A 124306-nucleotide genomic window follows, 5' to 3' on the forward strand; every position below is an offset into this window, starting at 1 on the left:
TTCGCGATATATCTCGAATATATATTCGAATATTCGAGATATATTCGCTAAATTCGAATATTCGTGATATTTTATCGAAATTAATTGAATGCGATTTTTCGCTATTGCGAATGCGAAAATAATTGCGATTTTTTAATAACTGCGGTAGGAGCGCTCTGATTGGCTTAGAATATTCGTGATATTTTATCGAAATATCGCAACATGCGAATGCGATATTTATTGCGGAATTTCGAGATATGCTGGAGGAGCGCTCTGATTGGCTTAGAATATTCGTGATATTTTATCGAAATATCGCAACATGCGAATGCGATATTTATTGCGGAATTTCGAGATATGCTGGAGGAGCGCTCTGATTGGCTCAGAATATTCGTGATATTTTATCGAAATATCGCAACATGCGAATGCGATATTTATTGCGCAATTTCGAGATATGCTGGAGGAGCGCTCTGATTGGCTCAGAATATTCCTGATATTTTATCGAAATATCGCAACATGCGAATGCGAAATTTATTGCAGATATTTCGAAAACTGCTGTAGCAGCACTCTGAAATCGAATATGTATGATATTTTAACCAAAATACATATTGCGATTGCGATTTTTCGATCGCGCATGCGCAATTGCGCGAACAACACGCGACCATTTCCTGGAGCCTTGCCAGTTTCCAACTTATGATCGCAGCGCAATCACACAGCAACATGGTTGGAAGCAATTTCACTAAGTCTGAGGAAAAGTTGCTGATTTGTGTAAGTATTTTGACCACTGTTATTTCATCATCTTCAACTGCATTTTAGTCTAGTTTAAAAGTTAGTATATATGATCAGATATTAGTATTTCACAAAAAATGTGTCTCCTGCTTTTACAAAACTACAAGTCCCAGCATGCCTGGACAGCTGCAGACACCCTGGTTGGCAAATGTGTATTTAGGCACTTTTCCTTGTTATTTAGCATAATGAATTTAACATTTTATTGGACATAGGACGTATGCGAACGTCCTGACTTCAGTGTCCTCAAGGCCCAAGGACGTTCGAATACATATTGCCCTTTAGATGTTGCAGAACTACAACTTCCAGCATGCCTGGGAATGCTGGCACTTCTAGTATTGTAAGTTCTGCAGGCCCACATTTTTCAGGGCCTTTATGCACGGGTCTCTAAACTGTGGCACCCTAGATGCAGCAAAAGTAAAATTCTTAGCATGCACTGACAGACCGTGGCTGATGGGAGTAGTAGTTTTGCAACAGCTGGAGGTGGACTGGTCTTGAAACCCAGAGTTAGGTAACAACCCGTAGTGTTTTGCAACCATTCTGCCTCCAGCTGGTTATTTTCTGTTGAAAAGCCTGTGGCGTGCAAAACACAACCCAAAAACTCCACCCGGTGCAAGGAAAAATTTGCACACACCTAAAGAGTGACATCACAAAAAACTGCGACGGTTGCATACGTCAGTGGTCCTCCGAAAAGGTCCCGTCTCTGACCCCCCGTGGCGTTAGGCTCCTAGGCTCCTGACAGGGAAAAGAGTTACTGTGGTCCATACAGCCGAAGCCATATGGACCCATCTCGGTCCAAGCAGCGCAATCAACACGCGAACAACACGCGACCATTTCCTGGAGCCTTGCCAGTTTCCAACTTATGATCGCAGCGCAATCACACAGCAACATGGTTGGAAGCAATTTCACTAAGTCTGAGGAAAAGTTGCTGATTTGTGTAAGTATTTTGACCACTGTTATTTCATCATCTTCAACTGCATTTAAGTCTAGTTTAAAAGTTAGTATATATGATCAGATATTAGTATTTAACCAAAAATGTGTCTCCTGCTTTTACAAAACTACAAGTCCCAGCCCAGCCCAGCATTTTAGTCTAGTTTAAAAGTTAGTATATATGATCATATATTAGTATTTCACAAAAAATGTGTCTCCTGCTTTTACAAAACTACAAGTCCCAGCATGCCTGGACAGCTGCAGACACCCTGGTTGGCAAATGTGTATTTAGGCACTTTTCCTTGTTATTTAGCATAATGAATTTAAAAATTTTTGGACATAGGACGTATGCGAACGTCCTGACTTCAGTGTCCTCAAGGCCCAAGGACGTTCGAATACATATTGCCCTTTAGATGTTGCAGAACTACAACTTCCAGCATGCCTGGGAATGCTGGCACTTCTAGTATTGTAAGTTCTGCAGGCCCCCATTTTTCAGGCCTTTATGCACGGGTCTCTAAACTGTGGCACCCTAGATGCAGCAAAAGTAAAATTCTTAGCATGCACTGACAGACCGTGGCTGATGGGAGTAGTAGTTTTGCAACAGCTGGAGGTGGACTGGTCTTGAAACCCAGAGTTAAGTAACAAACACGTAGTGTTTTGCAACCATTCTGCCTCCAGCTGTTTTTTTCCTGTTGAAAAGCCTGTGTCGTGCAAAACACAACCCAAAAACTCCACCCGGATGCAGTGAAAAATGTGCACACACCTAAAGAGTGACATCACAAAAAACTGCGACGGCTACATACGTCAGTGGTCCTCCGAAAAAGGTCCCGTCTCTGACCCCCCGGGGCGTTAGGCTCCTGACAGGGAAAAGAGTTAGCAACGCATATCTCCCCTATACGTGTATCCTGTGTTGTTAATATATATTCATAATTATGCAAATGATAATGGCTGCTATATTTATGCAAAAAAGGTGGCGACCGAAATGGCAGGATATAAAATCTTTCATGTTACCCCTGTCATTGATTAATAAGGCGAGAATGCTTCCAATTGTTGAATAGCATACATTTACGTCATATATCCATAAGGCTGTCAACAGAAGTATTACAATATACTTTGTTCTTCATCTTGCAGAAGTTCCTGGAAACAGGATACGATGAGCTGCGGAGGCAGCCACAGAAAAGGGCTGTGGTCAGCGCCCTAATCGCTGACTTTGGCGGCCAACATGACCACAAGGCCATTGTTAAGAAGTGGTCTGACCTGAAGAGGCGCCAAATGGTTCATGTCAGACGTCTTCGGGCTAAATATCATCCAGGTAAGTTATTGTTGACAGTTATGTTTTTTTTTAAAAAAGTGTATTTTGTGCGTGAACTCGAAAGAGAGAGGAGCCGGCCTGCAGGAGTTGGGAGGCCTCCCCCAGAGGCAATCTGCCACCTTTCTCCATGCCCCGGTTGGCAATGGCGGGTGTGAGGGGGTCCTCCCAACCCAACCTCGCATAGCACACCCACCAGGGGCGGGGCTGAGACCACCAAACTCAATTCACAGGTAGCCGAGAGCGGGATCCGAACCCCTAGCTGCAGAGGTGAATCAGTTGTCAGTGCAGTGGCAATCGCGTGGAGCCACCGCAGCTCCTTTGGTGACAGTTATGTAAGGTCATATGTAATTCATGTAAGGTCAGATGTTGTTAACCAAGATGCCATGTTGTGCTAACATATATCACCACCGGCCAAGGTATTCATAGTACTGTTGAAAAAAGACATGGGGCAGCAGACAGGAACACAGAAGTTATGTGGGAACATAATTTTCCCATTGCTTTGCATGGGACTTTAAAGAAAAACCCCGACCATGGCAAGTGGGGGTGGGTAAGGTTTAAACCACCTATCCTATGTTTGTGGCTGACATATAAGTAACCTGTGTGCCAAGTTTCATATAAATATCTTTAGCCGTTTGTACGTGATGCTGGAACATACATACATACATACATACATACATACATACATTTATGCACACACACACGTTGAGTTTTATATATATAGATTACCACTAAATTCCTGTGTTAGGAGTGGGGTTGTTATAGTAATCCCGTGTGCTCCATCAGGCCCTTTTTTTAACATGAGATGGTCTGAACAAAACAAAGGAGACAAAAACAGCTCATTTTAACATGGTTGCATCCCAGCTCACGCTCAGTCCCCTGTAGTGCCCACACGACCCTTTAATATAACATTGTCCCATTGGTTAACTGTCTATATAAATCAATTTGTATTCATATACAATACAGCACAGTACACAGAATTTGCATACGTCATTAGAAAACATTTTTATAATATATGAACATTGTGTTATTATAGGAGCTCCAATGCCAGTTGTCCGCGCCAAGCGCAGAAGGCGCCAGGCCGATGAGGAGGAGGAGGAGGATGCGGCAGAGGAGGATGCGGCAGAGGAGGACATGGATGAGGAGGAGCAGCCAGGGCCCTCCCACTCCCCAACCCCAGCTCCTGTTGAGGAGCAAGCTGAGGAGCTTCCCCCCCCCACCACCCCAACTTCTCAAGCAGAAGAGCAGGAGGAAGAGAGCGGTCCTGTGAGCCTCATTCAGGAAGGTAAATATGTGCACAATGATTAATAACATTTCAACAACAAAATGTAGATATAAAAATGGACAACATATAAAGCGCACCTGTCAGATTGTAGAACCATAATATGGTATTGATGCTAGAAGTATACAGGTAGTGCATAATTATTAGGCAAGTTGTATTTTTTGAGGATTCATTTTATTATTGAACAACAACCATGTTCTCAATGAACCCCAAAAACTCATTAATATCAAAGCTGAATTTTTTTGGAAGTAGTTTTTAGTTTGTTTTTAGTGTTAGTTATTTTCGGGGGATATCTGTGTGTGCAGGTGACTACTATTACTGTGCAGAATTATTAGGCAACTTAACCAAAAAATAAATAGATAGCCATTTCAATGATTTATTTTTAACAGTGAAACCAATATAACATCTCAACATTCACAAATACACATTTCTGACATTTAAAAACAAAACAAAAACAAATCAGTGACCAATATAGCCACCTTTCTTTGCAAGGACACTCAAAAGCCTGACATCCATGGATTCTGTCAGTGTTTTGATCTGTTCACCATCAACATTGCGTGCAGCAGCAACCACAGCCTGCCAGACACTGTTCAGAGAGGTGTACTGTTTTCCCTCCTTGTAAATCCCACATTTGATGATGGACCACAGGTTCTCAATGGGGTTCAGATCAGGTGAACAAGGAGGCCATGTCATTACTTTTTTTTATTTAATACCCTTTCTTGCCAGCCACGCTGTGGAGTACTTTGACACGTGTGATGGAGCATTGTCCTGCATGAAAATCATGTTTTTCTTGAAGGATGGTGACTTTTTCCTGTACCACTGCTTGAAGAAGGTCTCTTCCATAATCTGGCAGTAGGACTGGGAGTTGAGCTTGACTCCATCCTCAATCCGAAAAGGCCCCACAAGCTCATCTTTGATGATACCAGCCCAAACCAGTACTCCACCACCACCTTGCTGGCGTCTGAGTTGGACTGGAGCTCCCTGCCCTTTACCAATCCAGCCACGGGCTCTTCCATCTGGCCCATCAAGACTCACTCTCATTTCAGCAGTCCATAAAACCTTAGAAAAATCTTTCTTGAGATATTTATTGGCACAGTCTTGACGTTGCAGCTTGTGTGTCTTGTTCAGTGGTCATCGTCTTTCAGCCTTTCTTACCTTGGCCATGTCTCTGGGTATTGCACACCTTGTGCTTTTGGGCACCCCAGTGATGTTGCAGCTCTGAAATATGGCCAATCTTGTGGCAAGTGGCATCTTGGCAGCTGCACGCTTAACTTTTCTCAGTTCATGGGCAGTTATTTTGCACCTTTGTTTTTCCACACGCTTCTTTTGTTTGATGATCACGCTTCAGAAGCTTTGCAACTTTAAGAGTGCTGCATCCCTCTGCTAGATATCTCTCTATTTTGGACTTTTCAGAGTCTGTCAAATCCTTCTTTTGGCCAATTTTGTCAAAGAAAAGGAAATTGACTAATAATTATGCACACCTGATATAGAGTGTTGATGTCATTAGACCACACACCTTCTCATTACAGAGATGTACATTACCTAATATGCCTAATCTGTAGTAGGCTTTCGAGCCTATACAGCTTGGAGTAAGACAACATGCATAAAGAGGATGATGTGGTCCAAATACTCATTTGCCTAATAATTCTGCACTCCCGGGATGTGTTAGACACATAACAAGTGTATACACATGATAATGATTGATTAATAAGCAAAAAAAAATATATATTTATTTGGTAACGTTATTTGAAATCCAAATGTTTTTTTATTATATCCTAAAAGCATCAAGAGATCTGAGGAGGCAAAATATACTCATCGAAAAGACGCACCAGAAGATCCTTCAGAACCAGCGGAAGATGAGCTACCTCAACCAACAAAATGCTCTGCTAGAGCAGCAGCTATCGGGTCAGATTGCGGAAATGCACCGCATTCAGAAACGGATTGAGAGCTATATTTAAATTTATTTTTGTATTAAAAAAACTTATTTTTTGGAAATGTTTCATTTCTTTTTGAGATAGTTGTAGGTTTTTCAACACATCTAACTTCACATCAAACAAATCAACATCAACACATTTAACTTCATAATAAGCAAAAACATTTTATACTATTATTTTATTTAACATTAACCTAGGACAAACTAAAGCACACGACACAGACACGACGAACACAAAATAAACTGTTGAAAAATGAACATAACAAAAGCAACAATATATATATATATATATACAAAGAGAGAGAGAGGGAGAGCAAGAAAGAGAGAGAATGCAGATGAGCTCTTGCAGTCAGCCCAATGGTTGCAGTATAAATGCCGCAAAACAGGGTTTAACATAAGGTTCATTGTTATAGTTACACTTGCTGTTTAGATCCGGTCTGGTAGTCCAGTCTGGTAGCTTGTAGCGGAGGCTGTTGGTGGATCCGCTGTGCCAGAAAGGTCATGAAGCTTTACTCAGCATGGAGGCAGCAGCAGGAGTATTAAAATATAATATAACTAGACAATGCATTTCCTGAGGAAAATGCGAGTGGGAATGCTGAATAGCTTAATTGGTGAGCCCCTTGCCAAAGACATTCACCATAACCACTACACTATCTTTAGGACACACAGCTTCTTTCTCTATCTGCAAAGTATAGAGTATGCTGACTTCCTGGTCGCCCCTCCCCCCTCAATAGGTTTCCCCTCCCCCCAGGTCAGTGAGGAGGAATATTGCACTGAGGTCAGGAAAGTTATTTATGGAAAGAAATAACATTACAAACGCTTTTAATTCACAGATCTAATACATGATTTAAGCCTCCAAACAAAGCTTAATAAATCCTCAAACGTACATGCAATTGATACAACGACTACACCGTTTGAAATACACGGCCCTTGTAAACGCATCGATATGAAATTTATGTAGATAAACTTAAAAATGTGGCCATTTCTGCGATTTAGAAAAGAGCGTCTTTGTGAGTTCTGCAGCAACATTTTTTAGATAATTTCACATGAGAGTCTATGAGACACAATTTCTGGCTGTTGCTCCAATAATTAAAACTAAAATACGTATCGCAGAATTGGTCACATTGCCATAAACCAGACAAGCATAGCTACGTTTTGATATAAAAATTGTGTATGAAAAGTAGATCTTGTGGGCGTGAGACCAATTTGTTTCCCCTTTTTGTAAAGATATTTTTAATTACAAAGATCTCCAATGTTAAGGTCACATGACAGACTCTAAATCCCCTCCATAGGATTACATTATAACCTATTGCATTTTTGTGAAAAATTCGCAAAACGTAAATTGCGTTTTCACCAAAAAATTGTAAACGATAACGATCTGAAAAGTCATAGCCGGATAGCTAAATATTTTGTGACCGCTTTAAAGTTTTTTCAGTGTCTGTAAGTGAAAGTATGAAGTAGCTGAAACTTTTGGCATGGCATGTGAATTCAAAGGGGAAAAGGATGTTCTCATTGACTTCAATGTTTAAAAAAAGGGTCTAAAAGCTTAAAATTTATAAAAGTGTAAAAAAGTAGAAAAAAAACTTGAAGAAGTCCCATCATTACCTGAACGAGACGAACATTTTTACAGTTGAATGGTCTCAATAGCTGAAAGTATGCCGAAGTTACGCAGAACCAAAAAACTTAAGGAATAATAAGATTACTAAATTTACGGATATCAATACTGGAAATGTTTATTAAAGCATTCACACTAATTAAGATTAATACATTTACGGGTATCCATACTAGGAATGCTTATTAAAGCATTCCCACTAAGTATCACACAGGCATGATTTACAAGCAGTAGTGGTAATAGTAATACATAGCATAAAAACACTTGGGGAATACTTTACAGCATCAGTAGTGGTCATAGTAGTCAATAGTGTACCAAAAAATTGGGACACAGGTGTCTTGACTGAGCTGTAATAGTAGTAGTAGACATTGACAATACAGTGTCAAATCACTCGGGCAAGAGGTGCCATGATGAACAGCAGTCTTAATAAGAGTATATAGGGTGTGAAATAACTGCTGACATAGGTGTCTTGACTGGGCAGCAGAAGCAGCAGTAGTAGTATTAACAGTAGTAGTTGATACAGAGTCATATCACATGGGCAGGAGGTGCCATGATGAACAGCAGTAGGAATAGGAGTATATAGAGTGTCAAATAACTGCTGACATAGGTGTCTTGACTGGGCAGCAGCAGCAGAAGCAGCAGTAGTATTAACAGTAGTAGTTGATACAGAGTCATATCACATGGGCAGGAGGTGCCATGATGAACAGCAGTAGGAATAGGAGTATATAGAGTGTCAAATAACTGCTGACATAGGTGTATTGACTGGGCAGCAGCAACAGAAGCAGCAGTAGTATTAACAGTAGTAGTTGATACAGAGTCATATCACATGGGCAGGAGGTGCCATGATGAACAGCAGTAGGAATAGGAGTATATAGAGTGTCAAATAACTGCTGACATAGGTGTATTGACTGGGCAGCAGCAGCAGAAGCAGCAGTAGTATTAACAGTAGTAGTTGATACAGAGTCATATCACATGGGCAGGAGGTGCCATCATGAACAGCAGTAGGAATAGGAGTATATAGAGTGTCAAATAACTGCTGACATAGGTGTCTTGACTGGGCAGCAGCAGCAGAAGCAGCAGTAGTATTAACAGTAGTAGTTGATACAGAGTCATATCACATGGGCAGGAGGTGCCTTCATGAACAGCAGTAGGAATAGGAGTATATAGAGTGTCAAATAACTGCTGACATAGGTGTCTTGACTGGGCAGCAGCAGCAGAAGCAGCAGTAGTATTAACAGTAGTAGTTGATACAGAGTCATATCACATGGGCAGGAGGTGCCATGATGAACAGCAGTAGGAATAGGAGTATATAGAGTGTGAAATAACTGCTGACATAGGTGTCTTGACTGGGCAGCAGCAGCAGAAGCAGCAGTAGTATTAACAGTAGTAGTTGATACAGAGTCATATCACATGGGCAGGAGGTGCCATGATGAACAGCAGTAGGAATAGGAGTATATAGAGTGTCAAATAACTGCTGACATAGGTGTCTTGACTGGGCAGCAGCAGCAGAAGCAGCAGTAGTATTAACAGTAGTAGTTGATACAGAGTCATATCACATGGGCAGGAGGTGCCTTCATGAACAGCAGTAGGAATAGGAGTATATAGAGTGTCAAATAACTGCTGACATAGGTGTCTTGACTGGGCAGCAGCAGCAGAAGCAGCAGTAGTATTAACAGTAGTAGTTGATACAGAGTCATATCACATGGGCAGGAGGTGCCTTCATGAACAGCAGTAGGAATAGGAGTATATAGAGTGTCAAATAACTGCTGACATAGGTGTCTTGACTGGGCAGCAGCAGCAGAAGCAGCAGTAGTATTAACAGTAGTAGTTGATACAGAGTCATATCACATGGGCAGGAGGTGCCTTCATGAACAGCAGTAGGAATAGGAGTATATAGAGTGTCAAATAACTGCTGACATAGGTGTCTTGACTGGGCAGCAGCAGCAGAAGCAGCAGTAGTATTAACAGTAGTAGTTGATACAGAGTCATATCACATGGGCAGGAGGTGCCATGATGAACAGCAGTAGGAATAGGAGTATATAGAGTGTAAAATAACTGCTGACATAGGTGTATTGACTGGGCAGCAGCAACAGAAGCAGCAGTAGTATTAACAGTAGTAGTTGATACAGAGTCATATCACATGGGCAGGAGGTGCCATCATGAACAGCAGTAGGAATAGGAGTATATAGAGTGTCAAATAACTGCTGACATAGGTGTCTTGACTGGGCAGCAGCAGCAGAAGCAGCAGTAGTATTAACAGTAGTAGTTGATACAGAGTCATATCACATGGGCAGGAGGTGCCATGATGAACAGCAGTAGGAATAGGAGTATATAGAGTGTGAAATAACTGCTGACATAGGTGTCTTGACTGGGCAGCAGCAGCAGAAGCAGCAGTAGTATTAACAGTAGTAGTTGATACAGAGTCATATCACATGGGCAGGAGGTGCCATGATGAACAGCAGTAGGAATAGGAGTATATAGAGTGTCAAATAACTGCTGACATAGGTGTATTGACTGGGCAGCAGCAACAGAAGCAGCAGTAGTATTAACAGTAGTAGTTGATACAGAGTCATATCACATGGGCAGGAGGTGCCATCATGAACAGCAGTAGGAATAGGAGTATATAGAGTGTCAAATAACTGCTGACATAGGTGTATTGACTGGGCAGCAGCAGCAGAAGCAGCAGTAGTATTAACAGTAGTAGTTGATACAGAGTCATATCACATGGGCAGAAGGTGCCATGATGAACAGCAGTAGGAATAGGAGTATATAGAGTGTCAAATAACTGCTGACATAGGTGTCTTGACTGGGCAGCAGCAGCAGAAGCAGCAGTAGTATTAACAGTAGTAGTTGATACAGAGTCATATCACATGGGCAGGAGTTGCCATGATGTACAGCAGTCTTAATAAGAGTATATAGGGTGTGAAATAACTGCTGACATAATTGTCTTGACTGATCCAAAGGAGTCATGGGAGAAAATCATGTGGTCAGATGAGACTATAATATAATTTTTTGATCATAATTTCACTAACCGTGTTCGGAGGAAGAATAATGATGAGTACCATGCCAAGAACGCCATCCCTAATGTGAAGCATGGGGGTGGTAGCATCATGCTTTGGTGGTGTTTTTCTGCACATGGGACAGGGTGACTGTACTGTATTAAGGAGAGGATGACCGGGGCCATGTATTGCAAGATTTTGGGCAACAACCTCCTTCCCTGAGTTAGAGCTTTGAAGATGGGTCGAGGCTGGGTCTTCCAACATGAGAATGACCCAAAGCACACAGCCAGGATAACCAAGGATTGGCTCTGTAAGGAGCATATCAAGGTTCTGGCGTGGCCTAGCCAGTATCCAGACCTAAACCCAATAGAGAATCTTTGGAGGGAGCTCAAACTCCGTGTTTCTCAGCGATAGCCCAGAAACATGACTGATGTAGAGAAGATCTGTGTGGAGGAGTGGGCCAAAATCCCTCCTCCAGTGTGTGCAAAGCTGGTGTAAAACTACAAGAAATGTTTGACCGCTGTAATTGCAAAGAAAGCCTACTGTACCAAATATTAACATTGATTTTCTCTGATGTTGAAATAGTTATATTCAGCACTGTAAATACATCAGGTCCGGGGCTTCATCAGGGAATGCATGGCAAGGGACCCTTCAGCGCCCTGAACCGACGACGGGTGCCAGAAAGTCACCGCCGATCCAGGACTCATTCATCTTTATGAATGTGAGTCTGTCCACGGAGTCTGTGGACAGACGGGTCCTCTTGTCCGTGACCACCCCACCTGCCGCGCTGAATGTCCGCTCAGATAGTACGCTGGAGGGGGGGCAAGACAATAACTCCAGCGCATACTGAGCGAGCTCGCGGCAGGTGTCCAATCTGGCAACCCAGTACTCCATGGGGTCGTCGGTGCTCATACTGTCAGAAGCACCGACGGACGCCATGTAGTCTGCCACCATGTGGGCCAGCCGCTGGTGGTGACTGCTGCTGCTGCTGCTGGTGGTAGTACTGGGTCGCTCGGTTTGGAAGAACATCCTCATCTCTTCCATTAGGTCCCCTGCTCGGCTGCAGCTGGGTGCAGCCACCTGCTGGGTGAGATGAGGGGGGACAACTGGAGGCCGGGGAGTTGCCTGCTCCAACCGTCTGACAATGGCTGCCTGCAGTTCCTCCATCCGGTGCTGCCTCCGGCTGGCTGGGATGAACTGCTCCAGTTTCCCCTTGCACCTGGGATCCAAAAGGGTGGCCATCCAGAAATCATCCCTCGTCTTGATGGTCTTAACCCGGGGGTCCCTCCTGAGGCATCTCAGCATGTGGGCAGCCATGGGGAAGAGCACAGCCCGCTGTGACTCCTCAATGCTGGCCAGGTGAATGAGGTGCGACTCTTCTTCCCTGAGGCGCTGCTGGTCAAACTCAGACATGCCCAACCCCCGGACTATCGGTGCCCCCAACACCGGCTCTCCCTCCTGACCAGGCCCTGACTCCGGGACGACACCAGCAACCACCTCCTCCTCCTCTTCATCATCCTCCTCCTCCTCCTCCTCCTCCTGGTCCTGGCCCTGGTCTCGGTGGAGCATTGCTGACTCCTCCTGCTCCACCAAGGCACTCTCCCCAGCCTCGAGCAGGCGATCTAGTGTCCTCTCCAGCATGAACAGTATTGGCAGCACGCTATTGAGGCCAATTTGCTCACTGCTGACCATCTTGGTCGCCTGCTCGAAGGAGGACAACACTTGGCAGACCTGGTTTATCTGCCCCCACTGCGCACAGGCGATGAAAGGGAGTTGTGGTGAAGCCCTCTGAGTGCCTAGTTCCATCAGGTACTCCCTCACCGCCCTTTGCTGCTCCCACAACCTCTTCAGCATGTGGAGGGTGGAGTTCCACCGCGTCACACTGTCCACAATCAGCCTGTGAAGGGGCAGATTGTACTTCCGCTGCAATTTGGACAGGGACGCGGTAGCGGTTGGGGAGCGCCTGAAGTGGCTGGCAATCCTACGCGCCTTTGCCACAATGTCACTCAACCCTGGATAAGTGCGCAGGAACTTCTGCACCACCAGGTTGAGGACATGTGCCAGACAGGGCACGTGCGTCAGACTGCCAGCATGGAGGGCGGCGAGTAGGTTGCTGCCGTTATCGCAGACAACCATACCTGGCTGGAGCCTTCGGGGTGTCAGCCACTTCTGGACCTGAGCTTGAAGTGCTTTCAGCACTTCTTCTGCAGTGTGTCTCCGGTCCCCTAAACTAACAAGCTGGAGCACGGCCTGACAGCGCACGTGCCCCACACTTGAGTAGCTACGGGGGCGCTTGCTGGGAGGCTCAGCAGCTGCGGAGACAGGGGTCAGGCCTGTAGACCAGCGACACCCGTCTGGCTGAAGATTCACACCTCCGGACAGCCTAGACTGGGGGGAAGGGCGCTTGCCGGGTACAGGCAAACGGGCAACTCTCAGCGAGCCCTCCGGTGGGGCCAGAAAGCCGCTCGCTCGGAACAGAGAATAATTGGGTTATCGCTTCTCGGCCTTTTGGCTAAGATCAAGTGTAGTATCTGTTCTTATCAGTTTAATATCTGATACGTCCCCTATCTGGGGACCATATATTAAATGGATTTTTAGAACAGGGAGATGGAAGAAGAGCTTGCTCTGTCCACTCCACGCATCGACCTGGTATTGCAGTACCTCCAGGACCGGTGCACCCCTCTCTTACGCAGTGTCAAAAAATAGATTTAACTGGAACATCATCCAACTTGTTTGTTTTGTGTGTTCTTGTTGCTTGCTGCTGACAATGTTTCTTGCTTAAACTCGGTTCCGTGCTATAATAAACTGGCATTTAACCCTTGTGTCTTTGTCTTCATTGCTTCTTGTCTGTCACTTTCTTGCCAAATGCCACTACTTGATCAAGTTACCTATACAGCAACACCTAGATTTAGTCAGGGCATCCAATTTTCGACAAGTCAGCTAGTGTTCTACTCCTCGCTCTCTCTTTCCTAAGGCCCAAAATGAAGCCTTCGATAAGCAGTGACTACTCTGCTGACAAAAAAGGGGGCTGAATTTGCTCCATTGCTGTCTGCCTTGCTGCATGCAGCAGCTAGCTAGAAAAGTCTGCTGTGGCAAGGGTTTTTTATTTTTATCCGGAGGATCCCTTAGTCTTTGACTCCCTCTAGTGGCCCTCGATTTTCTTCCACGTTATGTTAACTAAGTCCACGTTATGCTAACTAGGAGGCCGGCCCATGCAAATGATTTTCCTTGTTGAACGTGAACGAGGAGCAACGACAAGCACCTGAACGTGTGCAATTCTTATTTTGGGATGACTGAGGGTCATGACTGGGCTCCAGCAGTGTTGGGCAGGTGTCAGAAAGGGGTGGATTGTCCAGTAGACAGGGGGTCAGGCCTGTAGACCAGCGACACCCGTCTGGCTGAAGATTCACACCTCCGGACAGCCTAGACTGGGGGGAAGGGCGCTTGCCGGGTACAGGCAAACGGGCAACTCTCAGCGAGCCCTCCGGTGGGGCCAGAAAGCCGCTCGCTCGGAACAGAGAATAATTGGGTTATCGCTTCTCGGCCTTTTGGCTAAGATCAAGTGTAGTATCTGTTCTTATCAGTTTAATATCTGATACGTCCCCTATCTGGGGACCATATATTAAATGGATTTTTAGAACAGGGAGATGGAAGAAGAGCTTGCTCTGTCCACTCCACGCATCGACCTGGTATTGCAGTACCTCCAGGACCGGTGCACCCCTCTCTTACGCAGTGTCAAAAAATAGATTTAACTGGAACATCATCCAACTTGTTTGTTTTGTGTGTTCTTGTTGCTTGCTGCTGACAATGTTTCTTGCTTAAACTCGGTTCCGTGCTATAATAAACTGGCATTTAACCCTTGTGTCTTTGTCTTCATTGCTTCTTGTCTGTCACTTTCTTGCCAAATGCCACTACTTGATCAAGTTACCTATACAGCAACACCTAGATTTAGTCAGGGCATCCAATTTTCGACAAGTCAGCTAGTGTTCTACTCCTCGCTCTCTCTTTCCTAAGGCCCAAAATGAAGCCTTCGATAAGCAGTGACTACTCTGCTGACAAAAAAGGGGGCTGAATTTGCTCCATTGCTGTCTGCCTTGCTGCATGCAGCAGCTAGCTAGAAAAGTCTGCTGTGGCAAGGGTTTTTTATTTTTATCCGGAGGATCCCTTAGTCTTTGACTCCCTCTAGTGGCCCTCGATTTTCTTCCACGTTATGTTAACTAAGTCCACGTTATGCTAACTAGGAGGCCGGCCCATGCAAATGATTTTCCTTGTTGAACGTGAACGAGGAGCAACGACAAGCACCTGAACGTGTGCAATTCTTATTTTGGGATGACTGAGGGTCATGACTGGGCTCCAGCAGTGTTGGGCAGGTGTCAGAAAGGGGTGGATTGTCCAGTAGACAGGGGGTCAGGCCTGTAGACCAGCGACACCCGTCTGGCTGAAGATTCACACCTCCGGACAGCCTAGACTGGGGGGAAGGGCGCTTGCCGGGTACAGGCAAACGGGCAACTCTCAGCGAGCCCTCCGGTGGGGCCAGAAAGCCGCTCGCTCGGAACAGAGAATAATTGGGTTATCGCTTCTCGGCCTTTTGGCTAAGATCAAGTGTAGTATCTGTTCTTATCAGTTTAATATCTGATACGTCCCCTATCTGGGGACCATATATTAAATGGATTTTTAGAACAGGGAGATGGAAGAAGAGCTTGCTCTGTCCACTCCACGCATCGACCTGGTATTGCAGTACCTCCAGGACCGGTGCACCCCTCTCTTACGCAGTGTCAAAAAATAGATTTAACTGGAACATCATCCAACTTGTTTGTTTTGTGTGTTCTTGTTGCTTGCTGCTGACAATGTTTCTTGCTTAAACTCGGTTCCGTGCTATAATAAACTGGCATTTAACCCTTGTGTCTTTGTCTTCATTGCTTCTTGTCTGTCACTTTCTTGCCAAATGCCACTACTTGATCAAGTTACCTATACAGCAACACCTAGATTTAGTCAGGGCATCCAATTTTCGACAAGTCAGCTAGTGTTCTACTCCTCGCTCTCTCTTTCCTAAGGCCCAAAATGAAGCCTTCGATAAGCAGTGACTACTCTGCTGACAAAAAAGGGGGCTGAATTTGCTCCATTGCTGTCTGCCTTGCTGCATGCAGCAGCTAGCTAGAAAAGTCTGCTGTGGCAAGGGTTTTTTATTTTTATCCGGAGGATCCCTTAGTCTTTGACTCCCTCTAGTGGCCCTCGATTTTCTTCCACGTTATGTTAACTAAGTCCACGTTATGCTAACTAGGAGGCCGGCCCATGCAAATGATTTTCCTTGTTGAACGTGAACGAGGAGCAACGACAAGCACCTGAACGTGTGCAATTCTTATTTTGGGATGACTGAGGGTCATGACTGGGCTCCAGCAGTGTTGGGCAGGTGTCAGAAAGGGGTGGATTGTCCAGTAGACAGGGGGTCAGGCCTGTAGACCAGCGACACCCGTCTGGCTGAAGATTCACACCTCCGGACAGCCTAGACTGGGGGGAAGGGCGCTTGCCGGGTACAGGCAAACGGGCAACTCTCAGCGAGCCCTCCGGTGGGGCCAGAAAGCCGCTCGCTCGGAACAGAGAATAATTGGGTTATCGCTTCTCGGCCTTTTGGCTAAGATCAAGTGTAGTATCTGTTCTTATCAGTTTAATATCTGATACGTCCCCTATCTGGGGACCATATATTAAATGGATTTTTAGAACAGGGAGATGGAAGAAGAGCTTGCTCTGTCCACTCCACGCATCGACCTGGTATTGCAGTACCTCCAGGACCGGTGCACCCCTCTCTTACGCAGTGTCAAAAAATAGATTTAACTGGAACATCATCCAACTTGTTTGTTTTGTGTGTTCTTGTTGCTTGCTGCTGACAATGTTTCTTGCTTAAACTCGGTTCCGTGCTATAATAAACTGGCATTTAACCCTTGTGTCTTTGTCTTCATTGCTTCTTGTCTGTCACTTTCTTGCCAAATGCCACTACTTGATCAAGTTACCTATACAGCAACACCTAGATTTAGTCAGGGCATCCAATTTTCGACAAGTCAGCTAGTGTTCTACTCCTCGCTCTCTCTTTCCTAAGGCCCAAAATGAAGCCTTCGATAAGCAGTGACTACTCTGCTGACAAAAAAGGGGGCTGAATTTGCTCCATTGCTGTCTGCCTTGCTGCATGCAGCAGCTAGCTAGAAAAGTCTGCTGTGGCAAGGGTTTTTTATTTTTATCCGGAGGATCCCTTAGTCTTTGACTCCCTCTAGTGGCCCTCGATTTTCTTCCACGTTATGTTAACTAAGTCCACGTTATGCTAACTAGGAGGCCGGCCCATGCAAATGATTTTCCTTGTTGAACGTGAACGAGGAGCAACGAGAAGCACCTGAACGTGTGCAATTCTTATTTTGGGATGACTGAGGGTCATGACTGGGCTCCAGCAGTGTTGGGCAGGTGTCAGAAAAGGGTGGATTGTCCAGTAGACAGGGGGTCAGGCCTGTAGACCAGCGACACCCGTCTGGCTGAAGATTCACACCTCCGGACAGCCTAGACTGGGGGGAAGGGCGCTTGCCGGGTACAGGCAAACGGGCAACTCTCAGCGAGCCCTCCGGTGGGGCCAGAAAGCCGCTCGCTCGGAACAGAGAATAATTGGGTTATCGCTTCTCGGCCTTTTGGCTAAGATCAAGTGTAGTATCGACTATAGCCTTTAGGGGTGTCTAGGCTTCACAGCTAGGACGTTGAGAACCACTTGTATCTATCCAAGCCAATTGGTCCTTGTGGGGTACCCTCTGCTCGGCCTTGTAGGATCGTTGATTAAATTCAGCTTCACCTACTTGCTGCTATTGGGCAGAGGCTTAGCCCCCACTTGGAACGAGTCTGCGATCTACCCTTCTCCCCCCCACACTCCGCATTACTACCTTCGGGCAGTAGATGCAAGAGCCTTTCTCAAGGCTACGAAAAGAGTGAAGACGTCGAGGAACCAGAAGGAAGCCGCCTAAGAACACCTGAAGCGACATCCTAAATCCTCGACGATGGGGAAGAGCGAGAAGAAGACAGACCAGAAGAAAGACCAGAAGAAGAAGACAGAAGAAACAATGATGAAGAAGAACCCTGCACCAGCCACTTCCTCCGAAGTCCCAGAGAATGTCACTGCCTCAACCTCCACTCCTACCCCGGCCGGCACCAGCCAACCGAGAACAGTGAAGCCGAACCCTCCTGCAGACGGGCTGCCAATCCTGGAGCCCTGGATGAAGCAGACGGTCGTGCTGCAGCTGAAGGAGGTGGACGGAAGAGTCCCTGACATGACCCCGGAGATCTTCGGAAAGAAGATGATCCTGGAGCAAGGTTTCAGCAAAGCAGAAACGCTTTCAGTACAGTCCTTCCCAAGAGGGATTTTCTTCATCACCTTCGTGTCGTTCAAAACATGCAGAAGGTACTGGGACATGGTGAAGACCAGTGGCCCTGAATCCCCTTTCCGGAAGTTCAGCGCGAACTGCCCCATTACACGGGACGAAAAGTGGGTGAAGGTGTCCATGAGGAACCCCCATACCCAAGGCAAAGACATAGCCACATACCTCCAGAGGTTCTGCACAGTGGTGAAAGACCCAGTCCAAATCCTCGATGCCAACGGCTTCTGGATAGGTAAGTGGTCTGTCCTTTGCAAGCTGAGGAAAGACCCGTCGGGGGAAATGCAGCACCTGCAGCCGTGCTTCTCCCTGGGATATTCTGCAGGCTCACTTTTTTACCCCGGGATGCCCATCAACTGTAACAGGTGTGGCCATCCGGGGCACCTAGGTAAGGATTGCAGAGAGCTTTCTTGCAGGTTCTGTAGGGTCTCAGGCCATGAGACCAAGGACTGTCCGAGGTCCAAAACCTGCAACCTCTGTGGTTTGGCAGAGCATGTCTTCATGCAATGCCCCCAGAGGACCCGGACCTACGCTGGAGCCCTGATCCAGGGTAAGCCAGCCCCTAGCTCCGGTAGCAAGCCAACAGTAAAGAAGCCGAGTGAGCCTCGAAAGGCCACAGGTAAGTCTGTCCCTGTCCCTGTCCCTGCCACTGCCCCAGCCCCAGTCCCTGTCCCTGCCACTGCCCCAGCCCCTGTCACTGCCCCAGCCCCTGCCCCTGTCCCCACCCCCTCTGTGTCAGAGGAGACCCCTCCTGCCCCACTGCCCACCCCGGACCTGTCCTCCTTGGAGGACTTCCCCTCCCTCCCCCCTTCCACCCCTGCCGGTGGTCAAACAGGAGGCCGGAAACGGAAGACTGTGAGCCCATCGGCAGAGGAAACCGCCACCTCCATCAAACGGCCCAATGGGGTCCAGCACGAAAGCGCTGGACCAGGGCAGTTAATGGAGGACCTGGGGTCTGAAGAAGAGGAAGACGAGGAGATTATGGCCGACACTGTGCCTAACTCCACCGTCCACACCCGCCAGATGATTGATGATGTCCTAGTGGAACTGGGCCTAACCCAGACCCCAGAACAGGTAGCTGAGCAAATGGAGGAGTCACCCCCCCCTGCGGGGAGGTAAGTTTGGCCCCTTGCTGACTAGACCTCATACCCTTTTTCATTATGGCAGAGATCTCAATCTTTTCCATTAATGTGAGGAGTATCAAGGATACCTCTAGAAGGCAAGCGGTGCTGACTTTTCTTTCAACTCATCAGAGTGATGTCTACATGCTCCAGGAGTGCGCTCTTCCTCCCTTGAGAAGGTACACACATCTGACCTCTCAGTGGACCCTTGGTCCCTCCTACTGGTCCGGGGGTGGCGATTGTAAATCCGCAGGGGTTGCCATTCTTATCAGGGGCGGGCGCTTCACGGTTGACTCCATCCACGAGCTAGTCTGTGGCCGTCTTTTGGTCATAGACGGCTCGTGGGCGGGAGAGCCAATTAGGCTCATCAACGTGTACGCCCCCCCAGATAAGAGTGCGCGGCTGGAACTTTTCCAGACCCTGAGGACACAACTCGTCACCACCAGAGCAGTAGTGATCGGCGGTGATTTCAACTGTCCGATAGAGGAGGATGGGCGCAGCTCCAGCATATACGCAAAACTTGATGCTACTTCTAGGCTGCTCAGGGAGATGATCTCGGAGGCTTCCCTGCAGGACGCCGTGGGATCCATAGGGAAAGGTACCGTGAATTATTCATGGTGCCGTCCCGATGGATCTGTGCGTTCCAGGATTGACTTCGTGCTCACTTCAAGAGCAGTCAAGCATCGTGAGTTCTCCATGATCCCCTGCTGTTTCTCTGACCACAGGGCTATTCACTTTCGGGGTGAACTTGGCGAGGGCTTTGCCCGCGGACCAGGTTCCTGGAAACTGAATAGCACCCTGCTGGAAAATGAGGAATTGATGGGGGAACTCCGGGAGGCCTACGCCTCCTGGACGGAGGAAAAGAGATTCTTCGGAAAGGTAAGTGATTGGTGGGAGTTTGTGAAAGTTAAGCTGCGCAGCTTCTTTCAGGCAAGGGGACGTCAGCAAGTGTGTGCAAGGAAGAAGGAACTCAGGAGACTGCAACGTCAGTTGCAGTCCCTGCAGGACCTTCACCACTGCGGCTGGGACGTTAGGCAGGACCTGGAGGACACCGCGAAGACCCTGAAAGGGTACTTTGAGGAAGAATCTAGGCACATTGTCTTCCGTGCCAAGGTGGAGAATCTTGAGAAAGGTGAGAAGTGTAACTCTTTCTTTTTCAGGAAACTCCATTCAGGACACACTCCCTTGTCTGAACTGCGTGACGAGACTGGAACGCTCCAGAAGGGAAAGGAGGCTGTAATGCAAGTGGTCGCAGACTACTACACCAACCTCTACTCCCCGAAGGAAACGAACACGGAGGCAGCCGACAGGTTCCTGTCAGGTATCACTAACCAAATTGATCCTGCAGGTTCATCGGCCGTCAACGCCCCTCTGGTGTTGGAGGAGCTGCACTCTGCCGCTAAATCCTTTAGGCGGGGCAGGACCCCGGGTTCCGATGGTCTCCCAGTTGAGCTCTATGTAGCCCTGTGGGACCTCGTGGGCCCGGACCTGCTCGAGCTGTACGAGGAGATGGTGGTGGAGGGTAGAATGCCTCCATCACTGAGAGAGGGGATGATCACGATTCTGTATAAACGTAAAGGGGAGAGATCGGACCTGAAAAACTGGCGTCCGATCTCTCTTTTGAACGTGGACTACAAAATCCTCGCCAAGGTTTTGGCCAACAGGCTGAAATCTGTCATCGGACAGATCATCCACCCGGATCAAACTTGTGGCATTCCTGGTCGCAGGATTGCGGACAGCCTTGCGCTTGTCCGGGACACGGTCCAGTACATTCATGGCCGCCGTGTGCACGCGGCCCTGGTCAGTCTTGACCAGGAGAAGGCCTTTGACCGTGTCTCCCATGAGTTTATGTGCAGAACTCTGCGCAGGTTTGGTCTTGGGGAACTGTTTTGTTCGTTTGTGAATGTGATGTATAAGGACATTTGTAGTTTGGTGTTGGTAAATGGCTGGAAAACTGACCCCTTTTCAATTTTCTCGGGGGTCAGACAAGGCTGCCCTCTCTCACCTCTGCTTTTTGTTTGCTGTATAGAGCTATTCGCCCGAAGCATCAGACAGAACCCAGAGATCAGAGGGATCACCGCACCAGGACCAGAAAGACGGGAGGTCAAGTGCTCGCTCTACATGGATGACGTGACGGTGTTCTGTGCCGACCGGCGCTCCATCGACACACTCGTCCGGACGTGTGAGGACTTCGGCCAAGCTTCAGGGGCAAAGGTCAACTGCGGGAAGTCGGAAGTCATGCTCTTCGGAAAGTGGTTCCTGCCTTCTTCTGCGCCCATCCCGTTCAACATCAAAGCGGACTTCATCAAAATTCTCGGAGTCTGGTTTGGAGCGGAAGGCGCAGCCCTGAAGTCCTGGGAGGAAAGACTGGCGAAAATGAGACAGAAGTTTGGACTTTGGAGCCTCAGAGAACTCACCATTGAAGGGAAAACACTGGTACTCCGCAGCGAGATTCTCCCTGTGTTGCAGTACCTCGCCCAGGCTTGGCCCCCCCGGGTTAACACTTGCAAAGCCATCACCAGGGCGGTGTTTCACTTCATCTGGAGCTCCAAAATGGACAGAGTGAAGCGGGCGGTTATGTTCAAGGAACCCCTCAAAGGCGGTAAGGGAGTGCCCGACATCGCAACACTACTGAGGGTGTTCTTTGCTTGTAACTGTATCCGCAGGACATTGGTTGACAGAACAGTGGACTCTGGCGGTAACTCCATGTCCCGTTTTTTCCTCCTACCTCTTTGGAGGTCTCTCGGATGGGACAAATGGGACAGCTCCGTCCCCTACAACTGGGACACTCCATGGTATTACTTGGACACTTTCAAGTTCATCAAGGAGCTGGGGCTGCATGGAGTTAAACCCGACTTGTGGAAGCCAAAAACTATCCACAAGTTGATTAGAGCATCGGACATCATTGAGACTATTCCAGGCCTCCCTTCAGCCACTTGCAAAGTGGTCTGGAGGAATGTTTCTTCAAAGAGACTCACCAACAGGCACAAAGATCTGGCATGGATGGCAATCCAAGGGGGTTTGCCGCTGAGGACATTCATGCATGCCAGAAACCTGTGCAGATACAGGCACTGCCCTTTTTGTATCATCCAGGAGGAAACTGCTTTTCATGTTTTCTGGGAGTGCCCCTTTGCACAGAGCCTGTTGAGGGCCTTGGAACCTGAACTTAAAGACTTTGTACCACAGACTGCTATTACACACTTTGGTGTGTTAAACGGACTCTTCTGTGGGACTCACTCACAGGAGGACATTGACAGTGCCTGGCGGGTGCTGTGCTGCTTCAAGGACGCCGTATGGTGTGCCAGAAAACGCCTCATCCACCAGAGGGAGAGGATGTCCATCGCGGATTGTCGCAGACTGACGTTCAGTCTACTAAGAGACTATCACCTGATGGACTTTACGGAGGAAGAGGACGTCTAAAGATCTCCCCTTCCCCCCCCCTCTCCCAACTGTGTGTATCCATTGGTAGTTCAATAAAGCTTCGGGCCTGTGAACTCTTTCCTCCCCCCCCACCCCACCTCCCCCTCCCCCCCATCACATCCGTTGCCCAGTTGAACGCTATTTTCTTTTTGACAGTTTAATGACTTAAAATTTGACATGATTTTTGGAAGTACTGATTTCAGGGTAATGCGGCGTCATGCATGTTGCATCATACCGCAGAATGAGTGAATGAATGTAAATTATCTGTACGCTTGGAACTGAATGTACCCTGTTGAAGTATTTGTTTTTTTGTATATTTTCTTTGAAAAATAAAGTATACATTTTCAATCAAAAAATCTGTTCTTATCAGTTTAATATCTGATACGTCCCCTATCTGGGGACCATATATTAAATGGATTTTTAGAACAGGGAGATGGAAGAAGAGCTTGCTCTGTCCACTCCACGCATCGACCTGGTATTGCAGTACCTCCAGGACCGGTGCACCCCTCTCTTACGCAGTGTCAAAAAATAGATTTAACTGGAACATCATCCAACTTGTTTGTTTTGTGTGTTCTTGTTGCTTGCTGCTGACAATGTTTCTTGCTTAAACTCGGTTCCGTGCTATAATAAACTGGCATTTAACCCTTGTGTCTTTGTCTTCATTGCTTCTTGTCTGTCACTTTCTTGCCAAATGCCACTACTTGATCAAGTTACCTATACAGCAACACCTAGATTTAGTCAGGGCATCCAATTTTCGACAAGTCAGCTAGTGTTCTACTCCTCGCTCTCTCTTTCCTAAGGCCCAAAATGAAGCCTTCGATAAGCAGTGACTACTCTGCTGACAAAAAAGGGGGCTGAATTTGCTCCATTGCTGTCTGCCTTGCTGCATGCAGCAGCTAGCTAGAAAAGTCTGCTGTGGCAAGGGTTTTTTATTTTTATCCGGAGGATCCCTTAGTCTTTGACTCCCTCTAGTGGCCCTCGATTTTCTTCCACGTTATGTTAACTAAGTCCACGTTATGCTAACTAGGAGGCCGGCCCATGCAAATGATTTTCCTTGTTGAACGTGAACGAGGAGCAACGACAAGCACCTGAACGTGTGCAATTCTTATTTTGGGATGACTGAGGGTCATGACTGGGCTCCAGCAGTGTTGGGCAGGTGTCAGAAAGGGGTGGATTGTCCAGTAGACAGGGGGTCAGGCCTGTAGACCAGCGACACCCGTCTGGCTGAAGATTCACACCTCCGGACAGCCTAGACTGGGGGGAAGGGCGCTTGCCGGGTACAGGCAAACGGGCAACTCTCAGCGAGCCCTCCGGTGGGGCCAGAAAGCCGCTCGCTCGGAACAGAGAATAATTGGGTTATCGCTTCTCGGCCTTTTGGCTAAGATCAAGTGTAGTATCGACTATAGCCTTTAGGGGTGTCTAGGCTTCACAGCTAGGACGTTGAGAACCACTTGTATCTATCCAAGCCAATTGGTCCTTGTGGGGTACCCTCTGCTCGGCCTTGTAGGATCGTTGATTAAATTCAGCTTCACCTACTTGCTGCTATTGGGCAGAGGCTTAGCCCCCACTTGGAACGAGTCTGCGATCTACCCTTCTCCCCCCCCACACTCCGCATTACTACCTTCGGGCAGTAGATGCAAGAGCCTTTCTCAAGGCTACGAAAAGAGTGAAGACGTCGAGGAACCAGAAGGAAGCCGCCTAAGAACACCTGAAGCGACATCCTAAATCCTCGACGATGGGGAAGAGCGAGAAGAAGAAAGACCAGAAGAAGAAGACAGAAGAAACGATGATGAAGAAGAACCCTGCACCAGCCACTTCCTCCGAAGTCCCAGAGAATGTCACTGCCTCAACCTCCACTCCTACCCCGGCCGGCACCAGCCAACCGAGAACAGTGAAGCCGAACCCTCCTGCAGACGGGCTGCCAATCCTGGAGCCCTGGATGAAGCAGACGGTCGTGCTGCAGCTGAAGGAGGTGGACGGAAGAGTCCCTGACATGACCCCGGAGATCTTCGGAAAGAAGATGATCCTGGAGCAAGGTTTCAGCAAAGCAGAAACGCTTTCAGTACAGTCCTTCCCAAGAGGGATTTTCTTCATCACCTTCGTGTCGTTCAAAACATGCAGAAGGTACTGGGACATGGTGAAGACCAGTGGCCCTGAATCCCCTTTCCGGAAGTTCAGCGCGAACTGCCCCATTACACGGGACGAAAAGTGGGTGAAGGTGTCCATGAGGAACCCCCATACCCAAGGCAAAGACATATCCACATACCTCCAGAGGTTCTGCACAGTGGTGAAAGACCCAGTCCAAATCCTCGATGCCAACGGCTTCTGGATAGGTAAGTGGTCTGTCCTTTGCAAGCTGAGGAAAGACCCGTCGGGGGAAATGCAGCACCTGCAGCCGTGCTTCTCCCTGGGATATTCTGCAGGCTCACTTTTTTACCCCGGGATGCCCATCAACTGTAACAGGTGTGGCCATCCGGGGCACCTAGGTAAGGATTGCAGAGAGCTTTCTTGCAGGTTCTGTAGGGTCTCAGGCCATGAGACCAAGGACTGTCCGAGGTCCAAAACCTGCAACCTCTGTGGTTTGGCAGAGCATGTCTTCATGCAATGCCCCCAGAGGACCCGGACCTACGCTGGAGCCCTGATCCAGGGTAAGCCAGCCCCTAGCTCCGGTAGCAAGCCAACAGCAAAGAAGCCGAGTGAGCCTCGAAAGGCCACAGGTAAGTCTGTCACTACCCCAGTCCCTGTCCCTGTCCCTGTCCCTGCCCCTGCCACTGCCCCAGCCCCAGTCCCTGCCACTGCCCCAGCCCCTGTCACTGCCCCAGCCCCTGCCCCTGTCCCCACCCCCTCTGTGTCAGAGGAGACCCCTCCTGCCCCACTGCCCACCCCGGACCTGTCCTCCTTGGAGGACTTCCCCTCCCTCCCCCCTTCCACCCCTGCCGGTGGTCAAACAGGAGGCCGGAAACGGAAGACTGTGAGCCCATCGGCAGAGGAAACCGCCACCTCCATCAAACGGCCCAATGGGGTCCAGCACGAAAGCGCTGGACCAGGGCAGTTAATGGAGGACCTGGGGTCTGAAGAAGAGGAAGACGAGGAGATTATGGCCGACACTGTGCCTAACTCCACCGTCCACACCCGCCAGATGATCGATGATGTCCTAGTGGAACTGGGCCTAACCCAGACCCCAGAACAGGTAGCTGAGCAAATGGAGGAGTCACCCCCCCCTGCGGGGAGGTAAGTTTGGCCCCTTGCTGACTAGACCTCATACCCTTTTTCATTATGGCAGAGATCTCAATCTTTTCCATTAATGTGAGGAGTATCAAGGATACCTCTAGAAGGCAAGCGGTGCTGACTTTTCTTTCAACTCATCAGAGTGATGTCTACATGCTTCAGGAATGCGCTCTTCCTCCCTTGAGAAGGTACACACATCTGACCTCTCAGTGGACCCTTGGTCCCTCCTACTGGTCCGGGGGTGGCGATTGTAAATCCGCAGGGGTTGCCATTCTTATCAGGGGCGGGCGCTTCACGGTTGACTCCATCCACGAGCTAGTCTGTGGCCGTCTTTTGGTCATAGACGGCTCGTGGGCGGGAGAGCCAATTAGGCTCATCAACGTGTACGCCCCCCCAGATAAGAGTGCGCGGCTGGAACTTTTCCAGACCCTGAGGACACAACTCGTCACCACCAGAGCAGTAGTGATCGGCGGTGATTTCAACTGTCCGATAGAGGAGGATGGGCGCAGCTCCAGCATATACGCAAAACTTGATGCTACTTCTAGGCTGCTCAGGGAGATGATCTCGGAGGCTTCCCTGCAGGACGCCGTGGGATCCATAGGGAAAGGTACCGTGAATTATTCATGGTGCCGTCCCGATGGATCTGTGCGTTCCAGGATTGACTTCGTGCTCACTTCAAGAGCAGTCAAGCATCGTGAGTTCTCCATGATCCCCTGCTGTTTCTCTGACCACAGGGCTATTCACTTTCGGGGTGAACTTGGCGAGGGCTTTGCCCGCGGACCAGGTTCCTGGAAACTGAATAGCACCCTGCTGGAAAATGAGGAATTGATGGGGGAACTCCGGGAGGCCTACGCCTCCTGGACGGAGGAAAAGAGATTCTTCGGAAAGGTAAGTGATTGGTGGGAGTTTGTGAAAGTTAAGCTGCGCAGCTTCTTTCAGGCAAGGGGACGTCAGCAAGTGTGTGCAAGGAAGAAGGAACTCAGGAGACTGCAACGTCAGTTGCAGTCCCTGCAGGACCTTCACCACTGCGGCTGGGACGTTAGGCAGGACCTGGAGGACACCGCGAAGACCCTGAAAGGGTACTTTGAGGAAGAATCTAGGCACATTGTCTTCCGTGCCAAGGTGGAGAATCTTGAGAAAGGTGAGAAGTGTAACTCTTTCTTTTTCAGGAAACTCCATTCAGGACACACTCCCTTGTCTGAACTGCGTGACGAGACTGGAACGCTCCAGAAGGGAAAGGAGGCTGTAATGCAAGTGGTCGCAGACTACTACACCAACCTCTACTCCCCGAAGGAAACGAACACGGAGGCAGCCGACAGGTTCCTGTCAGGTATCACTAACCAAATTGATCCTGCAGGTTCATCGGCCGTCAACGCCCCTCTGGTGTTGGAGGAGCTGCACTCTGCCGCTAAATCCTTTAGGCGGGGCAGGACCCCGGGTTCCGATGGTCTCCCAGTTGAGCTCTATGTAGCCCTGTGGGACCTCGTGGGCCCGGACCTGCTCGAGCTGTACGAGGAGATGGTGGTGGAGGGTAGAATGCCTCCATCACTGAGAGAGGGGATGATCACGATTCTGTATAAACGTAAAGGGGAGAGATCGGACCTGAAAAACTGGCGTCCGATCTCTCTTTTGAACGTGGACTACAAAATCCTCGCCAAGGTTTTAGCCAACAGGCTGAAATCTGTCATCGGACAGATCATCCACCCCGATCAAACTTGTGGCATTCCTGGTCGCAGGATTGCGGACAGCCTTGCGCTTGTCCGGGACACGGTCCAGTACATTCATGGCCGCCGTGTGCACGCGGCCCTGGTCAGTCTTGACCAGGAGAAGGCCTTTGACCGTGTCTCCCATGAGTTTATGTGCAGAACCCTGCGCAGGTTTGGTCTTGGGGAACTGTTTTGTTCGTTTGTGAATGTGATGTATAAGGACATTTGTAGTTTGGTGTTGGTAAATGGCTGGAAAACTGACCCCTTTTCAATTTTCTCCGGGGTCAGACAAGGCTGCCCTCTCTCACCTCTGCTTTTTGTTTGCTGTATAGAGCTATTCGCCCGAAGCATCAGACAGAACCCAGAGATCAGAGGGATCACCGCACCAGGACCAGAAAGACGGGAGGTCAAGTGCTCGCTCTACATGGATGACGTGACGGTGTTCTGTGCCGACCGGCGCTCCATCGACACACTCGTCCGGACGTGTGAGGACTTCGGCCAAGCTTCAGGGGCAAAGGTCAACTGCGGGAAGTCGGAAGTCATGCTCTTCGGAAAGTGGTTCCTGCCTTCTTCTGCGCCCATCCCGTTCAACATCAAAGCGGACTTCATCAAAATTCTCGGAGTCTGGTTTGGAGCGGAAGGCGCAGCCCTGAAGTCCTGGGAGGAAAGACTGGCGAAAATGAGACAGAAGTTTGGACTTTGGAGCCTCAGAGAACTCACCATCGAAGGGAAAACACTGGTACTCCGCAGCGAGATTCTCCCTGTGTTGCAGTACCTCGCCCAGGCTTGGCCCCCCCGGGTTAACACTTGCAAAGCCATCACCAGGGCGGTGTTTCACTTCATCTGGAGCTCCAAAATGGACAGAGTGAAGCGGGCGGTTATGTTCAAGGAACCCCTCAAAGGCGGTAAGGGAGTGCCCGACATCGCAACACTACTGAGGGTGTTCTTTGCTTGTAACTGTATCCGCAGGACATTGGTTGACAGAACAGTGGACTCTGGCGGTAACTCCATGTCCCGTTTTTTCCTCCTACCTCTTTGGAGGTCTCTCGGATGGGACAAATGGGACAGCTCCGTCCCCTACAACTGGGACACTCCATGGTATTACTTGGACACTTTCAAGTTCATCAAGGAGCTGGGGCTGCATGGAGTTAAACCCGACTTGTGGAAGCCAAAAACTATCCACAAGTTGATTAGAGCATCGGACATCATTGAGACTATTCCAGGCCTCCCTTCAGCCACTTGTAAAGTGGTCTGGAGGAATGTTTCTTCAAAGAGACTCACCAACAGGCACAAAGATCTGGCATGGATGGCAATCCAAGGGGGTTTGCCGCTGAGGACATTCATGCATGCCAGAAACCTGTGCAGATACAGGCACTGCCCTTTTTGTATCATCCAGGAGGAAACTGCTTTTCATGTTTTCTGGGAGTGCCCCTTTGCACAGAGCCTGTTGAGGGCCTTGGAACCTGAACTTAAAGACTTTGTACCACAGACTGCTATCACACACTTTGGTGTGTTAAACGGACTCTTCTGTGGGACACACTCACAGGAGGACATTGACAGTGCCTGGCGGGTGCTGTGCTGCTTCAAGGATGCCGTATGGTGTGCCAGAAAACGCCTCATCCACCAGAGGGAGAGGATGTCCATCGCGGATTGTCGCAGACTGACGTTCAGTCTACTAAGAGACTATCACCTGATGGACTTTACGGAGGAAGAGGACGTCTAAAGATCTCCCCTTCCCCCCCCCTCTCCCAACTGTGTGTATCCATTGGTAGTTCAATAAAGCTTCGGGCCTGTGAACTCTTTCCTCCCCCCCCACCCCACCTACCCCTTCCCCCCCCATCACATCCGTTGCCCAGTTGAACGTTATTTTCTTTTGACAGTTTAATGACTTAAAATTTGACATGACTCTTGGAAGTACTGATTTCAGGGTAATGCGGCGTCATGCATGATGTGATGTTACAGGGTATATTACTCTGTACAACACATTGGGCATCATACCGCAGAATGAGTGAATGAATGTAATTTATCTGTACGCTTGGAACTGAATGTACCCTGTTGAAGTATTTGTTTTTTTTGTATATTTTCTTTGAAAAATAAAGTATACATTTTCAATCAAAAAATCTGTTCTTATCAGTTTAATATCTGATACGTCCCCTATCTGGGGACCATATATTAAATGGATTTTTAGAACAGGGAGATGGAAGAAGAGCTTGCTCTGTCCACTCCACGCATCGACCTGGTATTGCAGTACCTCCAGGACCGGTGCACCCCTCTCTTACGCAGTGTCAAAAAATAGATTTAACTGGAACATCATCCAACTTGTTTGTTTTGTGTGTTCTTGTTGCTTGCTGCTGACAATGTTTCTTGCTTAAACTCGGTTCCGTGCTATAATAAACTGGCATTTAACCCTTGTGTCTTTGTCTTCATTGCTTCTTGTCTGTCACTTTCTTGCCAAATGCCACTACTTGATCAAGTTACCTATACAGCAACACCTAGATTTAGTCAGGGCATCCAATTTTCGACAAGTCAGCTAGTGTTCTACTCCTCGCTCTCTCTTTCCTAAGGCCCAAAATGAAGCCTTCGATAAGCAGTGACTACTCTGCTGACAAAAAAGGGGGCTGAATTTGCTCCATTGCTGTCTGCCTTGCTGCATGCAGCAGCTAGCTAGAAAAGTCTGCTGTGGCAAGGGTTTTTTATTTTTATCCGGAGGATCCCTTAGTCTTTGACTCCCTCTAGTGGCCCTCGATTTTCTTCCACGTTATGTTAACTAAGTCCACGTTATGCTAACTAGGAGGCCGGCCCATGCAAATGATTTTCCTTGTTGAACGTGAACGAGGAGCAACGACAAGCACCTGAACGTGTGCAATTCTTATTTTGGGATGACTGAGGGTCATGACTGGGCTCCAGCAGTGTTGGGCAGGTGTCAGAAAGGGGTGGATTGTCCAGTAGACAGGGGGTCAGGCCTGTAGACCAGCGACACCCGTCTGGCTGAAGATTCACACCTCCGGACAGCCTAGACTGGGGGGAAGGGCGCTTGCCGGGTACAGGCAAACGGGCAACTCTCAGCGAGCCCTCCGGTGGGGCCAGAAAGCCGCTCGCTCGGAACAGAGAATAATTGGGTTATCGCTTCTCGGCCTTTTGGCTAAGATCAAGTGTAGTATCTGTTCTTATCAGTTTAATATCTGATACGTCCCCTATCTGGGGACCATATATTAAATGGATTTTTAGAACAGGGAGATGGAAGAAGAGCTTGCTCTGTCCACTCCACGCATCGACCTGGTATTGCAGTACCTCCAGGACCGGTGCACCCCTCTCTTACGCAGTGTCAAAAAATAGATTTAACTGGAACATCATCCAACTTGTTTGTTTTGTGTGTTCTTGTTGCTTGCTGCTGACAATGTTTCTTGCTTAAACTCGGTTCCGTGCTATAATAAACTGGCATTTAACCCTTGTGTCTTTGTCTTCATTGCTTCTTGTCTGTCACTTTCTTGCCAAATGCCACTACTTGATCAAGTTACCTATACAGCAACACCTAGATTTAGTCAGGGCATCCAATTTTCGACAAGTCAGCTAGTGTTCTACTCCTCGCTCTCTCTTTCCTAAGGCCCAAAATGAAGCCTTCGATAAGCAGTGACTACTCTGCTGACAAAAAAGGGGGCTGAATTTGCTCCATTGCTGTCTGCCTTGCTGCATGCAGCAGCTAGCTAGAAAAGTCTGCTGTGGCAAGGGTTTTTTATTTTTATCCGGAGGATCCCTTAGTCTTTGACTCCCTCTAGTGGCCCTCGATTTTCTTCCACGTTATGTTAACTAAGTCCACGTTATGCTAACTAGGAGGCCGGCCCATGCAAATGATTTTCCTTGTTGAACGTGAACGAGGAGCAACGACAAGCACCTGAACGTGTGCAATTCTTATTTTGGGATGACTGAGGGTCATGACTGGGCTCCAGCAGTGTTGGGCAGGTGTCAGAAAGGGGTGGATTGTCCAGTAGACAGGGGGTCAGGCCTGTAGACCAGCGACACCCGTCTGGCTGAAGATTCACACCTCCGGACAGCCTAGACTGGGGGGAAGGGCGCTTGCCGGGTACAGGCAAACGGGCAACTCTCAGCGAGCCCTCCGGTGGGGCCAGAAAGCCGCTCGCTCGGAACAGAGAATAATTGGGTTATCGCTTCTCGGCCTTTTGGCTAAGATCAAGTGTAGTATCTGTTCTTATCAGTTTAATATCTGATACGTCCCCTATCTGGGGACCATATATTAAATGGATTTTTAGAACAGGGAGATGGAAGAAGAGCTTGCTCTGTCCACTCCACGCATCGACCTGGTATTGCAGTACCTCCAGGACCGGTGCACCCCTCTCTTACGCAGTGTCAAAAAATAGATTTAACTGGAACATCATCCAACTTGTTTGTTTTGTGTGTTCTTGTTGCTTGCTGCTGACAATGTTTCTTGCTTAAACTCGGTTCCGTGCTATAATAAACTGGCATTTAACCCTTGTGTCTTTGTCTTCATTGCTTCTTGTCTGTCACTTTCTTGCCAAATGCCACTACTTGATCAAGTTACCTATACAGCAACACCTAGATTTAGTCAGGGCATCCAATTTTCGACAAGTCAGCTAGTGTTCTACTCCTCGCTCTCTCTTTCCTAAGGCCCAAAATGAAGCCTTCGATAAGCAGTGACTACTCTGCTGACAAAAAAGGGGGCTGAATTTGCTCCATTGCTGTCTGCCTTGCTGCATGCAGCAGCTAGCTAGAAAAGTCTGCTGTGGCAAGGGTTTTTTATTTTTATCCGGAGGATCCCTTAGTCTTTGACTCCCTCTAGTGGCCCTCGATTTTCTTCCACGTTATGTTAACTAAGTCCACGTTATGCTAACTAGGAGGCCGGCCCATGCAAATGATTTTCCTTGTTGAACGTGAACGAGGAGCAACGACAAGCACCTGAACGTGTGCAATTCTTATTTTGGGATGACTGAGGGTCATGACTGGGCTCCAGCAGTGTTGGGCAGGTGTCAGAAAGGGGTGGATTGTCCAGTAGACAGGGGGTCAGGCCTGTAGACCAGCGACACCCGTCTGGCTGAAGATTCACACCTCCGGACAGCCTAGACTGGGGGGAAGGGCGCTTGCCGGGTACAGGCAAACGGGCAACTCTCAGCGAGCCCTCCGGTGGGGCCAGAAAGCCGCTCGCTCGGAACAGAGAATAATTGGGTTATCGCTTCTCGGCCTTTTGGCTAAGATCAAGTGTAGTATCTGTTCTTATCAGTTTAATATCTGATACGTCCCCTATCTGGGGACCATATATTAAATGGATTTTTAGAACAGGGAGATGGAAGAAGAGCTTGCTCTGTCCACTCCACGCATCGACCTGGTATTGCAGTACCTCCAGGACCGGTGCACCCCTCTCTTACGCAGTGTCAAAAAATAGATTTAACTGGAACATCATCCAACTTGTTTGTTTTGTGTGTTCTTGTTGCTTGCTGCTGACAATGTTTCTTGCTTAAACTCGGTTCCGTGCTATAATAAACTGGCATTTAACCCTTGTGTCTTTGTCTTCATTGCTTCTTGTCTGTCACTTTCTTGCCAAATGCCACTACTTGATCAAGTTACCTATACAGCAACACCTAGATTTAGTCAGGGCATCCAATTTTCGACAAGTCAGCTAGTGTTCTACTCCTCGCTCTCTCTTTCCTAAGGCCCAAAATGAAGCCTTCGATAAGCAGTGACTACTCTGCTGACAAAAAAGGGGGCTGAATTTGCTCCATTGCTGTCTGCCTTGCTGCATGCAGCAGCTAGCTAGAAAAGTCTGCTGTGGCAAGGGTTTTTTATTTTTATCCGGAGGATCCCTTAGTCTTTGACTCCCTCTAGTGGCCCTCGATTTTCTTCCACGTTATGTTAACTAAGTCCACGTTATGCTAACTAGGAGGCCGGCCCATGCAAATGATTTTCCTTGTTGAACGTGAACGAGGAGCAACGACAAGCACCTGAACGTGTGCAATTCTTATTTTGGGATGACTGAGGGTCATGACTGGGCTCCAGCAGTGTTGGGCAGGTGTCAGAAAGGGGTGGATTGTCCAGTAGACAGGGGGTCAGGCCTGTAGACCAGCGACACCCGTCTGGCTGAAGATTCACACCTCCGGACAGCCTAGACTGGGGGGAAGGGCGCTTGCCGGGTACAGGCAAACGGGCAACTCTCAGCGAGCCCTCCGGTGGGGCCAGAAAGCCGCTCGCTCGGAACAGAGAATAATTGGGTTATCGCTTCTCGGCCTTTTGGCTAAGATCAAGTGTAGTATCTGTTCTTATCAGTTTAATATCTGATACGTCCCCTATCTGGGGACCATATATTAAATGGATTTTTAGAACAGGGAGATGGAAGAAGAGCTTGCTCTGTCCACTCCACGCATCGACCTGGTATTGCAGTACCTCCAGGACCGGTGCACCCCTCTCTTACGCAGTGTCAAAAAATAGATTTAACTGGAACATCATCCAACTTGTTTGTTTTGTGTGTTCTTGTTGCTTGCTGCTGACAATGTTTCTTGCTTAAACTCGGTTCCGTGCTATAATAAACTGGCATTTAACCCTTGTGTCTTTGTCTTCATTGCTTCTTGTCTGTCACTTTCTTGCCAAATGCCACTACTTGATCAAGTTACCTATACAGCAACACCTAGATTTAGTCAGGGCATCCAATTTTCGACAAGTCAGCTAGTGTTCTACTCCTCGCTCTCTCTTTCCTAAGGCCCAAAATGAAGCCTTCGATAAGCAGTGACTACTCTGCTGACAAAAAAGGGGGCTGAATTTGCTCCATTGCTGTCTGCCTTGCTGCATGCAGCAGCTAGCTAGAAAAGTCTGCTGTGGCAAGGGTTTTTTATTTTTATCCGGAGGATCCCTTAGTCTTTGACTCCCTCTAGTGGCCCTCGATTTTCTTCCACGTTATGTTAACTAAGTCCACGTTATGCTAACTAGGAGGCCGGCCCATGCAAATGATTTTCCTTGTTGAACGTGAACGAGGAGCAACGACAAGCACCTGAACGTGTGCAATTCTTATTTTGGGATGACTGAGGGTCATGACTGGGCTCCAGCAGTGTTGGGCAGGTGTCAGAAAGGGGTGGATTGTCCAGTAGACAGGGGGTCAGGCCTGTAGACCAGCGACACCCGTCTGGCTGAAGATTCACACCTCCGGACAGCCTAGACTGGGGGGAAGGGCGCTTGCCGGGTACAGGCAAACGGGCAACTCTCAGCGAGCCCTCCGGTGGGGCCAGAAAGCCGCTCGCTCGGAACAGAGAATAATTGGGTTATCGCTTCTCGGCCTTTTGGCTAAGATCAAGTGTAGTATCTGTTCTTATCAGTTTAATATCTGATACGTCCCCTATCTGGGGACCATATATTAAATGGATTTTTAGAACAGGGAGATGGAAGAAGAGCTTGCTCTGTCCACTCCACGCATCGACCTGGTATTGCAGTACCTCCAGGACCGGTGCACCCCTCTCTTACGCAGTGTCAAAAAATAGATTTAACTGGAACATCATCCAACTTGTTTGTTTTGTGTGTTCTTGTTGCTTGCTGCTGACAATGTTTCTTGCTTAAACTCGGTTCCGTGCTATAATAAACTGGCATTTAACCCTTGTGTCTTTGTCTTCATTGCTTCTTGTCTGTCACTTTCTTGCCAAATGCCACTACTTGATCAAGTTACCTATACAGCAACACCTAGATTTAGTCAGGGCATCCAATTTTCGACAAGTCAGCTAGTGTTCTACTCCTCGCTCTCTCTTTCCTAAGGCCCAAAATGAAGCCTTCGATAAGCAGTGACTACTCTGCTGACAAAAAAGGGGGCTGAATTTGCTCCATTGCTGTCTGCCTTGCTGCATGCAGCAGCTAGCTAGAAAAGTCTGCTGTGGCAAGGGTTTTTTATTTTTATCCGGAGGATCCCTTAGTCTTTGACTCCCTCTAGTGGCCCTCGATTTTCTTCCACGTTATGTTAACTAAGTCCACGTTATGCTAACTAGGAGGCCGGCCCATGCAAATGATTTTCCTTGTTGAACGTGAACGAGGAGCAACGACAAGCACCTGAACGTGTGCAATTCTTATTTTGGGATGACTGAGGGTCATGACTGGGCTCCAGCAGTGTTGGGCAGGTGTCAGAAAGGGGTGGATTGTCCAGTAGACAGGGGGTCAGGCCTGTAGACCAGCGACACCCGTCTGGCTGAAGATTCACACCTCCGGACAGCCTAGACTGGGGGGAAGGGCGCTTGCCGGGTACAGGCAAACGGGCAACTCTCAGCGAGCCCTCCGGTGGGGCCAGAAAGCCGCTCGCTCGGAACAGAGAATAATTGGGTTATCGCTTCTCGGCCTTTTGGCTAAGATCAAGTGTAGTATCTGTTCTTATCAGTTTAATATCTGATACGTCCCCTATCTGGGGACCATATATTAAATGGATTTTTAGAACAGGGAGATGGAAGAAGAGCTTGCTCTGTCCACTCCACGCATCGACCTGGTATTGCAGTACCTCCAGGACCGGTGCACCCCTCTCTTACGCAGTGTCAAAAAATAGATTTAACTGGAACATCATCCAACTTGTTTGTTTTGTGTGTTCTTGTTGCTTGCTGCTGACAATGTTTCTTGCTTAAACTCGGTTCCGTGCTATAATAAACTGGCATTTAACCCTTGTGTCTTTGTCTTCATTGCTTCTTGTCTGTCACTTTCTTGCCAAATGCCACTACTTGATCAAGTTACCTATACAGCAACACCTAGATTTAGTCAGGGCATCCAATTTTCGACAAGTCAGCTAGTGTTCTACTCCTCGCTCTCTCTTTCCTAAGGCCCAAAATGAAGCCTTCGATAAGCAGTGACTACTCTGCTGACAAAAAAGGGGGCTGAATTTGCTCCATTGCTGTCTGCCTTGCTGCATGCAGCAGCTAGCTAGAAAAGTCTGCTGTGGCAAGGGTTTTTTATTTTTATCCGGAGGATCCCTTAGTCTTTGACTCCCTCTAGTGGCCCTCGATTTTCTTCCACGTTATGTTAACTAAGTCCACGTTATGCTAACTAGGAGGCCGGCCCATGCAAATGATTTTCCTTGTTGAACGTGAACGAGGAGCAACGACAAGCACCTGAACGTGTGCAATTCTTATTTTGGGATGACTGAGGGTCATGACTGGGCTCCAGCAGTGTTGGGCAGGTGTCAGAAAGGGGTGGATTGTCCAGTAGACAGGGGGTCAGGCCTGTAGACCAGCGACACCCGTCTGGCTGAAGATTCACACCTCCGGACAGCCTAGACTGGGGGGAAGGGCGCTTGCCGGGTACAGGCAAACGGGCAACTCTCAGCGAGCCCTCCGGTGGGGCCAGAAAGCCGCTCGCTCGGAACAGAGAATAATTGGGTTATCGCTTCTCGGCCTTTTGGCTAAGATCAAGTGTAGTATCTGTTCTTATCAGTTTAATATCTGATACGTCCCCTATCTGGGGACCATATATTAAATGGATTTTTAGAACAGGGAGATGGAAGAAGAGCTTGCTCTGTCCACTCCACGCATCGACCTGGTATTGCAGTACCTCCAGGACCGGTGCACCCCTCTCTTACGCAGTGTCAAAAAATAGATTTAACTGGAACATCATCCAACTTGTTTGTTTTGTGTGTTCTTGTTGCTTGCTGCTGACAATGTTTCTTGCTTAAACTCGGTTCCGTGCTATAATAAACTGGCATTTAACCCTTGTGTCTTTGTCTTCATTGCTTCTTGTCTGTCACTTTCTTGCCAAATGCCACTACTTGATCAAGTTACCTATACAGCAACACCTAGATTTAGTCAGGGCATCCAATTTTCGACAAGTCAGCTAGTGTTCTACTCCTCGCTCTCTCTTTCCTAAGGCCCAAAATGAAGCCTTCGATAAGCAGTGACTACTCTGCTGACAAAAAAGGGGGCTGAATTTGCTCCATTGCTGTCTGCCTTGCTGCATGCAGCAGCTAGCTAGAAAAGTCTGCTGTGGCAAGGGTTTTTTATTTTTATCCGGAGGATCCCTTAGTCTTTGACTCCCTCTAGTGGCCCTCGATTTTCTTCCACGTTATGTTAACTAAGTCCACGTTATGCTAACTAGGAGGCCGGCCCATGCAAATGATTTTCCTTGTTGAACGTGAACGAGGAGCAACGACAAGCACCTGAACGTGTGCAATTCTTATTTTGGGATGACTGAGGGTCATGACTGGGCTCCAGCAGTGTTGGGCAGGTGTCAGAAAGGGGTGGATTGTCCAGTAGACAGGGGGTCAGGCCTGTAGACCAGCGACACCCGTCTGGCTGAAGATTCACACCTCCGGACAGCCTAGACTGGGGGGAAGGGCGCTTGCCGGGTACAGGCAAACGGGCAACTCTCAGCGAGCCCTCCGGTGGGGCCAGAAAGCCGCTCGCTCGGAACAGAGAATAATTGGGTTATCGCTTCTCGGCCTTTTGGCTAAGATCAAGTGTAGTATCTGTTCTTATCAGTTTAATATCTGATACGTCCCCTATCTGGGGACCATATATTAAATGGATTTTTAGAACAGGGAGATGGAAGAAGAGCTTGCTCTGTCCACTCCACGCATCGACCTGGTATTGCAGTACCTCCAGGACCGGTGCACCCCTCTCTTACGCAGTGTCAAAAAATAGATTTAACTGGAACATCATCCAACTTGTTTGTTTTGTGTGTTCTTGTTGCTTGCTGCTGACAATGTTTCTTGCTTAAACTCGGTTCCGTGCTATAATAAACTGGCATTTAACCCTTGTGTCTTTGTCTTCATTGCTTCTTGTCTGTCACTTTCTTGCCAAATGCCACTACTTGATCAAGTTACCTATACAGCAACACCTAGATTTAGTCAGGGCATCCAATTTTCGACAAGTCAGCTAGTGTTCTACTCCTCGCTCTCTCTTTCCTAAGGCCCAAAATGAAGCCTTCGATAAGCAGTGACTACTCTGCTGACAAAAAAGGGGGCTGAATTTGCTCCATTGCTGTCTGCCTTGCTGCATGCAGCAGCTAGCTAGAAAAGTCTGCTGTGGCAAGGGTTTTTTATTTTTATCCGGAGGATCCCTTAGTCTTTGACTCCCTCTAGTGGCCCTCGATTTTCTTCCACGTTATGTTAACTAAGTCCACGTTATGCTAACTAGGAGGCCGGCCCATGCAAATGATTTTCCTTGTTGAACGTGAACGAGGAGCAACGACAAGCACCTGAACGTGTGCAATTCTTATTTTGGGATGACTGAGGGTCATGACTGGGCTCCAGCAGTGTTGGGCAGGTGTCAGAAAGGGGTGGATTGTCCAGTAGACAGGGGGTCAGGCCTGTAGACCAGCGACACCCGTCTGGCTGAAGATTCACACCTCCGGACAGCCTAGACTGGGGGGAAGGGCGCTTGCCGGGTACAGGCAAACGGGCAACTCTCAGCGAGCCCTCCGGTGGGGCCAGAAAGCCGCTCGCTCGGAACAGAGAATAATTGGGTTATCGCTTCTCGGCCTTTTGGCTAAGATCAAGTGTAGTATCTGTTCTTATCAGTTTAATATCTGATACGTCCCCTATCTGGGGACCATATATTAAATGGATTTTTAGAACAGGGAGATGGAAGAAGAGCTTGCTCTGTCCACTCCACGCATCGACCTGGTATTGCAGTACCTCCAGGACCGGTGCACCCCTCTCTTACGCAGTGTCAAAAAATAGATTTAACTGGAACATCATCCAACTTGTTTGTTTTGTGTGTTCTTGTTGCTTGCTGCTGACAATGTTTCTTGCTTAAACTCGGTTCCGTGCTATAATAAACTGGCATTTAACCCTTGTGTCTTTGTCTTCATTGCTTCTTGTCTGTCACTTTCTTGCCAAATGCCACTACTTGATCAAGTTACCTATACAGCAACACCTAGATTTAGTCAGGGCATCCAATTTTCGACAAGTCAGCTAGTGTTCTACTCCTCGCTCTCTCTTTCCTAAGGCCCAAAATGAAGCCTTCGATAAGCAGTGACTACTCTGCTGACAAAAAAGGGGGCTGAATTTGCTCCATTGCTGTCTGCCTTGCTGCATGCAGCAGCTAGCTAGAAAAGTCTGCTGTGGCAAGGGTTTTTTATTTTTATCCGGAGGATCCCTTAGTCTTTGACTCCCTCTAGTGGCCCTCGATTTTCTTCCACGTTATGTTAACTAAGTCCACGTTATGCTAACTAGGAGGCCGGCCCATGCAAATGATTTTCCTTGTTGAACGTGAACGAGGAGCAACGACAAGCACCTGAACGTGTGCAATTCTTATTTTGGGATGACTGAGGGTCATGACTGGGCTCCAGCAGTGTTGGGCAGGTGTCAGAAAGGGGTGGATTGTCCAGTAGACAGGGGGTCAGGCCTGTAGACCAGCGACACCCGTCTGGCTGAAGATTCACACCTCCGGACAGCCTAGACTGGGGGGAAGGGCGCTTGCCGGGTACAGGCAAACGGGCAACTCTCAGCGAGCCCTCCGGTGGGGCCAGAAAGCCGCTCGCTCGGAACAGAGAATAATTGGGTTATCGCTTCTCGGCCTTTTGGCTAAGATCAAGTGTAGTATCTGTTCTTATCAGTTTAATATCTGATACGTCCCCTATCTGGGGACCATATATTAAATGGATTTTTAGAACAGGGAGATGGAAGAAGAGCTTGCTCTGTCCACTCCACGCATCGACCTGGTATTGCAGTACCTCCAGGACCGGTGCACCCCTCTCTTACGCAGTGTCAAAAAATAGATTTAACTGGAACATCATCCAACTTGTTTGTTTTGTGTGTTCTTGTTGCTTGCTGCTGACAATGTTTCTTGCTTAAACTCGGTTCCGTGCTATAATAAACTGGCATTTAACCCTTGTGTCTTTGTCTTCATTGCTTCTTGTCTGTCACTTTCTTGCCAAATGCCACTACTTGATCAAGTTACCTATACAGCAACACCTAGATTTAGTCAGGGCATCCAATTTTCGACAAGTCAGCTAGTGTTCTACTCCTCGCTCTCTCTTTCCTAAGGCCCAAAATGAAGCCTTCGATAAGCAGTGACTACTCTGCTGACAAAAAAGGGGGCTGAATTTGCTCCATTGCTGTCTGCCTTGCTGCATGCAGCAGCTAGCTAGAAAAGTCTGCTGTGGCAAGGGTTTTTTATTTTTATCCGGAGGATCCCTTAGTCTTTGACTCCCTCTAGTGGCCCTCGATTTTCTTCCACGTTATGTTAACTAAGTCCACGTTATGCTAACTAGGAGGCCGGCCCATGCAAATGATTTTCCTTGTTGAACGTGAACGAGGAGCAACGACAAGCACCTGAACGTGTGCAATTCTTATTTTGGGATGACTGAGGGTCATGACTGGGCTCCAGCAGTGTTGGGCAGGTGTCAGAAAGGGGTGGATTGTCCAGTAGACAGGGGGTCAGGCCTGTAGACCAGCGACACCCGTCTGGCTGAAGATTCACACCTCCGGACAGCCTAGACTGGGGGGAAGGGCGCTTGCCGGGTACAGGCAAACGGGCAACTCTCAGCGAGCCCTCCGGTGGGGCCAGAAAGCCGCTCGCTCGGAACAGAGAATAATTGGGTTATCGCTTCTCGGCCTTTTGGCTAAGATCAAGTGTAGTATCTGTTCTTATCAGTTTAATATCTGATACGTCCCCTATCTGGGGACCATATATTAAATGGATTTTTAGAACAGGGAGATGGAAGAAGAGCTTGCTCTGTCCACTCCACGCATCGACCTGGTATTGCAGTACCTCCAGGACCGGTGCACCCCTCTCTTACGCAGTGTCAAAAAATAGATTTAACTGGAACATCATCCAACTTGTTTGTTTTGTGTGTTCTTGTTGCTTGCTGCTGACAATGTTTCTTGCTTAAACTCGGTTCCGTGCTATAATAAACTGGCATTTAACCCTTGTGTCTTTGTCTTCATTGCTTCTTGTCTGTCACTTTCTTGCCAAATGCCACTACTTGATCAAGTTACCTATACAGCAACACCTAGATTTAGTCAGGGCATCCAATTTTCGACAAGTCAGCTAGTGTTCTACTCCTCGCTCTCTCTTTCCTAAGGCCCAAAATGAAGCCTTCGATAAGCAGTGACTACTCTGCTGACAAAAAAGGGGGCTGAATTTGCTCCATTGCTGTCTGCCTTGCTGCATGCAGCAGCTAGCTAGAAAAGTCTGCTGTGGCAAGGGTTTTTTATTTTTATCCGGAGGATCCCTTAGTCTTTGACTCCCTCTAGTGGCCCTCGATTTTCTTCCACGTTATGTTAACTAAGTCCACGTTATGCTAACTAGGAGGCCGGCCCATGCAAATGATTTTCCTTGTTGAACGTGAACGAGGAGCAACGACAAGCACCTGAACGTGTGCAATTCTTATTTTGGGATGACTGAGGGTCATGACTGGGCTCCAGCAGTGTTGGGCAGGTGTCAGAAAGGGGTGGATTGTCCAGTAGACAGGGGGTCAGGCCTGTAGACCAGCGACACCCGTCTGGCTGAAGATTCACACCTCCGGACAGCCTAGACTGGGGGGAAGGGCGCTTGCCGGGTACAGGCAAACGGGCAACTCTCAGCGAGCCCTCCGGTGGGGCCAGAAAGCCGCTCGCTCGGAACAGAGAATAATTGGGTTATCGCTTCTCGGCCTTTTGGCTAAGATCAAGTGTAGTATCTGTTCTTATCAGTTTAATATCTGATACGTCCCCTATCTGGGGACCATATATTAAATGGATTTTTAGAACAGGGAGATGGAAGAAGAGCTTGCTCTGTCCACTCCACGCATCGACCTGGTATTGCAGTACCTCCAGGACCGGTGCACCCCTCTCTTACGCAGTGTCAAAAAATAGATTTAACTGGAACATCATCCAACTTGTTTGTTTTGTGTGTTCTTGTTGCTTGCTGCTGACAATGTTTCTTGCTTAAACTCGGTTCCGTGCTATAATAAACTGGCATTTAACCCTTGTGTCTTTGTCTTCATTGCTTCTTGTCTGTCACTTTCTTGCCAAATGCCACTACTTGATCAAGTTACCTATACAGCAACACCTAGATTTAGTCAGGGCATCCAATTTTCGACAAGTCAGCTAGTGTTCTACTCCTCGCTCTCTCTTTCCTAAGGCCCAAAATGAAGCCTTCGATAAGCAGTGACTACTCTGCTGACAAAAAAGGGGGCTGAATTTGCTCCATTGCTGTCTGCCTTGCTGCATGCAGCAGCTAGCTAGAAAAGTCTGCTGTGGCAAGGGTTTTTTATTTTTATCCGGAGGATCCCTTAGTCTTTGACTCCCTCTAGTGGCCCTCGATTTTCTTCCACGTTATGTTAACTAAGTCCACGTTATGCTAACTAGGAGGCCGGCCCATGCAAATGATTTTCCTTGTTGAACGTGAACGAGGAGCAACGACAAGCACCTGAACGTGTGCAATTCTTATTTTGGGATGACTGAGGGTCATGACTGGGCTCCAGCAGTGTTGGGCAGGTGTCAGAAAGGGGTGGATTGTCCAGTAGACAGGGGGTCAGGCCTGTAGACCAGCGACACCCGTCTGGCTGAAGATTCACACCTCCGGACAGCCTAGACTGGGGGGAAGGGCGCTTGCCGGGTACAGGCAAACGGGCAACTCTCAGCGAGCCCTCCGGTGGGGCCAGAAAGCCGCTCGCTCGGAACAGAGAATAATTGGGTTATCGCTTCTCGGCCTTTTGGCTAAGATCAAGTGTAGTATCTGTTCTTATCAGTTTAATATCTGATACGTCCCCTATCTGGGGACCATATATTAAATGGATTTTTAGAACAGGGAGATGGAAGAAGAGCTTGCTCTGTCCACTCCACGCATCGACCTGGTATTGCAGTACCTCCAGGACCGGTGCACCCCTCTCTTACGCAGTGTCAAAAAATAGATTTAACTGGAACATCATCCAACTTGTTTGTTTTGTGTGTTCTTGTTGCTTGCTGCTGACAATGTTTCTTGCTTAAACTCGGTTCCGTGCTATAATAAACTGGCATTTAACCCTTGTGTCTTTGTCTTCATTGCTTCTTGTCTGTCACTTTCTTGCCAAATGCCACTACTTGATCAAGTTACCTATACAGCAACACCTAGATTTAGTCAGGGCATCCAATTTTCGACAAGTCAGCTAGTGTTCTACTCCTCGCTCTCTCTTTCCTAAGGCCCAAAATGAAGCCTTCGATAAGCAGTGACTACTCTGCTGACAAAAAAGGGGGCTGAATTTGCTCCATTGCTGTCTGCCTTGCTGCATGCAGCAGCTAGCTAGAAAAGTCTGCTGTGGCAAGGGTTTTTTATTTTTATCCGGAGGATCCCTTAGTCTTTGACTCCCTCTAGTGGCCCTCGATTTTCTTCCACGTTATGTTAACTAAGTCCACGTTATGCTAACTAGGAGGCCGGCCCATGCAAATGATTTTCCTTGTTGAACGTGAACGAGGAGCAACGACAAGCACCTGAACGTGTGCAATTCTTATTTTGGGATGACTGAGGGTCATGACTGGGCTCCAGCAGTGTTGGGCAGGTGTCAGAAAGGGGTGGATTGTCCAGTAGACAGGGGGTCAGGCCTGTAGACCAGCGACACCCGTCTGGCTGAAGATTCACACCTCCGGACAGCCTAGACTGGGGGGAAGGGCGCTTGCCGGGTACAGGCAAACGGGCAACTCTCAGCGAGCCCTCCGGTGGGGCCAGAAAGCCGCTCGCTCGGAACAGAGAATAATTGGGTTATCGCTTCTCGGCCTTTTGGCTAAGATCAAGTGTAGTATCTGTTCTTATCAGTTTAATATCTGATACGTCCCCTATCTGGGGACCATATATTAAATGGATTTTTAGAACAGGGAGATGGAAGAAGAGCTTGCTCTGTCCACTCCACGCATCGACCTGGTATTGCAGTACCTCCAGGACCGGTGCACCCCTCTCTTACGCAGTGTCAAAAAATAGATTTAACTGGAACATCATCCAACTTGTTTGTTTTGTGTGTTCTTGTTGCTTGCTGCTGACAATGTTTCTTGCTTAAACTCGGTTCCGTGCTATAATAAACTGGCATTTAACCCTTGTGTCTTTGTCTTCATTGCTTCTTGTCTGTCACTTTCTTGCCAAATGCCACTACTTGATCAAGTTACCTATACAGCAACACCTAGATTTAGTCAGGGCATCCAATTTTCGACAAGTCAGCTAGTGTTCTACTCCTCGCTCTCTCTTTCCTAAGGCCCAAAATGAAGCCTTCGATAAGCAGTGACTACTCTGCTGACAAAAAAGGGGGCTGAATTTGCTCCATTGCTGTCTGCCTTGCTGCATGCAGCAGCTAGCTAGAAAAGTCTGCTGTGGCAAGGGTTTTTTATTTTTATCCGGAGGATCCCTTAGTCTTTGACTCCCTCTAGTGGCCCTCGATTTTCTTCCACGTTATGTTAACTAAGTCCACGTTATGCTAACTAGGAGGCCGGCCCATGCAAATGATTTTCCTTGTTGAACGTGAACGAGGAGCAACGACAAGCACCTGAACGTGTGCAATTCTTATTTTGGGATGACTGAGGGTCATGACTGGGCTCCAGCAGTGTTGGGCAGGTGTCAGAAAGGGGTGGATTGTCCAGTAGACAGGGGGTCAGGCCTGTAGACCAGCGACACCCGTCTGGCTGAAGATTCACACCTCCGGACAGCCTAGACTGGGGGGAAGGGCGCTTGCCGGGTACAGGCAAACGGGCAACTCTCAGCGAGCCCTCCGGTGGGGCCAGAAAGCCGCTCGCTCGGAACAGAGAATAATTGGGTTATCGCTTCTCGGCCTTTTGGCTAAGATCAAGTGTAGTATCTGTTCTTATCAGTTTAATATCTGATACGTCCCCTATCTGGGGACCATATATTAAATGGATTTTTAGAACAGGGAGATGGAAGAAGAGCTTGCTCTGTCCACTCCACGCATCGACCTGGTATTGCAGTACCTCCAGGACCGGTGCACCCCTCTCTTACGCAGTGTCAAAAAATAGATTTAACTGGAACATCATCCAACTTGTTTGTTTTGTGTGTTCTTGTTGCTTGCTGCTGACAATGTTTCTTGCTTAAACTCGGTTCCGTGCTATAATAAACTGGCATTTAACCCTTGTGTCTTTGTCTTCATTGCTTCTTGTCTGTCACTTTCTTGCCAAATGCCACTACTTGATCAAGTTACCTATACAGCAACACCTAGATTTAGTCAGGGCATCCAATTTTCGACAAGTCAGCTAGTGTTCTACTCCTCGCTCTCTCTTTCCTAAGGCCCAAAATGAAGCCTTCGATAAGCAGTGACTACTCTGCTGACAAAAAAGGGGGCTGAATTTGCTCCATTGCTGTCTGCCTTGCTGCATGCAGCAGCTAGCTAGAAAAGTCTGCTGTGGCAAGGGTTTTTTATTTTTATCCGGAGGATCCCTTAGTCTTTGACTCCCTCTAGTGGCCCTCGATTTTCTTCCACGTTATGTTAACTAAGTCCACGTTATGCTAACTAGGAGGCCGGCCCATGCAAATGATTTTCCTTGTTGAACGTGAACGAGGAGCAACGACAAGCACCTGAACGTGTGCAATTCTTATTTTGGGATGACTGAGGGTCATGACTGGGCTCCAGCAGTGTTGGGCAGGTGTCAGAAAGGGGTGGATTGTCCAGTAGACAGGGGGTCAGGCCTGTAGACCAGCGACACCCGTCTGGCTGAAGATTCACACCTCCGGACAGCCTAGACTGGGGGGAAGGGCGCTTGCCGGGTACAGGCAAACGGGCAACTCTCAGCGAGCCCTCCGGTGGGGCCAGAAAGCCGCTCGCTCGGAACAGAGAATAATTGGGTTATCGCTTCTCGGCCTTTTGGCTAAGATCAAGTGTAGTATCTGTTCTTATCAGTTTAATATCTGATACGTCCCCTATCTGGGGACCATATATTAAATGGATTTTTAGAACAGGGAGATGGAAGAAGAGCTTGCTCTGTCCACTCCACGCATCGACCTGGTATTGCAGTACCTCCAGGACCGGTGCACCCCTCTCTTACGCAGTGTCAAAAAATAGATTTAACTGGAACATCATCCAACTTGTTTGTTTTGTGTGTTCTTGTTGCTTGCTGCTGACAATGTTTCTTGCTTAAACTCGGTTCCGTGCTATAATAAACTGGCATTTAACCCTTGTGTCTTTGTCTTCATTGCTTCTTGTCTGTCACTTTCTTGCCAAATGCCACTACTTGATCAAGTTACCTATACAGCAACACCTAGATTTAGTCAGGGCATCCAATTTTCGACAAGTCAGCTAGTGTTCTACTCCTCGCTCTCTCTTTCCTAAGGCCCAAAATGAAGCCTTCGATAAGCAGTGACTACTCTGCTGACAAAAAAGGGGGCTGAATTTGCTCCATTGCTGTCTGCCTTGCTGCATGCAGCAGCTAGCTAGAAAAGTCTGCTGTGGCAAGGGTTTTTTATTTTTATCCGGAGGATCCCTTAGTCTTTGACTCCCTCTAGTGGCCCTCGATTTTCTTCCACGTTATGTTAACTAAGTCCACGTTATGCTAACTAGGAGGCCGGCCCATGCAAATGATTTTCCTTGTTGAACGTGAACGAGGAGCAACGACAAGCACCTGAACGTGTGCAATTCTTATTTTGGGATGACTGAGGGTCATGACTGGGCTCCAGCAGTGTTGGGCAGGTGTCAGAAAGGGGTGGATTGTCCAGTAGACAGGGGGTCAGGCCTGTAGACCAGCGACACCCGTCTGGCTGAAGATTCACACCTCCGGACAGCCTAGACTGGGGGGAAGGGCGCTTGCCGGGTACAGGCAAACGGGCAACTCTCAGCGAGCCCTCCGGTGGGGCCAGAAAGCCGCTCGCTCGGAACAGAGAATAATTGGGTTATCGCTTCTCGGCCTTTTGGCTAAGATCAAGTGTAGTATCTGTTCTTATCAGTTTAATATCTGATACGTCCCCTATCTGGGGACCATATATTAAATGGATTTTTAGAACAGGGAGATGGAAGAAGAGCTTGCTCTGTCCACTCCACGCATCGACCTGGTATTGCAGTACCTCCAGGACCGGTGCACCCCTCTCTTACGCAGTGTCAAAAAATAGATTTAACTGGAACATCATCCAACTTGTTTGTTTTGTGTGTTCTTGTTGCTTGCTGCTGACAATGTTTCTTGCTTAAACTCGGTTCCGTGCTATAATAAACTGGCATTTAACCCTTGTGTCTTTGTCTTCATTGCTTCTTGTCTGTCACTTTCTTGCCAAATGCCACTACTTGATCAAGTTACCTATACAGCAACACCTAGATTTAGTCAGGGCATCCAATTTTCGACAAGTCAGCTAGTGTTCTACTCCTCGCTCTCTCTTTCCTAAGGCCCAAAATGAAGCCTTCGATAAGCAGTGACTACTCTGCTGACAAAAAAGGGGGCTGAATTTGCTCCATTGCTGTCTGCCTTGCTGCATGCAGCAGCTAGCTAGAAAAGTCTGCTGTGGCAAGGGTTTTTTATTTTTATCCGGAGGATCCCTTAGTCTTTGACTCCCTCTAGTGGCCCTCGATTTTCTTCCACGTTATGTTAACTAAGTCCACGTTATGCTAACTAGGAGGCCGGCCCATGCAAATGATTTTCCTTGTTGAACGTGAACGAGGAGCAACGACAAGCACCTGAACGTGTGCAATTCTTATTTTGGGATGACTGAGGGTCATGACTGGGCTCCAGCAGTGTTGGGCAGGTGTCAGAAAGGGGTGGATTGTCCAGTAGACAGGGGGTCAGGCCTGTAGACCAGCGACACCCGTCTGGCTGAAGATTCACACCTCCGGACAGCCTAGACTGGGGGGAAGGGCGCTTGCCGGGTACAGGCAAACGGGCAACTCTCAGCGAGCCCTCCGGTGGGGCCAGAAAGCCGCTCGCTCGGAACAGAGAATAATTGGGTTATCGCTTCTCGGCCTTTTGGCTAAGATCAAGTGTAGTATCTGTTCTTATCAGTTTAATATCTGATACGTCCCCTATCTGGGGACCATATATTAAATGGATTTTTAGAACAGGGAGATGGAAGAAGAGCTTGCTCTGTCCACTCCACGCATCGACCTGGTATTGCAGTACCTCCAGGACCGGTGCACCCCTCTCTTACGCAGTGTCAAAAAATAGATTTAACTGGAACATCATCCAACTTGTTTGTTTTGTGTGTTCTTGTTGCTTGCTGCTGACAATGTTTCTTGCTTAAACTCGGTTCCGTGCTATAATAAACTGGCATTTAACCCTTGTGTCTTTGTCTTCATTGCTTCTTGTCTGTCACTTTCTTGCCAAATGCCACTACTTGATCAAGTTACCTATACAGCAACACCTAGATTTAGTCAGGGCATCCAATTTTCGACAAGTCAGCTAGTGTTCTACTCCTCGCTCTCTCTTTCCTAAGGCCCAAAATGAAGCCTTCGATAAGCAGTGACTACTCTGCTGACAAAAAAGGGGGCTGAATTTGCTCCATTGCTGTCTGCCTTGCTGCATGCAGCAGCTAGCTAGAAAAGTCTGCTGTGGCAAGGGTTTTTTATTTTTATCCGGAGGATCCCTTAGTCTTTGACTCCCTCTAGTGGCCCTCGATTTTCTTCCACGTTATGTTAACTAAGTCCACGTTATGCTAACTAGGAGGCCGGCCCATGCAAATGATTTTCCTTGTTGAACGTGAACGAGGAGCAACGACAAGCACCTGAACGTGTGCAATTCTTATTTTGGGATGACTGAGGGTCATGACTGGGCTCCAGCAGTGTTGGGCAGGTGTCAGAAAGGGGTGGATTGTCCAGTAGACAGGGGGTCAGGCCTGTAGACCAGCGACACCCGTCTGGCTGAAGATTCACACCTCCGGACAGCCTAGACTGGGGGGAAGGGCGCTTGCCGGGTACAGGCAAACGGGCAACTCTCAGCGAGCCCTCCGGTGGGGCCAGAAAGCCGCTCGCTCGGAACAGAGAATAATTGGGTTATCGCTTCTCGGCCTTTTGGCTAAGATCAAGTGTAGTATCTGTTCTTATCAGTTTAATATCTGATACGTCCCCTATCTGGGGACCATATATTAAATGGATTTTTAGAACAGGGAGATGGAAGAAGAGCTTGCTCTGTCCACTCCACGCATCGACCTGGTATTGCAGTACCTCCAGGACCGGTGCACCCCTCTCTTACGCAGTGTCAAAAAATAGATTTAACTGGAACATCATCCAACTTGTTTGTTTTGTGTGTTCTTGTTGCTTGCTGCTGACAATGTTTCTTGCTTAAACTCGGTTCCGTGCTATAATAAACTGGCATTTAACCCTTGTGTCTTTGTCTTCATTGCTTCTTGTCTGTCACTTTCTTGCCAAATGCCACTACTTGATCAAGTTACCTATACAGCAACACCTAGATTTAGTCAGGGCATCCAATTTTCGACAAGTCAGCTAGTGTTCTACTCCTCGCTCTCTCTTTCCTAAGGCCCAAAATGAAGCCTTCGATAAGCAGTGACTACTCTGCTGACAAAAAAGGGGGCTGAATTTGCTCCATTGCTGTCTGCCTTGCTGCATGCAGCAGCTAGCTAGAAAAGTCTGCTGTGGCAAGGGTTTTTTATTTTTATCCGGAGGATCCCTTAGTCTTTGACTCCCTCTAGTGGCCCTCGATTTTCTTCCACGTTATGTTAACTAAGTCCACGTTATGCTAACTAGGAGGCCGGCCCATGCAAATGATTTTCCTTGTTGAACGTGAACGAGGAGCAACGACAAGCACCTGAACGTGTGCAATTCTTATTTTGGGATGACTGAGGGTCATGACTGGGCTCCAGCAGTGTTGGGCAGGTGTCAGAAAGGGGTGGATTGTCCAGTAGACAGGGGGTCAGGCCTGTAGACCAGCGACACCCGTCTGGCTGAAGATTCACACCTCCGGACAGCCTAGACTGGGGGGAAGGGCGCTTGCCGGGTACAGGCAAACGGGCAACTCTCAGCGAGCCCTCCGGTGGGGCCAGAAAGCCGCTCGCTCGGAACAGAGAATAATTGGGTTATCGCTTCTCGGCCTTTTGGCTAAGATCAAGTGTAGTATCTGTTCTTATCAGTTTAATATCTGATACGTCCCCTATCTGGGGACCATATATTAAATGGATTTTTAGAACAGGGAGATGGAAGAAGAGCTTGCTCTGTCCACTCCACGCATCGACCTGGTATTGCAGTACCTCCAGGACCGGTGCACCCCTCTCTTACGCAGTGTCAAAAAATAGATTTAACTGGAACATCATCCAACTTGTTTGTTTTGTGTGTTCTTGTTGCTTGCTGCTGACAATGTTTCTTGCTTAAACTCGGTTCCGTGCTATAATAAACTGGCATTTAACCCTTGTGTCTTTGTCTTCATTGCTTCTTGTCTGTCACTTTCTTGCCAAATGCCACTACTTGATCAAGTTACCTATACAGCAACACCTAGATTTAGTCAGGGCATCCAATTTTCGACAAGTCAGCTAGTGTTCTACTCCTCGCTCTCTCTTTCCTAAGGCCCAAAATGAAGCCTTCGATAAGCAGTGACTACTCTGCTGACAAAAAAGGGGGCTGAATTTGCTCCATTGCTGTCTGCCTTGCTGCATGCAGCAGCTAGCTAGAAAAGTCTGCTGTGGCAAGGGTTTTTTATTTTTATCCGGAGGATCCCTTAGTCTTTGACTCCCTCTAGTGGCCCTCGATTTTCTTCCACGTTATGTTAACTAAGTCCACGTTATGCTAACTAGGAGGCCGGCCCATGCAAATGATTTTCCTTGTTGAACGTGAACGAGGAGCAACGACAAGCACCTGAACGTGTGCAATTCTTATTTTGGGATGACTGAGGGTCATGACTGGGCTCCAGCAGTGTTGGGCAGGTGTCAGAAAGGGGTGGATTGTCCAGTAGACAGGGGGTCAGGCCTGTAGACCAGCGACACCCGTCTGGCTGAAGATTCACACCTCCGGACAGCCTAGACTGGGGGGAAGGGCGCTTGCCGGGTACAGGCAAACGGGCAACTCTCAGCGAGCCCTCCGGTGGGGCCAGAAAGCCGCTCGCTCGGAACAGAGAATAATTGGGTTATCGCTTCTCGGCCTTTTGGCGAAGATCTTGTGTCTGAGCCATTAGGTAACATCTGGCACCAGACCTACTCGGCCTTAAGATGCTTCCCTAGGGTTGCATTTTTTGCTGCTATTGGGTAGGTCGCTGTCTAGTGTGTACGAGTGGAGATCGGCTGGATTTGAATGCGGATTCGGATCTGAACTTTAAGGGCGTTCCTATTTTGCATATTCGGAGTCCGGGTCCTCCGGGCTCCGGGATCGGAGAAATCGTCTTCCTGCCGTGGGCAGAATGGCCAACTACGGGCTACGGGATACAGTTCGTTTGAGAGTAAAAGATGGAGCTGAAGTGACTCTTCATGAGGTTGTCGTGGATCTGTTGAAGGAGACTCTTAATATAGAGGTGAGCGAGATATTGTGTCTTCAGGATTTCCCTTCTCAAGGCATTTATGATGTTACTTTCACTTCCTCTGAGGTTTGCTGGAATGTGTACGAAGGATTGAGAGCAAGAAGTGAAGATAAAGTGGTGAAGAAGTTTAAGTCGTTTCCAATGTTTCAGAAGGAAGAGAAAGTAATAACGGTACATCTTTATAATCCGTTTGCGGACATCTCTTTGGTAAGAGCTTTTTTACTCACATATTGTGATGAACTAAGAGGAGGAGAAAAAGTGAAAAACAAGTATGGGATTTGGTCTGGTAAATACCGGTTTGTAGGACGTCTTAAAGATGATCCCAGCTGCATTGGAGGTGTAAAGAGACCTCCGGCTGTATTTACAGTAGGAGGAGAAAGAGGGTTCCTGTTCTACTCTGGTCAACCCATGTACTGTAGGAACTGTTTAAAGTATGGCCACACTAAGGCTGAATGTAAACTCGGAATGAGATGCAGATTTTGTGGAGGAGAGCATCAAGCAGCACAATGTCGGGCATCTAGGGTGTGTGACATTTGCCAAAAGTCAGGTCACTTAGCGCGCCAATGTGAGACATACGTAAATGTTAAAAAGGCTTATGCTTTTTCGGACATGATGAATGACAGAGATAAGGCGGGTGGCCAAAAGGAGCAAGCTACAACATCGCAGGGAAAAGGGGGAGCTAGTTCAGGATCTAATGACAGTGTGGGTCCTGTTGGCAAGCCTGAAAAACCAAAAAATGTGAGTTCTGAATCTTGCAAGGATGTGGATGAAGCGAGAGTGGAGCAGGAAGCCGACAGAGCCACTTCAGCAGAAGGAGTGGTTGTTGGTGGTACTGCCCCTCCTATCGTGGACACTGAGCAAGGTGTGGGTCAAACTGGAGAAGATGGAATGGACACAGGTACAACAACTGATCAGGATGTAGTGGTGGGGAGCTGTGATACAGATGCAGCCTCAGTCCCCTTACCAGGTCCTCTAAGTGGACTATCTTCCAGCGAGGCAGAGGATGAAGATGAGGAATATGAAGAAGAGGATGAAGAGGAGATGGATGAAGAAAGTGGAAGCCTTGCATGTGGTCAAGGTGTGGTGCGATCATCTGGAGAAGATGAGGAGTTGTCCTCTAAAAGGTTTAGAGGTGAAGAAGGAGGGGAGGAAAGTGGGAACCTAGTAATACCCACTCACGGGGGATCGGAGTTTGCTCCTGATTCTGCCGGTTCTCCTATGGATGTAAGGAGATACTTCAATGCAAGAGAGCAAAGACCGTAGTTTTTCTTTAAGAAAGTATTATGGCTGACATATTTTTTTGGTTAATAATGGTGCTTACAATAAGTACTATTAATGTAAGAAGTATAAATTCAGCATGGAGGAGAAGGGCTGTGTTTGACGAGCTAAAAAATCTTGATGTGGATGTGTTTTGTCTTCAAGAATGTTGTGTGGAATATGATCCTGAACAATCAGAATGGGGGTTTGGAAGTTGTGTGTGGTCTCCACTGTGTGTGTCCCGCAATGAAGGAGTGGGTGTATTGTGCAAAAATAGAGATATAAAGATACTATCATATGAATGTATTGTACCTGGGAGACTGCTGTTGTGCCATATGGAACATCATGGGACTAAATTTAGATTATTTAACGTATATGCTCATGCTGATAAAAATGAGAGAAAAGAATTATTGAACTTACTAAGAATACATTTAGTTGGGAGAACCCCTACAATTGTGGCAGGTGACTTTAATTTAATTCGGTTTGTGAAAGATAGAGAAGGAATTGGTGAACAAAAATTGGATGTGACGTCAAAAAACCTAAATGAAATTGTAACTGATTTCAAGTTGAAAGATGTGGTGGTGGAGGTGGGAGGTGAAGAAGAAGCCTTTTCTTACTTCTCTGATAAGGGAACATGTAAATCACGAATAGATTATATACTGGTGACTGGAAATGTGAACATTCATAGATGCAAGAGTTATAAGGTGTCTTTTTCTGACCATGTGGCTTTAAGCTGTAGAGTGGAGGTGGATCAACAAATGGCTTTTGGTAAAGGAGTCTGGAAATTGAATACTTTACTGTTACAAGACCCAGAGATATATAATGAGTTTGTAGTGTTTTTTGAAAAATTGGTGGCCAAGAAGAATAATTTTAATAATGTGCTAATCTGGTGGGATGAAGTTAAAAAACAGATGGCGGAGTTCTTTAAAAAGATAGGAATGAGGAAAGCCCGGGAGAGGAGAGAAGAAAATGTTAAAACTGTAAAACAACTACACTTCCTATATAAATGTAAAAGGTTGGGACTGGAAGTGGACGAAGAAATACAAAAAGTTCGGGGAAAGAGGAATGAAGAACTAAAAAGAAAAGGCAAAGAAATACTGTTTAAAGCCAAAATTAAAGATATGGAAGAAGGAGAAAAATGCACAAGGTATTTTTTCAAAAAGGTGCTTAGTCCAAAGAGTACCATGGCGGCCGTGTTGGTGGAGGGGAAGGTGGAAACAGGAACAAGAATTGAAGAAGCAGTAAAAGATTTCTATACTGACTTATATAGTGGTAAAGAAGATACAAAAATTAGTGAAATAAAAGAATACTGTCAAGTGCTGGAAGATGCCTTAAACCCAGAGGATAAAGAAATGTTGGATTATGAGATTACGGAACCTGAACTTTTGGATGCAGTCAAAAGCATGCAGAGAAACAAAACCCCGGGAAGAGATGGTTTGCCGGTAGAATTTTTTGAATTTGGATGGCCCGTGCTAGGAAAGCATTTCCTCGAAGTATTAAAATTTTGCAGACAGAAGAATTGTATATCACAATCTATGAAAGAAGGTTTGATTACTTTAATTTTTAAGAAGAAAGGGGATCGAAGAGAAATTAAAAATTGGCGTCCAATTACTTTATTGAATAGTGACTACAAGATCTATGCCAAGATATTTGCAAATCGGATGAGACAAGTAATAGGGAAGATGGTTGGAGAATGGCAAACATGTGCGGTCCCAGGACGCAGGATGTCTGATGGTCTAATTTTGTTGAGAGATTTAATATCCCATTTACAATCGAATAATGAAGCTCTGACAGTGGCTGGAATTGATCTGGAGAAGGCCTATGATAAGGTTTCTCATAAATTTTTGTTTTCTTGCTTGCTGAGTCTTGGGATCCCGAGTGCAGTGGTGAACACTCTAAGGAGCCTATACACTGGGATTACAAGTCAGATATTGGTGAATGGAAGATTGTCACCAACGGTTGATATTTTGTCTGGGGTTAGACAAGGATGCCCCTTGTCCCCTATTTTGTTTATTTGCGTTGTTGAGCCTTTGTTGAGATATGTCCAGACAGACAAAGTGATGAAAGGTTTTTTTCTACCAGGAGGAGATGGTACTAAAATAAAATCATTATGTTACATGGACGATATGGGATTCCTGTGTGGGAATCAGTCTGACATGAATAGAGTGGATTTGTTACTGAGGTTATTTTCAAATGTGTCTGGTCTAAAAGTAAATTGGCAGAAGAGCCAGCTGTGTAACTTAAGTGGGATGGATAATGTGCGATCTGAGAAGATCCCAAAAACGGAATCGATAACAGTATTGGGTGTTCACTTTGAAAAAAATCTTGTAAATACAGTTAATGCTGAGAAGGCCCTTGAAAAAGTACAGAAGAAAATTGAGTTTTGGAAACTGAGAAGATTGACATTAACAGGAAAAGTGTTGATTTCTAAGGCAGTATTGCTTCCTCTGATGCTCTTTTTTTCAGTAGTATTCCCACCAAATAACGCATGGTGTAAAAGATTTGAAATGCACATGTGTAGATTTTTTTGGGGCTCTAAAATGGAGAGGGTGCGGAGAGAAATAATCAAAAAAGAATGTAAAAACGGAGGATACAATGTCCCTGACTTGAGAATATTTCTGGATATGCATTATTGGTTAAACTGTTTCAAAATATTTAGGAGTGGAAATAGAACCGCAAAAATGATGAAATACTTGGCTGGCTGGGAAATGGCAAAGTGGGGCTGGTGCAAAATCGATTTGACCAAACCAAAGGCTTTTATTGTACCTATTTTTTATTTAAAATTGAAAAGTTTTTTTGAGAAGAATAGGTTAAACCAGATGGATGATGGATCTACAGATAAAGTTAAGCTTCTGAGATGGTTGAGAAAGGATGAGACGGTTTGCAATATCTTTAATTTTCCTTCTAAAGTAGCACAAGGAGTTTGGAGCAAAATGAGTTGGGGAGGCGTGTCTAATAGACAAAAAGAAATTGCTTGGCAAACTTTCCACGAATGTTTGATGACTAAATATTTCCTAAAAACACGAGATTTAAGTAGAGAAGAGACGTGCCCGAGGGATGGATGTGCTTCAATGGAGTCAGTATATCATGTTTTTTGGGACTGCAAGTTTGTAACCAAATTAAGAAGGAAGCTTGATCCCTTTTTCAAAGAAGTTCTGGGAGTAGGATTAAATTCCTTAGAAATATGGATGTTTGGTGAAATAAAAGGATGTAAGAGAACTCAAAGAAGAGTATGGGTGTTTTCCTGTATAATGAAAGAAGTGATTTGGGACGCAAGATGTTTATATGTGAGGAAAAATGTACGTTTATCCGCAGATGATTGTGTGAATTTATGTTTGGCAAAACTGCATGTTGTGTATCTATGGGATGTGAAGTTAATGGGGGCGGAGGAGGCTTCTGATTTTTGGAGAAGGAGTAGATGGAAGGTGTAGGTGGTGGAAGGTTAAAAGAGTAGGATAGAATAGTTGATAATTGTATGGAAATAGGAGTGTTAGATGCATATATGTTATTTTATGTGTGTTTAAAGATTTTTTACAAAAGAACTATAATGATGACGGAGTTAAAGCCGGAGGTGTTTTCTAAAGTTTTCATTGGAGAACTAGTGAGATACAAAGTTTGGCGGAGATACTCAGTCTGAAAAGTTCGAAAAAAAGAAAGAAAAAAAAAAAAAAAAAAAAAAAAAAATCTGTTCTTATCAGTTTAATATCTGATACGTCCCCTATCTGGGGACCATATATTAAATGGATTTTTAGAACAGGGAGATGGAAGAAGAGCTTGCTCTGTCCACTCCACGCATCGACCTGGTATTGCAGTACCTCCAGGACCGGTGCACCCCTCTCTTACGCAGTGTCAAAAAATAGATTTAACTGGAACATCATCCAACTTGTTTGTTTTGTGTGTTCTTGTTGCTTGCTGCTGACAATGTTTCTTGCTTAAACTCGGTTCCGTGCTATAATAAACTGGCATTTAACCCTTGTGTCTTTGTCTTCATTGCTTCTTGTCTGTCACTTTCTTGCCAAATGCCACTACTTGATCAAGTTACCTATACAGCAACACCTAGATTTAGTCAGGGCATCCAATTTTCGACAAGTCAGCTAGTGTTCTACTCCTCGCTCTCTCTTTCCTAAGGCCCAAAATGAAGCCTTCGATAAGCAGTGACTACTCTGCTGACAAAAAAGGGGGCTGAATTTGCTCCATTGCTGTCTGCCTTGCTGCATGCAGCAGCTAGCTAGAAAAGTCTGCTGTGGCAAGGGTTTTTTATTTTTATCCGGAGGATCCCTTAGTCTTTGACTCCCTCTAGTGGCCCTCGATTTTCTTCCACGTTATGTTAACTAAGTCCACGTTATGCTAACTAGGAGGCCGGCCCATGCAAATGATTTTCCTTGTTGAACGTGAACGAGGAGCAACGACAAGCACCTGAACGTGTGCAATTCTTATTTTGGGATGACTGAGGGTCATGACTGGGCTCCAGCAGTGTTGGGCAGGTGTCAGAAAGGGGTGGATTGTCCAGTAGACAGGGGGTCAGGCCTGTAGACCAGCGACACCCGTCTGGCTGAAGATTCACACCTCCGGACAGCCTAGACTGGGGGGAAGGGCGCTTGCCGGGTACAGGCAAACGGGCAACTCTCAGCGAGCCCTCCGGTGGGGCCAGAAAGCCGCTCGCTCGGAACAGAGAATAATTGGGTTATCGCTTCTCGGCCTTTTGGCTAAGATCAAGTGTAGTATCTGTTCTTATCAGTTGCCAATAGGTGGTGCTAAGCTGACTGTCCCCGGTACCCTGTGGCAGGGGGAAAGGGATGGCAGTCGGCGGACGCTAAGCCTGTTGGTGTGGAGGTGGAAGCCTTCTGATTTGGACAGAGAGGCATGAGGTCGAAGCCAAGAGGCCGGGTCCCTGGCCGTTGGCCTGGATTTGGTGGTAACTGCCCCAGTCAGTTGTTCTGGAGGGAACCCTTGCTTCTCCTTTAACCGGGAAGGAGCGGGTAGTACTTCCAGAATGTGATTAGGTGGGAGAGTTAGGGGTTGTGGGTGGAGTCTGCGTCAGTAGGCTCTCCCCAACCTCTTCTCCCACCTTCCTGGCTGGGAAGGGTGCTGCCGGTCCGGACCGGGGGCTAGGGACCGTTGAAAAGCCCGTGGAGATTGTGCCCCTGGAGTGGCAGTCCAGGGGTGCCATACATTGCACGAGTGTTTGAGGGGCACTCATCGTGTGGCACCTTCAGGTCACTGATCTCCACAACACACTTTTCACACCTGCCGCTTGGGCCGGGCCTTTTGGCTAGGACCAGTGGAATTTTTGTTTCCTGGCCGGAGGGCCGGCCAATGTGTTTCACATTGGTCACTTTCCTCACCTTCCCATCTTCCTTTTCCCCACTTTCTTTTATTATTTTTCCCCGTGTGTTGTTTTGTTTGTCACTCTTTTTGTTGGTGCTTGCACTTTATGTGTGGCGAGTAGGGTGCTGGTCCTCGGGCCGGTCTCTGAAAGTCTTGGGAGTTGGTGGACTCGGCCTTCTGGTTAGGTTCACTGGCTCTCATGGGGTCTCCCTTCGGGGGAGCCTCACCGAGGAGGGTTCTGTTTCGGCAGTCCCTCTGAGGATGTTGGGTCCTTGTGGCTTCGGCTGCTTGGGCCAAGATGGGTCCTTGTGGCTTCGGCTGCTTGGACCACAGTTTACTCTTTTCCCTGTCAGGAGCCTAACGCCCCGGGGGATCAGAGACGGGTCCTTTTCGGAGGACCACTGACGTTTGCACCCGTCGCAGTTTTTTGTGATGTCACTCTTTATGTGTGTGCACATTTTTCCCTGCACCGGGTGGAGTTTTTGGGTTGTGTTTTGCACGCCACAGGCTTTTCAATAGAAAAAAAAAAAAAATCTGTTCTTATCAGTTTAATATCTGATACGTCCCCTATCTGGGGACCATATATTAAATGGATTTTTAGAACAGGGAGATGGAAGAAGAGCTTGCTCTGTCCACTCCACGCATCGACCTGGTATTGCAGTACCTCCAGGACCGGTGCACCCCTCTCTTACGCAGTGTCAAAAAATAGATTTAACTGGAACATCATCCAACTTGTTTGTCTTGTGTGTTCTTGTTGCTTGCTGCTGACAATGTTTCTTGCTTAAACTCGGTTCCGTGCTCTAATAAACTGGCATTTAACCCTTGTGTCTTTGTCTTCATTGCTTCTTGTCTGTCACTTTCTTGCCAAATGCCACTACTTGATCAAGTTACCTATACAGCAACACCTAGATTTAGTCAGGGCATCCAATTTTCGACAAGTCAGCTAGTGTTCTACTCCTCGCTCTCTCTTTCCTAAGGCCCAAAATGAAGCCTTCGATAAGCAGTGACTACTCTGCTGACAAAAAAGGGGGCTGAATTTGCTCCATTGCTGTCTGCCTTGCTGCATGCAGCAGCTAGCTAGAAAAGTCAGCTGTGGCAAGGGTTTTTTATTTTTATCCGGAGGATCCCTTAGTCTTTGACTCCCTCTAGTGGCCCTCGATTTTCTTCCACGTTATGTTAACTAAGTCCACGTTATGCTAACTAGGAGGCCGGCCCATGCAAATGATTTTCCTTGTTGAACGTGAACGAGGAGCAACGACAAGCACCTGAACGTGTGCAATTCTTATTTTGGGATGACTGAGGGTCATGACTGGGCTCCAGCAGTGTTGGGCAGGTGTCAGAAAGGGGTGGATTGTCCAGTAGACAGGGGGTCAGGCCTGTAGACCAGCGACACCCGTCTGGCTGAAGATTCACACCTCCGGACAGCCTAGACTGGGGGGAAGGGCGCTTGCCGGGTACAGGCAAACGGGCAACTCTCAGCGAGCCCTCCGGTGGGGCCAGAAAGCCGCTCGCTCGGAACAGAGAATAATTGGGTTATCGCTTCTCGGCCTTTTGGCTAAGATCAAGTGTAGTATCTGTTCTTATCAGTTTAATATCTGATACGTCCCCTATCTGGGGACCATATATTAAATGGATTTTTAGAACAGGGAGATGGAAGAAGAGCTTGCTCTGTCCACTCCACGCATCGACCTGGTATTGCAGTACCTCCAGGACCGGTGCACCCCTCTCTTACGCAGTGTCAAAAAATAGATTTAACTGGAACATCATCCAACTTGTTTGTTTTGTGTGTTCTTGTTGCTTGCTGCTGACAATGTTTCTTGCTTAAACTCGGTTCCGTGCTATAATAAACTGGCATTTAACCCTTGTGTCTTTGTCTTCATTGCTTCTTGTCTGTCACTTTCTTGCCAAATGCCACTACTTGATCAAGTTACCTATACAGCAACACCTAGATTTAGTCAGGGCATCCAATTTTCGACAAGTCAGCTAGTGTTCTACTCCTCGCTCTCTCTTTCCTAAGGCCCAAAATGAAGCCTTCGATAAGCAGTGACTACTCTGCTGACAAAAAAGGGGGCTGAATTTGCTCCATTGCTGTCTGCCTTGCTGCATGCAGCAGCTAGCTAGAAAAGTCTGCTGTGGCAAGGGTTTTTTATTTTTATCCGGAGGATCCCTTAGTCTTTGACTCCCTCTAGTGGCCCTCGATTTTCTTCCACGTTATGTTAACTAAGTCCACGTTATGCTAACTAGGAGGCCGGCCCATGCAAATGATTTTCCTTGTTGAACGTGAACGAGGAGCAACGACAAGCACCTGAACGTGTGCAATTCTTATTTTGGGATGACTGAGGGTCATGACTGGGCTCCAGCAGTGTTGGGCAGGTGTCAGAAAGGGGTGGATTGTCCAGTAGACAGGGGGTCAGGCCTGTAGACCAGCGACACCCGTCTGGCTGAAGATTCACACCTCCGGACAGCCTAGACTGGGGGGAAGGGCGCTTGCCGGGTACAGGCAAACGGGCAACTCTCAGCGAGCCCTCCGGTGGGGCCAGAAAGCCGCTCGCTCGGAACAGAGAATAATTGGGTTATCGCTTCTCGGCCTTTTGGCTAAGATCAAGTGTAGTATCTGTTCTTATCAGTTTAATATCTGATACGTCCCCTATCTGGGGACCATATATTAAATGGATTTTTAGAACAGGGAGATGGAAGAAGAGCTTGCTCTGTCCACTCCACGCATCGACCTGGTATTGCAGTACCTCCAGGACCGGTGCACCCCTCTCTTACGCAGTGTCAAAAAATAGATTTAACTGGAACATCATCCAACTTGTTTGTCTTGTGTGTTCTTGTTGCTTGCTGACAATGTTTTCTTGCTTAAACTCGGTTCCGTGCTATAATAAACTGGCATTTAACCCTTGTGTCCTTGTCTTCATTGCTTCTTGTCACTTTCTTGCCAAATGCCACTACTTTATCAAGTTACCTATACAGCAACACCTAGATTTAGTCAGGGCATCCAATTTTCGACAAGTCAGCTAGTGTTCTACTCCTCGCTCTCTCTTTCCTAAGGCCCAAAATGAAGCCTTCGATAAGCAGTGACTACTCTGCTGACAAAAAAAGGGGGCTGAATTTGCTCCATTGCTGTCTGCCTTGCTGCATGCAGCAGCTAGCTAGAAAAGTCTGCTGTGGCAAGGGTTTTTTTATTTTTATCCGGAGGATCCCTTAGTCTTTGACTCCCTCTAGTGGCCCTCGATTTTCTTCCACGTTATGTTAACTAAGTCCACGTTATGCTAACTAGGAGGCCGGCCCATGCAAATGATTTTCCTTGTTGAACGTGAACGAGGAGCAACGACAAGCACCTGAACGTGTGCAATTCTTATTTTGGGATGACTGAGGGTCATGACTGGGCTCCAGCAGTGTTGGGCAGGTGTCAGAAAGGGGTGGATTGTCCAGTAGACAGGGGGTCAGGCCTGTAGACCAGCGACACCCGTCTGGCTGAAGATTCACACCTCCGGACAGCCTAGACTGGGGGGAAGGGCGCTTGCCGGGTACAGGCAAACGGGCAACTCTCAGCGAGCCCTCCGGTGGGGCCAGAAAGCCGCTCGCTCGGAACAGAGAATAATTGGGTTATCGCTTCTCGGCCTTTTGGCTAAGATCAAGTGTAGTATCTGTTCTTATCAGTTTAATATCTGATACGTCCCCTATCTGGGGACCATATATTAAATGGATTTTTAGAACAGGGAGATGGAAGAAGAGCTTGCTCTGTCCACTCCACGCATCGACCTGGTATTGCAGTACCTCCAGGACCGGTGCACCCCTCTCTTACGCAGTGTCAAAAAATAGATTTAACTGGAACATCATCCAACTTGTTTGTTTTGTGTGTTCTTGTTGCTTGCTGCTGACAATGTTTCTTGCTTAAACTCGGTTCCGTGCTATAATAAACTGGCATTTAACCCTTGTGTCTTTGTCTTCATTGCTTCTTGTCTGTCACTTTCTTGCCAAATGCCACTACTTGATCAAGTTACCTATACAGCAACACCTAGATTTAGTCAGGGCATCCAATTTTCGACAAGTCAGCTAGTGTTCTACTCCTCGCTCTCTCTTTCCTAAGGCCCAAAATGAAGCCTTCGATAAGCAGTGACTACTCTGCTGACAAAAAAGGGGGCTGAATTTGCTCCATTGCTGTCTGCCTTGCTGCATGCAGCAGCTAGCTAGAAAAGTCTGCTGTGGCAAGGGCTTTTTTATTTTTATCCGGAGGATCCCTTAGTCTTTGACTCCCTCTAGTGGCCCTCGATTTTCTTCCACGTTATGTTAACTAAGTCCACGTTATGCTAACTAGGAGGCCGGCCCATGCAAATGATTTTCCTTGTTGAACGTGAACGAGGAGCAACGACAAGCACCTGAACGTGTGCAATTCTTATTTTGGGATGACTGAGGGTCATGACTGGGCTCCAGCAGTGTTGGGCAGGTGTCAGAAAGGGGTGGATTGTCCAGTAGACAGGGGGTCAGGCCTGTAGACCAGCGACACCCGTCTGGCTGAAGATTCACACCTCCGGACAGCCTAGACTGGGGGGAAGGGCGCTTGCCGGGTACAGGCAAACGGGCAACTCTCAGCGAGCCCTCCGGTGGGGCCAGAAAGCCGCTCGCTCGGAACAGAGAATAATTGGGTTATCGCTTCTCGGCCTTTTGGCTAAGATCAAGTGTAGTATCTGTTCTTATCAGTTTAATATCTGATACGTCCCCTATCTGGGGACCATATATTAAATGGATTTTTAGAACAGGGAGATGGAAGAAGAGCTTGCTCTGTCCACTCCACGCATCGACCTGGTATTGCAGTACCTCCAGGACCGGTGCACCCCTCTCTTACGCAGTGTCAAAAAATAGATTTAACTGGAACATCATCCAACTTGTTTGTTTTGTGTGTTCTTGTTGCTTGCTGCTGACAATGTTTCTTGCTTAAACTCGGTTCCGTGCTATAATAAACTGGCATTTAACCCTTGTGTCTTTGTCTTCATTGCTTCTTGTCTGTCACTTTCTTGCCAAATGCCACTACTTGATCAAGTTACCTATACAGCAACACCTAGATTTAGTCAGGGCATCCAATTTTCGACAAGTCAGCTAGTGTTCTACTCCTCGCTCTCTCTTTCCTAAGGCCCAAAATGAAGCCTTCGATAAGCAGTGACTACTCTGCTGACAAAAAAGGGGGCTGAATTTGCTCCATTGCTGTCTGCCTTGCTGCATGCAGCAGCTAGCTAGAAAAGTCTGCTGTGGCAAGGGTTTTTTATTTTTATCCGGAGGATCCCTTAGTCTTTGACTCCCTCTAGTGGCCCTCGATTTTCTTCCACGTTATGTTAACTAAGTCCACGTTATGCTAACTAGGAGGCCGGCCCATGCAAATGATTTTCCTTGTTGAACGTGAACGAGGAGCAACGACAAGCACCTGAACGTGTGCAATTCTTATTTTGGGATGACTGAGGGTCATGACTGGGCTCCAGCAGTGTTGGGCAGGTGTCAGAAAGGGGTGGATTGTCCAGTAGACAGGGGGTCAGGCCTGTAGACCAGCGACACCCGTCTGGCTGAAGATTCACACCTCCGGACAGCCTAGACTGGGGGGAAGGGCGCTTGCCGGGTACAGGCAAACGGGCAACTCTCAGCGAGCCCTCCGGTGGGGCCAGAAAGCCGCTCGCTCGGAACAGAGAATAATTGGGTTATCGCTTCTCGGCCTTTTGGCTAAGATCAAGTGTAGTATCTGTTCTTATCAGTTTAATATCTGATACGTCCCCTATCTGGGGACCATATATTAAATGGATTTTTAGAACAGGGAGATGGAAGAAGAGCTTGCTCTGTCCACTCCACGCATCGACCTGGTATTGCAGTACCTCCAGGACCGGTGCACCCCTCTCTTACGCAGTGTCAAAAAATAGATTTAACTGGAACATCATCCAACTTGTTTGTTTTGTGTGTTCTTGTTGCTTGCTGACAATGTTTCTTGCTTAAACTCGGTTCCGTGCTATAATAAACTGGCATTTAACCCTTGTGTCTTTGTCTTCATTGCTTCTTGTCTGTCACTTTCTTGCCAAATGCCACTACTTGATCAAGTTACCTATACAGCAACACCTAGATTTAGTCAGGGCATCCAATTTTCGACAAGTCAGCTAGTGTTCTACTCCTCGCTCTCTCTTTCCTAAGGCCCAAAATGAAGCCTTCGATAAGCAGTGACTACTCTGCTGACAAAAAAAGGGGGCTGAATTTGCTCCATTGCTGTCTGCCTTGCTGCATGCAGCAGCTAGCTAGAAAAGTCTGCTGTGGCAAGGGTTTTTTATTTTTATCCGGAGGATCCCTTAGTCTTTGACTCCCTCTAGTGGCCCTCGATTTTCTTCCACGTTATGTTAACTAAGTCCACGTTATGCTAACTAGGAGGCCGGCCCATGCAAATGATTTTCCTTGTTGAACGTGAACGAGGAGCAACGACAAGCACCTGAACGTGTGCAATTCTTATTTTGGGATGACTGAGGGTCATGACTGGGCTCCAGCAGTGTTGGGCAGGTGTCAGAAAGGGGTGGATTGTCCAGTAGACAGGGGGTCAGGCCTGTAGACCAGCGACACCCGTCTGGCTGAAGATTCACACCTCCGGACAGCCTAGACTGGGGGGAAGGGCGCTTGCCGGGTACAGGCAAACGGGCAACTCTCAGCGAGCCCTCCGGTGGGGCCAGAAAGCCGCTCGCTCGGAACAGAGAATAATTGGGTTATCGCTTCTCGGCCTTTTGGCTAAGATCAAGTGTAGTATCTGTTCTTATCAGTTTAATATCTGATACGTCCCCTATCTGGGGACCATATATTAAATGGATTTTTAGAACAGGGAGATGGAAGAAGAGCTTGCTCTGTCCACTCCACGCATCGACCTGGTATTGCAGTACCTCCAGGACCGGTGCACCCCTCTCTTACGCAGTGTCAAAAAATAGATTTAACTGGAACATCATCCAACTTGTTTGTTTTGTGTGTTCTTGTTGCTTGCTGCTGACAATGTTTCTTGCTTAAACTCGGTTCCGTGCTATAATAAACTGGCATTTAACCCTTGTGTCTTTGTCTTCATTGCTTCTTGTCTGTCACTTTCTTGCCAAATGCCACTACTTGATCAAGTTACCTATACAGCAACACCTAGATTTAGTCAGGGCATCCAATTTTCGACAAGTCAGCTAGTGTTCTACTCCTCGCTCTCTCTTTCCTAAGGCCCAAAATGAAGCCTTCGATAAGCAGTGACTACTCTGCTGACAAAAAAGGGGGCTGAATTTGCTCCATTGCTGTCTGCCTTGCTGCATGCAGCAGCTAGCTAGAAAAGTCTGCTGTGGCAAGGGTTTTTTATTTTTATCCGGAGGATCCCTTAGTCTTTGACTCCCTCTAGTGGCCCTCGATTTTCTTCCACGTTATGTTAACTAAGTCCACGTTATGCTAACTAGGAGGCCGGCCCATGCAAATGATTTTCCTTGTTGAACGTGAACGAGGAGCAACGACAAGCACCTGAACGTGTGCAATTCTTATTTTGGGATGACTGAGGGTCATGACTGGGCTCCAGCAGTGTTGGGCAGGTGTCAGAAAGGGGTGGATTGTCCAGTAGACAGGGGGTCAGGCCTGTAGACCAGCGACACCCGTCTGGCTGAAGATTCACACCTCCGGACAGCCTAGACTGGGGGGAAGGGCGCTTGCCGGGTACAGGCAAACGGGCAACTCTCAGCGAGCCCTCCGGTGGGGCCAGAAAGCCGCTCGCTCGGAACAGAGAATAATTGGGTTATCGCTTCTCGGCCTTTTGGCTAAGATCAAGTGTAGTATCTGTTCTTATCAGTTTAATATCTGATACGTCCCCTATCTGGGGACCATATATTAAATGGATTTTTAGAACAGGGAGATGGAAGAAGAGCTTGCTCTGTCCACTCCACGCATCGACCTGGTATTGCAGTACCTCCAGGACCGGTGCACCCCTCTCTTACGCAGTGTCAAAAAATAGATTTAACTGGAACATCATCCAACTTGTTTGTTTTGTGTGTTCTTGTTGCTTGCTGCTGACAATGTTTCTTGCTTAAACTCGGTTCCGTGCTATAATAAACTGGCATTTAACCCTTGTGTCTTTGTCTTCATTGCTTCTTGTCTGTCACTTTCTTGCCAAATGCCACTACTTGATCAAGTTACCTATACAGCAACACCTAGATTTAGTCAGGGCATCCAATTTTCGACAAGTCAGCTAGTGTTCTACTCCTCGCTCTCTCTTTCCTAAGGCCCAAAATGAAGCCTTCGATAAGCAGTGACTACTCTGCTGACAAAAAAGGGGGCTGAATTTGCTCCATTGCTGTCTGCCTTGCTGCATGCAGCAGCTAGCTAGAAAAGTCTGCTGTGGCAAGGGTTTTTTATTTTTATCCGGAGGATCCCTTAGTCTTTGACTCCCTCTAGTGGCCCTCGATTTTCTTCCACGTTATGTTAACTAAGTCCACGTTATGCTAACTAGGAGGCCGGCCCATGCAAATGATTTTCCTTGTTGAACGTGAACGAGGAGCAACGACAAGCACCTGAACGTGTGCAATTCTTATTTTGGGATGACTGAGGGTCATGACTGGGCTCCAGCAGTGTTGGGCAGGTGTCAGAAAGGGGTGGATTGTCCAGTAGACAGGGGGTCAGGCCTGTAGACCAGCGACACCCGTCTGGCTGAAGATTCACACCTCCGGACAGCCTAGACTGGGGGGAAGGGCGCTTGCCGGGTACAGGCAAACGGGCAACTCTCAGCGAGCCCTCCGGTGGGGCCAGAAAGCCGCTCGCTCGGAACAGAGAATAATTGGGTTATCGCTTCTCGGCCTTTTGGCTAAGATCAAGTGTAGTATCTGTTCTTATCAGTTTAATATCTGATACGTCCCCTATCTGGGGACCATATATTAAATGGATTTTTAGAACAGGGAGATGGAAGAAGAGCTTGCTCTGTCCACTCCACGCATCGACCTGGTATTGCAGTACCTCCAGGACCGGTGCACCCCTCTCTTACGCAGTGTCAAAAAATAGATTTAACTGGAACATCATCCAACTTGTTTGTTTTGTGTGTTCTTGTTGCTTGCTGCTGACAATGTTTCTTGCTTAAACTCGGTTCCGTGCTATAATAAACTGGCATTTAACCCTTGTGTCTTTGTCTTCATTGCTTCTTGTCTGTCACTTTCTTGCCAAATGCCACTACTTGATCAAGTTACCTATACAGCAACACCTAGATTTAGTCAGGGCATCCAATTTTCGACAAGTCAGCTAGTGTTCTACTCCTCGCTCTCTCTTTCCTAAGGCCCAAAATGAAGCCTTCGATAAGCAGTGACTACTCTGCTGACAAAAAAGGGGGCTGAATTTGCTCCATTGCTGTCTGCCTTGCTGCATGCAGCAGCTAGCTAGAAAAGTCTGCTGTGGCAAGGGTTTTTTATTTTTATCCGGAGGATCCCTTAGTCTTTGACTCCCTCTAGTGGCCCTCGATTTTCTTCCACGTTATGTTAACTAAGTCCACGTTATGCTAACTAGGAGGCCGGCCCATGCAAATGATTTTCCTTGTTGAACGTGAACGAGGAGCAACGACAAGCACCTGAACGTGTGCAATTCTTATTTTGGGATGACTGAGGGTCATGACTGGGCTCCAGCAGTGTTGGGCAGGTGTCAGAAAGGGGTGGATTGTCCAGTAGACAGGGGGTCAGGCCTGTAGACCAGCGACACCCGTCTGGCTGAAGATTCACACCTCCGGACAGCCTAGACTGGGGGGAAGGGCGCTTGCCGGGTACAGGCAAACGGGCAACTCTCAGCGAGCCCTCCGGTGGGGCCAGAAAGCCGCTCGCTCGGAACAGAGAATAATTGGGTTATCGCTTCTCGGCCTTTTGGCTAAGATCAAGTGTAGTATCTGTTCTTATCAGTTTAATATCTGATACGTCCCCTATCTGGGGACCATATATTAAATGGATTTTTAGAACAGGGAGATGGAAGAAGAGCTTGCTCTGTCCACTCCACGCATCGACCTGGTATTGCAGTACCTCCAGGACCGGTGCACCCCTCTCTTACGCAGTGTCAAAAAATAGATTTAACTGGAACATCATCCAACTTGTTTGTTTTGTGTGTTCTTGTTGCTTGCTGCTGACAATGTTTCTTGCTTAAACTCGGTTCCGTGCTATAATAAACTGGCATTTAACCCTTGTGTCTTTGTCTTCATTGCTTCTTGTCTGTCACTTTCTTGCCAAATGCCACTACTTGATCAAGTTACCTATACAGCAACACCTAGATTTAGTCAGGGCATCCAATTTTCGACAAGTCAGCTAGTGTTCTACTCCTCGCTCTCTCTTTCCTAAGGCCCAAAATGAAGCCTTCGATAAGCAGTGACTACTCTGCTGACAAAAAAGGGGGCTGAATTTGCTCCATTGCTGTCTGCCTTGCTGCATGCAGCAGCTAGCTAGAAAAGTCTGCTGTGGCAAGGGTTTTTTATTTTTATCCGGAGGATCCCTTAGTCTTTGACTCCCTCTAGTGGCCCTCGATTTTCTTCCACGTTATGTTAACTAAGTCCACGTTATGCTAACTAGGAGGCCGGCCCATGCAAATGATTTTCCTTGTTGAACGTGAACGAGGAGCAACGACAAGCACCTGAACGTGTGCAATTCTTATTTTGGGATGACTGAGGGTCATGACTGGGCTCCAGCAGTGTTGGGCAGGTGTCAGAAAGGGGTGGATTGTCCAGTAGACAGGGGGTCAGGCCTGTAGACCAGCGACACCCGTCTGGCTGAAGATTCACACCTCCGGACAGCCTAGACTGGGGGGAAGGGCGCTTGCCGGGTACAGGCAAACGGGCAACTCTCAGCGAGCCCTCCGGTGGGGCCAGAAAGCCGCTCGCTCGGAACAGAGAATAATTGGGTTATCGCTTCTCGGCCTTTTGGCTAAGATCAAGTGTAGTATCTGTTCTTATCAGTTTAATATCTGATACGTCCCCTATCTGGGGACCATATATTAAATGGATTTTTAGAACAGGGAGATGGAAGAAGAGCTTGCTCTGTCCACTCCACGCATCGACCTGGTATTGCAGTACCTCCAGGACCGGTGCACCCCTCTCTTACGCAGTGTCAAAAAATAGATTTAACTGGAACATCATCCAACTTGTTTGTTTTGTGTGTTCTTGTTGCTTGCTGCTGACAATGTTTCTTGCTTAAACTCGGTTCCGTGCTATAATAAACTGGCATTTAACCCTTGTGTCTTTGTCTTCATTGCTTCTTGTCTGTCACTTTCTTGCCAAATGCCACTACTTGATCAAGTTACCTATACAGCAACACCTAGATTTAGTCAGGGCATCCAATTTTCGACAAGTCAGCTAGTGTTCTACTCCTCGCTCTCTCTTTCCTAAGGCCCAAAATGAAGCCTTCGATAAGCAGTGACTACTCTGCTGACAAAAAAGGGGGCTGAATTTGCTCCATTGCTGTCTGCCTTGCTGCATGCAGCAGCTAGCTAGAAAAGTCTGCTGTGGCAAGGGTTTTTTATTTTTATCCGGAGGATCCCTTAGTCTTTGACTCCCTCTAGTGGCCCTCGATTTTCTTCCACGTTATGTTAACTAAGTCCACGTTATGCTAACTAGGAGGCCGGCCCATGCAAATGATTTTCCTTGTTGAACGTGAACGAGGAGCAACGACAAGCACCTGAACGTGTGCAATTCTTATTTTGGGATGACTGAGGGTCATGACTGGGCTCCAGCAGTGTTGGGCAGGTGTCAGAAAGGGGTGGATTGTCCAGTAGACAGGGGGTCAGGCCTGTAGACCAGCGACACCCGTCTGGCTGAAGATTCACACCTCCGGACAGCCTAGACTGGGGGGAAGGGCGCTTGCCGGGTACAGGCAAACGGGCAACTCTCAGCGAGCCCTCCGGTGGGGCCAGAAAGCCGCTCGCTCGGAACAGAGAATAATTGGGTTATCGCTTCTCGGCCTTTTGGCTAAGATCCAGTGTAGTTCTGCTGCATTCGGTGATTAGCCAAGAGGTGCCCGGGGTACCCGACGGTCGGCCTTGGGGGGAACGTTCTTCTTAGGAAGGCCCCCCCTTGCTGCTATTGGCCTTAGGATTAGTCCCCGGGCAACGGGAAGCGATCGCCCTTCTGAAGGCGGTGTTTGCGGAGTTCAGGGTCCCCCTTGGGGGTTCCCGTTGGACGGAGGAAGATGGCGGTCCGTGGATTGCGGGACTCGTTGCGGTTTTTGGTGAAACCGGAATTCAAGGCGGAGGTTAATCTGAGGACGATCGTGGTCGATGTCTTGACGGAGTTACTTGGCTTACGGGTAAGAGATATTGTTTGCTTACAAGACTTCCCACAACAAGGTTTATATGACACTACTTTTGTTTCTACCGAGATGTGCTGGAATATTTACGAGAAGATGAGGAGTTCAGATAATGACTTGTTTAAAAAGATGGAGGTTATTCCGCTCTTTATGCAGGAAGATAAGGCTATCGTGGTCCATATGTATAATCCGTTCGCGGACGTGAACTTGGTTAGAGCGTTTTTAAGTAACTATTGCGAGGATTTACGTGGCGGTGACAAGGTCTTGAATAGATTTGAAATATGGACCGGGAAGTACAGGTTTTATGGAAAATTCCGGCCTGACCCAGAGTGTGTTGGTGGAGTGAGGAGACCCCCTGCGGTATTTAATGTTGGTGGAGAGAGGGGGTTTCTTTTTTACCCCGGACAGCCGGTATATTGCAGGAAGTGCTGCGTGTATGGGCATACAAGTAGTGACTGTGACAAGGGTGTAAAATGCAGATTTTGCGGATCCGGTGACCATTTCTCTAAGGATTGCAGACAAAAGAAAGTGTGTGACATTTGCAAAAAGCCTGGTCATCTTGCGAGACAGTGCCCTGAGTATTCTTCGGCGAAGACTACTTCGGAAGTGTATAGGATGGTGGCTAGGAATCTGGCAAAAGAAGAAAGGGAGCAGCAGAGGTCTGAATATCTTGCTCGGAGGCAGGGTGGCAGAGCTCGGCCTGCGAATGCAGGGCAGCCTGACACGTGCTCAGGGCGGAAGACTGATGATGCTGCGCCTACAGTGCAAGCGGAGGCGATGAACAACGAGGCTGGTGCCGCTTCTGTGAATACAGAGGTTAGTGCTAAGGCTGACGTTGGGAGCATGAAAGCTACTGTAGGGGAAGAAGCCAGAGTGGAAGTGATGGAGGATGGATCTTCGACGGGACAAGTAGTTGTCGGTGTGGAGGAGGAACAGCGGAGTCAGGCCTATACGAGTCCAGGGCGGATGTCGGACTTAATAGGCCAGTTATCCTCTAGTGCTGAGGAAGAAGAGGATGAAGAGATGGACAGTAATGAGTCGTTAGAATGTGGACAAAGACTTGTCATTTCAATGGACGAGGCGGCTCAGTCCTCCACAAAAAGGGCTCGGGAGGAAGGAGCTGGAGGGGACGAGGAAGGGGAGGCTCTTCCTGATGATGGAGGCTCTGGATCAGAGTCTGCCAGCTCTCCCTTTGCTAGGAAGAGATTGACATATGCGAATGTTGCAAGTAAAGGGGTGATTGAGAGGAAGCAACTTTAATAAGTAGACGTTATGGCTGTGCACTTGTTTTCAATTTATTTCTTCATGGCATTTAGCGTGAGTTCGGTGAATGTCAGAAGTATATGTTCAGGGTGGAGGAGGGCGGCAGTTTTTGATTACCTGGGAAGTGTGTGCGCTGATATTATTTGTGTGCAGGAGTGCGGTATTGAGAGAGCCGTAGGTGAAGATTGGAAACATGGGGCATCTGTGTGGTCTCCTATGTGTGAGTCAAGGAACGAAGGAGTGGGGATCCTTATTAAAAACCCATATATACATATTGTTTCACAGGAGGTGGTGGTACCAGGGAGGTTACAAATTGTGGTGGTGGAGGTGGCAGGAAATGAATTTAAGCTAATTAATTGCTATGCACCAGCGGAAAAGAAGGAGCGTGTAAGCTTTTTTGATGTGCTTAAGTTGTGGCTGCCGGGGAGAATCCCAACCTTGCTGCTTGGAGACTTCAATTGCGTGAGGAGGAGTGAGGAAAGGCAGGGCGTGAGTTTGGAAAGTGGGATGGATGTGACCTCGAAAGCATTAAATGAGCTTGTGAGTGACTTTCGCCTGCAGGATGCTGCTATGATTGCTCAGAAAAGTGATGCTTTTACTTTTTTTTCCGATAAGGGGTCAGTTAGGTCCAGGATTGATTTTATCTTTGCATCCTTAGCCTTCAAAATTGTTGGGTACCAGGTAGATCCCGTATCCTTTTCAGACCATGCTCTAATTTCAAGTTCCCTTAGTTTGGATGACACTATGATGTACGGGAGGGGTGTGTGGAAGCTCAACATCTCTCTTTTGAAGGAGGAGGGGGTGTTTTTGAGATTTAAAACCTTTTTTGAGCACCTTTCCTATAAAAAACGTGGGTTTGATGATATTTTGGAGTGGTGGGATTGGGCGAAAACTAAGATCTGCGGTTTCTTTAAGAAATTGGGCGTAGAGATGGCTAAGCGGAAGCATGAGGAGGAAAGGAGGTTGGTGGATAGGATGCACTTCTTGTTTCAGTGCAAGAGGATGGGGGTGGAGGTGCAAGAAGAACTAAAAGAAGTACGCGAGGCCCGAAATGCTATGATTAAGGATCGTGGGAGAAGTATTGTTTTTAGGGCTAAGATCCAAGAGATGGAGGAGGACGAACAATGCTCTGCGTATTTCTTTAAAAAATCGTTTGGCCCAAAGAAAATGTTCCGGTCGGTGTTGGAAGGAGAAGAAGAGGTGAGCGGAGACAGGATGGTTGAGGCGATTAAATCCTTTTATACAGATCTCTATAGTGACGGTGGTGGTGGTGATGTATCAGATGAAGAGACGCTGGAATATTGTGAGGTGGTAAGAGGAAACCTGAGTACGGAAGATGCGGAGACGCTACTGGAACCTGTGAGGGAAGAAGAAGTAGAGAACGTGATCAGGAATATGAGAAGGAATAAGACCCCTGGAGGGGATGGCTTACCGATCGAATTTTATGAGGACTACTGGCCGGTGTTGAAGGAGGATCTATGCAGAGTTGTGAAGACCTGTATCGAAGAGAAAAGAGTATCTAAATCAATGCGGAAGGGGATAATTACTCTATTGTTTAAAAAGAAGGGTGATCAGCGAGATATACGTAATTGGCGCCCAATAACACTTCTTAATAGCGATTATAAGATCTTTGCGAAAATTTTGGCTGATAGGATGAAGAGGGTGGCGGATAGTATCATCGGAGAGTGGCAGGTTTGCGCTGTTCCCGGGCGGAGGATTTCGGATAATCTGATCCTCCTAAGGGACCTAATATACTACGCCCAATGTAACAACATGCCTTTGGCGGTGGCAAGCATAGATCTAGAGAAGGCCTATGATCGGTTAAATCATAAATATCTTTTTATAGTTTTAAGACAGATGGGGGTGCCTGAGGACTTCGTCAAGATGGTCGAATGTTTGTACCACGGGATAAGTAGTCAGATCCTGGTCAACGGAAAGCTGTCTGGGGAAGTGGAGGTGAGGTCGGGGGTTAGGCAGGGGTGCCCCCTATCTCCTGTTGCCTTCATCTGCGCAATTGAGCCTCTCCTAAGGCATGTTGCGCGGGATAAATGTTGCAGAGGAGTATTTGTGCCAGGCTGTGGGAATGAACCTGTTAAAGCCCTCTGTTACATGGATGATGTCAACTTTCTATGTAATACGGCTAGAGACGTGACGAGAGCGGAGCTCCAGCTCAGTATTTTTGGGGCGATCTCTGGGCTACGTGTCAATTGGGGCAAAAGCAGCGTATGTGTTTTAAGCGGTACCTGTGATACGTCTAAGAGTAAACTAAGGAATGTGCAGGAGGTGGAAATACTAGGGGTACACTTCGAAAAAAGTTTAACAAGTCAGGTCAACATCGCTAAATGTGCCGAGAAAGTCGAAAAGAAGCTATGTCTGTGGAAACTTAGAAGATTATCCTTGTCTGGGAAAACCCTGGTCGTTAAGGCGGTGATTCTCCCTCTGTTATTATATTGTTCAGTGGTTTTCCCCCCAAACAAAAGATGGGTGCAGAAAATTACGAGGCTGTTATTTGTTTTCTTCTGGGGCTCTAAGATGGAGAAAGTGTCGAGGGAAGTAGTAATGAAGAGCTTCCAACTGGGTGGATACAACTTTCCTAATGTTGGGCGGTTTTTAGAGGTTCAGTGGTGGTTGGTTCATCTCAGGACTTTTCTTGCAGGTGGGAAAGCGGCTGCTTTGATGCGGTACCTGATTGGGTGGCCTTTGCTGAAGTGGGGATGGTGCGAAAGAGACCTTACAAGACCAATGTCTTTGATATCTCCGAGTTATTACCTAAAGATGTCCACTTTTTTTCAGAGTAACAAACTACAGGAGTTGGGGGAGGGAGCACGCAAGAAAGAGGCCTTATGGGCATGGTTAAGGAGGGGTGAACTACCATCCAATATCTTAGGTCTAAGTTTCAAGAAAGCGGAACTTTGTTGGAGAAACTTGCTACTTAAAGGCGTGACTAATAAACAGCGGGAGGTGGTGTGGTTAGCGCTACATAACTGTTTGCCCACGATGTCTTTTTTAAAGTCTAGAGACCTGGTGAGGAGGGAGGTATGCCCTAGAGATGGGTGTATGGAAGATGAAAGTGTGAGGCACGTGTTTTGGGAGTGTGGTTTCGCTATCAAAGTATGGACGCTATTACATGATTTTGTGAGGAGGGTGGTGGAGGTTGATGTTGTATCACTTGAAAAATGTGTTTTTGGTTTGGTGGAAGGAAGCAAGGAAAAACAGCGTAAGATGTTTGTTGTATCTGCAGTGGTAAGAGAAACGATGTGGGAGACGCGGTGTGCCTTGGTGAGAAGGAAAATGGCGTTGACGGAGAAAGACTGTGTTGACTGGGTGATGGCGAAGATGTTTTATGTTCTTGCGGTTGAAAGAAGGAGTATGGGGGAGGAGGAGGCGAATGTGTTTTGGAATTTTGAGAAGTGGCGGGTGGGGGATGGATAGGATGTATTTTATGTACTGTGTATGATATTTTATTCTTGATTTTATCTTTTTCTATGTCCTGATACGCTAGTATGATGCAAAGAACACGGCTCTGGTGATGGTACGGGGTTAAGTTATGCCTAAGTCTGTGATTCAGTCTGAGTAGCGTTAAAAAAAAAAAAAAAAAAAAAAAAAAAAAAATCTGTTCTTATCAGTTTAATATCTGATACGTCCCCTATCTGGGGACCATATATTAAATGGATTTTTAGAACAGGGAGATGGAAGAAGAGCTTGCTCTGTCCACTCCACGCATCGACCTGGTATTGCAGTACCTCCAGGACCGGTGCACCCCTCTCTTACGCAGTGTCAAAAAATAGATTTAACTGGAACATCATCCAACTTGTTTGTTTTGTGTGTTCTTGTTGCTTGCTGCTGACAATGTTTCTTGCTTAAACTCGGTTCCGTGCTATAATAAACTGGCATTTAACCCTTGTGTCTTTGTCTTCATTGCTTCTTGTCTGTCACTTTCTTGCCAAATGCCACTACTTGATCAAGTTACCTATACAGCAACACCTAGATTTAGTCAGGGCATCCAATTTTCGACAAGTCAGCTAGTGTTCTACTCCTCGCTCTCTCTTTCCTAAGGCCCAAAATGAAGCCTTCGATAAGCAGTGACTACTCTGCTGACAAAAAAGGGGGCTGAATTTGCTCCATTGCTGTCTGCCTTGCTGCATGCAGCAGCTAGCTAGAAAAGTCTGCTGTGGCAAGGGTTTTTTATTTTTATCCGGAGGATCCCTTAGTCTTTGACTCCCTCTAGTGGCCCTCGATTTTCTTCCACGTTATGTTAACTAAGTCCACGTTATGCTAACTAGGAGGCCGGCCCATGCAAATGATTTTCCTTGTTGAACGTGAACGAGGAGCAACGACAAGCACCTGAACGTGTGCAATTCTTATTTTGGGATGACTGAGGGTCATGACTGGGCTCCAGCAGTGTTGGGCAGGTGTCAGAAAGGGGTGGATTGTCCAGTAGACAGGGGGTCAGGCCTGTAGACCAGCGACACCCGTCTGGCTGAAGATTCACACCTCCGGACAGCCTAGACTGGGGGGAAGGGCGCTTGCCGGGTACAGGCAAACGGGCAACTCTCAGCGAGCCCTCCGGTGGGGCCAGAAAGCCGCTCGCTCGGAACAGAGAATAATTGGGTTATCGCTTCTCGGCCTTTTGGCTAAGATCAAGTGTAGTATCTGTTCTTATCAGTTTAATATCTGATACGTCCCCTATCTGGGGACCATATATTAAATGGATTTTTAGAACAGGGAGATGGAAGAAGAGCTTGCTCTGTCCACTCCACGCATCGACCTGGTATTGCAGTACCTCCAGGACCGGTGCACCCCTCTCTTACGCAGTGTCAAAAAATAGATTTAACTGGAACATCATCCAACTTGTTTGTTTTGTGTGTTCTTGTTGCTTGCTGCTGACAATGTTTCTTGCTTAAACTCGGTTCCGTGCTATAATAAACTGGCATTTAACCCTTGTGTCTTTGTCTTCATTGCTTCTTGTCTGTCACTTTCTTGCCAAATGCCACTACTTGATCAAGTTACCTATACAGCAACACCTAGATTTAGTCAGGGCATCCAATTTTCGACAAGTCAGCTAGTGTTCTACTCCTCGCTCTCTCTTTCCTAAGGCCCAAAATGAAGCCTTCGATAAGCAGTGACTACTCTGCTGACAAAAAAGGGGGCTGAATTTGCTCCATTGCTGTCTGCCTTGCTGCATGCAGCAGCTAGCTAGAAAAGTCTGCTGTGGCAAGGGTTTTTTATTTTTATCCGGAGGATCCCTTAGTCTTTGACTCCCTCTAGTGGCCCTCGATTTTCTTCCACGTTATGTTAACTAAGTCCACGTTATGCTAACTAGGAGGCCGGCCCATGCAAATGATTTTCCTTGTTGAACGTGAACGAGGAGCAACGACAAGCACCTGAACGTGTGCAATTCTTATTTTGGGATGACTGAGGGTCATGACTGGGCTCCAGCAGTGTTGGGCAGGTGTCAGAAAGGGGTGGATTGTCCAGTAGACAGGGGGTCAGGCCTGTAGACCAGCGACACCCGTCTGGCTGAAGATTCACACCTCCGGACAGCCTAGACTGGGGGGAAGGGCGCTTGCCGGGTACAGGCAAACGGGCAACTCTCAGCGAGCCCTCCGGTGGGGCCAGAAAGCCGCTCGCTCGGAACAGAGAATAATTGGGTTATCGCTTCTCGGCCTTTTGGCTAAGATCAAGTGTAGTATCGACTATAGCCTTTAGGGGTGTCTAGGCTTCACAGCTAGGACGTTGAGAACCACTTGTATCTATCCAAGCCAATTGGTCCTTGTGGGGTACCCTCTGCTCGGCCTTGTAGGATCGTTGATTAAATTCAGCTTCACCTACTTGCTGCTATTGGGCAGAGGCTTAGCCCCCACTTGGAACGAGTCTGCGATCTACCCTTCTCCCCCCCACACTCCGCATTACTACCTTCGGGCAGTAGATGCAAGAGCCTTTCTCAAGGCTACGAAAAGAGTGAAGACGTCGAGGAACCAGAAGGAAGCCGCCTAAGAACACCTGAAGCGACATCCTAAATCCTCGACGATGGGGAAGAGCGAGAAGAAGACAGACCAGAAGAAAGACCAGAAGAAGAAGACAGAAGAAACGATGATGAAGAAGAACCCTGCATCAGCCACTTCCCCCGAAGTCCCAGAGAATGTCACTGCCTCAACCTCCACTCCTACCCCGGCCGGCACCAGCCAACCGAGAACAGTGAAGCCGAACCCTCCTGCAGACGGGCTGCCAATCCTGGAGCCCTGGATGAAGCAGACGGTCGTGCTGCAGCTGAAGGAGGTGGACGGAAGAGTCCCTGACATGACCCCGGAGATCTTCGGAAAGAAGATGATCCTGGAGCAAGGTTTCAGCAAAGCAGAAACGCTTTCAGTACAGTCCTTCCCAAGAGGGATTTTCTTCATCACCTTCGTGTCGTTCAAAACATGCAGAAGGTACTGGGACATGGTGAAGACCAGTGGCCCTGAATCCCCTTTCCGGAAGTTCAGCGCGAACTGCCCCATTACACGGGACGAAAAGTGGGTGAAGGTGTCCATGAGGAACCCCCATACCCAAGGCAAAGACATAGCCACATACCTCCAGAGGTTCTGCACAGTGGTGAAAGACCCAGTCCAAATCCTCGATGCCAACGGCTTCTGGATAGGTAAGTGGTCCGTCCTTTGCAAGCTGAGGAAAGACCCGTCGGGGGAAATGCAGCACCTGCAGCCGTGCTTCTCCCTGGGATATTCCGCAGGCTCACTCTTTTACCCCGGGATGCCCATCAACTGCAACAGGTGTGGCCATCCGGGGCACCTAGGTAAGGATTGCAGAGAGCTTTCTTGCAGGTTCTGTAGGGTCTCAGGCCATGAGACCAAGGACTGTCCGAGGTCCAAAACCTGCAACCTCTGTGGTTTGGCAGAGCATGTCTTCATGCAATGCCCCCAGAGGACCCGGACCTACGCTGGAGCCCTGATCCAGGGTAAGCCAGCCCCTAGCTCCGGTAGCAAGCCAACAGTAAAGAAGCCGAGTGAGCCTCGAAAGGCCACAGGTAAGTCTGTCACTACCCCAGTCCCTGTCCCTGCCACTGCCCCAGCCCCAGTCCCTGTCCCTGCCACTGCCCCAGCCCCTGTCACTGCCCCAGCCCCTGCCCCTGTCCCCACCCCCTCTGTGTCAGAGGAGACCCCTCCTGCCCCACTGCCCACCCCGGACCTGTCCTCCTTGGAGGACTTCCCCTCCCTCCCCCCTTCCACCCCTGCCGGTGGTCAAACAGGAGGCCGGAAACGGAAGACTGTGAGCCCATCGGCAGAGGAAACCGCCACCTCCATCAAACGGCCCAATGGGGTCCAGCACGAAAGCGCTGGACCAGGGCAGTTAATGGAGGACCTGGGGTCTGAAGAAGAGGAAGACGAGGAGATTATGGCCGACACTGTGCCTAACTCCACCGTCCACACCCGCCAGATGATTGATGACGTCCTAGTGGAACTGGGCCTAACCCAGACCCCAGAACAGGTAGCTGAGCAAATGGAGGAGTCACCCCCCCCTGCGGGGAGGTAAGTTTGGCCCCTTGCTGACTAGACCTCATACCCTTTTTCATTATGGCAGAGATCTCAATCTTTTCCATTAATGTGAGGAGTATCAAGGATACCTCTAGAAGGCAAGCGGTGCTGACTTTTCTTTCAACTCATCAGAGTGATGTCTACATGCTTCAGGAATGCGCTCTTCCTCCCTTGAGAAGGTACACACATCTGACCTCTCAGTGGACCCTTGGTCCCTCCTACTGGTCCGGGGGTGGCGATTGTAAATCCGCAGGGGTTGCCATTCTTATCAGGGGCGGGCGCTTCACGGTTGACTCCATCCACGAGCTAGTCTGTGGCCGTCTTTTGGTCATAGACGGCTCGTGGGCGGGAGAGCCAATTAGGCTCATCAACGTGTACGCCCCCCCAGATAAGAGTGCGCGGCTGGAACTTTTCCAGACCCTGAGGACACAACTCGTCACCACCAGAGCAGTAGTGATCGGCGGTGATTTCAACTGTCCGATAGAGGAGGATGGGCGCAGCTCCAGCATATACGCAAAACTTGATGCTACTTCTAGGCTGCTCAGGGAGATGATCTCGGAGGCTTCCCTGCAGGACGCCGTGGGATCCATAGGGAAAGGTACCGTGAATTATTCATGGTGCCGTCCCGATGGATCGGTGCGTTCCAGGATTGACTTCGTGCTCACTTCAAGAGCAGTCAAGCATCGTGAGTTCTCCATGATCCCCTGCTGTTTCTCTGACCACAGGGCTATTCACTTTCGGGGTGAACTTGGCGAGGGCTTTGCCCGCGGACCAGGTTCCTGGAAACTGAATAGCACCCTGCTGGAAAATGAGGAATTGATGGGGGAACTCCGGGAGGCCTATGCCTCCTGGACGGAGGAAAAGAGATTCTTCGGAAAGGTAAGTGATTGGTGGGAGTTTGTGAAAGTTAAGCTGCGTAGCTTCTTTCAGGCAAGGGGACGTCAGCAAGTGTGTGCAAGGAAGAAGGAACTCAGGAGACTGCAACGTCAGTTGCAGTCCCTGCAGGACCTTCACCACTGCGGCTGGGACGTTAGGCAGGACCTGGAGGACACCGCGAAGACCCTGAAAGGGTACTTTGAGGAAGAATCTAGGCACATTGTCTTCCGTGCCAAGGTGGAGAATCTTGAGAAAGGTGAGAAGTGTAACTCTTTCTTTTTCAGGAAACTCCATTCAGGACACACTCCCTTGTCTGAACTGCGTGACGAGACTGGAACGCTCCAGAAGGGAAAGGAGGCTGTAATGCAAGTGGTCGCAGACTACTACACCAACCTCTACTCCCCGAAGGAAACGAACACGGAGGCAGCAGACAGGTTCCTGTCAGGTATCACTAACCAAATTGATCCTGCAGGTTCATCGGCCGTCAACGCCCCTCTGGTGTTGGAGGAGCTGCACTCTGCCGCTAAATCCTTTAGGCGGGGCAGGACCCCGGGTTCCGATGGTCTCCCAGTTGAGCTCTATGTAGCCCTGTGGGACCTCGTGGGCCCGGACCTGCTCGAGCTGTACGAGGAGATGGTGGTGGAGGGTAGAATGCCTCCATCACTGAGAGAGGGGATGATCACGATTCTGTATAAACGTAAAGGGGAGAGATCGGACCTGAAAAACTGGCGTCCGATCTCTCTTTTGAACGTGGACTACAAAATCCTCGCCAAGGTTTTGGCCAACAGGCTGAAATCTGTCATCGGACAGATCATCCACCCGGATCAAACTTGTGGCATTCCTGGTCGCAGGATTGCGGACAGCCTTGCGCTTGTCCGGGACACGGTCCAGTACATTCATGGCCGCCGTGTGCACGCGGCCCTGGTCAGTCTTGACCAGGAGAAGGCCTTTGACCGTGTCTCCCATGAGTTTATGTGCAGAACCCTGCGCAGGTTTGGTCTTGGGGAACTGTTTTGTTCGTATGTGAATGTGATGTACAAGGACATTTGTAGTTTGGTGTTGGTAAATGGCTGGAAAACTGACCCCTTTTCAATTTTCTCTGGGGTCAGACAAGGCTGCCCTCTCTCACCTCTGCTTTTTGTTTGCTGTATAGAGCTATTCGCCCGAAGCATCGGACAGAACCCAGAGATCAGAGGGATCACCGCACCAGGACCAGAAAGACGGGAGGTCAAGTGCTCGCTCTACATGGATGACGTGACGGTGTTCTGTGCCGACCGGCGCTCCATCGACACACTCGTCCGGACGTGTGAGGACTTCGGCCAAGCTTCAGGGGCAAAGGTCAACTGCGGGAAGTCGGAAGTCATGCTCTTCGGAAAGTGGTTCCTGCCTTCTTCTGCGCCCATCCCGTTCAACATCAAAGCGGACTTCATCAAAATTCTCGGAGTCTGGTTTGGAGCGGAAGGCGCAGCCCTGAAGTCCTGGGAGGAAAGACTGGCGAAAATGAGACAGAAGTTTGGACTTTGGAGCCTCAGAGAACTCACCATTGAAGGGAAAACACTGGTACTCCGCAGCGAGATTCTCCCTGTGTTGCAGTACCTCGCCCAGGCTTGGCCCCCCCGGGTTAACACTTGCAAAGCCATCACCAGGGCGGTGTTTCACTTCATCTGGAGCTCCAAAATGGACAGAGTGAAGCGGGCGGTTATGTTCAAGGAACCCCTCAAAGGCGGTAAGGGAGTGCCCGACATCGCAACACTACTGAGGGTGTTCTTTGCTTGTAACTGTATCCGCAGGACATTGGTTGACAGAACAGTGGACTCTGGCGGTAACTCCATGTCCCGTTTTTTCCTCCTACCTCTTTGGAGGTCTCTCGGATGGGACAAATGGGACAGCTCCGTCCCCTACAACTGGGACACTCCATGGTATTACTTGGACACTTTCAAGTTCATCAAGGAGCTGGGGCTGCATGGAGTTAAACCCGACTTGTGGAAGCCAAAAACTATCCACAAGTTGATTAGAGCATCGGACATCATTGAGACTATTCCAGGCCTCCCTTCAGCCACTTGCAAAGTGGTCTGGAGGAATGTTTCTTCAAAGAGACTCACCAACAGGCACAAAGATCTGGCATGGATGGCAATCCAAGGGGGTTTGCCACTGAGGACATTCATGCATGCCAGAAACCTGTGCAGATACAGGCACTGCCCTTTTTGTATCATCCAGGAGGAAACTGCTTTTCATGTTTTCTGGGAGTGCCCCTTTGCACAGAGCCTGTTGAGGGCCTTGGAACCTGAACTTAAAGACTTTGTACCACAGACTGCTATTACACACTTTGGTGTGTTAAACGGACTCTTCTGTGGGACTCACTCACAGGAGGACATTGACAGTGCCTGGCGGGTGCTGTGCTGCTTCAAGGACGCCGTATGGTGTGCCAGAAAACGCCTCATCCACCAGAGGGAAAGGATGTCCATCGCGGATTGTCGCAGACTGACGTTCAGTCTACTAAGAGACTATCACCTGATGGACTTTACGGAGGAAGAGGACGTCTAAAGATCTCCCCTTCCCCCCCCCCTCTCCCAACTGTGTGTATCCATTGGTAGTTCAATAAAGCTTCGGGCCTGTGAACTCTTTCCTCCCCCCCCACCCCACCTCCCCCTCCCCCCCCATCACACCCGTTGCCCAGTTGAACGCTATTTTCTTTTGACAGTTTAATGACTTAAAATTTGACATGATTTTTGGAAGTACTGATTTCAGGGTAATGCGGCGTCATGCATGTTGCATCATACCGCAGAATGAGTGAATGAATGTAAATTATCTGTACGATTGGAACTGAATGTACCCTGTTGAAGTATTTGTTTTTTTGTATATTTTCTTTGAAAAATAAAGTATACATTTTCAATCAAAAATCTGTTCTTATCAGTTTTCGGAGGAGCGCTGAAGCACTTCTTTAGTAGAGGGCTGAAGCAATCCAAAGATGTGATAGGCACCTGGAAGGATGGTTTCAGCAGGGGCTATGCTTTTGCTACCCGACTGTACTGGGGGCAGGCCACTGGTCGAGTCTGAGCCATCTGGAAGGGTGCTCCTGTTTGAGAGCAGAGAGGCATGAGATCTTGGCGGAAGGCCGGGGCCCTGGCCTTCTGGCCTGGATTTGATGCGGTTCCTAACCCGCCTTACCAGTTTCCTTGAGAGGGAAAGCGGAGCTGCGCAGCTAGTACCTCTCGGGTTTAATTAGGTAGGGAGCGAAAGAGGTGCGCCTCCGGTAGCTCCTGATCCTTTCTGGTGGAGGTGGGAAGGGGGCCGTGGCTGTCCGGGCCGTGGACCAGGGTCCATTGAAAAGCCTGTGGAGATAGTGCCCCTGGAGTGGCAGTCCAGGGGTGCCATACATTGCACTGAGTGTGTGAGGGACACTCAACGTGTGGCACCTTTTTGGTCACTTATCTCCACACACACTTTTTTAGCACCTGCCTCTAGGGCCAGGCCTTTTGGCTAGGACCAGAGGAATTTTTGATTCCTGGCCGGAGGGCCGGCCAATGTATTGCACATTGGTCACTTTACCTCACTCTCCCATCTTCCTTCTTCCCCACTTTCTTTTTATTTTTCCCCGTGTTTGTCTAGTTTGTCACTTATTTTTGTTTGGTGCACTGCACTTTATGTGTGATAAGTAGGGTGCTGGTCCTCGGGCCTGCCCTGAACGTCTTGGGAGTGGGTGGACATGGCCTTCTGGCTTAGTTCGCCTGCTCTCATGGGGTCTCCCTTCGGGGGAGCCTCACTGTTGTGTCCGTGCTGGCTTCGGCTACATGGGCCTTGGATGGGTTCATGTGGCTTCGGCTGCATGGACCACTGACAACCTCAGTCCCTGTCAGGAGCCTTGCGCCCCGGGGGATCAGGGTCAGGCCCTCTTCGGAGGGCCTATTGACGATGCACCCGTCACAGGTTTTTGTTGCACCTCCTTATGTGTGTGCACTTTTTCCCTGCACCGGGTGAAGTTTTTGGGTTGTGTTTTGCACGCCACAGGCTTTTCAATAGAAAAAAAAAAAAAAAAAATCTGTTCTTATCAGTTTAATATCTGATACGTCCCCTATCTGGGGACCATATATTAAATGGATTTTTAGAACAGGGAGATGGAAGAAGAGCTTGCTCTGTCCACTCCACGCATCGACCTGGTATTGCAGTACCTCCAGGACCGGTGCACCCCTCTCTTACGCAGTGTCAAAAAATAGATTTAACTGGAACATCATCCAACTTGTTTGTTTTGTGTGTTCTTGTTGCTTGCTGCTGACAATGTTTCTTGCTTAAACTCGGTTCCGTGCTATAATAAACTGGCATTTAACCCTTGTGTCTTTGTCTTCATTGCTTCTTGTCTGTCACTTTCTTGCCAAATGCCACTACTTGATCAAGTTACCTATACAGCAACACCTAGATTTAGTCAGGGCATCCAATTTTCGACAAGTCAGCTAGTGTTCTACTCCTCGCTCTCTCTTTCCTAAGGCCCAAAATGAAGCCTTCGATAAGCAGTGACTACTCTGCTGACAAAAAAGGGGGCTGAATTTGCTCCATTGCTGTCTGCCTTGCTGCATGCAGCAGCTAGCTAGAAAAGTCTGCTGTGGCAAGGGTTTTTTATTTTTATCCGGAGGATCCCTTAGTCTTTGACTCCCTCTAGTGGCCCTCGATTTTCTTCCACGTTATGTTAACTAAGTCCACGTTATGCTAACTAGGAGGCCGGCCCATGCAAATGATTTTCCTTGTTGAACGTGAACGAGGAGCAACGACAAGCACCTGAACGTGTGCAATTCTTATTTTGGGATGACTGAGGGTCATGACTGGGCTCCAGCAGTGTTGGGCAGGTGTCAGAAAGGGGTGGATTGTCCAGTAGACAGGGGGTCAGGCCTGTAGACCAGCGACACCCGTCTGGCTGAAGATTCACACCTCCGGACAGCCTAGACTGGGGGGAAGGGCGCTTGCCGGGTACAGGCAAACGGGCAACTCTCAGCGAGCCCTCCGGTGGGGCCAGAAAGCCGCTCGCTCGGAACAGAGAATAATTGGGTTATCGCTTCTCGGCCTTTTGGCTAAGATCAAGTGTAGTATCTGTTCTTATCAGTTTAATATCTGATACGTCCCCTATCTGGGGACCATATATTAAATGGATTTTTAGAACAGGGAGATGGAAGAAGAGCTTGCTCTGTCCACTCCACGCATCGACCTGGTATTGCAGTACCTCCAGGACCGGTGCACCCCTCTATTACGCAGTGTCAAAAAATAGATTTAACTGGAACATCATCCAACTTGTTTGTTTTGTGTGTTCTTGTTGCTTGCTGCTGACAATGTTTCTTGCTTAAACTCGGTTCCGTGCTATAATAAACTGGCATTTAACCCTTGTGTCTTTGTCTTCATTGCTTCTTGTCTGTCACTTTCTTGCCAAATGCCACTACTTGATCAAGTTACCTATACAGCAACACCTAGATTTAGTCAGGGCATCCAATTTTCGACAAGTCAGCTAGTGTTCTACTCCTCGCTCTCTCTTTCCTAAGGCCCAAAATGAAGCCTTCGATAAGCAGTGACTACTCTGCTGACAAAAAAGGGGGCTGAATTTGCTCCATTGCTGTCTGCCTTGCTGCATGCAGCAGCTAGCTAGAAAAGTCTGCTGTGGCAAGGGTTTTTTATTTTTATCCGGAGGATCCCTTAGTCTTTGACTCCCTCTAGTGGCCCTCGATTTTCTTCCACGTTATGTTAACTAAGTCCACGTTATGCTAACTAGGAGGCCGGCCCATGCAAATGATTTTCCTTGTTGAACGTGAACGAGGAGCAACGACAAGCACCTGAACGTGTGCAATTCTTATTTTGGGATGACTGAGGGTCATGACTGGGCTCCAGCAGTGTTGGGCAGGTGTCAGAAAGGGGTGGATTGTCCAGTAGACAGGGGGTCAGGCCTGTAGACCAGCGACACCCGTCTGGCTGAAGATTCACACCTCCGGACAGCCTAGACTGGGGGGAAGGGCGCTTGCCGGGTACAGGCAAACGGGCAACTCTCAGCGAGCCCTCCGGTGGGGCCAGAAAGCCGCTCGCTCGGAACAGAGAATAATTGGGTTATCGCTTCTCGGCCTTTTGGCTAAGATCAAGTGTAGTATCTGTTCTTATCAGTTTAATATCTGATACGTCCCCTATCTGGGGACCATATATTAAATGGATTTTTAGAACAGGGAGATGGAAGAAGAGCTTGCTCTGTCCACTCCACGCATCGACCTGGTATTGCAGTACCTCCAGGACCGGTGCACCCCTCTCTTACGCAGTGTCAAAAAATAGATTTAACTGGAACATCATCCAACTTGTTTGTTTTGTGTGTTCTTGTTGCTTGCTGCTGACAATGTTTCTTGCTTAAACTCGGTTCCGTGCTATAATAAACTGGCATTTAACCCTTGTGTCTTTGTCTTCATTGCTTCTTGTCTGTCACTTTCTTGCCAAATGCCACTACTTGATCAAGTTACCTATACAGCAACACCTAGATTTAGTCAGGGCATCCAATTTTCGACAAGTCAGCTAGTGTTCTACTCCTCGCTCTCTCTTTCCTAAGGCCCAAAATGAAGCCTTCGATAAGCAGTGACTACTCTGCTGACAAAAAAGGGGGCTGAATTTGCTCCATTGCTGTCTGCCTTGCTGCATGCAGCAGCTAGCTAGAAAAGTCTGCTGTGGCAAGGGTTTTTTATTTTTATCCGGAGGATCCCTTAGTCTTTGACTCCCTCTAGTGGCCCTCGATTTTCTTCCACGTTATGTTAACTAAGTCCACGTTATGCTAACTAGGAGGCCGGCCCATGCAAATGATTTTCCTTGTTGAACGTGAACGAGGAGCAACGACAAGCACCTGAACGTGTGCAATTCTTATTTTGGGATGACTGAGGGTCATGACTGGGCTCCAGCAGTGTTGGGCAGGTGTCAGAAAAGGGTGGATTGTCCAGTAGACAGGGGGTCAGGCCTGTAGACCAGCGACACCCGTCTGGCTGAAGATTCACACCTCCGGACAGCCTAGACTGGGGGGAAGGGCGCTTGCCGGGTACAGGCAAACGGGCAACTCTCAGCGAGCCCTCCGGTGGGGCCAGAAAGCCGCTCGCTCGGAACAGAGAATAATTGGGTTATCGCTTCTCGGCCTTTTGGCTAAGATCAAGTGTAGTATCTGTTCTTATCAGTTGCCAATAGGTGGTGCTAAGCTGACTGTCCCCGGTACCCTGTGGCAGGGGGAAAGGGATGGCAGTCGGCGGACGCTAAGCCTGTTGGTGTGGAGGTGGAAGCCTTCTGATTTGGACAGAGAGGCATGAGGTCGAAGCCAAGAGGCCGGGTCCCTGGCCGTTGGCCTGGATTTGGTGGTAACTGCCCCAGTCAGTTGTTCTGGAGGGAACCCTTGCTTCTCCTTTAACCGGGAAGGAGCGGGTAGTACTTCCAGAATGTGATTAGGTGGGAGAGTTAGGGGTTGTGGGTGGAGTCTGCGTCAGTAGGCTCTCCCCAATCTCTTCTCCCACCTTCCTGGCTGGGAAGGGTGCTGCCGGTCCGGACCGGGGGCTAGGGACCGTTGAAAAGCCCGTGGAGATTGTGCCCCTGGAGTGGCAGTCCAGGGGTGCCATACATTGCACGAGTGTTTGAGGGGCACTCATCGTGTGGCACCTTCAGGTCACTGATCTCCACAACACACTTTTCACACCTGCCGCTTGGGCCGGGCCTTTTGGCTAGGACCAGTGGAATTTTTGTTTCCTGGCCGGAGGGCCGGCCAATGTATTTCACATTGGTCACTTTCCTCACCTTCCCATCTTCCTTTTCCCCACCTTCTTTTATTTTTTTTCCCCGTGTGTTGTTTTGTTTGTCACTCTTTTTGTTGGTGCTTGCACTTTATGTGTGGCGAGTAGGGTGCTGGTCCTCGGGCCGGTCTCTGAAAGTCTTGGGAGTTGGTGGACTCGGCCTTCTGGTTAGGTTCACCGGCTCTCATGGGGTCTCCCTTCGGGGGAGCCTCACCGAGGAGGGTTCTGTTTCGGCAGTCCCTCTGAGGATGTTGGGTCCTTGTGGCTTCGGCTGCTTGGACCAAGATGGGTCCTTGTGGCTTCGGCTGCTTGGACCACAGTTTACTCTTTTCCCTGCCAGGAGCCTAACGCCCCGGGGGATCAGAGACGGGTCCTTTTCGGAGGACCACTGACGTATGCACCCGTCGCAGTTTTTTGTGATGTCACTCTTTATGTGTGTGCACATTTTTCCCTGCACCGGGTGGAGTTTTTGGGTTGTGTTTTGCACGCCACAGGCTTTTCAACAGAAAAATCTGTTCTTATCAGTTTTCGGAGGAGCGCTGAAGCACTTCTTTAGTAGAGGGCTGAAGCAATCCAAAGATGTGATAGGCACCTGGAAGGATGGTTTCAGCAGGGGCTATGCTTTTGCTACCCGACTGTACTGGGGGCAGGCCACTGGTCGAGTCTGAGCCATCTGGAAGGGTGCTCCTGTTTGAGAGCAGAGAGGCATGAGATCTTGGCGGAAGGCCGGGGCCCTGGCCTTCTGGCCTGGATTTGATGCGGTTCCTAACCCGCCTTACCAGTTTCCTTGAGAGGGAAAGCGGAGCTGCGCAGCTAGTACCTCTCGGGTTTAATTAGGTAGGGAGCGAAAGAGGTGCGCCTCCGGTAGCTCCTGATCCTTTCTGGTGGAGGTGGGAAGGGGGCCGTGGCTGTCCGGGCCGTGGACCAGGGTCCATTGAAAAGCCTGTGGAGATAGTGCCCCTGGAGTGGCAGTCCAGGGGTGCCATACATTGCACTGAGTGTGTGAGGGACACTCAACGTGTGGCACCTTTTTGGTCACTTATCTCCACACACACTTTTTTAGCACCTGCCTCTAGGGCCAGGCCTTTTGGCTAGGACCAGAGGAATTTTTGATTCCTGGCCGGAGGGCCGGCCAATGTATTGCACATTGGTCACTTTACCTCACTCTCCCATCTTCCTTCTTCCCCACTTTCTTTTTATTTTTCCCCGTGTTTGTCTAGTTTGTCACTTATTTTTGTTTGGTGCACTGCACTTTATGTGTGATAAGTAGGGTGCTGGTCCTCGGGCCTGCCCTGAACGTCTTGGGAGTGGGTGGACATGGCCTTCTGGCTTAGTTCGCCTGCTCTCATGGGGTCTCCCTTCGGGGGAGCCTCACTGTTGTGTCCGTGCTGGCTTCGGCTACATGGGCCTTGGATGGGTTCATGTGGCTTCGGCTGCATGGACCACTGACAACCTCAGTCCCTGTCAGGAGCCTTGCGCCCCGGGGGATCAGGGTCAGGCCCTCTTCGGAGGGCCTATTGACGATGCACCCGTCACAGGTTTTTGTTGCACCTCCTTATGTGTGTGCACTTTTTCCCTGCACCGGGTGAAGTTTTTGGGTTGTGTTTTGCACGCCACAGGCTTTTCAATAGAAAAAAAAAAAAAAAAAATCTGTTCTTATCAGTTTAATATCTGATACGTCCCCTATCTGGGGACCATATATTAAATGGATTTTTAGAACAGGGAGATGGAAGAAGAGCTTGCTCTGTCCACTCCACGCATCGACCTGGTATTGCAGTACCTCCAGGACCGGTGCACCCCTCTCTTACGCAGTGTCAAAAAATAGATTTAACTGGAACATCATCCAACTTGTTTGTTTTGTGTGTTCTTGTTGCTTGCTGCTGACAATGTTTCTTGCTTAAACTCGGTTCCGTGCTATAATAAACTGGCATTTAACCCTTGTGTCTTTGTCTTCATTGCTTCTTGTCTGTCACTTTCTTGCCAAATGCCACTACTTGATCAAGTTACCTATACAGCAACACCTAGATTTAGTCAGGGCATCCAATTTTCGACAAGTCAGCTAGTGTTCTACTCCTCGCTCTCTCTTTCCTAAGGCCCAAAATGAAGCCTTCGATAAGCAGTGACTACTCTGCTGACAAAAAAGGGGGCTGAATTTGCTCCATTGCTGTCTGCCTTGCTGCATGCAGCAGCTAGCTAGAAAAGTCTGCTGTGGCAAGGGTTTTTTATTTTTATCCGGAGGATCCCTTAGTCTTTGACTCCCTCTAGTGGCCCTCGATTTTCTTCCACGTTATGTTAACTAAGTCCACGTTATGCTAACTAGGAGGCCGGCCCATGCAAATGATTTTCCTTGTTGAACGTGAACGAGGAGCAACGACAAGCACCTGAACGTGTGCAATTCTTATTTTGGGATGACTGAGGGTCATGACTGGGCTCCAGCAGTGTTGGGCAGGTGTCAGAAAGGGGTGGATTGTCCAGTAGACAGGGGGTCAGGCCTGTAGACCAGCGACACCCGTCTGGCTGAAGATTCACACCTCCGGACAGCCTAGACTGGGGGGAAGGGCGCTTGCCGGGTACAGGCAAACGGGCAACTCTCAGCGAGCCCTCCGGTGGGGCCAGAAAGCCGCTCGCTCGGAACAGAGAATAATTGGGTTATCGCTTCTCGGCCTTTTGGCTAAGATCAAGTGTAGTATCTGTTCTTATCAGTTGCCAATAGGTGGTGCTAAGCTGACTGTCCCCGGTACCCTGTGGCAGGGGGAAAGGGATGGCAGTCGGCGGACGCTAAGCCTGTTGGTGTGGAGGTGGAAGCCTTCTGATTTGGACAGAGAGGCATGAGGTCGAAGCCAAGAGGCCGGGTCCCTGGCCGTTGGCCTGGATTTGGTGGTAACTGCCCCAGTCAGTTGTTCTGGAGGGAACCCTTGCTTCTCCTTTAACCGGGAAGGAGCGGGTAGTACTTCCAGAATGTGATTAGGTGGGAGAGTTAGGGGTTGTGGGTGGAGTCTGCGTCAGTAGGCTCTCCCCAACCTCTTCTCCCACCTTCCTGGCTGGGAAGGGTGCTGCCGGTCCGGACCGGGGGCTAGGGACCGTTGAAAAGCCCGTGGAGATTGTGCCCCTGGAGTGGCAGTCCAGGGGTGCCATACATTGCACGAGTGTTTGAGGGGCACTCATCGTGTGGCACCTTCAGGTCACTGATCTCCACAACACACTTTTCACACCTGCCGCTTGGGCCGGGCCTTTTGGCTAGGACCAGTGGAATTTTTGTTTCCTGGCCGGAGGGCCGGCCAATGTGTTTCACATTGGTCACTTTCCTCACCTTCCCATCTTCCTTTTCCCCACTTTCTTTTATTATTTTTCCCCGTGTGTTGTTTTGTTTGTCACTCTTTTTGTTGGTGCTTGCACTTTATGTGTGGCGAGTAGGGTGCTGGTCCTCGGGCCGGTCTCTGAAAGTCTTGGGAGTTGGTGGACTCGGCCTTCTGGTTAGGTTCACTGGCTCTCATGGGGTCTCCCTTCGGGGGAGCCTCACCGAGGAGGGTTCTGTTTCGGCAGTCCCTCTGAGGATGTTGGGTCCTTGTGGCTTCGGCTGCTTGGGCCAAGATGGGTCCTTGTGGCTTCGGCTGCTTGGACCACAGTTTACTCTTTTCCCTGTCAGGAGCCTAACGCCCCGGGGGATCAGAGACGGGTCCTTTTCGGAGGACCACTGACGTTTGCACCCGTCGCAGTTTTTTGTGATGTCACTCTTTATGTGTGTGCACATTTTTCCCTGCACCGGGTGGAGTTTTTGGGTTGTGTTTTGCACGCCACAGGCTTTTCAATAGAAAAAAAATCTGTTCTTATCAGTTTAATATCTGATACGTCCCCTATCTGGGGACCATATATTAAATGGATTTTTAGAACAGGGAGATGGAAGAAGAGCTTGCTCTGTCCACTCCACGCATCGACCTGGTATTGCAGTACCTCCAGGACCGGTGCACCCCTCTCTTACGCAGTGTCAAAAAATAGATTTAACTGGAACATCATCCAACTTGTTTGTTTTGTGTGTTCTTGTTGCTTGCTGCTGACAATGTTTCTTGCTTAAACTCGGTTCCGTGCTATAATAAACTGGCATTTAACCCTTGTGTCTTTGTCTTCATTGCTTCTTGTCTGTCACTTTCTTGCCAAATGCCACTACTTGATCAAGTTACCTATACAGCAACACCTAGATTTAGTCAGGGCATCCAATTTTCGACAAGTCAGCTAGTGTTCTACTCCTCGCTCTCTCTTTCCTAAGGCCCAAAATGAAGCCTTCGATAAGCAGTGACTACTCTGCTGACAAAAAAGGGGGCTGAATTTGCTCCATTGCTGTCTGCCTTGCTGCATGCAGCAGCTAGCTAGAAAAGTCTGCTGTGGCAAGGGTTTTTTATTTTTATCCGGAGGATCCCTTAGTCTTTGACTCCCTCTAGTGGCCCTCGATTTTCTTCCACGTTATGTTAACTAAGTCCACGTTATGCTAACTAGGAGGCCGGCCCATGCAAATGATTTTCCTTGTTGAACGTGAACGAGGAGCAACGACAAGCACCTGAACGTGTGCAATTCTTATTTTGGGATGACTGAGGGTCATGACTGGGCTCCAGCAGTGTTGGGCAGGTGTCAGAAAGGGGTGGATTGTCCAGTAGACAGGGGGTCAGGCCTGTAGACCAGCGACACCCGTCTGGCTGAAGATTCACACCTCCGGACAGCCTAGACTGGGGGGAAGGGCGCTTGCCGGGTACAGGCAAACGGGCAACTCTCAGCGAGCCCTCCGGTGGGGCCAGAAAGCCGCTCGCTCGGAACAGAGAATAATTGGGTTATCGCTTCTCGGCCTTTTGGCTAAGATCAAGTGTAGTATCTGTTCTTATCAGTTTAATATCTGATACGTCCCCTATCTGGGGACCATATATTAAATGGATTTTTAGAACAGGGAGATGGAAGAAGAGCTTGCTCTGTCCACTCCACGCATCGACCTGGTATTGCAGTACCTCCAGGACCGGTGCACCCCTCTCTTACGCAGTGTCAAAAAATAGATTTAACTGGAACATCATCCAACTTGTTTGTTTTGTGTGTTCTTGTTGCTTGCTGCTGACAATGTTTCTTGCTTAAACTCGGTTCCGTGCTATAATAAACTGGCATTTAACCCTTGTGTCTTTGTCTTCATTGCTTCTTGTCTGTCACTTTCTTGCCAAATGCCACTACTTGATCAAGTTACCTATACAGCAACACCTAGATTTAGTCAGGGCATCCAATTTTCGACAAGTCAGCTAGTGTTCTACTCCTCGCTCTCTCTTTCCTAAGGCCCAAAATGAAGCCTTCGATAAGCAGTGACTACTCTGCTGACAAAAAAGGGGGCTGAATTTGCTCCATTGCTGTCTGCCTTGCTGCATGCAGCAGCTAGCTAGAAAAGTCTGCTGTGGCAAGGGTTTTTTATTTTTATCCGGAGGATCCCTTAGTCTTTGACTCCCTCTAGTGGCCCTCGATTTTCTTCCACGTTATGTTAACTAAGTCCACGTTATGCTAACTAGGAGGCCGGCCCATGCAAATGATTTTCCTTGTTGAACGTGAACGAGGAGCAACGACAAGCACCTGAACGTGTGCAATTCTTATTTTGGGATGACTGAGGGTCATGACTGGGCTCCAGCAGTGTTGGGCAGGTGTCAGAAAGGGGTGGATTGTCCAGTAGACAGGGGGTCAGGCCTGTAGACCAGCGACACCCGTCTGGCTGAAGATTCACACCTCCGGACAGCCTAGACTGGGGGGAAGGGCGCTTGCCGGGTACAGGCAAACGGGCAACTCTCAGCGAGCCCTCCGGTGGGGCCAGAAAGCCGCTCGCTCGGAACAGAGAATAATTGGGTTATCGCTTCTCGGCCTTTTGGCTGCGATCAATCTGAGGAAACTCGGCTTGGTCGGTGGAAGGAAGTCGGTGGACCACCCCTTTGGGGTATCCAGCGACACTACGCACAGAAAATGGCGAGAAGGATGCTACCCAAATCCTTTCGATTAGTCTTGGGACTAGATGTACGACGGAAGATTACGGTGAAGACAGTTATCGAGGAGTACCTGATGAACGAACTAAAAATAGCGGTAAGCGATATCTATGCTTTGCAGGACTTCCCTGCGACAGGAATTTATGATGTTTCTTTCCATTCTGAGGACACATGCTTAAGAGCATATGAAAGATACCGAAAGAAGGTGGGTACCGGCTTATGGGAAAGTGTGGAGATTGAACCCCTTTTTGACGCAGAGAAAAGAGATGTGGTAGTTCATCTGTATAATCCCTATTTGGAACAGGAGGTGGTGAGAATCTTTCTTTTGAAGTTTTGTTCTTATGTTGACAATGGTGTTAAAATTAAAAATAATTATGGCATATACCGCAGTAAGATCAAATTCAAAGTGAAATTTAAGAAGGATGAGAATGATGCATATACTCTTCCTCCACCTTTCTTTTCAGTGGCTGGGGAGAGGTGTACGTTATTTTTTTCAGGACAACCCCCCTTTTGTAGAACCTGTTTTCAATATGGCCATGAGAAACAGGACTGTAATGTACTAATGAGATGCAGGCAATGTGGTTCAGAAAATCATATGGCTAGAGATTGCACAGAGGCTAGAAAATGTGATTTGTGTGATAGGACTGATCACCTGGCAAGGGACTGTCCTGAAAAGGAGAGAACGGGGTGCAGGATTTTTTCCTTTGCGGATGCTGTAAGAGGAGGGAGGACAAAGGGTCCTGTGATCTCTAAAGAGGTTCTTGATGCATGTGCAAAATATGCAGACAGAGCCGCGGCAACGGATAGAGCCCTTGGGCTAATCTTAGAACATGGGGTGAAGGAGACTGAGCTCCCGATGGAGGAGGAGATATGTGTGAGCACAGAAGTCCCCCCGGAGACAGACAATGTAACCGCAGCTGGAAGGAGGGATGGCACCGGGACGCTGGAGGTGGGCGTGGTCGCGGCCGCCTCGTGTGCTGACGCTGTCCCTATGACAAGCTGTATTGTAGACCAAGAACAGAAAAATGACGGTGGAGGGGGCGTGGCGGAGGCAGGGATTATGCAAATGACGGTGCTTCAAGCCAACTTAGTGAGAGAAAAAGAAATAAAACGGGCAGCAGTAGAAAGTAAAAAACGTGATGCATTAGATAAAGGAGTGGAAGGTGCAGAGATGGAGGTGACGGAGGGAGATGGTACTGGTGAAGAAATTAACCCAGTGACTGCTGGAATGAAGGACGCAGATTGGGGAACAAGAATGGAGATGGAAGATAGTAACCCAATAACTCCTGGGCAGAGAGCCTTTGAGAGTGACGAGGAGTGTGAATCAAAAAAAAGCAAGAAAGCGAGAACGGAAACAGAACGGTTGATGGGGATGGTTTCCTCATCAGATGAGGGGGATTCCCCTGATTCTCCGCTTTCACCTGCAGTGGCAGCAAGGAGAGGATGGACTGGTGCTGGAGGGGATATAACATAAAAATGCTAAATTTTTATTTGTTGCTGGTTGTTGCGATAATGGCAGTGATAATTGCATCCTTGAATGTCCGTTCGATTGGAGCTAGGAGTAGGAGGGCTGTAATTTTTGATTTTTTGTCACATTTGAATCAAGATATTATTTGTCTGCAAGAATGTGGAATAAAGTTTCCACCTGGAAAAAGTGAGTGGAAGGGGGAGGCAATTTGGTCTCCAGCCGGTGACAATAAAAATTGTGGTGTGGGCATTTTAGTTAAAAACAACAAAATCAAGGTGGTTGATTATAAAATTTTGATTCCAGGTAGATGCCTGGTTGCTACGTTGGAAATAGCAAATTTTTGTTTTAGAGTGATCAATGTTTACGCCCCAGCAGGGAGACCGGAGAGAATAAGCTTCTTGCAAAACCTACAGATGCATTTGACAGGAAGAATCCCAACAATGGTGGTGGGGGATTTTAATACTGTAAGGGAATGCTCTGATAGAGTGGGTGGAGGTGGTGGAAGTTTGGATGGATCAAGCACCATTTTGAACAATATTATTTTAGACTTTGAGTTACGAGATGTGGGAAAAAGTATAGGTTTAGCAGAGGATAAATTTACTTTCTTCTCGGAAACCGGGAAAACGAAGTCACGGATAGATTTAGTATTGTGTTCAAAGACTTTGATATACAAAGATTTTGTTTCTTTTGAAGCCTTTTTCTCAGATCATAGAGGGATACAAGCTGCCTTTTTGTTGGAAAGCTCGGTCAAACTCGGTAGAGGGTTGTGGAAACTAAACAACCTTTTATTAGAGGAGGAGGAAATTAAAATGGACTTCTTTCGGTTTTACAAACATCTAGCACAAAGGAAGAGTAACTTTGTGTGCTTACTGGAGTGGTGGGATTGGACCAAACGCAGAGTGGGCCAGTTTTTCAAAGCATGGGGAAGGAGGAGGGCAAGACAAAAGAAAGAGGTTTATGAGAAATTGGGATGGAGGTTGAAGACTCTACAGTTGCTAAAAGAAATGAATAAAGATGTGGAAGAAGATCTAAGACTGGTGAAAGAAGAGAGGAAAGTGTTCATGAATGAAAAAAGGAAAAATATTGTTTTCCAAGCAAAGATCCAACACATGGAACAAGATGAGAAATGTACAAGATATTTCTTCAAGAAAATGTGTGGAAAAAAAGATGTGTTGGCATCTGTAAATGTGGAAGGTAGGAAGGCGGAAGGTGAGGAGGTAAAAAAAGAAGTGGAACTCTTCTTTAGAACCCAATTTAAAGGGTATGAGGTAGAAGAAGAGGAAGAAATGAAGACTTATTGTGAGGTGTTGGACACAAGTCTAGGAAGAGAAGAAAAGGAGTGGCTGGAGAGAGAAGTAAATGACGTTGAAATTAAAGAGGCCTTTACAGGAATGTCAAAAAACAAGACACCTGGGTGCGATGGCCTGGCAGCAGAATTTTACTTAGCCCTTTGGGAAATCATTGGCCCGGATGTCTGTAAAGTAGTTAAGGAGGTGTTTGGTGAGAAAAGGTTATCAGACTCAATGAAAGAGGGAGTAATATCTTTAATACACAAAAAAGGAGATAAAGGAGACTTGAGGAACTGGAGGCCGATAACCCTCTTAAATGTCGACTATAAGGTTATAGCCAAGGTGGTGGCGAACAGACTAAAAGAAGTGCTGGGCAAGGTGATAGGACCATGGCAGACTTGTGCCTTGCAGGGGAGGAAAATTACAGACAATTTAATTTTGTTAAGAGATATTATTTCATATGTTGGGAAAAATCAGAGGCCATTGGTGGTGGAATCCCTAGATTTGGAGAAGGCTTATGATCGAGTGTCGCACGTTTTCATGTGTCAGGCGATGGCAAAGCTGGGAATTCCGGTAAACCTACTAAAGGTAATTGAATGTTTTTATGACGGTATCAGAAGTCGAGTGCTGGTGAATGGTTTATTAAGTAAGCCGTTCCCAATAAAATCCGGAGTAAGACAGGGGTGCCCGCTGTCACCTCTTGCATTCATCTGTACAATAGAACCATTATTAAAGAGCATTCAAAAAGAGAAAATATGTAAAGGTTTTTTTGTTCCAGGAGGAGGCGGTAGAGTGGTTAAGACCATGGCCTACATGGATGATGTAGTGGTGGTGGGTTCATCCCAAAGGGAGGTAGATAGAACTTGCTTAGTAACCGACCTATATTGTATGGCCTCTAAGATGAGGGTCAATTGGAACAAAAGTGGGTTGTGTAACCTAGGCACAGAAATATGTTTAAAGAGTGACAAGTTGGAAATCAAAAAAGAAATAAAAATCTTGGGTATCATCTTTGACAAAACCTTGAAAGGAAAACAGTCCTATGAGGAGCTGCTTGGAAAAGTCAAAAGAAAGATAGATTTCTGGACATTAAGAGACCTGACCTTGAGAGGTAAAGTTTTGGTGTTAAGAGCAGTGGTGTTACCTTTGATACTGTACACAGCAGTGATTATCCCCATGGGGAAAATATGGACAATGAAATTGAACAAAATTCTGTTTTCCTTTTTTTGGGGCTCCAAAATGGAGCGCATTGCGCGAGAAGTGGTTAAGAAACCATGCCGTTTTGGGGGTTTGAATTTCCCGGACCTAACTAAGTTTACCAATATGCATTATTGGTTGGTAGTCTTTAATGCATTAACGGCTGAAGGAAGGACAGCGGAGATGATGAGGTATATGGGAGGATGGACCTTCAGAAGATTGGGATGGTGCGGCGTAGACTTGGGAAAACCCCTGTTGTTTATCCCATCTAGTCATTATAAAATCCTGGAAAAAATAAACACGGAGTATGGATTACAAGAGTTGGGATTGGATGGAGGAAACAAAAAAAAGCTCAAGGAAGGTATCTTTAAAGGAGATATTGTTACTAATATCCGTGGTCTGAGGTCTTCAGAGGCAGTTAAGACCTGGAATGCCTTAGAAATGGAAGGTGTTACTAATAGACAAAGGGATGTGACCTGGCTGGCATTACAGGAAGGGTTGTCAACCAGAGTTTTCCTGAAAAGTAGAGATCTGACCCGATCGGATAGGTGCCCTAGAGCAGGATGTGGAGGAGAAGAAAACGTGAGACATGTTTTTTGGGATTGTGAATATGCCAAAAAAGTGAGAGTTTGTTTTGGCGATTTTTTGAACTATGTGTGTAAGAGCAAGATTACATACATGAGTTTGCTAACCGGTGTTGGATTAGGGAAGGTGGAAGGTAAAGATTTGAGTTGGTTGTGGTGTTTTATTTTTAAGGAGGTCCTATGGGACATGAGAAACCAACTCGTGATAAGGAAGGAAGAGTTGGAGGTTGAACAATGTTGTAAAACAATATTAACAAAATTACATACGGCCTTTTTGTATGATGTGAAGGTGTTGGGGGAAGTGAAGAGTAGACGGATATGGAGAAGAGGAAGGTGGAATGAGTTTGTAAGGGTAGGTGTAGGTTGAGACATGAGTGGTTAGAGTAGGTGTAATTGTGTTGACGTCTAAGGATGGAAGGAAGTAAGTGGTCCTTTTGAAAGTAGAGGGTGAGGGGGACATTAGGTGATGAATGAACGTACATCGGTGATTTTGAGTTTTGGGTGTGGGGATTAAAGATTAGCTTACCCTTTGTTATGATTTCAAAGGTAAGGATGTTTAGAAATTAGGTAGAGACAAAAAGTCTGTGATACATGTATAAGTTCAGGTGTTTTGTGTTGTATGTCTAGAAGTTAAAAGAGTGTAGGTTTTTTAGAATAGGGAGTTAGGATAGGATGAAAGTTTATTGTTTTATTATTTTGGTATGAAAGTACTATGATGATGAAGAGATATGTACTGATGGTGTATACCATGACAGTAATGTTGTTAAGTACGAAAAATCTTGTTTCTGAATAGTAAAAAAAAAAAAAAAAAAAAAAAAAGAAAAAAAAAAAAAAAAAAAAAAAAAAAAAAAAAAAAAAAAATCTGTTCTTATCAGTTTAATATCTGATACGTCCCCTATCTGGGGACCATATATTAAATGGATTTTTAGAACAGGGAGATGGAAGAAGAGCTTGCTCTGTCCACTCCACGCATCGACCTGGTATTGCAGTACCTCCAGGACCGGTGCACCCCTCTCTTACGCAGTGTCAAAAAATAGATTTAACTGGAACATCATCCAACTTGTTTGTTTTGTGTGTTCTTGTTGCTTGCTGCTGACAATGTTTCTTGCTTAAACTCGGTTCCGTGCTATAATAAACTGGCATTTAACCCTTGTGTCTTTGTCTTCATTGCTTCTTGTCTGTCACTTTCTTGCCAAATGCCACTACTTGATCAAGTTACCTATACAGCAACACCTAGATTTAGTCAGGGCATCCAATTTTCGACAAGTCAGCTAGTGTTCTACTCCTCGCTCTCTCTTTCCTAAGGCCCAAAATGAAGCCTTCGATAAGCAGTGACTACTCTGCTGACAAAAAAGGGGGCTGAATTTGCTCCATTGCTGTCTGCCTTGCTGCATGCAGCAGCTAGCTAGAAAAGTCTGCTGTGGCAAGGGTTTTTTATTTTTATCCGGAGGATCCCTTAGTCTTTGACTCCCTCTAGTGGCCCTCGATTTTCTTCCACGTTATGTTAACTAAGTCCACGTTATGCTAACTAGGAGGCCGGCCCATGCAAATGATTTTCCTTGTTGAACGTGAACGAGGAGCAACGACAAGCACCTGAACGTGTGCAATTCTTATTTTGGGATGACTGAGGGTCATGACTGGGCTCCAGCAGTGTTGGGCAGGTGTCAGAAAGGGGTGGATTGTCCAGTAGACAGGGGGTCAGGCCTGTAGACCAGCGACACCCGTCTGGCTGAAGATTCACACCTCCGGACAGCCTAGACTGGGGGGAAGGGCGCTTGCCGGGTACAGGCAAACGGGCAACTCTCAGCGAGCCCTCCGGTGGGGCCAGAAAGCCGCTCGCTCGGAACAGAGAATAATTGGGTTATCGCTTCTCGGCCTTTTGGCTAAGATCAAGTGTAGTATCTGTTCTTATCAGTTTTCGGAGGAGCGCTGAAGCACTTCTTTAGTAGAGGGCTGAAGCAATCCAAAGATGTGATAGGCACCTGGAAGGATGGTTTCAGCAGGGGCTATGCTTTTGCTACCCGACAGTACTGGGGGCAGGCCACTGGTCGAGTCTGAGCCATCTGGAAGGGTGCTCCTGTTTGAGAGCAGAGAGGCATGAGATCTTAGCGGAAGGCCGGGGCCCTGGCCTTCTGGCCTGGATTTGATGCGGTTCCTAACCCGCCTTACCAGTTTCCTTGAGAGGGAAAGCGGAGCTGCGCAGCTAGTACCTCTCGGGTTTAATTAGGTAGGGAGCGAAAGAGGTGCGCCTCCGGTAGCTCCTGATCCTTTCTGGTGGAGGTGGGAAGGGGGCCGTGACTGTCCGGGCCGTGGACCAGGGTCCATTGAAAAGCCTGTGGAGATAGTGCCCCTGGAGTGGCAGTCCAGGGGTGCCATACATTGCACTGAGTGTGTGAGGGACACTCAACGTGTGGCACCTTTTTGGTCACTTATCTCCACACACACTTTTTTAGCACCTGCCTCTAGGGCCAGGCCTTTTGGCTAGGACCAGAGGAATTTTTGATTCCTGGCCGGAGGGCCGGCCAATGTATTGCACATTGGTCACTTTACCTCACTCTCCCATCTTCCTTCTTCCCCACTTTCTTTTTATTTTTCCCCGTGTTTGTCTAGTTTGTCACTTATTTTTGTTTGGTGCACTGCACTTTATGTGTGATAAGTAGGGTGCTGGTCCTCGGGCCTGCCCTGAACGTCTTGGGAGTGGGTGGACATGGCCTTCTGGCTTAGTTCGCCTGCTCTCATGGGGTCTCCCTTCGGGGGAGCCTCACTGTTGTGTCCGTGCTGGCTTCGGCTACATGGGCCTTGGATGGGTTCATGTGGCTTCGGCTGCATGGACCACTGACAACCTCAGTCCCTGTCAGGAGCCTTGCGCCCCGGGGGATCAGGGTCAGGCCCTCTTCGGAGGGCCTATTGACGATGCACCCGTCACAGGTTTTTGTTGCACCTCCTTATGTGTGTGCACTTTTTCCCTGCACCGGGTGAAGTTTTTGGGTTGTGTTTTGCACGCCACAGGCTTTTCAATAGAAAAATCTGTTCTTATCAGTTTAATATCTGATACGTCCCCTATCTGGGGACCATATATTAAATGGATTTTTAGAACAGGGAGATGGAAGAAGAGCTTGCTCTGTCCACTCCACGCATCGACCTGGTATTGCAGTACCTCCAGGACCGGTGCACCCCTCTCTTACGCAGTGTCAAAAAATAGATTTAACTGGAACATCATCCAACTTGTTTGTTTTGTGTGTTCTTGTTGCTTGCTGCTGACAATGTTTCTTGCTTAAACTCGGTTCCGTGCTATAATAAACTGGCATTTAACCCTTGTGTCTTTGTCTTCATTGCTTCTTGTCTGTCACTTTCTTGCCAAATGCCACTACTTGATCAAGTTACCTATACAGCAACACCTAGATTTAGTCAGGGCATCCAATTTTCGACAAGTCAGCTAGTGTTCTACTCCTCGCTCTCTCTTTCCTAAGGCCCAAAATGAAGCCTTCGATAAGCAGTGACTACTCTGCTGACAAAAAAGGGGGCTGAATTTGCTCCATTGCTGTCTGCCTTGCTGCATGCAGCAGCTAGCTAGAAAAGTCTGCTGTGGCAAGGGTTTTTTATTTTTATCCGGAGGATCCCTTAGTCTTTGACTCCCTCTAGTGGCCCTCGATTTTCTTCCACGTTATGTTAACTAAGTCCACGTTATGCTAACTAGGAGGCCGGCCCATGCAAATGATTTTCCTTGTTGAACGTGAACGAGGAGCAACGACAAGCACCTGAACGTGTGCAATTCTTATTTTGGGATGACTGAGGGTCATGACTGGGCTCCAGCAGTGTTGGGCAGGTGTCAGAAAGGGGTGGATTGTCCAGTAGACAGGGGGTCAGGCCTGTAGACCAGCGACACCCGTCTGGCTGAAGATTCACACCTCCGGACAGCCTAGACTGGGGGGAAGGGCGCTTGCCGGGTACAGGCAAACGGGCAACTCTCAGCGAGCCCTCCGGTGGGGCCAGAAAGCCGCTCGCTCGGAACAGAGAATAATTGGGTTATCGCTTCTCGGCCTTTTGGCTAAGATCAAGTGTAGTCTCCACTGCCTGATTCTTGGCCAAGAGGTGTCTGGGGTACCCGGAGGTCGGCCTTGGGGGGAGCGTCCCTTTTCGGAGGGCCCCCCCTTGCTGCTATTGGCCCGAGGCTTAGTCCCCAGACAACGAGAGGCGATCCCCTTACCCACCTTTCCTTTGTGGGCTGGTGTGGTGTTATGGTGTCAGGATGGTGGTAGCTCCTGATGCCCCCAACACGATTCGGCTGGTCGTTACCGAGCGGAGAAGGGCGGATGTTGGACTGTACTTTGTACAGAAGACCGTGTTTGAGGAACTTTTTGGGATGACACGGGAGAGTATCTTTTGCGTGCAATGCTTTCCGTCCAGTGGGTTCTATGATATAACCTTTTTGACGAAAGCTGATATGCAGACATGTTGGTTAAGACAAGCGGAGAAGGCGGGAGATCCAATCCTGGAGGGTATGACCTTTTTGTGCGGCGAAATCAAGACGCGTGTGCCCCTGACGGTGCACATGTATAATCCGTTTGTGAAGGATGAGGAGATTAGGGTTTTTCTTTCACGTTATTTTGAGGTTGTGTCGGCAGGGTCAAAGCAAACCAATATTTTTGGTACATTTAATGGGCACAGGAAGTTTTGGGTTCAGTTCAAAGAGGATTCGGCAGGAATTGGCGGGGTAAGACACCCACCACAGGCCTTCTCCATAGGGCCCAATAGGGGCTACCTGTGGTACCCCGGGCAGCCTGTTTTCTGCAGGTTCTGCTTCTCTTTTGGTCATACCAAGGAGGACTGCCAGGCAGGACAGGTCTGCCGCAACTGTTTTAAGACCACCCACAAAACGGCCGAGTGTCCCGAAGGTAAGAAATGCCATTTGTGTGGGGGTGAGGACCACCTGGCGAGGGCATGTCCCCAGATGTCGCGCAACAGCAGGGCGGAGAAAATGCCAGGGCCAAGCAATCCGGCAAAGGAGGGAGGTGCTGCACCTGTGATCTCCTATGCGGAGGCGGTGAAGGGGAAGAAGCAGTCCAATGATCCCTTGGAGGCATTGGGCCAGGCTATCGCTGACCTTGCTGGGTATGAGGCACAAGGCCCGGAGCCTGGATTGCTCTCTGATGAGGCCGGGGCGGGTAGGGTCCCCTCAGATGGAGGTGGGCCTGATAACCTTGCGGCTGAGGGGGAGCAGCAGGCAGATGGAGGTGGTGAGTGTGGTCCTGTTGAAGGTGTGGAGGAGGATATGGACCAGGAACAGGACTCTGGGGAGCAAAGGGCAGCTGGCTCCGAGTCTGTTTGCCCTTCACAGGCCATTGGGGAGTTCCCAAGTGAGGCGGAGCCTTCACCGGTCGGTCCGGACAGTGAGGCAGGCGGTTCAGAGGAGTCCTTCACCAGTGCGGGCCAGGTGGAGAACCTTCAGGCTGTCATGGGGTACCGCAGGAGCTCTAGGATGAAGGAGTTTGAGGCAAAGATGGTGGGTGTCCTAAAAAAGAAAAAAAAGGGGAAGGCTAAGGGAAAGTAGTATTTTGATTATTATTTTTGGTTTGCTTTGACCCTGCCTTTCTTTTTTTGGGAGGGCTGGGTTTTGTTTTTGTTTCTGTGTTTTTCGTTTGGAGGGAAAGGGTGGTAATGTCTTATGGGGGAGGGGGGTAGGGGGTAATGCTGGTGGTAGTGGGGGGGAGTCAGGGAATGAGTTAAGGGATATGTTTTATTTTATTTAAGTTAGTTGCCTAAAGTTTCGTTGTTTTTTGGAATGTGTTTTTTTCTAATATATGCCTAATATGTGCTTTTTTGTTTCTTTCAGGGTTCGGTGAAGGGCAAGCGTGAAGGGATAGGAAAGGATTGAACTGTGTTATTGTAGGGATAGGGTGGAGGGATAGAATGCTTTTTTAATTTTGCATATGTAAGTAAGGGTGGTTGTGGGATTTTCTGTTGGGTTTTTTGTATCTGTTATTTATTGTTTTGTTTATTACAAGTTTTCATTTGATAGTTATGGAAAAAGCTATATTGTTAATATTAATTTGATATATTTTTTTTGAAATTGCTACATTGTAAAGTTTCCTTTGATGTTGTTATGTTGTAAATATTCTTTTGAGAAAATGCTTTTATATTATGTTTGTATCTGTTGAAATTTTTAAAAAAAAAAAAAAAAAAAAAATCTGTTCTTATCAGTTTAATATCTGATACGTCCCCTATCTGGGGACCATATATTAAATGGATTTTTAGAACAGGGAGATGGAAGAAGAGCTTGCTCTGTCCACTCCACGCATCGACCTGGTATTGCAGTACCTCCAGGACCGGTGCACCCCTCTCTTACGCAGTGTCAAAAAATAGATTTAACTGGAACATCATCCAACTTGTTTGTTTTGTGTGTTCTTGTTGCTTGCTGCTGACAATGTTTCTTGCTTAAACTCGGTTCCGTGCTATAATAAACTGGCATTTAACCCTTGTGTCTTTGTCTTCATTGCTTCTTGTCTGTCACTTTCTTGCCAAATGCCACTACTTGATCAAGTTACCTATACAGCAACACCTAGATTTAGTCAGGGCATCCAATTTTCGACAAGTCAGCTAGTGTTCTACTCCTCGCTCTCTCTTTCCTAAGGCCCAAAATGAAGCCTTCGATAAGCAGTGACTACTCTGCTGACAAAAAAGGGGGCTGAATTTGCTCCATTGCTGTCTGCCTTGCTGCATGCAGCAGCTAGCTAGAAAAGTCTGCTGTGGCAAGGGTTTTTTATTTTTATCCGGAGGATCCCTTAGTCTTTGACTCCCTCTAGTGGCCCTCGATTTTCTTCCACGTTATGTTAACTAAGTCCACGTTATGCTAACTAGGAGGCCGGCCCATGCAAATGATTTTCCTTGTTGAACGTGAACGAGGAGCAACGACAAGCACCTGAACGTGTGCAATTCTTATTTTGGGATGACTGAGGGTCATGACTGGGCTCCAGCAGTGTTGGGCAGGTGTCAGAAAGGGGTGGATTGTCCAGTAGACAGGGGGTCAGGCCTGTAGACCAGCGACACCCGTCTGGCTGAAGATTCACACCTCCGGACAGCCTAGACTGGGGGGAAGGGCGCTTGCCGGGTACAGGCAAACGGGCAACTCTCAGCGAGCCCTCCGGTGGGGCCAGAAAGCCGCTCGCTCGGAACAGAGAATAATTGGGTTATCGCTTCTCGGCCTTTTGGCTAAGATCAAGTGTAGTATCTGTTCTTATCAGTTTAATATCTGATACGTCCCCTATCTGGGGACCATATATTAAATGGATTTTTAGAACAGGGAGATGGAAGAAGAGCTTGCTCTGTCCACTCCACGCATCGACCTGGTATTGCAGTACCTCCAGGACCGGTGCACCCCTCTCTTACGCAGTGTCAAAAAATAGATTTAACTGGAACATCATCCAACTTGTTTGTTTTGTGTGTTCTTGTTGCTTGCTGCTGACAATGTTTCTTGCTTAAACTCGGTTCCGTGCTATAATAAACTGGCATTTAACCCTTGTGTCTTTGTCTTCATTGCTTCTTGTCTGTCACTTTCTTGCCAAATGCCACTACTTGATCAAGTTACCTATACAGCAACACCTAGATTTAGTCAGGGCATCCAATTTTCGACAAGTCAGCTAGTGTTCTACTCCTCGCTCTCTCTTTCCTAAGGCCCAAAATGAAGCCTTCGATAAGCAGTGACTACTCTGCTGACAAAAAAGGGGGCTGAATTTGCTCCATTGCTGTCTGCCTTGCTGCATGCAGCAGCTAGCTAGAAAAGTCTGCTGTGGCAAGGGTTTTTTATTTTTATCCGGAGGATCCCTTAGTCTTTGACTCCCTCTAGTGGCCCTCGATTTTCTTCCACGTTATGTTAACTAAGTCCACGTTATGCTAACTAGGAGGCCGGCCCATGCAAATGATTTTCCTTGTTGAACGTGAACGAGGAGCAACGACAAGCACCTGAACGTGTGCAATTCTTATTTTGGGATGACTGAGGGTCATGACTGGGCTCCAGCAGTGTTGGGCAGGTGTCAGAAAGGGGTGGATTGTCCAGTAGACAGGGGGTCAGGCCTGTAGACCAGCGACACCCGTCTGGCTGAAGATTCACACCTCCGGACAGCCTAGACTGGGGGGAAGGGCGCTTGCCGGGTACAGGCAAACGGGCAACTCTCAGCGAGCCCTCCGGTGGGGCCAGAAAGCCGCTCGCTCGGAACAGAGAATAATTGGGTTATCGCTTCTCGGCCTTTTGGCTAAGATCAAGTGTAGTATCTGTTCTTATCAGTTTAATATCTGATACGTCCCCTATCTGGGGACCATATATTAAATGGATTTTTAGAACAGGGAGATGGAAGAAGAGCTTGCTCTGTCCACTCCACGCATCGACCTGGTATTGCAGTACCTCCAGGACCGGTGCACCCCTCTCTTACGCAGTGTCAAAAAATAGATTTAACTGGAACATCATCCAACTTGTTTGTTTTGTGTGTTCTTGTTGCTTGCTGCTGACAATGTTTCTTGCTTAAACTCGGTTCCGTGCTATAATAAACTGGCATTTAACCCTTGTGTCTTTGTCTTCATTGCTTCTTGTCTGTCACTTTCTTGCCAAATGCCACTACTTGATCAAGTTACCTATACAGCAACACCTAGATTTAGTCAGGGCATCCAATTTTCGACAAGTCAGCTAGTGTTCTACTCCTCGCTCTCTCTTTCCTAAGGCCCAAAATGAAGCCTTCGATAAGCAGTGACTACTCTGCTGACAAAAAAGGGGGCTGAATTTGCTCCATTGCTGTCTGCCTTGCTGCATGCAGCAGCTAGCTAGAAAAGTCTGCTGTGGCAAGGGTTTTTTATTTTTATCCGGAGGATCCCTTAGTCTTTGACTCCCTCTAGTGGCCCTCGATTTTCTTCCACGTTATGTTAACTAAGTCCACGTTATGCTAACTAGGAGGCCGGCCCATGCAAATGATTTTCCTTGTTGAACGTGAACGAGGAGCAACGACAAGCACCTGAACGTGTGCAATTCTTATTTTGGGATGACTGAGGGTCATGACTGGGCTCCAGCAGTGTTGGGCAGGTGTCAGAAAGGGGTGGATTGTCCAGTAGACAGGGGGTCAGGCCTGTAGACCAGCGACACCCGTCTGGCTGAAGATTCACACCTCCGGACAGCCTAGACTGGGGGGAAGGGCGCTTGCCGGGTACAGGCAAACGGGCAACTCTCAGCGAGCCCTCCGGTGGGGCCAGAAAGCCGCTCGCTCGGAACAGAGAATAATTGGGTTATCGCTTCTCGGCCTTTTGGCTAGATCAAAGGACTCCCGCGCGTGACCGGTTTTTCGGGGATCAGCGGGCCAGGCCTCTGAGCCTGGCCAGGTGAGCATATCACTTTTGGGGGTTCCCCCTGAAAGGAGAAGGTTGAGAGCGAGAGAGGTTTCTCCATGGAGAGAAGGCCTATGATTTGCATATAATTTGCATATCATTAAATCAGTAATGGATGACAATATCCATTATACTTCAGCGGCCCATGAGGTGCGCTTCCGCAATGCGGTTAAAATTGAAATTGAAGGAGAATGCAAAGAAGAAGACTGTGCTATGTTGGTCATGGGAAAATTATTGTCTGTATGCGGTGTGCAAGGAGAAGAATTGCTATGTATGGCAGAATATCGTAACCAGGGAGTGGTGGAGGTGGTTTTCAATTTATATGGAAATTATCAGGATTTCAAGAAGAAGTGGCAAGAGAAGAAAAATGATCCTGAGATGAAGAGATTCAGTGTGGAATTTCTTCATCGCAACCCATGGAAGATGGTCACTGTCATGATGTATAATCCATACGTGACTACTAGTGAAGTGACAGATTTCTTGAAGATTGAATGTGAGGAAGTAGAATTCGTAAAGAAAATTAAAAATAGTGTGGGTGTTTGGTCCGGTAAAAGACTGTATAGGTGCAGATTTTATGTGAACGAGTTCGCTGAAGACAACTTGGAACATCTAAAACAGACTTTCCAAATAGGTCGTAATAGGGGGTTCCTGAAGTATTCAGGGATGCCTCCCTATTGCTGGAAATGTGCTGATAGAGGACATACAACAGCAAAATGTGATCTCTTGACAAGATGCAGGAATTGTAATGGATTGGGACATACATTGGAGAACTGCACGTTTCCCAAGAAATGTACGCATTGCCAAGGTACGGACCATCTGTATGAAGAATGCCCGACCAGAGTGAAAACGTTCGCTGAGAAAGTGGTTGGAACCAAAACGGGAAAAAAACTGAACTTGCCTGAAGACGAGGATGTCCTAAGGCAAGTAGTGGAGATGGAAAAGGAGCTGGGTAAGGAGAAAGAACCAGAACATGCTGAAGGTGAAACTGAACGAGTTGAACCAAATGTGATGGCAGAGAAGGAGAGTGAAATGGTGGTGGAGGAAAAACCTGTGGAAAAAGAGATGGACTATCAGTCTGAGAAGGAGGCAAGACCACAGGAAGAACCTGAAGAGGAGGGGGCAAAGAAGAGGAGGAAAGTCAACCCGAGTACTGATACAGTAGAGGATCTGTTTGGACCGGCGGAGTCACCGGATTCCTATTCCTGGATCCTGGATGTGGCAAAGGAGGAGGATGAAGGAAGCTCAATAACATCAGAGCCAGTCGTTAGAAAGCTTCATGATGGCAGTGAGGATGATCCTGGTTAGCCAAGAAGTGAGCTGGCGTCTCACACTACTCTAATTTATAGGAATGCAGTTGAGAGTGGCATCACTTAATGTGCGATCCATCGCAAATGGCCGACGTAGAATAACAATTTTTGATTTCTTTTCTACAATCCAAGCGGATATCTTTTTGTTACAGGAGTGCGGAGTGGAATTTAAGTTGCATTATGATGATTTGGAAAGGGATTGGAAGTATGGCCAATCTTTATGGTCAGGGGAAAATGGAGTTAAAAATTCTGGTGTTGGCATCTTGATCAAAAATAAGGATGTCGAAATCATTTCTGTTACTCATATTGAGCCGGGAAGAGCTATTTTGGTTAAAGTTTTGTTTATGGGGAAGGAAATTAAAATAATTAATATATATGGCTCAGTAAGGAAAAATGAGCGATGTGATTTATTTGAAAAATTAAAATTATTTTTAATGGGTCAGGAGCCAGTTTTAGTTATGGGGGATTTTAACTGTATTTTACGTCCGGGTGATAGGAGTGGAGATAACTCTTTAGATAAATCATCAAAAATTTTGGGTGAAATGTGTGAGGACTTGAGACTGCAGGATGTATGGAGTATTGTGGGCAATGACAGCAACAGATTTACATGGCAAAGTACAATTACAAAGTCACGGATTGACCATTGTCTGATTGCAAATGGTGTGAATGCGGTGAGTTGGGAGTTGTGTGATAATTTATTTTCAGATCATCGGTTAATTTTAGTTCAGGTAAATGTGGAAGGATGTGTGTCTGTGCAAAGGGGCTTATGGAAGTTGAATGTGTTGTTATTAGAGGATGAGAGGATGGATGAACTGTTTCGTGTATTGTATGTGAGATGTGTGAGGGCTAAAAGAGGGTTTTCGAATGTGTTAAAATGGTGGGACTGGTTCAAAGTACAGTGCAAAAACTTTTTCATTAGATTTGGAGTCAGAAGGAGAAATGAACAAAGGAAAAAATACTTTATTTTGAACACAAGATGGCAGTGTTTGATCAAATTAAAGGACATTGGTGTGGATGTGAATGATGCAATGGAGAAAGTGTGTGAGGAAAGAAAAAAATGGATAAATGAGAGAGGGAAAGAAATTATATATAGAGCGAAAGTTGAGGAGTTAGAAATGGATGAGAAATGCACAAGATTTTTCTTCAAAAAGTGTGTGCAAAAGAAAAGTGTGATTAAAGAGATGGATGGATGTAAGGAAATGGATGGGATTTTGAAGAAGGTTTTTGATTTTTATCAGTTTCTTTTTTCTAAGAAAAAAATTGATTCTTCTTTTTATCTTGATTTTTTGGAAAAATTGGATGGGAAAGTGGAAAGGAGAATGTATGGAAGTTTAACTGAGAGAGTGACGTGTGCAGAGTTAGAGATGATTGTGAAAAGTATGGCTAAAGGGAAAACACCAGGGTGTGATGGTTTGAGTGTAGAGCTTTATTTAAAGTTTTGGGATTGTGTGAAAGAGGACTTGTGTGAAATGGTGAATTATGTGTTTGAGTGTGGTGAATTATGCGAATCGCAAAAGGATGGAGTGGTGACTCTGATCTTCAAAAAAGGTGATCCAACTGATATTAAAAACTACAGACCTATAACACTACTCAACGTGGACTATAAAATTATAGCTAAGTTGTTGGCGTGTAGATTAAAGGAGGTGGTCAAATGTGTGGTAGGTGAGAGTCAAGTGTGTGCTGTGCCTGGTCGGAGTGTGTGGGAAAATTTGATTTTGGTGAGAGATGTTGTGAGTGATGTGTTGGATAGGAATGGTGGAGTGGCATTACTTTCTTTTGATTTTGAAAAAGCGTATGATAGGGTGAGTCATGAATTTATGTTTTTGGTAATGGAACGAATGAACTTTCCGAGAGAATTTGTAGGTATGGTGAAAGTGTTGTATAAGAATGTTTTTTCACGTGTGCTGGTGAACGGTGCTCTAACGGAGAAAATTAATATTAACTCTGGTGTTCGACAAGGCTGCCCTTTATCACCTTTATTATTTATTTGTTGCATAGAGCCGTTAGTGGTGAGTCTGCACAGAGAAAGAATAATCCGTGGAGTGACTATACCAGGAAGTGGTGGAAGGGAAGCAAAAGTTTTGGGCTACATGGATGATGTGGTTGTTGTGTGTAAGGATGTGAGATCAGTGAAGAGAGCAGTGTTTGTGGCTGAGTGTTTTTGTTCTGCGTCTGGCTTTAAAATAAATTTGGACAAGAGTGTGTGTTGTGGATTTGGTAATTGGAGTGTGTGTGAAAGTTTGAAAGTGAATGTAATTAGAGAGGAAATAAAAATTCTGGGAGTTGTTTTTGATCAAAGGAACAATGGTGTTAAAAGTTGGGAAGGTGTGTTTGATAAGGTTAAGAAAAAAGTGGCCTTCTGGAAATTTAGAAAATTAACCTTTGTTGGGAAAATATTAATAATTAAAGCTATTATTTTACCATTGTTACTTTATACCGGTTTAGTTTTCTACCCTGGAGAGTTGATCTTGAAAAGAATCATAAGGGAACTCTTTATGTTTATATGGGGTGCAAAAATGGAGAGAGTGAAGAGAGAGGTGTTATGTAAAGAAGTGAATAAAGGAGGAAGGGGGATGCCTGATGTGAGATTGTTTTTGAGTGTGAGATATCTTGGAATGATTGTGAAAATGAGTGGGAAGGAGACATTAACTGGATGTATGATTCGGTATGGTGGTGGTAAGATTTTAAGAAGATACAAATGGGTGCCTGTTAATTTGAATGTGCCTTATACAGAGATTTTGAGTTGTCATTATAAAATTTTGTTCAGATTTATTAAACGTTATAATTTACAGGAATATGATGTGGAGGAATTAAAAGATCCTAAGAAGGTGATCAAAAAGATTTTGAGTCTTCAGTATGTAGAGATGGTGGATAGGTACAATGAGAGGGTGTCAAGGAATATTTGGAATATGGTTGTTAACAAGAATCTGACAAATAGCCAAAGTGATTTAGGATGGCAGATAGTGCATGAATGCTTACCTGTGAGAGCGTTTCAATATAGAAGAGGATTACTCCGATCTGGAAGGTGCCCTAGGTTCCCTTGTGGCAACGATGAAACGGTAATGCACTTAATGTGGAACTGTATTTTTGCACAGGATTTCTGGAAAAGAGTGGGTGACATCTTGAGAGTGGTAACAGGAATGGCACGTTTGAGTTTTGACAGAGTGGTGTATGGTGTTAATTTAGGTGTAATGCAAGATAAGAAATGGGTTGCGTGGAAAATTATTAGTTCTGGAAAAGAAGTGTTATGGATGTGTAGATGTATTTTAGTTAATAAGAGAGAGATTGTAAGTATAGATGAATGTGTAAAGTTTTTGTTGTCTAAAATGCATATATATTTTTTGTGGGATTTGAAACGTATGGGTGAGAGTGCGAAGGATGTGTGGAAAATAAGTGAGTGGTATTTGTTTAAATAAAATATACAACTTTAAAATTTAATATACAAAATACAATAATAATTAAAAAATTATTAATGCCAAACAAATGATGTAAATATGATCTCAACATAAGGAGTTCTTCAGTGAAGTTTTGTCTTGACGTTGAGAAAAATCATGAAATAAGCTGATGTAAAAAAAAAAAAAATCTGTTCTTATCAGTTTAATATCTGATACGTCCCCTATCTGGGGACCATATATTAAATGGATTTTTAGAACAGGGAGATGGAAGAAGAGCTTGCTCTGTCCACTCCACGCATCGACCTGGTATTGCAGTACCTCCAGGACCGGTGCACCCCTCTCTTACGCAGTGTCAAAAAATAGATTTAACTGGAACATCATCCAACTTGTTTGTTTTGTGTGTTCTTGTTGCTTGCTGCTGACAATGTTTCTTGCTTAAACTCGGTTCCGTGCTATAATAAACTGGCATTTAACCCTTGTGTCTTTGTCTTCATTGCTTCTTGTCTGTCACTTTCTTGCCAAATGCCACTACTTGATCAAGTTACCTATACAGCAACACCTAGATTTAGTCAGGGCATCCAATTTTCGACAAGTCAGCTAGTGTTCTACTCCTCGCTCTCTCTTTCCTAAGGCCCAAAATGAAGCCTTCGATAAGCAGTGACTACTCTGCTGACAAAAAAGGGGGCTGAATTTGCTCCATTGCTGTCTGCCTTGCTGCATGCAGCAGCTAGCTAGAAAAGTCTGCTGTGGCAAGGGTTTTTTATTTTTATCCGGAGGATCCCTTAGTCTTTGACTCCCTCTAGTGGCCCTCGATTTTCTTCCACGTTATGTTAACTAAGTCCACGTTATGCTAACTAGGAGGCCGGCCCATGCAAATGATTTTCCTTGTTGAACGTGAACGAGGAGCAACGACAAGCACCTGAACGTGTGCAATTCTTATTTTGGGATGACTGAGGGTCATGACTGGGCTCCAGCAGTGTTGGGCAGGTGTCAGAAAGGGGTGGATTGTCCAGTAGACAGGGGGTCAGGCCTGTAGACCAGCGACACCCGTCTGGCTGAAGATTCACACCTCCGGACAGCCTAGACTGGGGGGAAGGGCGCTTGCCGGGTACAGGCAAACGGGCAACTCTCAGCGAGCCCTCCGGTGGGGCCAGAAGGCCGCTCGCTCGGAACAGAGAATAATTGGGTTATCGCTTCTCGGCCTTTTGGCTAAGATCAAGTGTAGTATCGACTGCCTGATTCTTAGTCAAGAGGTGTCTGGGGTACCCGGAGGTCGGCCTTGGGGGGATCGTTCTCTTCGGAGAGCCCCCTCTTGCTGCTATTGGCCTGAGGCTTAGTCCCCAGACAACGGGTTGCGATCGCCTCGCCCTACCATCCATGTGGTGGGGGTGGGATCGGTGGGCGAGAGGATGATTGGGCCGCCTAGTGCACCCAATACTTTGAGGCTGGCCGTGGCCGAGCCTAAGCATGACGCAGTTGGTTTGCATTTCGCTCAGAAGCGTTTGATCGAAAAACTTTTTGGGATGCCGAGAGAAAGCATTTTTTGCGTGCAGTGTTTCCCCACCACTGGATTGTATGATGTTACTTTCTGGAAAAAGGAAGGCCTGCAGACATGCCTGCTTCGGAAGGGGGAGAAGGAGGGCCATGAATTATTGGATGGGATCATGTTCCTGTCAAGCGAGACGACAGTGCGGCTCCCCATCACTGTGCATATGTACAACCCTTTTGTACAGGATGGGGAGATCGCTGCCTTTTTGCATAGGTACTGCGAGTCAGTTTCTGCGGGCCTGAAATTGACAAATGTTTTCGGTACCTTCAACGGGCAGCGTAGATTCTGGGTCACCTTCCAGGCGGACAAGGAAGGGGGCGGTGGCGTCCAGCACCCCCCCCCAGTCCTTCTCCATAGGGCGGAACCGTGATTACCTGTGGTACCCTGGCCAACCACTTTTCTGCAAGCAGTGCTTCGCCTTTGGGCACACGAAAGACCAGTGCGAGTCCGGGTTGGCGTGCCGCAACTGCTTCAAGCAGGGTCACGGGGCGAGCCAGTGTCCAGAAGGTAAGATCTGCCACATCTGCGTGAGCCGTACCCATCTGGCTAGGCAGTGCCCGAAGGTTTCAAAACCTGGGGGAACATCTGAATCCACAACCGTGGTGGTGGAAGTAAGATCAGTGGAGGCTCCAGCAGCGGTTGTGGAGAGACGGGACTGTCGTACGCAGATGTGGCCAGGGTTCCTCTGGCTGCGCGGTGAACTCCGGCGACCAGACCACAGGGCTACCCGAGGAAGTAGGGGTGCGGGCTGATGCCTGCACACCTATGGAGGGTGAGCCCGCTCCCTCCCCTCTGGACGCCGTTGGGGAGGAAGGGACCTCTTCTCTTCCTGAGAGGAGTGTCCCTGACAACCTCATGGCCGAGGGGGAGGCGGAGGGGAGCGGCATGGAGTCGGAGGACTCGGAGGCGGAAGAAGGGATGGAAGTGGGGCAGCCTTCCTTGAAAAGGAAGATGGAGGTCGCTGAGGGCCCTACTTCCTTCCAGGACATTGGCTCCTTTCCAGATTCCCCGGACCCCGGGTCATCTGAAGCAGTGGTTGACTCTGACTCCTCACAAGCACCATCTTATGTGAGCACTGGTCAGGTGTCCAGCCTGCAGGAGGTGATGGGGTACTGCAGGCCCGGTTCGAAGGAGAAGGAGAAGAAGACCGGAGGGGTAAGTCCGGGGTTGGGGGTGAGCCATCGTACCCGATCCGGAAAAAGCAGGAAGAAAAAAAAAATTCATGACGGGTGTATGATCCCTATCTAATATTTTATGGCCTTACGGGTGTCTTCCCTCAATTGCAGAAGTATTGGGACGTCCTGTAGGCGGGCAGCCGTGTTTAAGATCTTGGCCGGGTATACTGCCGACATTTTCTGCCTACAGGACTGCAATTTGAGGGAAGACCCGCCCACCACAAAGTGGGATCAGGGGATTGCGGTGTGGTCCTTCGGCCAAAGCAGGTGTATGGGTACTTTTTAAAAATAAGAGGATTAAGGTTTTAAGGGAGGTGGAGGTGTTTGTGTGTTTTTTTAGAATATGGGGGTATGTGTTTTAAGTTGTTTTGTGTGTATGCACCGGTGGAGAAGAAAGAAAGGCTGGACCTATGGGAGAAGATGACGTTTTTTTTGGGGGGGAGGGATCCGGTTATATTGTGTGGGGATTTTAACTGTATTTTACGCAAGGGGGATAGGTGTGGGGCTGGTGGTGGGGATATTGATAAGTCGGGAAAGGAGTTGGGTGAGGTTTTAAGTTGGTTTGGTTTGAGGGATGTGGGTGAAGGTGGTGGTTTTACATATTTTAGTGATCGGGGAACTGTACAATCACGTATTGATTTTTGTTTTATTTCCAAAAAACTGCAGGCACAAGATTTTACCGTCACACGGGAGCCTTTCTCGGACCATGGTAGGATCGAATGTGCTGCGAGTATGGATCCAGAGGTAACGTATGGTAAAGGTGTATGGAAGTTGAATGTGGAGTTGTTGGAAGATGAGAATGTGAAAAGAGAGTATGGGGTATTTTTTGGAAGACTGAAGAGGAGGAGGAATGATTTTTTAAGTGTGATTGAGTGGTGGGAATGGGTGAAAGTGCAGACAAAGAGTTTTTTTGTGAGGAAGGGGTGTGAGATTGCAAGGAAGGAGCGTGAGGTGTATGAATGGTGGCTGAAGAGGTTAGAATATTTGGAGGAGCTGAGAGAATAGGGAGAGGATGTGGGGTGTGATTTGGTGGAAGCAAGAAGGAAGTTGAGAGTGTTTATGGAATAGAGAGGGAGAGAGATTATGTCGCAAGCGTGGATGGTGGTGAAAGAGGAGGATGAGAAGTGCACGCGTTTTTTCTTTAAGAAGGTGTATGGTGGGAGGGTGGATTTGTCAAGTGTGTTGGATGAGAATGGGCTGGAAGTGAATGGGAAGGAGAGAGTGGGGGAAGAAGTTTGTAAGTTTTATGTGGAGTTGTACAAGGAGAAGAAGAGGGATGCGAGAGTTGAGAAGGATGTGTTGAAGCAGGTGGAGATGTGTTTGGATTTGGATGATAAGAGTATGTTAGGGGAGAAAGTGAGTAAGGAGGAAGTTGATGAATGTCTTGGGAGTATGAAGAAAGGAAAAACGCCTGGTAGTGATGGTTTGCCTGTTGAGTTTTATTGTGCGTTTTGGGATGTGATTGGTGATTGTGTGTATGAGATGGTGATGAAAGTTGGGAGGATGCCTGATTTCTATGATGAAAAGTGTGATTGTTTTATTGTATAAGAAAGGAGATAAGCGTGAGTTGAAAAATTGGAGGCCTATATCGTTGTTGAACGTGGATTATAAGGTTGTGGCGAAAGTGTCGGCAAGTTGCGTGCGGTAGCGGAGAAATTGGTGGGAGAGGAGCAAGTGTGTGCGGTGCCAGGGAGGTCGATTGCAGAAAGTTTGGTGAGTCTGATGGATGTGTTGTGGTTATGTAAGGAGAGGAAGCAGGAGGTGGCTGTGTTGGCTGTGGATTTTGAGAAAGCGTTTGATAGAGTGTCGCATGAGTTTATGTTTAAAGTGTTAAGGAGAATGGGGATACCTGAGGTTCTGATTGGGTGGATTAAGTGTTTATATAGAGGTATGGTAAGTAAGGTGTTGTTGAATGGATGGCTGACCAATGACATTAGCATTGGGTCAGGAGTGAGACAGGGATGCCCATTGTCGCCTGTTTTATTTGTTTGTGTAATTGAGCCGTTGTTGAGGATGTTGGCAAAAGATAAGTGTGTGAGGGGAGTGGAGGTTCCTGGGAGTGGGGGTAGAGTTTTGAAGGTGATTGGATATATGGATGATGTTACTGTGGTTTGCAAGGATATGGTAGGGTTAAGAAGGGTGAAACTTTTGATTGAGATTTTTTGTATGGCAAGTGGGTTTTGTGTGAATATGGAAAAGAGTGAGTGCAAGTTGTTTGGGGTGTGGGGAACAGTTGAACAATGTGGTTGGAAGTTTTGTGTTGGAGGTTTGAGGATTTTGGGTGTTAAGTTTAATGGAGATTGTAACGGCTACCCACTGGTGAGAGGGTCTCAGCCGTTGGAGACGTCCTTTTCCCTGGCAAGCTGCGATATGCAGGTACCGCCGGTATATCCCATCGAACGCCCTTCCAAAAAACGAGACGGACTACGTTTGCAGAGTCAAGCAGGACTGACTTTTAATGCCACATTTTTCTTCCTTATATCTGGTTACAAACTGTACAGAAAACAAATGACACTCCCCCCCCCCACCCAGGGGGCCTTCAATACACACACTTTGAAAGAATGACCTTCCCTTGAGCCAATCAGCTGCTAGCCGTTTCGGCTCCTCAACTTAGCTTGATCAGACAATAGAATTCAATTAACCTTTAAAACAATTATCACTCACACATAATCCCCATCAGCATACACCTCACAGGGGGCTGTTACCTCCACAAAAGAGTTCATTAGCTATGCAAAGGGAACATTAGCATTCAGCAGTGAAAGAGACTTGTCCAATTAACCCTTTGAGCTCAGAATACAATGTGGTACATCCAATTGTGACAAGCCATGCAGTTCCTTGTAGTCAGTTCCTTGTAGTCCTTCCTGCATGAAGATTATCGATGTCCCGGCAGCATGCATATGTCCGTTACACTACTCCCCTTTTGTGGAACACTCCGGCAGACCCGGATTGATCCTTTTCGGATCAACTTGGGGATGTCCGGTCTGCTGTTAGGGTAAAAGTTCAGTTTGCCTGGACAGTCCGTCGGCCTTCCCATTGGCTTACCAGGTCGGTAGCTGATGGTGACGGTGAATAATAGAATTCAGTTCTGGAACAGTCACTTGCTTTGCTCTCTCAATGGCTCCCAAAACCTGTTGCTGATGCTCTTGGGACAGATACGGCACCACCTGGATGCAAATCCCATTTAATCTGTTGACAATTTCCGCCTGTTTGTGCATTTCAATGTTCAAGCCACGGGACATCTCATAATACATGACATAGTGTCGTTGCATCTCTGATTTCTCACTGGCCAACTTGTCACATTCCCATTTTAGACTGTGATATTGTGCCGGGTCTACAGTACATGTCGGGGAAGGTAGTCTTACCCGGTTCTCAGCAGCAAGCGGGTTGATTCCAGCAACGCGGGTGGTCACGGCACAAGCAGCAGCAGGTGTAGGTAAATAAGCCAAAGTCAGAGGGCCAATGTCGTTGCCCAGCACCACCTCGGCAGGTAGGTTGTCCATGATACCAACTGTGGTCTTTCCTGACCCGGCTCCCCAGTCTAAGTGCACCCGGGCGGTGGGTACGCGAAATACAGCACCCCCTGCTACCCGGACGGCAACTGTGCGAGTGGACACGTTCTCTGGCTTTACCAGATGTTTTTGAATCAGAGTGATAGTAGTCCCGGAATCTCTTAGGCCTTGTGCTACTTGTCCATTCACTCGTACCTCCTGACGGTGATGCTGACGGTTATCCGGAGAGGCCTCTTGTATTGGGTCTGCCTCATACCAAATTCCCAGACATTCCTCCGGGCCCCCCTCGGTCTCCAGGCAGTGGGCCGCAGAGGGACGTGATGGAGTGACCTCTGTGTTGGGTGTTGTGCGTCTCCAATTGTTATTTGTAGCTCTCAAAGGGCAATAACGAGCAATATGTCCCGTGTCGCTGCAGTGATGGCACGTCACCCTAGGCGAATCCCGGGGGTAGTTGCTAGGCCCCTGAGGACGTGGTGGGACTGGAGCCCGAAACTCTGGGCGTGGGGTGACGGTTGGAGTACGCGGTTCTACCTTATGAGCCAGCCGCATAGTACCCTGGCTTACTTTCCTTGTCTCCGCGTACTCATCTGCTAGCTGAGCCGCCTCGTTTAAGTTAGCGGGACGGCGATCTCGTACGCAGTCTTGTATGTCTGCGGCCAGGTCTTGGAAGAAATGTTCCATTAGGAACAGCTGCAATACTTCCTCCCCGGTGTTGGCCTTGCACCCTTGGACCCAAAGGGATGCCACCCTTTGTAACTGGTTGGCCCATTCCATGTGGGAGTCCACAGCCATCTTCTTGGACTCCCGGAAGCGCCGGCGGTAGGCTTCTGGCGTTACGGCGTATCGGGTTAGCAGCGCCTTTTTAACTTGCTGGTATTGTAAAATATCCTCTGGAGCGAGAGCCCGAAAGGCTTCATTGGCTTTGCCCGACAATTTCCCCGACAAAATAGTGACCCATTGGTCTGGTGGGACCTGGTGTAGTGAGCACTGCCTCTCAAAGTCCACCAAATATCCATCTATTTCCTCCTCACTTTCTACAAAAGCTTTAAATGCAGTGAACGGTATTTTCTTTCCTGTAGCAGCAGGTGGGGGGGTAGGAACTGCAGGTGTAATGGGCTGCCTCGCTCTTACCAGTTCCAGTTCTTGTCCCCTCTTCGTTTGTATCTCTTCCCTTGCTTCCCGAAACAGCTGGTTGATTAGTTCCACGGACGTTTCTGGATACAAGGATAATCTCCGCTGTACAATCCCAGTAATTACATCTTCTTTGCTGACCGGTGCAAGGGGCTCCGTTCCTTCCATGGATCCATCCATTTCGTCCAGCTCCAGCAGTTCAGCTATCAGCTCCCTCCGTGGTCTGTTGCTGGCGCTCCTACCACGACTCTCCAATAGATCTTTTAGTGTGGATCTTTTCAGCCTGGCGTACTGCGACTCCATTCAGCACTTGCTCTTTGGATAAAAGGACCATCCCACCGCTGCCAACCAATGTAACGGCTACCCACTGGTGAGAGGGTCTCAGCCGTTGGAGACGTCCTTTTCCCTGGCAAGCTGCGATATGCAGGTACCGCCGGTATATCCCATCGAACGCCCTTCCAAAAAACGAGACGGACTACGTTTGCAGAGTCAAGCAGGACTGACTTTTAATGCCACATTTTTCTTCCTTATATCTGGTTACAAACTGTACAGAAAACAAATGACACTTCCCCCCCCCCACCCAGGGGGCCTTCAATACACACACTTTGAAAGAATGACCTTCTCTTGAGCCAATCAGCCACTAGCCGTTTCGGCTCCTCAACTTAGCTTGATCAGACAATAGAATTCAATTAACCTTTAAAACAATTATCACTCACACATAATCCCCATCAGCATACACCTCACAGGGGGGCTGTTACCTACACAAAAGAGTTCATTAGCTATGCGAAGGGAACATTAGCATTCAGCAGTGACAGAGACTTGTCCAATTAACCCTTTGAGCTCAGAATACAATGTGGTACATCCACTTGTGACAAGCCATGCAGTTCCTTGTAGTCCTTCCTGCACGAAGATCATAACTGTCCCGGCAGCATGCATATGTCCGTTACAGAGATTTATATGGGAGAGAGAGTTGGCAGGATGTTTTGGCAAGAGTGAAAAAGAAAACAGATTTCTGGTCTCTAAGGACTTTATAGTTGAATGGGAAAGTGTTGGTGGTGAAAGCGGTGTTGATGCCGATTTTGTTGTTTTTGTATTATGTGTTTCCAGCGCCTGATAGAGTGATGAAGCAGATTGTGAGAGTGTGTTTTTCGTTTTTTTGGTCGTCGCAGATGGAGAAGTTGAAGAGAGAAAAAGTGATGAAAGGTGCAATGAATGGTGGGAAAGGTATGGTGAGTATTGAGAAGTTTCTGGTGGTGAAGTATGTAAGTATGTGTGTGAGATTAAGTGAGAAAGAAAATATTGCAGGATGTATGATGAGGTATGCTGGTGGGAGTGTGTTGCGGAAATGTAAGTTGTGTGAGGTTGATTTGAGGAAGCCTGTATGTTTTGTTGCGCCTTGGTTTTATGTGAGGATTGATAGGTGTATGAGGAGGTATGAGTTGCGAGATGTGACGCAGGATAAATGGTGTGAGAGTAAGAAGATTGTGCAGTTGTTGAAAGAGAGAGAGAGAGAGGAAGTGGAAGGAATAGGTGGTTTGAGAGTTGCTGAATGTAAGAAAGTCTGGAAGAATGTGTGTTGTAAGGGAGTGGATAATAGGCAGAAAGATATTGCATGGATGGGGGTGCATGGATGTCTGCCTACGAGAGAGTTTCAGAGGAGGAGAAGGTTGGTTCATAGTGAGGTGTGTCCGAGGAGTGGGTGTGGGGGGATTGAGAGAGTGATACATGTGTTTTGGGAGTGTCGGTATGCTAGGAAAATATGGAGTAGCTTGGAGAAGATGGTGAAGGGATTGACTGGTGTGGATGTTTTAAACGTATGAGATGGTGTTGTATGGTTTGTGTGTTTTGCCGAGGAATGAGGAGAGATTGTTGTGGATAGTGGTGAATTGTGTTAAGGAATGTTTGTGGGATGTGCGGAATATTTTTATTTTCAGACAGGAGATTGTTAAAGTGAGGGAGTGTGTGGCCATGGTCCGAGGAAGGATTTTTAATTATGTATATTTTGATTTTAAGAGATTGGGTGAGGGTGATGCACGGAGGTTGTGGAAAATTGATATGTGGAAGCAATGGTGTATATAACGTGTGTTTTTGGTGTTTGGGATTATGTTTTTGATGAAATTAATATTTTTATTTTTGTCTTTCAGGGTGAGTGCAGGTGGTGGTGAACGGAAAGTGTGGAGCAAGCTTTGAGGAGTGATTTTTGTTTGTGTAGGGATAGGGGTTGAGGGACAGAACATTGTAGGGGTAGTTTTTTGATATATTATATTTTTGTACTATTTGATGGGTGGAAGGGTTTTTTTTGTAAAAAGTTTTCTTGTTTTCTTTATTATCGTTGTTGTATTTTTTGATGATGTATGCTTTGTTTTTGTCATTTACCTTTGGGGTTTTGTGGGAGGGATGTGGATGTTGTATGTAAATAGTCAACTTTTTGTATTGTGGAAATTGTCTTTTTTTGTATTGTAAAATATTGTCAAGTTTTTTGTATTTCTTGTTTTAAATTTTTGTACAATATGTTGTACATATTTTTTGTCTTTGTCAAATGTTTACTTTGTATTTTATTTATGAAATTTTAAATAAAAGAATAAAAAAAAATCTGTTCTTATCAGTTTAATATCTGATACGTCCCCTATCTGGGGACCATATATTAAATGGATTTTTAGAACAGGGAGATGGAAGAAGAGCTTGCTCTGTCCACTCCACACATCGACCTGGTATTGCAGTACCTCCAGGACCAGTGCACCCCTTTCTTACACAGTGTCGAAAAACAGAATAGAATGGAAAATCATCCTCTCCTGCATTTGCTTGCTTGCTTGTATGTTGCTCACAATGTTTGTTGCTTGTGCTGCTTGTTCCTCACAAAGCTGTTAACCTTCTTTTGTTCAATAAACTTGCATTTAACCCTTATGTCTTTGTGTTCATTGCTTCTTGTCACTTTCTTGGGAAAGGAGGGGTTTTAGCTGCTTGCCAAATCACACTGTATGAAGTTTAGTCAGTGCACCAATTTTGACAAGACAGCTAGTGTTCTACTCATCTCTCTCCTAAGGCCCGAAATGAAGCATTCACTAGCGGTGACACTTTGGAGTCCTCCTTGTCAAACAAGGGGGCTGACTTTGCTCCATTTCTGTCCCTGGCTCCAGCAGCTAGCTTGAAAAGTCATCCGAGGCAAGGTGGTTTATTCTTTTTTCTGGAGGATCCCTGAGCCTGTGTCTCCCTCTAGTGGCTCTCATTTTTCGTCCATGTTATGTTAACTAGGAGGCGCCCCCCTGTAAATGATTTCCCTCATTACATGTGCACCTGAATCTGTGAAAATTGTTGCTCAGGGATGACTCATTGACACTTTAAAAGGTCAGAATGGGCTTCAGCAGTGTTGGGCAGGTGTCAGAAAAAAGGTGGATTGGCCAGCAGACAGGGGATTAGGCCTCTAGCCCAGCGACGCTTGTCTGGTTGCGGATTCACACCTCTGGACAGCCTAGACTGGGGGGAGGGGGAGGGCTGGGCACAGGAAAACGCACACCTCTCAGCGAGCCCCCCTTTGAGGCCAGGAAGCTGTTCGCTCGGAACAGAGAATAATTGGGTTAATCGCTTCTCGGCCTTTTGGCTGCAATCAAACGGGGGTAACCTAGTGCGATCGGCGGAAGGCGAGTCTCTGGATCGCCCCTTTGGGGAATCCAGGGACATTTGGAGGACAAGAGGATGATGCGTCGTGCCCTTCTAAAATCCTTTAGGCTGGTCGTGGGACCTGAAAATATAAGACAGTTTACTGTAAAGAAGTTTATTGAAGAATGTCCGTTTGGTGCTCTGAATCTCACAGTGAGTGATATCTATGCTTTGCAGATTTTCCTACAACTGGGATTTATGAGGTTTCATTTTATTCGGAGGACACCTGTTTGCAAGCAGTTGAGAGGTATCAGAATCAAGTAAAAAATGGAGAACCTATCTGGGAAGGAATAACTGTGGAGGCTTTATTTGAAGCAGAGGAGAGATCTGGTGGTTCATTTCTACAATCCCTTTTTGGA

The 124306-nt window shown here is 47.6% G+C and overlaps 49 non-coding genes and 11 pseudogenes across 49 annotated transcripts; all 60 read left to right on the forward strand.

Annotated features, from left to right (window-relative positions):
- Nucleotides 1–13319: 13319 nt before the first annotated feature.
- Nucleotides 13320–13510, forward strand: LOC120922058. Its single transcript, XR_005745034.1, has one exon. It is a non-coding gene; the product is annotated as a U2 spliceosomal RNA (small nuclear RNA).
- An 849-nt stretch (nucleotides 13511–14359) lies between these two features.
- LOC120922080 lies at nucleotides 14360–14550 on the forward strand. The gene has a single exon (XR_005745046.1). It is a non-coding gene; the product is annotated as a U2 spliceosomal RNA (small nuclear RNA).
- An 849-nt stretch (nucleotides 14551–15399) lies between these two features.
- Nucleotides 15400–15590, forward strand: LOC120922091. Its single transcript, XR_005745057.1, has one exon. It is a non-coding gene; the product is annotated as a U2 spliceosomal RNA (small nuclear RNA).
- Nucleotides 15591–16439: 849 nt separating this feature from the next.
- LOC120922103 lies at nucleotides 16440–16630 on the forward strand. Its single transcript, XR_005745068.1, has one exon. It is a non-coding gene; the product is annotated as a U2 spliceosomal RNA (small nuclear RNA).
- An 849-nt stretch (nucleotides 16631–17479) lies between these two features.
- On the forward strand, nucleotides 17480–17574 carry LOC120922068 (annotated as a pseudogene).
- A 5513-nt stretch (nucleotides 17575–23087) lies between these two features.
- Nucleotides 23088–23280, forward strand: LOC120922109. The gene has a single exon (XR_005745074.1). It is a non-coding gene; the product is annotated as a U2 spliceosomal RNA (small nuclear RNA).
- An 849-nt stretch (nucleotides 23281–24129) lies between these two features.
- On the forward strand, nucleotides 24130–24224 carry LOC120922069 (annotated as a pseudogene).
- A 5561-nt stretch (nucleotides 24225–29785) lies between these two features.
- LOC120922110 lies at nucleotides 29786–29978 on the forward strand. The gene has a single exon (XR_005745075.1). It is a non-coding gene; the product is annotated as a U2 spliceosomal RNA (small nuclear RNA).
- An 849-nt stretch (nucleotides 29979–30827) lies between these two features.
- Nucleotides 30828–31018, forward strand: LOC120922114. The gene has a single exon (XR_005745079.1). It is a non-coding gene; the product is annotated as a U2 spliceosomal RNA (small nuclear RNA).
- Nucleotides 31019–31867: 849 nt separating this feature from the next.
- LOC120922064 lies at nucleotides 31868–32058 on the forward strand. Its single transcript, XR_005745036.1, has one exon. It is a non-coding gene; the product is annotated as a U2 spliceosomal RNA (small nuclear RNA).
- Nucleotides 32059–32907: 849 nt separating this feature from the next.
- Nucleotides 32908–33098, forward strand: LOC120922071. The gene has a single exon (XR_005745037.1). It is a non-coding gene; the product is annotated as a U2 spliceosomal RNA (small nuclear RNA).
- Nucleotides 33099–33947: 849 nt separating this feature from the next.
- LOC120922072 lies at nucleotides 33948–34138 on the forward strand. Its single transcript, XR_005745038.1, has one exon. It is a non-coding gene; the product is annotated as a U2 spliceosomal RNA (small nuclear RNA).
- An 849-nt stretch (nucleotides 34139–34987) lies between these two features.
- LOC120922073 lies at nucleotides 34988–35178 on the forward strand. The gene has a single exon (XR_005745039.1). It is a non-coding gene; the product is annotated as a U2 spliceosomal RNA (small nuclear RNA).
- Nucleotides 35179–36027: 849 nt separating this feature from the next.
- LOC120922074 lies at nucleotides 36028–36218 on the forward strand. The gene has a single exon (XR_005745040.1). It is a non-coding gene; the product is annotated as a U2 spliceosomal RNA (small nuclear RNA).
- Nucleotides 36219–37067: 849 nt separating this feature from the next.
- On the forward strand, nucleotides 37068–37258 carry LOC120922075. The gene has a single exon (XR_005745041.1). It is a non-coding gene; the product is annotated as a U2 spliceosomal RNA (small nuclear RNA).
- An 849-nt stretch (nucleotides 37259–38107) lies between these two features.
- On the forward strand, nucleotides 38108–38298 carry LOC120922076. The gene has a single exon (XR_005745042.1). It is a non-coding gene; the product is annotated as a U2 spliceosomal RNA (small nuclear RNA).
- Nucleotides 38299–39147: 849 nt separating this feature from the next.
- On the forward strand, nucleotides 39148–39338 carry LOC120922077. Its single transcript, XR_005745043.1, has one exon. It is a non-coding gene; the product is annotated as a U2 spliceosomal RNA (small nuclear RNA).
- Nucleotides 39339–40187: 849 nt separating this feature from the next.
- Nucleotides 40188–40378, forward strand: LOC120922078. Its single transcript, XR_005745044.1, has one exon. It is a non-coding gene; the product is annotated as a U2 spliceosomal RNA (small nuclear RNA).
- An 849-nt stretch (nucleotides 40379–41227) lies between these two features.
- On the forward strand, nucleotides 41228–41418 carry LOC120922079. The gene has a single exon (XR_005745045.1). It is a non-coding gene; the product is annotated as a U2 spliceosomal RNA (small nuclear RNA).
- Nucleotides 41419–42267: 849 nt separating this feature from the next.
- Nucleotides 42268–42458, forward strand: LOC120922081. The gene has a single exon (XR_005745047.1). It is a non-coding gene; the product is annotated as a U2 spliceosomal RNA (small nuclear RNA).
- An 849-nt stretch (nucleotides 42459–43307) lies between these two features.
- Nucleotides 43308–43498, forward strand: LOC120922082. The gene has a single exon (XR_005745048.1). It is a non-coding gene; the product is annotated as a U2 spliceosomal RNA (small nuclear RNA).
- An 849-nt stretch (nucleotides 43499–44347) lies between these two features.
- LOC120922083 lies at nucleotides 44348–44538 on the forward strand. The gene has a single exon (XR_005745049.1). It is a non-coding gene; the product is annotated as a U2 spliceosomal RNA (small nuclear RNA).
- An 849-nt stretch (nucleotides 44539–45387) lies between these two features.
- On the forward strand, nucleotides 45388–45578 carry LOC120922084. The gene has a single exon (XR_005745050.1). It is a non-coding gene; the product is annotated as a U2 spliceosomal RNA (small nuclear RNA).
- Nucleotides 45579–46427: 849 nt separating this feature from the next.
- LOC120922085 lies at nucleotides 46428–46618 on the forward strand. The gene has a single exon (XR_005745051.1). It is a non-coding gene; the product is annotated as a U2 spliceosomal RNA (small nuclear RNA).
- Nucleotides 46619–47467: 849 nt separating this feature from the next.
- LOC120922086 lies at nucleotides 47468–47658 on the forward strand. Its single transcript, XR_005745052.1, has one exon. It is a non-coding gene; the product is annotated as a U2 spliceosomal RNA (small nuclear RNA).
- Nucleotides 47659–48507: 849 nt separating this feature from the next.
- LOC120922087 lies at nucleotides 48508–48698 on the forward strand. The gene has a single exon (XR_005745053.1). It is a non-coding gene; the product is annotated as a U2 spliceosomal RNA (small nuclear RNA).
- An 849-nt stretch (nucleotides 48699–49547) lies between these two features.
- Nucleotides 49548–49738, forward strand: LOC120922088. The gene has a single exon (XR_005745054.1). It is a non-coding gene; the product is annotated as a U2 spliceosomal RNA (small nuclear RNA).
- Nucleotides 49739–50587: 849 nt separating this feature from the next.
- LOC120922089 lies at nucleotides 50588–50778 on the forward strand. Its single transcript, XR_005745055.1, has one exon. It is a non-coding gene; the product is annotated as a U2 spliceosomal RNA (small nuclear RNA).
- A 6127-nt stretch (nucleotides 50779–56905) lies between these two features.
- Nucleotides 56906–57106, forward strand: LOC120922060 (annotated as a pseudogene).
- An 849-nt stretch (nucleotides 57107–57955) lies between these two features.
- Nucleotides 57956–58086, forward strand: LOC120922063 (annotated as a pseudogene).
- Nucleotides 58087–59101: 1015 nt separating this feature from the next.
- On the forward strand, nucleotides 59102–59283 carry LOC120922112. The gene has a single exon (XR_005745077.1). It is a non-coding gene; the product is annotated as a U2 spliceosomal RNA (small nuclear RNA).
- Nucleotides 59284–60132: 849 nt separating this feature from the next.
- Nucleotides 60133–60323, forward strand: LOC120922090. The gene has a single exon (XR_005745056.1). It is a non-coding gene; the product is annotated as a U2 spliceosomal RNA (small nuclear RNA).
- Nucleotides 60324–61172: 849 nt separating this feature from the next.
- Nucleotides 61173–61363, forward strand: LOC120922092. The gene has a single exon (XR_005745058.1). It is a non-coding gene; the product is annotated as a U2 spliceosomal RNA (small nuclear RNA).
- Nucleotides 61364–62208: 845 nt separating this feature from the next.
- LOC120922093 lies at nucleotides 62209–62399 on the forward strand. The gene has a single exon (XR_005745059.1). It is a non-coding gene; the product is annotated as a U2 spliceosomal RNA (small nuclear RNA).
- An 850-nt stretch (nucleotides 62400–63249) lies between these two features.
- Nucleotides 63250–63440, forward strand: LOC120922094. The gene has a single exon (XR_005745060.1). It is a non-coding gene; the product is annotated as a U2 spliceosomal RNA (small nuclear RNA).
- Nucleotides 63441–64289: 849 nt separating this feature from the next.
- LOC120922095 lies at nucleotides 64290–64480 on the forward strand. Its single transcript, XR_005745061.1, has one exon. It is a non-coding gene; the product is annotated as a U2 spliceosomal RNA (small nuclear RNA).
- Nucleotides 64481–65327: 847 nt separating this feature from the next.
- On the forward strand, nucleotides 65328–65518 carry LOC120922096. Its single transcript, XR_005745062.1, has one exon. It is a non-coding gene; the product is annotated as a U2 spliceosomal RNA (small nuclear RNA).
- Nucleotides 65519–66367: 849 nt separating this feature from the next.
- LOC120922097 lies at nucleotides 66368–66558 on the forward strand. Its single transcript, XR_005745063.1, has one exon. It is a non-coding gene; the product is annotated as a U2 spliceosomal RNA (small nuclear RNA).
- Nucleotides 66559–67407: 849 nt separating this feature from the next.
- LOC120922098 lies at nucleotides 67408–67598 on the forward strand. The gene has a single exon (XR_005745064.1). It is a non-coding gene; the product is annotated as a U2 spliceosomal RNA (small nuclear RNA).
- An 849-nt stretch (nucleotides 67599–68447) lies between these two features.
- LOC120922099 lies at nucleotides 68448–68638 on the forward strand. The gene has a single exon (XR_005745065.1). It is a non-coding gene; the product is annotated as a U2 spliceosomal RNA (small nuclear RNA).
- Nucleotides 68639–69487: 849 nt separating this feature from the next.
- Nucleotides 69488–69678, forward strand: LOC120922100. The gene has a single exon (XR_005745066.1). It is a non-coding gene; the product is annotated as a U2 spliceosomal RNA (small nuclear RNA).
- A 6042-nt stretch (nucleotides 69679–75720) lies between these two features.
- LOC120922119 lies at nucleotides 75721–75912 on the forward strand. Its single transcript, XR_005745081.1, has one exon. It is a non-coding gene; the product is annotated as a U2 spliceosomal RNA (small nuclear RNA).
- An 849-nt stretch (nucleotides 75913–76761) lies between these two features.
- On the forward strand, nucleotides 76762–76952 carry LOC120922101. Its single transcript, XR_005745067.1, has one exon. It is a non-coding gene; the product is annotated as a U2 spliceosomal RNA (small nuclear RNA).
- Nucleotides 76953–77801: 849 nt separating this feature from the next.
- LOC120922070 lies at nucleotides 77802–77896 on the forward strand (annotated as a pseudogene).
- A 6664-nt stretch (nucleotides 77897–84560) lies between these two features.
- LOC120922113 lies at nucleotides 84561–84746 on the forward strand. The gene has a single exon (XR_005745078.1). It is a non-coding gene; the product is annotated as a U2 spliceosomal RNA (small nuclear RNA).
- An 849-nt stretch (nucleotides 84747–85595) lies between these two features.
- On the forward strand, nucleotides 85596–85786 carry LOC120922104. Its single transcript, XR_005745069.1, has one exon. It is a non-coding gene; the product is annotated as a U2 spliceosomal RNA (small nuclear RNA).
- Nucleotides 85787–86635: 849 nt separating this feature from the next.
- On the forward strand, nucleotides 86636–86826 carry LOC120922105. Its single transcript, XR_005745070.1, has one exon. It is a non-coding gene; the product is annotated as a U2 spliceosomal RNA (small nuclear RNA).
- An 849-nt stretch (nucleotides 86827–87675) lies between these two features.
- On the forward strand, nucleotides 87676–87806 carry LOC120922065 (annotated as a pseudogene).
- A 2140-nt stretch (nucleotides 87807–89946) lies between these two features.
- On the forward strand, nucleotides 89947–90132 carry LOC120922115. The gene has a single exon (XR_005745080.1). It is a non-coding gene; the product is annotated as a U2 spliceosomal RNA (small nuclear RNA).
- An 849-nt stretch (nucleotides 90133–90981) lies between these two features.
- Nucleotides 90982–91112, forward strand: LOC120922067 (annotated as a pseudogene).
- A 1015-nt stretch (nucleotides 91113–92127) lies between these two features.
- On the forward strand, nucleotides 92128–92303 carry LOC120922117 (annotated as a pseudogene).
- Nucleotides 92304–93152: 849 nt separating this feature from the next.
- On the forward strand, nucleotides 93153–93343 carry LOC120922106. The gene has a single exon (XR_005745071.1). It is a non-coding gene; the product is annotated as a U2 spliceosomal RNA (small nuclear RNA).
- A 6358-nt stretch (nucleotides 93344–99701) lies between these two features.
- Nucleotides 99702–99872, forward strand: LOC120922061 (annotated as a pseudogene).
- Nucleotides 99873–100721: 849 nt separating this feature from the next.
- On the forward strand, nucleotides 100722–100825 carry LOC120922062 (annotated as a pseudogene).
- Nucleotides 100826–101853: 1028 nt separating this feature from the next.
- On the forward strand, nucleotides 101854–102037 carry LOC120922111. Its single transcript, XR_005745076.1, has one exon. It is a non-coding gene; the product is annotated as a U2 spliceosomal RNA (small nuclear RNA).
- Nucleotides 102038–104985: 2948 nt separating this feature from the next.
- LOC120922116 lies at nucleotides 104986–105198 on the forward strand (annotated as a pseudogene).
- An 849-nt stretch (nucleotides 105199–106047) lies between these two features.
- LOC120922107 lies at nucleotides 106048–106238 on the forward strand. Its single transcript, XR_005745072.1, has one exon. It is a non-coding gene; the product is annotated as a U2 spliceosomal RNA (small nuclear RNA).
- Nucleotides 106239–107087: 849 nt separating this feature from the next.
- On the forward strand, nucleotides 107088–107278 carry LOC120922108. The gene has a single exon (XR_005745073.1). It is a non-coding gene; the product is annotated as a U2 spliceosomal RNA (small nuclear RNA).
- A 5799-nt stretch (nucleotides 107279–113077) lies between these two features.
- Nucleotides 113078–113266, forward strand: LOC120922120. The gene has a single exon (XR_005745082.1). It is a non-coding gene; the product is annotated as a U2 spliceosomal RNA (small nuclear RNA).
- A 9576-nt stretch (nucleotides 113267–122842) lies between these two features.
- On the forward strand, nucleotides 122843–123035 carry LOC120922059. Its single transcript, XR_005745035.1, has one exon. It is a non-coding gene; the product is annotated as a U2 spliceosomal RNA (small nuclear RNA).
- The last annotated feature ends 1271 nt before the right edge of the window (nucleotides 123036–124306 follow it).

The sequence above is a fragment of the Rana temporaria genome, unplaced genomic scaffold (assembly GCF_905171775.1).
Source record: "Rana temporaria unplaced genomic scaffold, aRanTem1.1, whole genome shotgun sequence".
In the NCBI taxonomy this organism is placed as follows: domain Eukaryota; kingdom Metazoa; phylum Chordata; class Amphibia; order Anura; family Ranidae; genus Rana; species Rana temporaria.